The following is a 144,179-nucleotide window of genomic DNA, read 5'->3' on the forward strand; positions in this document are numbered from 1 at the left end:
TTGATGTTAAAAAAGGGAACAATATGTATCGAGCCAGTGTTTGTGTTATAAATATTTGTGGGGGTTAATGGAGTCTATATTTTTGCTCTCTACGGAGAAATACGAGACGTGAGGTTTTTCAGGTTGAAACTCCTTCATTCATGTGAGCCCCATGCCCAATGAATTCCATAACTGTCGTCATGGCATTGTCATGGCAACCACAGAGACCCATGTCATTGATGCTGCTGCTCGGTCAACAAGGGGAAGTGAGAGCCAGACGGGGAGCAAAAACAGAGAGTGAGAGAAAAGCAATATAAAGGCAGGAGGAGGTCGAAAGTGGACCTGTCACTGTAGAGTCAGAAGTGACAAGGGGAGATCTACTATGAATAACATATTAAGAATCAAAATGTCATGTGAACCGACCATTAAAACGGTTTGATAAAGTATAGGGGCTGTGAGCACCACGTAAAATGAGTGCTACTAGAGACAGAGGGCTTTACACGGATCCAATTCTGTTAACAGACACATCAACTATGACTGTCCCCTCCTCTCTCTCTCCTGCAGGGATACTGGAAAAGAGCTGGGATGCACAGCAGGTACATGGTTTATTAATGGGTCTGACTCTATTTTGGGCCTCCATGTGAGGAACAGTTGCCTGAGAGGGCAAAAAAATGTGCAAAACACATACTTCATCTTTACATAGCAGAGGGCATAAAGTTCCTTCCTCTCCTTTTCATCTGTGTCATGACATAGAAACAAAAATATGCAGAATATAAACAAATATCGTTGTCACATTAAACCACATGTTGAGTTATATTGCTCTTGCACTTTTTTTCTTACTCATGCAGGCTCACAATGAAACATCAACTGAGCCCTTCTTCCTCCATCTGTTTTCCTATTTCTGGCTCATTTTTTGTTACAATTTCTGACACACACACACACACACACACACACACACACACACACACACACGCACACACGCACGCACGCACGCATGCATATTTAACTCTGCCCTGACACAAGCACACCACTCTACCCTCCCCTCAGACTGGAAGGTACAAGATTAATCCATTTGCACAGCAGCAGGGAGGAGAGAGGGGTGACCAGTGGGACCAACATGGAGGGAAAGAGAAGGGAAAGAGGGCTGAGAAAGAGTCATGCACCGTTAGTTGTTATTTGACAGGGACATTACTGTATCTTTTACATTTTAACAGTGACAGTCAGAGCGTGCAGTCAAAGGAGGAGAAGAATGAGTCAGGGAGGCTCGGGTGTCACTTTACAATCTACTCGCCACAAACGTGATTCTTACAAACACGCTCTACCTCTGAAAACAATACTAGCACCGTCTGAAAACAAGACTGTGGCTTGTTTGTATGTGCGAAGACTCTGAGGCTGCTCCTCTTTGATGCATCGGTGGATGATAAGTGACATGTAATGATGCAAGCTGATGAAAAAGTGAAAAAAGAGGGGGGGGGGGCTCAGCTCAGCAAGGGAATGTGATTCATGTCGGCAGAGAGCATGTCAAGGCTGATGAGAACCGTCTTCATTTGCCGTCTGTGAAGATGCATATGAGCCTACGGGAGGTGAGGAAACAATCGGAGAGAGAGGTATGCTGCCTGGTTCCATTTTGAGAGAGTTAATTAGGCTACGACCTCTGATAAGTGGATTGTTTATGGAAATATGAAAAACCATTTTGTCTGTTTGCAAACCTCAACAGTATTACATACACTGTTGGTCAAACAAGTAGTTTGTTTGAAAGCCAGCTGCTCCTGGACTGGCTTTCATCACTGTTGTGTAATTACCGTCTGTGTAATTGCTGGAGAGGCCTGGGCCAACGCCAAGTTGAGTTGCTTTCCATTGCAGTGACCCCCCCCCCCCCCCTCTTACTCTTGTGTTGTCCTCATCTAAAAGGTGCATCTTCCTATTGATCCCCTCCACCTGCCAAAAGATCCAGGAACAGCTGCTTGGTTGGACAGCCACATTACTCACCCCGGACACTTAGCAGATATCAATAATCAGCCGTTTCCCTCTTCTCTATTTGGAATAACAAGGCCATACATCAGGACCAACAGTCACTCGCCTGCTGCCAAACTACCTCAGGCTCCTTTCAGGCCTTATAAGGGGATTCAGTCTGTGGTTGGACAGGGCAACCAGGAGATGGGTCTATAGGTTGGGACATTTTTTGTCTTAGGTCAATGTGCCCAACAGAGACTGTTGCTACTCTTCTGTGTCGTGTCTATATCCAGCTGCGAATGCCAAGACATTCAGCTTATTAAGTTTGATTTCTGCCTATAGCGGAGCCATTGTTGTCCTGAATCAACCTCTTGTTAGACTGTGACACAGCACTTTGGGAACACACACACATGTGACATGCTATCGATCAAGCTGAAGAATGCGTCCTTGGACAACCTTTAGTGTGTGTGTGTGTGTGTGTGTGGGCAGCATACACACAGGTGCGTTGTGGATTGTTGTGTTAACGCAGAGCCGAGCAGGCCCCTCTGACGGTTTGTGGTGTTTGATGATAGCACAGGAGCTGAGATAAAACCGGTCAAAGCTTCTCGCCGCTCGTTAATTACTCCGAATCTCCTTGACCTTGAGGAGCCCGGGGTCACTCAGCCCATTAGGAGAGACAACTTGCCTCCACCTTGACAACTTTCCCACGACACCCTCATAAATCTCCCTAAACGAATCCCTTTGAATGCTCTGCAGAGAGCCTAAAACCACACGGCGCGGTTAAATAAGACACAGTGTCCTTTTAAGCCGTTTGTTGCCAGCCCATATACCAAATCCCATCCAGGGTCAAAAGTTAAAAAAGTTCTGTAAATTCCGGAGCCTTTTCCATTTTCTGTCGACTTGCTGTTGTGGGTATGACAGTTGGATACCTCCATGCTGGCAAATTTAGGCAGAAAATCGGACACCCTGGAATGTTTCAGGAATGACTCCCTTTTAGGCAAATTCTGCGAAAGTGAAAAAGGAGCTGGCCCATAACTAGACACATTGACAGCCATCATACTCTGCAGGGACCAATCATGACACCAAATAGCTTTGATAGTTCAACAGTCTTTGTTTACCAGAATGAAACCACCACTATACCCGAGGGCACTCTGCACCAGAAATCAGGCCACAATGGACAGTGATCAAATTGCTGCTGTTGTGCATCAGTCTGGTCATCTCCCTCTGACACGGGTTATGTGCTTATGTTACACACCTATAGGCTTAAATCCCCGCTGACATCAATAAAGAGCTGACAATCTCATCAAATTATGGCCGTCTATATAGTATATACTGTATATATCAAAGGCATTGTCATTGGGTTTAAGCAGATTATCTCCCACACCACACTGAATGGGCCTGATCGGCTTACATGTTGGGTATTTGAGGATGTTAGGGAGGTCTGCCAGGCGCACCTGATCATATGGCGCAGACCCTCCTGAGACCTGCACCAACCAATGCCCTTGGCCCTAATACCGTGCCTGCTGTCACCCTCTGTCCCTCCTGATGGCAAGAGCTCCATTGTACATTGTTGCTGAAAGTCTTCTAACTGATTTCCAATTGATCTCCAGTCCCAGCTCATCACTGACCCATGACAACCTTGTTAGTATGCCCAGGGGGGAAGACACACAAAGGAACTAACAAATGGCTTATAGTTCCCTCGGCTGTTGTCAGAGCAGGTGTCCTTCATATTGTGCCTGTCAGTGGGAGATATATTCATCCCACTTTGTTTTAAATGTATCTTTCTTTTCAGGCAGGGATGCTCAAGCTCTGGCAAGGAGTGAATATACGAGAGAATAATACAGGCAGTAACAGTAAATCTTCGTCCAACCTGACTGCGCTCATTTCCTGATGAGACACAAATGTAAATAACTGCCTGCTGTACCCCACACCCTTACCTCGCTCCACCTCCCTCCCACTACCCTCTTTCAACCAATCAATCCCCAATCAATCACTTGCAATCACTGTCAGGCCGTATCCACAGAGTTATGGGCAACAGACCTGGGTTTGCAGGAGGTTAATACAGACTGGGCAGGTTGGTCGGGCTAGAACAGATCAATGCTAGCTGTCTCTGCAGACCAGTGGAGATGAGGTCAGTGCCGCACTGCAAACACAGATCATAGATCAATTCCAGCTCTGATAAGATAGTAAGTGTGCTGGCACAGTGGAAGGAAAAACACGCCAGACAGCCAGAAGTCTTGATGAGTGCAATACTACTGGCGGTGTGATGACAATTTTGAACCCTGGCTTGAGGACAAAGCCAGCAGGCAGGGTGAGACTTTGACAAGCGGAGACCATTGTCTTTGGAGCCCCATAGTTGTTAATCTAATAAGGAGAGGGAACTGTAGATGTATGTACAACATTCAGGCTGGAGACTCCTTACCTCATTTGAATGACTGACATGTGAGGTCTTCAGGTAATCTAAACCCAGCAACAACAAAAACAGAAGACATTTAAAGACACTGTGAAACTAAAAACATACATTTTCCAAGGTCGAACGGCTATGTCCCTTTCTTAATTGTTTGGCTTTTAATAGGTACATGCTGGTATATGTAACAAAAATCATTCCTCCTATCAAATTCTGGTCGTTAGTGCCCATCTTTACATGGACAGCTATATTCCAGCTATTGAACATATCCTGAATGTGACATTATTTTGATTATAATGTTTTCATGAGTTGTTAATAGAATATTCAATTCACATTTCTGTTTACATGTCACAGAGCATAGTCTGATTATGACATCAAGCAGTTGCTAACTTCCATATGTCGATGTCTCAAAATGCTAAGAAAACTCCAACAGGACGTTATAATGCTATTAAAGTGCATACATGTCTACATAATGTGACTAAGATCGGAATACTCCATATATTATATGAATTATTCCAAGTATGACCTTCAGGTTAAGGTTTTCAGAAAATGTTGTCTTATTCAGACTTCAGTCTTAATCAGGATAATATTGTAATATTTCTGTCCATGTAAACAGAGTCAATGACTCATACCAAGGTTGTTAGCGTATATAGAGTAATTTTTCCAAAATCAATATGTGACAACTGTTTAACCTGGTTCATCATTAAAAATGGCGGTTGAACATTAGCTTGGTTCGCAGTAGCTGGCAAGAGATGTGATGTGTTCAGATCTCGATTGAAAAGAACTTTCTCATTCTGATTTAAAGCTGCATTCAAGCATTTTTGGCAGGAAGAGAAAATTTGTGTTCGCTTTATTCTGAGGTGTTAGCCACAGCGCTAACCCTGTAATCATACCAGATAGGAGTTTGTTGCCAAGTAAAAGCAGATACAAACTACAGCAAGTTGTGTATCTCTTGTATACAACGTTGTTAATATTATAAAGTCCTGATAAATGTTGGAGGCTACAGGGAACAGATTTCCACACTCAGACTGAGGCAGATGCACATGTGCAGACAACAGGACAGTGTCAGAAAATATACTACCATTAGCTCCCATTGTTTTTCTTTGTACAATAAACATGTGCCACTCGGGTAATGTGTTTTTGTCGTGCCACTGTTGAGCCCAGGACATTTCTCAAGAGTGAAATGTAAATAACCCAGACTTAACACCTCAACCTGTCTCCTGAATGATTTAATAACTCACACAGATTTTCATGCCGCGGTGACGGAGCACCGGTTCAAAGGGAGCTGGTTTTTTTTAATATTTAACTGTGTTTTTATAAACTGAAGGAAGACAAGAGAGGGACTTGGGGACAAGAGATAGAAGGGGTGGGTTATAAATAGGTCAGTCACAAACAAGCGCAACACACGGCAATGATGCTCCATGACAACCCAGCTGCAATGGCAGATGGATAAAACAGAAAAGTAGAGCAAAATGACAACCAAATAATGAATCACGCCAAGGCAGAGTGAACCGAAAAAAAAAGTCATCCCTCTCTTTGCCACTCAACCACTACTTGTTCTGTAAAGCTGCTTTCAGACTTGCATTGAACGCCGCACGTTTCCTGAAATTTTCAGGACAGGCTGTTTTGTCGGAACACAAAAGTAATTTGCTCCAGTTATTTTAAGGAACCTTTCCTGCCAGCCCCCGGGTGAAATATATCTGAGTGAGCCCATGTGAGAATACAGCAGGAAAATTCACAGTGAACGTTTCCAGCACACGAAAGACACAAAACTAGGAAAACATCTCCAAAAGAATATAAATATCTCAGCTTTTGATAGAAAAGGGCTGACGGCAATTTTTTTACTTCTTCCATTCTCCCCCCAAACTGAGTTCCCACTGACTTGAAGACATAATTACTACAATATAATTTATAATGTCCTCCTGAGTGCTCTACCCAGGTATCACCCTTCAACTGAACTCTCCGGACATTTTCCAGTTGTGAGCGCATCTGACCTAGACAACCTTTTGCAGTTCATATCTAAAAATGGCTCAATTGAGCAGGCAGATGTGGGCCTAGAATAAAACAACGTCAACATACTTTTACCAAACGACCTTTAAAGTGCTATATAAAAAAGGTTGCTAGGTTGTTATTATTTTTATTAGATCATCATTATTATCATAAATGAAAGCACATTAAAAATCCTCTTATCCAAACAGAACCTTGCATATAAGCGTACGCTGTTTTCTTCTTATGCGGTTAGAAAGCAATTTAGAGTAATCAAACTGTGAATGAGGAGTCGACGGCAGAAATAAGCTGCCCGTCATTTTTTTCAGGGCAGTAAGAGGTCCAGAGTCAATAAATCCATCCCACACACGGCTCATTAAAACACAATGGCTGAGTATCAACTCTAGACATGTATTCATTTTCGCTGCAGGCCTTTTTCTGCTCTCTGCCATTTCTGCCCCCCCCATGCTGGTGTGTGGGTTTGTGTGTGTGTGTGTGTGTGTGTGTGTGTGTGAGTGCATTCGGTGGGAGGGGTGGGGTGCTTCGTGCGCTTGGTAAACAAAGTTTGACTTCTCGCCACTGCTCTCGGACAGACACGCAGGATTACAGTCGGACAGCTGCAGCGAGTGTGGACACAGTTAAAGCAGCAGGGATAAGAATTAGACAGGCACCACATACACGCACACAGACAAAGTGTATATACACGAACTTACACAACAGACACACCCTGACACACTTGCAGGAAAACCCAAATTTACAGCACTGTCTCTCGCCGCACAATAGCATAACAATCTGTCGGGGTAAATTAGTGAGATTTCGCTAATGGCTTTACTGCGTCCACACAAATAATACACAGATTAATACAGTCCCATTTGTAAATTATATATTCATTTTCCACTTAGTCTGACATGGTATTATTCTGTGACAGAGGGAACAACAACATGACCTCGGTGACATTAAGCTCATTATGTCTAGACAGAACAAAACGCCGTCAAACATCCCATTCTTCTGTGCTCCAGTCCTGGATGAGATTACTGTCGAGCGGAGGTCCGAGGGGCACGTCTGCCATCTTTTATTCCAAGATGAGGCTGGGATGTTGATATCTGATGTCTGAGTCATGTATACAGGATGGGGGGGGGGGGGTAACCCTCAAAGCTCTCTCTTTCTCTTTCTCTCTGTGTCAGGCTCCCCTCCCCCAGCCCACGCTGGACTGCCCGCTGAGGCACAGCAGGGCTGCCAGGTCATACTTAACACCAACCACAGCCTCTCCACAAACCTCTCTCTCTCTGTCCCCATCTCGCTACCCTCCCCCACCCGATCTTAAATCTGCATTACAATGAGGATGGTAGAGGAAGACGAGGAGGGGGCAGGGGGTTTTGAGGAGCCGGGGGAGAGGAAAAATTGACGGGGGCTCGGAGAGAGTGAAGATCTCACAGATTGGCCCAAAAAAAAAAAAATGCCCCCCCCTAGTAGATAACCCAGAACTGAGCTAATGAGTGTGTGTGTGTGTGTGTGTGTGTAGCGGTGGTAGGGGGCAAATTAATTTGCATGTGGCTGCACGCAAGTGGTTGTTGTCAGATATATGTCTTTGTGTACACTTAAACAAACCATTCTCGGAGCAGCAGGGGAGCCATGTGTGTGTGGCGTTGTAACGCTCAGGCCTTTTTTTTTAATAATATGCAGGAATGCAAAGCTGTGTCATGACAAACGGCCCATTAGGTTTTATTGGGCTGCTTTTTTAACAGTGCAGAGTGTGTCAGGGTATCTATGCCCCTCCGCTTCCAGACCATTAAACTGATTCAACGAGGGATAATTGATTTATGTCTGTCACAGGGCAGCAGACGTTTTGTGATCTTTGACGGAAAAAAGATGTGTATTTAATGATATGTGTAATTAAAGGTAGATAAACGGTACCTTCTTCTAATAAAGTGCTTTTCGGTTAAAATAACAATTCAGCCTTTTAAAATAATGTCATTGTCCACGAGACACGGGTTTGCATATTTACCAGCAGAGGCTACACCCACACCACTTTGTTGTGGTCTTAAAAGGCATCACTGTTGCGATATGTTTACACCTGCCTTCCACACTTTATACTTTTCCAGCAGCTACAGCAGACAAGTTTGGAAATGCTGTGGGCCCAGTTTTAGTTCTAGTTGCGTTCTTGTCTGGACGGGTAAAAACTGAAAATTTGCGTCATTTGCGTCGTGATCATAGTATTTGCTGTAAGTATGCAACCAACTGCAGAGGACACAATCTGCTTCCTGTTTACCTCAGCACACACGTGCCCAGTGTATGTGGATGGTTTCTTGATATACATTTTCAGGTGCGTTAGTATGGACAGGAGTTATTACTGATACGGAGCAAAAACGCAAATAAAACCTAAAGTGATCTCGTATTAGTCTAGACGTAAGCAGAGACTTCATCGGCTGAGCTGACAATATATGTTGGGTGGCTATTTTTTAAACAAATTAAAAACCTTTTATCATTAAAAATGTTCCTTAATATGTTTTTAGGTTTTATTAGTGAGCCTCGGAGGTGCTTGGTGAATGTCTTCATGTCCAGCTCGCATTTTCCCCACTGCCTCCAGTCTTTATGCTAAGCTTTGCTAAATTCCAACATCAGCATGCTAACATAATCACAAAGACAACGCTAATATGCTGATGTTAAATGGTAAATGGTTCTGTATTTATATAGCACTTTTCTAGTCTTGATGACCACTCAAAGCTCTTTACAGTACAGTTTTACATTCACCCATTCACACACACATTCATACAGTGCATCTATTAGCAGCACTTTGTTGTTCTATGAGGGGCAATTCGGGGTTCAGCATCTTGCCCAAGGACACTTCGGCATGCAGATGGGGAAGACTGTGGATCGAACTGTCGACCTTCAGGTTGGAGGACGACCGCTCTACCCCTCAGCCACAGCCGCCCCTGTATATAAGCAGGTATATAAGACAAAATACAACTGAGGTTGATGCATGGCCAGATGACGTAAGCCATTCCTGTGGATCTGAAATCAAACCATCAAATACACATCTGCTATTTCTGGGTTTACTTTCTATTCTGTCTATAATGCTTAGTGTGTGGGTGTGTGTGTGTGGGAGTAAGGGAAGAAGAGGACAGCTACTACAAGAAAGCGTGGGAGGAATGAAGAGCGGGAAAGTGGAGGAAGAAGAGCAGGCTGTGATAATGATGAATGGGATGATGGCACACTGACCTAGTAATGCTGCGGTGCCGTCGCCATTGGGGATGAGCTGCCCTACTACTGTGTGCCCCTGTCTGACACACACACACACACACACACACACACACACACACACACACACACACACACACACACACACACACACACACACACACTCACACTCTAACCCCTATCCTCTCTCTCTGCTTCACTCATCAACACTTCTTAACCCCGCGCCCTCCCTTCTTGTCTTGTCATCTGTTTTATCTCCTGCTTATCACTACTTTTTTTCACCTGGCCTACATGTCATGACAACAGATGGAAACAAGCCACCGCTGGGTGAATTTGGCTGCAGTGACTCAAGCAGAGGCAACCGCTGGCAGAGAGAGAGGGAGGAAGGAGATGCGCAGTACATGGAACTTGAGAGAAAGAATGAGGGGGAAAAAAATAGAATGTGACGACGGGGTGGCGAGGGTAAAGGTTAAAAGGAAACCGCGTTTCATTTCCCTGCGGTCACACGGAGGTTGGGATTCTCAGCTGCGTAAATTGTGGGAGTCGGAGTCATCTCAAATAAACATGCCAGAGATGATAAGGGAAACAAAAACAACGGCAAAGCCATATCCTCTTCCACCCCCCCCCCCCTACACACACATACACCCTTGACTGGGTTCCCACCGACTAACGTCCCTCCGAAGATGTCGATAGGAGCAGCGGTTGCCGTGGTAACCAGCTCCGTGGTATGTCTGCACGCACACAGCAATGTCTGACACCTTAGGCACCGGGAGACGGAGAGATTGGGGGGGATGTGAGGCAAATCTACACACATCAGCATGATTGCTGCCGGTTTCCCTGTGTTGCGTTTCCATGCTCCCCTGTGACGCCGACGACCGCTTTATCAATGAGGCGAGTCAGACATGCAAGCCTGGCTGAGCATTGGACATCCCAGCTACAGCATCCATTCCTCCTCCTCCTGCCCGAGCCCCGACAGCCACATGCGTCTGCACAAGCCACCCGGCCAAGATGGCTGCCATGTGTAGCAGTGTCGGTCGCCTGCTGGTGAGCTCCTTTTTGCAGTCAATAAGCCAGTTGATCGAATTAATTAGCATCACAAAAGGGCTTTCTCTTAAGTCTTACGAGCCCTTATTCATGCCAGTGAAGGGGCAGTTGCACCTGATTCTCCTTGTGATTAGGTGCTTGGCAATGCAAATGTTGTGTTTGTGCCAGACTGTAGCAGACCTATAAAATCACATTTACATCTCAACATGCTCACAGAACTGCTTGGATATCACTTCTGAGTCAAACGTTTTTTTGCATTGGATTTACACGCAAACGTTTTCATTTGAAACGGTCCCTCGATATAATCCACTGTAACGTTTGTCGTCAGATTATTTCCAATTAAAAACCTACTTTAAAGCCACACCCCACTCATGTGTTTAGCCCATTAGCTCAGGAAAATGGCAACAAACTATAAACCGTTATTATGTCACAAAACCATAAGGCAGCACGCAGGAAACGGCCCCCTCTTGTCTCTCCGATTGTGTATGCATGAGCTTCTGACGAATGGAGGAACCTTGGGAAATTACATATTCATCATGCTGAAATGCCCGACTAATCTGTTCAAGGTGACTGTCATAAACTTTTCTCCTTCCTGAGGCAAACTGAGCCCCGGGGACGTGTTTCTGATTCTTCCTCCATCGCTCTGGTCCTCCTTGCTCTTTTTTCCCCCTTTTGTTTTCACTCTCTCCTCTCTCTGTCTCAATGGAAGCCTTTTAGCAGGCTTTGCAACAGGGGCATTGATGAGTGCAGGAGAGAGAAGAGTGTGAAGAGGAGGAGGAACGCTGTGTGAAATGTGAAATAAGTTGGCAGGCTGGAGGCTGGAGGAAGTCCTGAAGCAGTAATCTCCTTTTTTCTCAAGGAGATCAGGCCTTGTCATCATCATACCATGTGTGTGGTACAAGTATGTACCACACACTGTACGGGTATGTACACACATTCACACCTTCACTGTCAGTATTCACTATGAAAACAGACACATCAATCTCAGCTGCAGCCGTCTGCATAGACCCGATAAGCAGTTTTCTGACGTTTCCCTGCAAACACAGAGTGTGGAGGACAGCAGTAAGTCAAGAATCTCCATATACAACACTACAGCTGTTTTAAGATGTGATCATTTGGTTTGCGTTTCACCTATGAAGAACACAGCGGGAGATTGTGTGGGTCAGACGCGTTCACAAGAGCAGGAAAATGTCCAGAACTTCAAGGTGAGGGGTGGTGCCTGGGTAGAGCATGCAGGAGGCCGGACGTTTTAAATTCTGCTGCGGACGTCGAGTGTCTTTGTCTACAGGACATCGACAACAGCATTGAGACCCTTATCTTCAAAAGCTTTCGAATGCCGTTGTCTTTCCAAGCTGACATCTTCGTCTGTGTCTTCTACGTGTGTCGCATCTCTTTTTAATCCAGAGATATTTGTATTCTTTCAGATCTGCGTCCATCGCGTCCTCATCTCATGAACATGCTCACTTGCTTGCTGGGAATTTCCCAGACATTTTCCTACTGTATTCTCACATGGGCTCACTCTGATAGTTTTCGGATGTTTTACTAGGCTGCTGACAAGAAAAATTAAATATTAAATTAAATAAAACGTCCAGAGCAACTTATATACAGCCCCTCTGGAAAAGTAGGATGACTCAAGTAAATGTGCAGACTTCAGTGCCTGTCTAAAAGCAGCTTCTGAGCAAACACTACAAACCCTATTTTACAACTGTTTCTGTGCTCAGCGAGGCCTCCTGATTGTGGAGGTAAGGCCAAAATGGAGAAAACCTCATTTGTTTTCCAAATGATCCACATCACTGAAGACACCACCTTAAACTGCAGCTTAAGAGCCTCAAACCCGAGGCCATTCTTGTCAGGGATCCCTCTGCAGAGGCTTGGATTCCCCGCTGTGATATATCTCTTTCTTTTGCTGATTAAACCAGAAGCATCCCTTTGAAACCTGACCACCTGAAATGTATAGACCTCCCCAGAAAGACTCAGGCAATCCCACATCACAGGGCAACAGAGAATTCCCAAACCACGACTGAGCTGTATGATTGAGGGGGGGGTTAAAAAACATCTTTTCAATTCATTGGTCTCCCTCTTGACTCAGTTTGGAAGAATGTGCGAAGTGGTGGTCGGACCCCTCAGGGTGTATTCCTCTCTGGAAAGCTCAGCCCACTGAACGGATAGAGATCATTCTCTGGTTGGCGTATGCATGCCTCGCATACCACGGCTGTGACATGTCTGAGAGGGGGTGTGTATGTGGGTGTGTGTGTGTGCGTGCGTGCGTGCGTGCGTGTGTGTGTGTGTGTGTGAGGAGGGGGCGTTCTGTGTGTCATTTAATTGGTAGAAACAAGGTAAAGAGAGAGAGAGGGAGATGTATAACCGGATGCGTCAGAAGAGCTGTGATAACAGGAAACTGTAAATTCCACAAATAAAGGATGGCAAGTGGAGAGTCATTTAGTCGACATGGTTTCCTCTGTGGGATAAATGAGGGCCTGGTTAATGGGAGAGAAAGGACAATTACTTTAAAGTTGCCAGAATTAAGAGTTATGCCTTCAAAATAAAGCGGCTTGCAAATAGAAATCCATGTGCGACCCGGTCCCAAGTTTCTAGTGTATCTCATAACCTCAGCTTCAAACCCCTGACCTCGCTGGATCACAAGCGGAACCCATCAGTTTCATGCCACCCAAAGCAAAATGCAGTGTCATTGCTGCTGCGACTGTGGGACACACTGCTGCGGCCGAGAGACCTCGTGGAGACCTCGTTACGGGCTGACAAGGTGATTCACCGTCTCCCTGTCTGTGGCGGTGACAAAGCAGCCCCAGTGCCATGATCGCAAGGTCTCTCCACCAAGTGTGAAGCTGGCCGTGGATTATGTAACCAGTTTACTCTCGGGGAGCCCGGGCACTGTCACTCAAAAAGAGAAATCCAGGGGCGACCATTCAAATTACCATTCATTCAAATCCTCCACATGAGAGGTTTATTTTAGCGAAAGGAAGTCACTGAAATACATCGTAAAACTAGATAACAAGGGTCACCGAGTGTATACAAAAGTAAAACAGTAAAGTATGAGCTTTGACTGATCGACTGCACTGGGCCTCAATTTTTTAGGTTTTATAGCAAAAATGTCCTTTCCCTTACTTTAAATTATAAATGTGCCTATTCATCACCCCCTGTATATCTTGGAGATGTGAGCATTTAAAAAAAGGGATGTTCTCTTCTCAGATTCTTCTATTGCAATAGTCTGGCAGTCCAACCCTCTTGGCAGCAAAGATTTGAGAAAAGTCATTAAACTAGAGTGTCACTCAGTCGAGCGAGGCCAAGGCCAAACAGTCCTCTAAGTATGTGTTACTGTTGCACATAATAATTCGCTGGGCGAAAAGGTCAAATAACACCCTATCTTGTAAAGTATTAAAAACTTTCCTGGAGTCGCGCCCCGATTTATATCCACACCTAAATTTAATGACTTCTTCCCTGACTCATACCACAACCTTCCAACAAATTTCGTGGTAATCCGACCAGTGTTTTTTTGCAAAATCTTGCTCAAAAACAAACAAACAAACATTCAAACCAACTAACCAACAAACAAACTGTAAGGGTTGAAAACATAACCTCATTTGGAGAGAAAAAAATACACAACATTTTGTTTCGCAAACGCGTTGTTGGGTCTTCGTCTCTAGTTGATATTCTCCTGCAAACCTTCAATTGGTTTTACAACTGTATCTACCATTTTAATATATGTTATTGAAGTGTTGTCCTTTTGTCACAATACATACGCAACATGTTGTGAGTACGTTGATAAACTAAGTACAACAACCTTCCAGGCACCTGAGACAGTGGAAAAAGTCTGTGCTGATGCTCCAGTTCAGCGGCAGTCTGTGGCAGTGAGCGAGGCCCATCCCCCGGCCGCAGATTGGTCGAGGCCCGCCTGTCACGCCCGTGGGAGGAGACTCCGGTCGATTTCGAGGCGCGGTTGAAATACTCACAGTCGTGTCCCTGACATCCTTTAATTTGAGCCCAGCAGCCTTGGGGTGCACACACTCACACAGACGGGGATCATCTCGCTTCAAGACCCATCCAGGGAGAAGGAGAGCCGGTCGGATTTTGTTTTCACCTTCCTTGGGCAAGATCTCACCCCACCAGCCCAGATCTGGATTTTTAAAAAAAACCAAATCTCCAAAGCTCCCCCGAGGTTTTTCCCCTTTTCGATTTTTATAATTTTTTTGTTCGCAACACCTACAGGAGAGAAAAAATGGGATCCCAGCTTGCAAAGGGTGGAGTAGCTGTGGAGGGCAAAGCCACCGGCGACCCTGCTACTGCTGCCAAAGCCAACGGCCAGGTGAGTAGAGCCGAGAGCCACATGGCCCCCAACGCCCACTGGCAGCATGGGCACCCCGGGCTGCCGTGGGTGCCGAGCCGCCGATTCTCCGGGCTGAGACCCGTCTCTTTGAGTGCAAACACGGGGCTGTAGTGAGAGATCAGGAGTGAATGAAAGTTAAAGAGCCGGTGGTTTTGGATGGAGGTGGGGGGGGGGACCTCCAGCAGAGCAGCCGTCGAGTGGCCACGCTCGTCCCCGCTCTGCGCGCACCAGCCCTGCCTTAGTTGAGGTGGTCTGCTGCCGGTCCACCTGAATGTGTCACTGAGAGAAACACACATTCTGGTGGCAATGTGCGGCCGGAGCGTGTTTTTTCTCTCGGGGGTCTGGGATCGAGCTCCGGCGTCGAACAAAAGATGCAACAAGGATGTAAATGCGCTCTGCTGGGGGCGCAGTCTGCGGAATCAGAAACAAAGCGCGTGCAGGCGCCAATTCGATCTCCATTTTCCTCCGAGCGTCTTTTAGTCTGTGTTTTAAAGGGAGGTTCGTGGAGACCCGGTGCTTTGATTGATGGGTGACTGATTGATAGAGAGTTGACTGAGTCTGACCTCAGATCAGATGTTTAATGTGCCACAGTGTGCTCCTCCATCCACACATGTTGACTTCATACAGTCCGTAGTGGATGGAGTGAAAATGAGTGGCTTTGTCTGATGTCCGCTCACTCCGGCAGCTGTATAGATGTTGGATGAGAGAACAAACCAGTTTCTCTGGGATTCCTTTGTTCCCTCAGCTCGCTCTGTGTTGACATTTCGATGCAGCACTACTGCCCCCGTGTGTCAGCGTAGGGTCCTGCAAACAGCTGTTGATCCCCCTCTGTGGACCAAGCGCCTCTCTCTGTGTGACTGATATATATTCAAGTCAGCTACTGCTAGTCTGTCGTGTGATTTGATAAAATAGATTATATATATATAATATTTTCTCCTCCCTATGCAAAGTGTTTGTTTTGGCCTAGTTCAAATGTTATTGCATGGCTAACCAATCCTCTTCTTTGCAGGAGAATGGTCATGTCAAGACCAACGGTGACGTGTCAGCCAAGCCCGACGGGGAAGTGGCTGCAGCCGATGGAAACGGAACAGCTGAACCAGCCAAGGAGGGTGAGACCAGCGCTGGAGATGCAATCGAGCCTGCTCCTGCTGCTGAGGGCGAGGCCGCCAAAGCAGAGGGTGAAGCAGCCAAGGAGGGCAAGAAGAAGAAGAAGTTCTCCCTGAAGAACTCCTTCAAGTTCAAGGGCATCTCCCTGAAGAAGAGCAAGAAGGGCAGCGAGGAGGGCAAGGAGGAGGCCACTTCCCCCACGACCGAGGACAAGCCTGAGGAGAACGGCCACACGGCCAAGGAAACCAAAGAGGAGACGCCGGCCCCTGAGGCCAAAGAAGGAGAGGCTGCCGCCGCGGCAGCAGCAGCTACACCAGAGGACGAGACCAAGGCTGCAGAGGAGGCCCCAGCCACAGAGGCTGCTCCTGCTGAGGAGCCTGCTGCTGCCCCCGCCCCCGCCGAGGTCACAACACCCGCAGCCGCCGAGGGCGAGGCCAAGGCCGAGTGACTGCTCCCCGTCATGGCACCTGAACTGATTTTCCAAGATTAAAGTATATAAATATATATATGAGAGACTCGTGCCACGTTCTTAAAGTTATAACAAAACTACAAAAGAAGACAAAGGATATATCACGTTTGCTGATTCAACCACCAGTTCACTGCCTTTTATTAGTTCTTCGACAGACAGAATCTCACCGGGCCCTCTCATGATTAAAGTGTCGGCCTGTGTCGCCCCCTCATGGTACACACAGGGACTGGCATGTTGGAAGGTAATGGATTGGATGGGGAGCGAATCAGGAATACTGACTTATTTTCCCAATTCATGGAGAAGCATCCTTTTTAACAGCGTGGCAGCCCTATAACATTTTATTTTTCTTTCTCATCTTTTTGTGGGATCTAAAAATCGTCACCGTTGTGGAGCGGGGCAGACCATCTCCTTCACTCGAAATGACTGTTATACGGACACATGAAACCTTTCAAATGATCTTTTAGAATTCTACATTCCTATGTTTTACCCCAAAATTTCCAGTATTTTGTCATGTATAGAAAAGTGAAAATCGAGGAGGGGAGGTGGAAAAAGAGCAATGTCTTTGTTCGTGCATTTTCATTCTTTTTCTGGCTAAAACTACATTCGAGCTTCTTGAGTATTGCAGTGTTCACATTTCAGAGTTTATGACGCAGGTTTTTGGGATTGTGTACAAAATGTGAGCTTTTTATCTGCAAACTGTCTCTGTAAATATGTTTTGGCCAATATTTTTGGTTCTCTTTATTTTGCTATCGTTTGAAGATGTTAATGGTTTTATTGTAACTTTTAATAAGGGTAAATAAATGTCTGATCCCCTCTGTCTGTGTTCTGTCTGCTGATTCACACCAACACTGCTACTGGAGTTTGACATTTAGATTTTATGAGTTTGGAATTCTGCTGCACATACACATTAGATTAAAAAGATAAACTATGATCTTAGATTAAATAACATATAAACAGGATTCCATTAGATTATAAAAATTACACAAGAATGAAAACATTTGTAGCATGTGACAAACAAACAAGGTGTAATAAAGCTTAGAGCTCAACTGTATTTAATTTGTGGGCTGATTTGGATACAAGGGGTTTCTTATCATATTTCTCATACAGATAAATATATATTAGGGAAAAGTTTGGCACTGATTCCTAAGATATTGTTATCAAACCCTTATGATGAGGGAATCAATATTTAAACGAACTATTATGAATAAATAAATGAAACTTATATACCCAACTTTCATCTAAAAAAATAACCACAATTGTATATTTGTTGCAGTGGATATTCTGTAAAATCTAAGTTTTGACATTGCCGCATATAAGCAAACAACTTACATGTTGGTAAAAAGTGTATATTGGCAGATTTTTATTGGTTAACCAGTAAATCGGTCAGGCTCCAATCACCCTCCATTCAGGAGAAGATGAACTTTCAAGAGCCTGAGCCATACTTGATTTATCCTTGTGCACGATATAATACACACCTACACTTGCTTCTGTAGGAAATACATGTATATACTTTGTATTTCACTTTATTGCATCTGTATATTTCACACGGGTCTTTTGGCACAACATTAGGAGCACGTCATATCCTTCAATACACCATATATGCAGGAAAAATAGGCAGGTCTATAAGACCGTGATGTGAGGCAGCTCCACTCATGTTGCATAACAAGCTCTCTTACATCGTTATGAATTAATTATGGCAACACATGATATTTAGCCATCAGATGGCAGAATAAGGACAACTTCATTAAGATGTCCCCCACCAAATGGTTAACAGGCTTTACTATCATTTGTTGGTCTTTGGCTCTCTCTAGTGGAGAAAAGTATGGATGGAACTTGATTCTTTGCCCTGTTGATTTTAGGTTTACAGTACAACATGTTAAAGGGATAGTTTACAGCAAAATGAAAATTCACCAATATGTCGATGGAGGGGTGGATGAAGTGTTTGAGTCAACACTTTTGGAGTCTCTGGGGTAAACAGCGTTGCAGTCAAATCCAATACAACTGAAGTAACTGGGGGACTACGTCTTCAAATGTTAAATAAACAGAAAAAATACATAAAATGCCTCCATACTGCTCCTGTGGGTTCATCCAAGTGTTCATAAGCCCCAAAATTCAAATTTGACTCGAAACGATGGCATTTACACAATGATTTTAGCCCAAATGTCCTCTGTGATCCTCCTCTGGAGCCACGTTCATGTTAGCACACACCGCGCCTCTATGGTCTCTGGTCTATATCGCTAAAGGCAAACTCTTCACCCACCCCACCATCAGTGTAGGGGTGAGTAGATAATGAGTGAATTTTCATTTGTGGGTGAACTATTCCTCTAACGCCTCTCGTATAAAATGTTCCTGGTTTGTTAGTAGATAGTTAGTTAAAGTTATGTTTTACTTCTCTTAATATCCTGAATCTTTTTGACTACTTTTTTTATGAAGTGTGAAAATGTGTGTTTTCAGGACTTCCATTAAATAGTTTTCCCCCAGAAGGTCATTATGACATCATAAGCTCCATCACTCCTGTGGATCAGTGTGCTGTTAGGGAGAAGGGGAGACAATTAGCATCGTAATTAATTTTAAATAAACTGAATTATTGTCAGTAGACTGGTTATAAAGATGGACAACGTGTCTTCAATTTCTCCCACTATCCAGGAATGGAGCAAAAAATATCTATGTGATAAAATATGTCAGGAAAAGAACTCATTAAATTTTGGTGCTGATCCGGATCAGGGGGCAGATCCAGGATTTACTCCTCTTTCTCTAGCGTTGTTAGATACAGCGTTTTCCCCCATTTTCATAGAAAATAATTCATGTATAGGGGACTGAAATTCATGAGTTTGTCCAATTTGGGGCAGATCTCAATAAAAATCCAGATCTAGTGAATTCAAATGTGGTGGAGAAAAGCCATGAAGGCAAACTTCTGCAATGTGCAGCTCGACGAGGCTTCTGGCCCCAGAGCACCAAGGTAGGCTTCACAGAGACAGACACACCCAGTGACTCCTCTACTTTTAATATGACCCCCCCCCAAGGTGCATTTGTTCAGTCTTATCTCTTCTAGGTCCCTCACTCACAATTCTACATTTGATACAGTTTATATTTTATCTGAACTGTCAGTGTTGATGAAGGGTTAGTAGGCGGGTCCTGATCAAGAGAAATGAACCTTGCTAATGAAAAAACAACAGAACTTCAAGATTTATCTATTAATTATAAAAAATACTTTGGGTAAATGTGGTCATTACAAACTTTGTCCATGCAGAGGATACTCTCAGCACATGAAGTAGAGAAGCATCACAGCTGCGTCTTCAAAACTAACCACATTCAAACTTTTCACAATTACCTACAAAATTCATTACTTCAGTGTTTTGTGCTGCTGCATCATGGTGGAGCGGTGTGCTGCGCTCTTGTGGCAGCAACATTGTGGTGGCACCAGGGCAGACATCTGGAAACAACAGCCCAACAAACATTCCAAACAATTTTTATTTACATATGCAATATAGAAAAACTCCTCAAACACCATCTGTTCACTTAGCCCTTTGCCTCAAGAAATGCTCCACCCTGCCATCAGTGCTGTTCAGTTCTATCCTGTTTTATGCAAATTAATTTATTTTCTTTACTTTTCTCTTTGGTCCCAACGGACATATGTACATTCAATTTCAATAAAATGTTATTTGTATAGCGCCAGATCATAATATACACTGTCTCAAGGCCCTTTACATAGAAGCAGTGGTCGCCAACCCGTCGATAGTCTTTACGGTCGATCCCCCAACTCTCTGGACTCACTGGCTGTCGTCGCGCCGCAGATCAGCTGTGTGTCGGTTGTCTGTTCTTCACACGCGCTGTGTGTCCGCTACTGGCGGTGGAGCTGCAGGTTTATCTCCTGCATTTCCTTCAAGAACAAGTTGGTTTATGTACTAAACTAAATGTCAGGACTCTACGGTATGAAGATGCGCATCTTTCGGTCTGTCGATAACAATCAAAGCCCCGTTGGAACAAATGAGTGGATTCAGAAAGTGAAACGCTGGAGTGCTTTTACTTTGAAACGGGTTCGGAAAGTGTTGTAAATACATTTGTGTCATAGACGGATAAACATTGTGGTTCACAGCTGAATAGACAGAGAAAATTATCGTTCATCTGAGTTTGAATGCTTATCTGATGAATTTATGTCACAAACAAATGGTTGCAACACTTGCTGTATGCCCTTTAAAAATAAAAGCACTCCAGTGTTTCTGTTGAAGGAATCCATTCCCTTGTTTAAAAAGGGTTTTTTATTGTGAAATATTTGCAGGAGGGGAAGATGCACGGCTTCATACTGTGTAGTACTGGCTTTTATTTGAGTACAAGGGACTTATTTCATATAAGGCAATAATCATATTTGTGGCCATATTAAAATAAAAGCCTATATGTAAAAACATTGTGCTGCAGTAGCAGCTCCTCTGCAGAACATGTTGTGGAACTGAGAAGCTACATATTGTGCATTGTAAATATGAATTGATATTAATTTGAATATTGTGCATTGAATAGAAAAGTTGCTCGAAAGGGTTGGTGACCACTGACATCGACGGTTTTATAAACAGTCTATGGTCAACACTCTGACTCGAGTCCTGCCTGCTACTTCCGCCCTCGCAGCCCTGACGTCATGACGGTGCAGTGCGTCACGCTGCGTGCGACACGCAGTGGTCAGTGGAGCTTCCTGTTTACTTGTGGAGTCCAGCAGCTGCAATGGCGATGGAAGCGTGGTACATAGACAGCTCGGATGAGGACCAGAGGAGGCCGCACCGGCTGGAGCCGAACCAGTCTGCTTCACTGGGAGCGCTGGAGCAGCTCGGGGTGTTCCACAGGAAGGTAACACACAACCCCAACTTCACACCACTTCAGCTCCCTACACGTTCAACACAACACAACGTGCACCACATGCAGCTAAAGTCCGCGTTTTAAATGATGAATTCACTGAGCTTCTGTTAACTGTAACTACAGTTGCATAACCACCGTGACCCAGAAACCAACGTTGTAACAAACATGTCTACATTGGGTTGTTGCCCTGAATTTGTTGAGCTTACGAGTATCGAGGCCTGCGGACGAAGACGCATTGTTTGTACACATTACCATTAAAGTCCTGTGTGCACAGATGTTACATCAGCACGTTCTTCAGTCTGCTGCTTTGCTCCAGTTCAGCAGTGAAACCGAGAGAGCTCCGTGTGGCGGGTTAGAATGATGCGTTCAGAGTTCTGCTCAAGCTTCCAAAGTGGACAAGTCACATCTCCACCTTTCAAGCTCTGCTGAGGAATCTTATGCATAAATGTTGTTGGTGGACACACTGGAACAAAAATCCGTGTTGTGATCCCTGCGGAACCCCTTAGTGTGATAACTGTATTCTATTTTTGTGTGCTGGATTTTGTCATTTATTTTTTATTTAATTTTATACCAATATGGACCCTTAAGTCTGAAATAAAGCTTAACTAACTATCATATGAGAGGCTGAATGGCAGCATTTGAGTTTGTTATAATGTGTAACAAGAGATACAAAGACGACACATGGTTTTTGCACCTTCCCACACGTGAGTTTGTGTACTGACCATCATTTTGTCTCTGCAGTTGAATGCTGATATCTATGAAACAGACCCAGAGCTGGAGCAGATCCGCAAAGACCAGGGCTACAGCTACAACGACATCATCACCATCCACAAGGACACACTACCTGGCTATGAGGACAAGGTAACCTGAGGGGGTTACACTGCAAAAAGCTGCACATATTAAATTAGTCATTTAATGATCTTTTTACTTCCACCAAGGAGACTATGTTTTCATTTCTGAACCGATTTCCATCGAGAGAACCTGTTGCATTTTGGATGGGTTTCAGATAAACAGGTGGACACAGGAATTATTCATTCTACATTCTTTAAAATGGCGAGATAAGGCCTTACCCTCGGTGGAAGTATGCGCCCTCAGTTAAACCTTCTAGTTTAATTCCGAGAGGCTGAATCTTTGTTGGAGAAGATGCTTCCAACAGTGGAACGTTATTGGAGTAACTGGAGATTGTATAACATACAGAACTTCAGCATTCAGTGTATTTCATATAGCCATATTTTGCACGCATCTGTAAGAATAAGAATGCTCGCACTTAACTATGTGTCTTATTCACTGAGTTGTAAAACTTCACCCCATTATTCAGGCCTCTGTCTTTTGTGTGACTGTCCACTCAGCTGAAGATGTTCTTCGAGGAGCACCTGCACCAGGATGATGAGATCCGCTACATCCTGGACGGCCGGGCCTACTTTGACGTCAGGGACAAGGAGGATAGATGGATCCGAATTTCTATGAGCAAAGGAGACTTGATCACTCTACCGGCAGGAATCTACCACCGCTTCACCCTGGACGAGACCGTACGTCTGACAGCATCTGCTTGATTACACTAAACTAGATGCTGTGGTTCTTAGCTGATAAAAAACGCCCTTTTCTAATCGAGTAAGTGTTAACTAGAATAACTAATAAGTCAAATTATGCGTTGTTACGACCCTAGCTCGAGAGGCAAAGGGAAGTAAATATACCAGGTTGGAATTGGCAGCTTAAATTAAATTCATTGATTTACAGAGGGTTAGGGTTAGGATTTTTATGTGAATGTTTCAATCAAATGAAATTACACAAGCATTAACAAAGGCTTGTACAAACAAGGGTAACAAAAGGAGGACTAACCTAGAGCTAATGATGTTACTAAAACTAAACAACAGATGCAAAAATAAACACCTACGCTAATAAACTTTAAATCTGTTAACAACACAAAAAATAATCCACACCCCGAATCTCACTTGAGACTATACAAAACTCTCTAAATGGTGCATTCGAACAATTTCTAACATCCAAATCATACACTAACAAACTTTAGGACTAGTCACAAATGACATCTCACAAAGGCTCTAAGGCGTGCTGCTCATCGACCGCCCTGATTGAAGATTCAGCGGGAGGTTATGTAGGGCCTATGCTCTCCGGTGATTGGTAGGGAGGCCTGGGAATCTGCCAATCGGGAGGGAGGGGAAGGAACGACGGCAGGTGCTGCTGATTGAAAAAAAGCTAGACTCACACCCGTGGGAGCCAATCCTGCACCGGGGGCCGCACAGCCTACTTAACATAAACACACAGCATACATATCCCAAGGCAGCCGTAACGTGCGTCATCTGCATAACAGTGATAATAAATACAATGCTTCTAAAAGGTAGAGCCAGGTGAAAGCAAAGTGAAAATAAAAGTGGGCCTAAAATGAAACCTTGAGGGACACCACGTTTAATAGGAGCAGATGATGAAAAGCAGTTCCCCATACCATTTTAACACTGGACCCAGAGGATAGAAGATGAAGCCTCAGCCCTGTAAAAAACATTGAGCTCCTTAAACTACTTTTTAGTTATCTCGGGATGCATCCAATTGCATTACAAGTACAACCATTTCACCTCCATGAGATTCATGTCATAAATCAGCTACACCCATGATTTTCATGCTGTGACATGTCGTAATGTCTGTGAGAAAAGTTTATGAGCTATTTTATTACAAGGAAGCAGCACAGGATTATGCAAATTAAAACAGGATCATTTTGTTTGCGTTCAAATGATGTCACAATGTTAATCATAGGCTGTTCAAAGGCTTACTGGAGAGAAATCTTGAAGGCAAACATGCAGCTTGTCAGACGAATGATTATCATTGGGATTGTTTGTTTCCTCAGAACTACACTAAAGCCATGAGGCTGTTTGTGGGGGAGCCTGTGTGGAAGGCTTACAACCGTCCAGCTGATGACCTGGACATCCGTTCGAAGTACATGGCTTCTCTGCAGGGATCCTGAGAGAGGAAGATGCTGCACACGTTATCATCATCGACAGACTGGAATCCATCAGGGTCTCTGATTGGGTTCTACCAGGGCAATATAGCAGGTTTTCCATGAGTATGTTAAAGGAGATTAAAACAGAATGATTAAGATGTTTATATCGAGGCAAATGAAACGATGTAGCTTACATTTAGACAGTCTCAGTGGAAATCTGAATAATGACTTAAATGCTCTCAGATGCAAGCGTTTCATTTTTTAAAATATTTGTGTACTCTTCAAAACACTATATTTAAGTGGCAAATACTTCAGACTTCACTACAGTTACTAAGATAAAATCTGAAGTACCCATAAATATATAAAGTAGTTCATATAATTACCACCTCTGCTGCTCTGACAGAAATCTTGCAGGATGAAGGAATAGATTTTATGGAGATGGATATTGTTATGATCAGGTGCATTATGGAGACTGGCAGGTGATCCGTACCAACATTACCAAGTTGTATTAACCCTCCCCAAATCGTACCTAAATCTGTGAACTGTGTCATGCTGGTGGATGAAGACATTTAAGTGAGAGTGAGAGAAATAAACAAATAGATCTACACCCAGACAATCTCCAAATCACCAGCTACTGTCAAAATAGGTCTAAAAGTCTAAATTACCATAAATAGCAATGTTTCACTTAGGAAGGGGCCGTTTGGCAAACGAGCCCCTCTGTCTTTGGTACGTTCTTTAAATATGTAGCTGATGCTTTTATATTATATAAGTATAAAGTATGATTTATATATAAGTTAAGCTTTGATTGCAGAGATCTAAAATGTGCTAATTAGCACTAGTGCCAACTGATACTTAATATTGTTCTATAACAGAATTATGAGCATCCGTGTATATATTGTCCGATTTAAAAACCTTTTTTACAGGTCGAGATACAGAAAAAAAAATTGCTCAAGGTAAATGAGAAATGGTGTAGTCAGATAGTTTGTCCAGCAGATGGCGCTCCGACTCCATTGTTTACAGCACTGTCTGCAGTACATGTAGCGTCACAGCTCTTTACAATAAATGACATACTTAGTACTTTGTGAAATACTTTGCTTAATGAACCACAACCCGATCCCTCCTCAGGATAACTCAAACAAACGTGTATATATCACAACTCCATAAAATTGGCACCAGTATTAGTCGTGCCATAATTATTACTATGCTGTTTCTGAATACTTTTACCACTGCTGGGTAATCTGGGTAAAAGGGGCCTTCTTCTCTTTGATTGTTTTATGTATACGAGGTTCTGTCAAATCTCAGCTTCACCAGCATGGGAGAAAAATGAACAAGGCAATGAATAATTAGCGTTTTTAATTTTCACAGTAAAATATCCTGGTTGCTGGTGCTGTTTGAATATTTGTGAGCGTGTGTGCTGCAAAACTTTATATCTGAAAATAAAACTGACAATCACAACATTTCTGTAAGTTATTTATCACCCCACTGACCTTTAGGCTGTCAAAACATGGCCAACAATGCATACATGCAAAGTAGAACTTTTCAATTTTTCTTGTGAATCGCTAACTGACTGAAATCATAAAGGAGAGTGAATTAAGAGTAAAATTCAACCTTCACAAGTGAAATGTGTGAGAGCTTTACTGTCTGGAGTACATGGCACTTTGTGCATATAGTTAGTTTCCTTAAGATCCGGTTGTTTAGTTTGTGTCATATATTGTTATATAATTTTAGTTCAGTGTCATTGACTAACATTGTGGAAACCCTTACCCCTATTATCTATTCCCTGCCAAAATAAAGAGCATCCAGCTATTAAGTCTCCAGCAGAGGGCCCAATCACTCACTAGTATAATAATAATAATACATCTAAAGTGACATTTTATCATTACACACGTCGGTTGGGATGTCCGGAAAATAATTACTTTGTACACACTAGTAAAATAGTCTACAACCAAATAAATATTTTTTATTTCTCCATTTGGCCAAATGGGTCAGAACATTATTTTTGGTGGCCAATGAAATGAGAGGAGATGCTGTGTTTATGTACACAGATGAGAAACGCTCTCTGGTGAGGATGGTTTTCCACTAGCTGATCATCCCAGGTAGTGTTTGTTACTGCTTTAATGTTTATATAATTTGGATGGACAAAACACCTCTATGAGCCATGAAATACAGTAAAATTACTATTCAAGTAAATCAACATTGTGATTAAATTGATGTTTGATTGATGCTTGTGTATCATAACTACTGTAGGTGTAACTTACAATTGGCGAGTGAATACATGTGTAACAGCAGTCGTGAATTTGGGCTCCGACAATTTTGAAATGGACTTTATTTATATGGCGATTTTCCAGTGTTGTCTTTACAGTACAAGTCACATTCATGCACACATTCATACAGCACTTCTATTACACACACGCTTCATACACACAGCCGGGCAATTTTCAGATTTACTTTCTTATTCATGGGCGTCCAACCACCAACGTTGTGGTTAGTGGACAATCCTGTCTACCTCCGCTCCATGTTTCCTCCTGCAGTATCTAAATTGTTCCTAGGACTGCCATGTTTTAGTTATATATAGATGTATATATATAAACCTATATGGGGTCTATCGTTATCATTAATATAACTCGGTCATGACGTAGAAATTAGACAATTAAATATTCAAGCGTTGATGAGATAACAAGCACTTTTATACTTAGACTTTTGAAAACACACACACAAAATGAATATGTGCTTTCTGTATATGTAACAATGCCTTTTTTAATATACATAAATATGATAAACACAATTTGTAAACAATGATAATTAAAGATCAACCGGAACAAATCAATAAAAGATTTAACAAGACAACATTTGTATACAATAATTTAAACAAATCGCTCTACTCCGTTTACACTCTTGGATTCCTAATATCTTACATGATTTAGTAAAGAAAACAGGGCACAATGAAATCTGAAGGACGTGTTCATCTTCACTGTTAATAAACCCGGTAAAAAAAAAAAACATGCACCTCAAACTGAGTGGTTAGTTAGTCCAGTATTACAGGCGTGTGTTGATGAACAGAGGACATTAAACTTAAAGCACACTGAAGCTGAGGATAATGCCCACGTCTAGTGCCGGACCATTTCTTCTCAGGGACCGCCACGTCCCATGACCTGTAAGGTAGGAGTCACTCGATGTCATTGGCCAGCTTTTCGTAGCCTTGGTAACCGATCCACTTTTAGTATAAGCAATAAAGAAGAACTTCATACCAGAGTCCAAAATGTGAAACTCAACAGCAAAGGGTGTAAATGTGGCAACGCTTGTTAATAAACGTGCCATTTATCTTCATTCTTTCAATTCGATCTAAATAAAGCAGTACTGATGTGACTGTAATCAGTGCAGAGGTTTCATATATGAAAGGGCTCATTAGTGACGCTTAAGACTTGTAGCAAGACGACCCTGCACAAAAATATATTCCCATCAAGAATAATCATAGGGACATAAATTCTGATTAATACGTTTTTAAAAACGTTTCTCTATTACAGTTCTATTACCCAAGAATCTTCCCTCAAATCCTGTCATGTTTGTGTGATGTAGTGAGTGAATCACCACCTCTGCTCACGGCGTCTGATTATTGATAACTGGTTATGAAAAGGAACAGTGGAATGTAGTGGTCCGAAAAGAGTCATTTTTAAACGAAATGTGAATTCCTGCTGTAATACATCCAGTGTGACATAAAAATGTATAAAACATTGTCGAACCCACAGCCAGCATGGTCTCAAAGATAATATTATGACAATGGCTTGAACAGCCATGCCATAAGCACTCAAGCAGATTTGGTAGTGATGATAACCTTGTTAACAGCGACCCCTGCTGGTCATATGACTCACCTTGCAGGTCGTAGCGGTCCCTCAGTCGTCCCATGTCTTGCATTGACGTCACTGAGTCTCTTGAAATCACTGGGCCTGGTCAAGTAATAGTCTACAACACAAACCCCTTTAAAACGGCAACGTTCCACACGTTTGCTTCAGTACGGATTAAACAAGCAACTTCGAACTAGGGATATGGGGAGTTTCAGAGGAGCCGGTAGGTGGATTCTATTCTCGGGGGTTTACAGTAGCAGTAGTGTGTGGGTGTGTGTCCTCCCCCAGTCCCACCTCCTGCCTCTTTAGACCAGTTTGAGGCACTGTGTGTTGAAGCTGTCGCCCTCTCGACAGGCCACGGCCTCCAGCAGGGCCTGCTTCTTCTGGGTGCTGCGGGACGACTCCAGCTCGTACATGGTGGTCAGGTTGAAGAGGACGCTCTCGTGGAGGTAGAGCGCGGGGTCCTGCTGCACTAGACCCTCGAGCTGGCCCAGGGACTCCTTCAAATGGCCCAGGTACAGCAGGCACACTGCCGCGTTGTTGTTGGCCTTGAGGAGGGAGGCAGATTAAATATGAACTTCTCACTAATGGTGCCATTACTGTTGGCGATTACAGTTAATGTTTTTGGCATTTCAAACAATCAAATCACACCTGGACCTGTTCAGACGTGGTATTAACATCCGTCCTGAAAGATCCAATCACAAGCGGACAGCTTTAAGTTCGTCTGTTCACACACGGTATTTAAAATGAGTCCTGAATGCGTCTCCTGTGACCACTTGTGATCGCATCTCACTTCCACGCTCTATATGCAAATAATCATGTATGTCATTTGTGTTTTTGTAAAGAGCAAATGATGTTGTTTTAGCCCCGTTGGAGTTTACAGATGTGTCTGATGACAATGTTTGTGTGTGTGTCGGTCCGAGAGAGAGAGAGAGAGAGAGAGAGAGAAAGAGACTGAGCAGAGTCAGGAGGAGCTGAATGAATCGATGCTGTGCGTAGATCTGCTATGAAGAAAATATCTCATAATGTGGGGATCAGTGTTGATATTGCGACGGTGGCCACAAACAAATCAATGCACATTGAGAAGTGTAAAAATATGTTTAAACTGTAGCACGTCAGAGGACGTCAGCCGAGTAGTGGGTCGTTCATATGTGGCCAAAGACTCATGTGCATTCACACAGCAAAAATAATGTGGCCACATGTGTCCAGCTCTGAATGTGGTTCAAGTCATCGGATCTCAGGAGGCGTTTGGATGTGTCCCGACCTGAACACTGATCCTTTGTGAAGGCATCACTCAGGACGTTAATACCAGGTCTGAGCGGGATCACCGAGGACACTGTAGCGTAGATTTCTAAACTTTGCCACACAACTACCTGAATGAATCAACAGCGCTTCTATATTATTGCACCGGACCTGGGGCGACAGAGCCTTCTCCGTCAGGAACTCTCTTCCCAAACACATCTGTGACTGCACCGACCCTACCATATTCAAAACTCTAATCAAAACTCACCTTTTTAGAATTGCTTTTAATGTGAATGTTTGATATGTGCTCTATGTTTATATTGTGCTACTTTTTATGCTTAACTTTTAATGTTGTAAAGTGTCTTTGAGTATCATGAAAAGCGCTCTGTAAATCAAATGTATTATTATTATTATTATTGTGTTTTTAGATCAACTGTTTCTCAAGGGCTTTACATGATACTACATGCTATTGCTTATAGGTTGAATTTTACAGTTAAAATGTATAACAACAATCAATGTTCTGTAACTGAAGCGCTATATAATCGCAGAGGCTTCAGGAGGTGTTCAGACTTTGTACAATTTAATGAGTTGATTTACTTTTAATTTGCCACTTTTGCCCAAGAGTCTACTGAATAACCCAAAAATGACAAAGTGAAAAAATGTTTTTAGAAATGTTGACAAAAATAATAAAAATCTGAGTGAAATCTGTTATGTACAAATATATTTAGACCCTTAATTCAGTGTTTTATAGAAACCATGTTGGCAGTAATAACAGCTTCCATTCTGCTTGAGTTGGTCTCAGCTGCTGCTCCACGAAACATTTGAACAATGTGTAAATGTTTGCATTAATATAATAAACATGCTTTTCAGACTAATCGTGAGCAGATTCAAACAAAAGTAATCATCCCAGTGGTTGTGCAGTTTGTGTTCCTCTCGCATGTTGCAGAGTCGTGGCTGCGATGTGCTCGTACTTACCACAGGGTTTTTAGGGTCAATTTTTAAGACTTCAGTGAAGGATGCATGAGCTTCACCGTAATTGTTCTGACTGAGGTAGACAAAGGCCCTGGAAAAAAACACACACAAAAGATTCAGCCTTTTTTTCAAAATTGAGCAGTTTGGAAAGTCATGTGAGCAGATACATGGAGGCAGCCATTTTAAATTTGGTAAATAAGAAACAGGGTATATCGTTCCTCTTCCTTGATGCCGGCTTGACCCATAACATGTTGCAGTGAGGATTACAGTGTGAGGAGGCATCTCTGTGGAGCCATGGGGAAGTGTATGAGGGGGCAGTTAATCTGTCACAGATTGTAAACAGTTGGTGGTTCAGGTGCATTGTTTGGATGTGTGTCACAGAAAATAAAGTATCTATTAGATGTCAAGCACAAGTGTGAGAAAACCAAGCACTTCATGTTTTTCCATTAAGTGTGATTGTATGATTATTGGGAGGGGTTTACAGGTCACCCCTGCCTTAGCAAACGCACAAGATAAAAACAATAACTAACACATAACATGACTGATTCTGAGACGAGAGCATCAACACATGCAGCTGTGAGGAAGATAGCTTCTGTCACTTGAGCTCTGCCTCATAACTCCACATCTCCTCAGGCCAGAGCTGCAGAGGTGTGACATCCTGTGCTAAATCACATGCCAGGAGGAAGCACAGAGGCTGTGGAGCAAAAATGATTCTGAACAGCCTAAAGTAGACACTCACACGCTGTACAGAGGTGCTAAACGTACGGCAGACATACCTGTTCATCAGCATGCATGTGATGTGACTGGACTGGCTCCCTTTCATCTGGCAGGCTCTCTCCACATCCTGGAAGTGCCTCTCTGCTGTTTTTACATCTCCGATCTAGCCAACAACAAAGCAGCAGCGACACATTAACCACTCGACTGTGTGCGTATATGAAGGTGTGAATATTGGTACAAGTACACCCCCCCCCCCACCCTAATTGCAACAATAAAGCGTTGTGAATCTGAGACATCCTTGTTTGGCATCTCTTTCATGGCAAGAGCTGAAGAGGTTCATAGTGAGGTTGATGTCGTTTTTAGAGTTGTCCACCTTACGGAACCCAGACAAAAATGATTAAATAAATAATAACTGATCAACATAATATATAACAAAGAGTTTCCCAGTGTTTCTATGCAAAGGACTAATGATGATATGATTGAAATATACATAAACAGTCAAGTAGTTATCAGCATGGTGAAGAATGACCATATCAGTATTTCTGGTAGTAGAGTGAAAGAAATGAAGACGCCTTATTCCTACTTCTGCTCCTGATTCTCATCGGAGTCAAATAAATAAATAATTCAGGAAATTGATTATTAGCTTTGTATTCAGGAGTTGAATGTGAATATTGATATAAACCTCATGTCTGTGCAATAAGTACAGACAGCTTGGCATAAAGATAAAATGACTTTCCAGAGTCTTATGTTCATCGTGATGTTTCCAGTCAACCTCTGCTGTGGAGTGAGATTCTGCATAGAAGTGCTGGTTGGACCGACAAACTGGAGTTTGTCAAGAACGGACTGAATAAGCCACCATAAACCTCTTCCTGGTAAGCTAGGCTGCAATGTGTGTGTGTGCTATTTTGCAAACCTGCAAGAAGATGCGTCCTATACCACTGAGCAGCTGCACTCTCTGGTGAGGTTCATATTGGATGATGGAGTTATAGGTCTCCACAGCCAAAACATAGTCCTGATGGAGAGAGAGAGAGAGAGAGAGAGAAAAGACAGACAAAAAGGAAAGAAAGAGCGAGAAAAAAAAACATAAAAAATTAATGAAATTAGTATTAAGTAGCGAGCAAGTTGAGGTGAAATGAAGAAAGTAAAGTAGAGTGTAGAGAGAGAGAGAGAGAGAGAGAGAGAGAGAGAGAGAGAGAGAGAGAGAGAGAGAGAGAGAGAGAGAGAGAGAGAGAGAGAGTGTGTGCATTAATCAAACATATGGAGTATTAGTGGGGCGAAGTGACCCTTCTCCCACCTCCACACTGCACTGCTACTCATCGCTCACACGGTGACTCGACTGCTGAGCCGGGCGACAGAGAGAGGTCAGAGAGGTGTAGGGGTGTGTGTGTGCAGATAGATAGAGTGTGCACTGGGCTGGGACAAAATACACAGTGTGTAGATGTGCAGGTATGTGTGTATCATGGTGGAGTATTTTACGACTGCTTTGGCTCAGTTTTCACATCACAACAGTTTCCAGAGAAACTCTTCATGAAATTATACAAATTTTAACCAGCATAAGAAAAGCTATCAAATTGAGAAATAAATTCTATTTATTTCTGACTATTGTAGATATCTATTCGAGAGTCTGGTTTTACACTATAGTTAAATCCACATTCTTACAAGCAATAAGATATGACTATAGCTGGTCTCTACATTGCATCTGTGTTTATTCTAGAGACATTGGTGTGACAATGAAGTAGACGTATCGTATTCTTTTAGCTTTTCAATCACGACCTTGAACTCTATATTTGTGACCAGTTTACAAAGATTTAAATCTTCAGTAACAAACACATTTTCAAATCAATCATGAAAACACTGTATTGCTGTTGATTCATTTCCGATGCATATTGTTTCCCCGCATAGATGATAAAGCTGTGATAGAACACACCTCCCAAACAAGCTTCAATAATCAAAATTTTCATTTTTAGAACATTTACGTAATGAAAAGAAACTAATGGCAGCAGGAATGGTTTCAATAAATATGAATTTAAACAATATAAATCCCTTCGCCAGGTTTTGCTTGACAGTCAGCTGGGATATAAAGTACTTGTGATTTGAAGGAAATGTGCTACAACCTGGAAAGCCACCGGTAGTTTTGTGAATTGAAACCGAAATTAAGCCAAAGCAATTGAAAAATACTGGACTTCACCAGTAGATGGCACTGTGGTTTCTCTGTACAGTCTGATCCAAATACACTCTCCATCCTCCCTCTCTCTCCGTCTTGTTCTCTCTCTCACTGACCACGAATCCAATTAGTGGTCAGTCTAGGGGGATTTCACTGTGAATCCTCCACCAGCCTGGCATCAGAGATCTCTGAGACTCCCTCTCTCACACACACACAGACTCACACACACACACAGACTCACACACAAACACGCATGCATCCAGGTAGATGTGAACAGAGGGACATATTCAACACACTGTGATACACAAAGCGTCAGCAAACACACACACACACACACACACACGCACGCACGCACGCACGCACGCACACACGCACACACGCACACACGCACACGCACACGCACACACACCTACCTTCATCAGCAGCAGACAGTTGGCCATGGAGTACATGACCCGGCTGAGGCGAGACTGCCACAGTTTAAGTGATGCTACAAACAGGTAGAGAAAAAGAAGAGAAGACAGAAACAGGGTGACTCTTCCTATTTTCACTTGTTTTGGGTGTCCCTGTAGTGTCACCCCTTTTCTCCCCCTCTCTGAAAGCCATCCCTCTTATCCCTCCATCCCCCTCATTACACCTCCCGTCTCCCCATCCCCTCCTCCCCCTCCACAGCAGGGTTTATTTTAAGGCGAGGTGGTGAGGAAGACACTGCGGCACACTCTCACACGCTTTCCTCTTTTCCCTCAGACAGTGTGTGGAAGGGCTTGTGTGCAGGCCTATTAGCATTCATCGCCGCAGTCATGTGTGTGTGCGTGTGTGTGTTGGGGAGAGGAGCTAATCACTCAGTAGGGGTCTGATGTGTGAAGGGAAGGCCCTGCGCTTTATTGACTTGACTGTCGACTGTCTGCATGGGCAGGGAGAGGAGAGACAGAGGGCACAGCTATTACTCTACTGTTAGAGAGGGGGAGAAGTCGGCAGAACCGGCACATCATCGCCCTGCCAATTCTCACAGTTACAATCGAGCAAGCATCTTGGTACATTTAGGTCAACTTTGCCAAGTGTCTTGTTGTTGTTGTTCACTGATGTGAATTAGCTGATTAAGTAGCTTTTAGTCACTTACAAAAAAGTAAAATCAGTGATCACAGGACTTGCAAACGAAGAGAGAGAGAGAGGACAAAAAAGAGGAGAGGAGAGGAGAGGAAGAAGAGAAGAAGATGTGAGGGAGAGGAAGAGGAAAAGAAGAAGAGAGGAGAAGGAGAGGAGAAGAGGTGAAGAGGAGAGAAAGAAGTGAGGTGAGGTGAAGTGAGGTGAGGGAGAGGGAGAAAAAGAGGAAGAGCAATAGAGAGGGAGGGGAGAGAGAGAGACAGAAAGAGAGGAGAGGGGAGGAAGACGTGAGGAGAGAAGAGGAAGAAGATCGGAGGAGAGGAAGAGGTGAGATGAGGGAGAGGGATAGAGAGAGGGTGTGAAAGAGGAAAAGAGAGAGCAAGAGAGAAAGAGAGGGAGAGGAAGAGGGGGAAGAAAGAGAAGAGAAGAGAAGAGAAGAGAAGAGAAGAGAAGGAGAGTTCTTTTAACATGAGGTTATGTGGAGGAGTGTCGACCCAAACCTGGTGAATTTTAGATGAAGGTGCCTATTTCCCCAGCACACTTGTGCAGATGTGAGTGGATTGGATAGAATTGATCTGTATTGATCTGCTCGGCGTGAAGGGCTGGAGAGACCGTTTGATATGCAGCGCGAGTAGCGGAGCAGTGAGGTGCTAAACACTTTTAGAGCACCGCATTGGTGTATTTGTGTGGTTGAGAGTGTGTGTGTGTGTGTGTGTATGTGTGGCCAAGGTATGCTGCAGTCCTGCACCAGGTGTGCCTCTGCCTCAGTGTGTGTGTGTCTGTGTTACCCACTGGGGCCCATGACCTCACTCTCTTCCCACAGTGTGATGCAGTCTGGGACTGAGGCCAGATCTGTTGCCAAATGTCCATATGAGTGAGAGTGTGTGTGTGTGTGTGTGTACTCTTACCTTGCCTGTTCTCCGGTGTTAAGGTGATCATAGTTCCATCCTCAGCCAAGCCTTTCTCCAAGTTCTCTAGAATCTGTTAATTGAGAAATTCAAACTTCAGAGAGAGGTGTTGCTTTACAGTGATTCCTGAGGGCTTTTTATGTGTGTATTAGAATATGCATATTCAATAACTCTAAAATCCAACCATATTTGGCTGTTTATACAGGTGGGCTTAAGGATTAGGATGGCTAATGTGCTTTTCTGTGGGTGTGTAGTTTTATTGTGCGAGCGCTACAGAGCATGCATATCTTTATGTTCATCCAGAGGCTGTGTTGGTGTATGTGTGGATACTAACGGCAAGGCAGACGGTTTTGAGAGTGTGCAGGCGGTCCAGAGCCTCCTGGGGCTTGGCCAGGTACTGGGGAAGCTCAGCGTGCAACAGCCGCATGGAGAACGGCAGCATGGAGCCTGCACGGGGAGGAAGGGAGGGAGGAGAAGAAGAAAACAGGAGACAGAGGGAGGGAAATGTGTGAGGGGAAAAAGGGGAAAATAAGAAACAGGGTGGGATGAGGACATAGCAGGAGGAAGACAGAGGGAAAAGAGAGGGAAGGCGAGGGAGAGAGCCAGAAAGACACAGAGCACAAGATGAGAATATAAACCCATCCACCCACACACAGACTGCACACCGCCCTGGAGGCAGGAACCTACAGATGGCATTGAGCTACGTATGGCTGCTTATTAAACCCTCTCATCTCTCTCACTGGGTGTGCTGCATAGCTCCATCACTCATCTCTCTGCCTCATCCCTCTGTCTCTAGCTGCCTCTACATCATTCACACTGCCTCACTCGCACGCACGCACATGCGCGCGCACAAGCCCTAACTTGAGGAAGAGCCTATATTCAGGTGAGTCCCCAGGCTTTGATCAGGGTCTCTTTGATACTGTCTGATACAGTCTATGTATCTCTATTTCTATCTCTGCCGTCTATCTGCTTGTGCTTTCTATCTTCCCCATCATCAGAATACACACTCCTTTTCCCCATTAACCTGTTGTCTGTATGACTGCCCTCTGTTGCATTGCTTTATCTTCATACTGATGGGACAGCACTCTTCTGTATTAGCAAGTTTCATCAGATTACATTTTCTATTTTTAAAATATCTGTTAGAATTAAATGTTTGTAACAAAGAAGGAAAACAACCCATGAAACCACAACCTTGTACACAAGTATTAACAAAGTACCTCTTGAGTTTTTAACCAGTAGTGGGGTTACTTAGCATTGGTGTGATGGTGTTTATTTCATTTATAGCTCGTCTCTTTTAACGCAGACTGCACATTTATGCACTGAAGCATATGGGTGATTAGATTCACCAGCACTGCAGGGCCTGGTCACATCAGCATTATTGGGACATTTTTGAGGAACATAGATTGAATTGCTGGATTTAATTTGGCAAACTTTGACAACCTAATTAGTGTCGAGGACCAATAGCACTCCATTAAACAGACCATGACTATAAGTATAGGATGGAGAAAGCTGTCGGATTAGCTTATTCTATTTTAGAATATTTTAAAATTTAATGTAACTTTCATCTGTAGCACTTGTACTCATATATATTTATTTTATTTATTAATTATAGTCTGAAGGATCTCTGGGACAGTCTACTGAGCTGTTCTTTTCAAAATGGACTCTTTCAAAGACTTAACTGACCAAAACCTGGGAAACCAACCTCCCCAAAGAGAAGCAGTTGCAGCCATTGCATTAAAAAGTTAGAGTGATATACTGTGTGTATTGAGAAGTATAGAAGGTCTATGGTCCTCCAGGGATGTTATAAAAACTGAAATGGCCCTTGATGGGAAAAAGGTTCCACACCTGTGATTTAGACCACAACATGAGTGGATAAGAATGATCAAAAATGTACTGAACAAATAAACCAATAAATACAATTAATACATATTTAAAATTAAAAAACAATAATTAAAATTTTGATTGGATGGTGGGTAAATATACATTTATTGACTGAATTGGATTAATCTGGGTGGACTTTGGACATATGAACAACGAAGGATCACTAAGCTTTCAGTCCCACTTATTTTAGATTCAACAACAGTTGGTGGCAGATGCGCCAACAAACCGCAGGGAAGAAGAGGACTGCTAGAGTACAATAGGAAATGTCGGTGTAACAATCCAGGTTCACTATGTAAATGATTTGTGTCACAGCGGCGTGAAAAGACTATCCCAATTCGAAGGCTCCTCCAAATGCGACCAACAAATGTGTCCTTCTACTCCCGAGCAATGGAGTCTCCACTGGGTGGATCCTTCCCGGCCCAAGATATCCCATGATTCATTGCGCTTCAGTGACAAACTGTTTTTAAAAAAGGTAATGGTGGCAAAAAGCAGGACGAAAATGTCAGGAGAATGTACTTAACCGAACAGCTAACGGTTCGCATGAAAAATCCCGTTTTCAACATTTGTAATCAATTGAAGAACATTTTACTCCGTAGCTTTTTCGCTAGGTGATGGCCGTAATGGCGGGACAAGCTGGTGACACAATCGGAAGACCAGACCGTCTCATTTCAGTACGGCCACCACCAGTACGGGTCCTCTGCAGGATGCAGCCACTGAATTGAGACACAGCTATAGATGACTTTGGTGAGAAACATTGAATGTTAAACTAAACAGGGGACCTTTAGATTCAATTTGAGATATTTAAATATTCTTACACGACTCGTCTCCTATTAATGAATTTTCCTGGTCTTTTTGTTTGACATTAAACCACTTGACTCTGATTTATTAGAGTGCAAAAATATTATTTAAACTAGCTGTTGAATAAAGACACAGAGCCTTTCTCAAAGAAGCTGGGAATGTTAATTTTTGACTGTTAGCAGATTTTATTTCACCTACAAGAAAACCCATGCGGGACTTTTTCATTGATCTAAATATTAAAAGGAATCTGACCTGAAACTAAAGATAGAGCTAAAAAACAGCATGAATGAAAAATACTTCATAGGCATGTGGTAAATGTGTCTTTTTATCCAAATCAGAGTCAACTATTCATTTTGCAGACAAATTAATAACCCAAAAAACGCTGATTTTTCACAAATGATCGTTTGATCTTGATAACAGAGAGAGCGATACACAAGCACATGCCTCTTATGGGAGTCAAGACTTGGGCCAGAGAAATGTTGCAACTTCTAACACCAGGCTACACAACTCGTGCCAGTTTGTCTGCGAGCACCTAGCAGGGCACAAAGCATTTAATATTGAGCAATGGAAAGTCAATTGGTGCTCTCTTTAGAAGGCTGTGCAGTGTGGTGTAGTAGAGTGAGTGTGTGTATGTGTGTGTGTGTGTGTGTTCAACTGTGTCTGTGCAGCTGAGTTTCTGCCTCTGCCTTCACTGTAGTAGCCCAAGGGGCGAAGCAGATCCAAAGTAATGGGAATACATTAGAGAGCAATTCATGCAGTCTAAAAAGAGGAAAAACAAAACCAAGGAACTGCTGGAGACAAGTGGAGTTGTTGGAGCTTCTTGACGATACAGTCTTATATCAAGCTCCTGGCAGAAACTTTCCTTTGAATATTTAATAGGATAGCGGTGGTATGCTTGTGTATCTTTAAAAAAAACGTGGGTAAGATGCAAAATCCTTTTGGAGACCAGGCTAATAACACATTCCAAATTCACAGATGAAGAGCTTCAGAGCAGCTTTTCAGTACTATCCTGAACAGCACAATTCAACCTTCAGTCGGGTCTCCATGAGAATTCACAGAGCAGATTTTGGAGAGTGCAACATGAAAAGAGATATCAAACAATGTGTGATTTTTACAAAGCAAGTCTCTATAAAAGAGCTTCTGTGATCAATATGAAAAGTGCTCCTCCTACATAAAGGTCAATAATAATAAGCAAAAAGATGATGATGGTGTTGTTTTGAGCAAGTGGAGTATGTGTGTGTGTGTGTTTGTGTTTGCGTGCATATACCTCTCCTCCCAGGGTAAACAGTGGGATAGTACTCGTAGTAGAGGTCTGGATGATCAAGGTTGCCAAAGGGTTCAAACTCCAGCTCAGCATTTTGGAAGAGGTTCAGCTTGGTGAGAAGAGCCAGCCGCACAAACCAGAGCTGCAACACACACAGAAACACAACTCTCTTTATTGGTAAAATGTAGAAACCATAACTCATGTGTAACGAGTACAAAAAGAAAAGATAAAAAAACAGATACTTTAATCCTGTGTGGTCACAGTTGTACTGCCCTCTGCTTGTATGCCATTTGACTATAATGTCAATAACAAGTTAAAAATAAGATAGCAATTTTCAAATTATGACATTTGCCCTCAAAGTAAAAAAATTATTCACTCAACTTGGTCAAAGAAATTCCATTACATGCTGCAATTATGTGATAAAGTACCAGGACTTCTATATTATGTAATATCATTTTTTATCTATAATGTAAAATATTAATTTTTCTCATCTATAAAATGTGGAGAATAACATTATGAGAAACTGCTTTTTTGTTTCACTGTGGAAATGAATAAAAAGAAAAGATGAGTGACCAATCAATTACTACATAATGTCCCTCAGGTTTACAGTGGGTTCTAAAAGGTAAACATAAGAAGTACCAAAAGGAATACCTTTGCCATGAAGCATATTGAGATGAGGTGATGCTTTTGTTGGCATTATTTCTACAGTTTGGGCAAGTACATTTAAAAACACAGTTAAGGAGGACCACATATGTAAGGCAGTAAAAAAGATGTAAAAAAAAACTGCGATATATAGCCAGAGCCAACATGGTGGATTGATTGGCAGTCTCAGGCAGAGCCTACTGCATGGATTGCTTATTCAGCAATTCATCTTCTGGATAAAACACCATTAACAAGCATAACACTGTTATTACAGCAACACTGATAGAAAATATTAAATTATACGATTTCACGTGAAGGGTAAATGTGTAACTGTGTTTCAGACAAAGAAGTTAAGCTCATAGGACTTTTAACTATCGCTAACAATTATCAGCACACTTTGATTTCTTATAAAGTGGTTTAAGTTTATTTAGATCTCATTAGCCTTTGTGTTAATTCTTCCTGGGGTAATCACTTCATTGTTGTCACAAAGTTGATAATTCTTCTTCAGTGGTATTTCATTAGGCCTTCCAGAGACATCTGGCATCCCAGGTGTGCCCCCTCTGCTTCTACCCCTTCCTATAGATCTCCTTTGAGCCCAGATCTGGTCAGTCAAAGTCAGTTGCTGTTATACTTGATCGTCTCTGACAAAGACCTGGTGGTTTGCCATTGGGCCCACACTCAAACTCCCATCTCTTTCAGGAGCCCAGTGATTGATTTGACCACAAAACATCTGCAAGTCATCTCCACCTGCACTCTACCACCTTGCGGTCCTGCTAGACTCTCAAGGCTCAGTAATCTCCCCAATGCGAAGGGACAGCAGGAGCAGGTCTGGATTGATTTTGTTGCCATGATCTCTTGCAGATAGATATGCTTCTGGTCTAGATCCACCTGCATCCAACTGGCTGTGTCTAGCAGGCTTGATTCCATCCACATAGTTGGAAGCTTTGGGGGTTGAGAAAGCATGGAAAACGTTCCCCTACATTCCCACCTTTGCCATTCAGATCCCATCTATGACATGGTAATCCCAGCAGGGCAGTTGAAGGGCTGAAATTTTGCCGACCAACCCAGAAAAAAATGATTATGGTCTGGCCAGGGGGCACAATGTCAGCCCTGCAGGACAGCATGGAAAGCACTGATTGGAATGCTGCCTCTTTGATTCAGATCAGTTAAAAGAGGCAACTTCCTGTGGGGACTGTATCGATCTAGAGGCATACACAGAAACTGTGACAGTCTACATCAATACGTGTATCTGATGATGTCACAGTCACTAAAACCATCACCTTAAGGGCAAACCAGAAGCCACGGCTGACAGCTGCGGTTCGATCAAAGATGTTTCTTTCAGATCTGGGGAGAAGGCAGCCCACAAAGCAGCAGGAAGTAAACTGTTACATGGTATCAGGAAAAAAATGAGAGAATCAACTACCACTTTACTGACAACACACGGCACTTGTGGACATCAGAGCCATGACATTGAAAAGCCTTACTACAGACTTTGGCTATTGAAGCCTCCCTCTGAGATGTACTGTAATTAATTACTTCTAAATGGGTTTTTACAGGTTGATCAATGAGCAGGGGATGATGACCAGGCTCTGCATGTGACTACAGACAATGTGAGGAGGACACTTTCCAGGCTCAACCCTCACAAATAAGCGGAAACAAATAGAATGGTTCATTCAATTATGAACTGGCTGGACAGCTGGCGAATGTCCTCACAGACATCTTCAACATCTTGCGGCCCAAGCAGTCATCCCCCCATGCTTCCAGTCATCCACCACCATCATCCCAGTCCCTAAGAAGTCTTCCATGTATTGCCTGAATGTTTATCACCCTGTGGCACTCACATAAGAAGTGCTTCGAGAGGCTGGCCCTGCAGTCTCTCAATTTCACTTGACCTCCTCCAGTTTGCTTACCACTCCAACTACTCCACTGAGGATGAGCAAATATCTGCCCTCCACCCAGCCCTGTCCCTATAACATTTTATGAAGTTAATCCAATTGGGCCTCAACACCTCCCTCTGAACCTAGGTCCAGGACTTCCTCACTGGTGGTCCACAGAAAAATCTAATTGGCAGCTACACCTCCTTAGCGGCCACACTGAGCATCGACACTCCCCAGAGCTGTGTACTCAGCCCACTCTGAACACTCAGCTGCTGAAGTATGACTGCACTGCTTCATCCAGCAACAAGTGCATCATTAAGGTTTCTAACGACACAACAGTGGTGGCCCTTATCAGCAATAATGATAAAATAGCTTACAGAAATGAGATGGACCTACTGGCAGTGTGGTGAAACAACTTTGTCATAGAAATAAAGGAAAATAAAGGCATTTATCATCGACCCTTAAAAAAAAAAGCACGATGACCACATACAGTTGACCATCAATGTGGAGAGGGTCAGCAGCAGAAAGTTCTGATTATGATAAATCACAAAAGAACTCTATGGCAACAACTTGCCCCAGTGAAGCAGAAACCTGAATATCAAGTGTGTGTGTGCATGGGAAAAGAGAGAAAGAAAACATGGAACTGAGCAAATCAATGTTTTCTCCACAGCCCTACCACGTAATTTGACTAATTTTACATAGTAACAAATTTCATTATCAACATGTCGTTGTCAATATTGATATTGTGGTGGACGTCCACAAGTAAACTAACTAAACTAACTAAATAAATATGCACATCCTGTATTTTAATATACATTAATTATGTAGTTGTAACATAGGCCAGGGGACATCAGTTAAGTAGATGATCTTTCATCATGGCCCGGACATATTCACGTACTCATTGTTAAAAGAAAAAGTGATGTGGCCATATGGGGCCAAGTCCACCTTTGAATGTGGTTTAAGTGATTGGATCTCAATGTGTCTTGGGTGTATTCGCATCTGTTCTGAAAGCTGTCTATTTGTGATCGGATCACCAAAGACGTGAAATGTGAAATTTCAGCCAGGGCCAACAACAGGTAGACTGCTGGAAACACAGAACAATGGAAGGATGAAGAGAAAGCAACTGTCATCTCACCTGCAGTGAGTCGGTGGTGTGGGAGGTTGGCTGGCCGGCCTTCCCGTATCCCTGACCATGAGCTGTCAGCAGCCGGCCCGTCAGATCTACCGCAGCCCGCCAGTTCTTACTAGTCTGCAGGGGAGAAGACAAACAATAAATCTGAAACACACACCATGACTGACTGATGGAAACATGCAAGACGAAATAGGTCTAAAATACATCAATGTCGTATTTACAAACACACAAAAGGATACATCACGAACAATGTATACATTTAGTATCAAGGACCTTGTTTCAAGTGCACTTATCAAACCACTTGCTGTGTTTCTCTTTTTTTTTAAAACCTGGATCTTATTTTCATGGTTTTTCAATCAGGAATGAAAACAGTGAATTAATCAAAGCATTGCTTGGTGTCCAATGTGTTCAAGAGTCCGAAACGCAGAGATATTTACTTTACTATGATATGAAGTGAAGAAGAGCAGAGAAATCCTCACATGTAGCCAAGGAATATTTATTGTTCCAGCTTTATAAATGATTTAAAATTATATAATATTTATAACAAATTTAGTAATTGTTTCATGTTTTGCTAATGTGTCTAGCCCATTCAGAAGTGTTATGCAATGTTCCCTGATCTCAGCAATAAATTGTTGATTACAATTTCGTATCTACAGAGAGGATTGAGGGACAAATCTCTCAAATTCATTATATATTTGCAATAACCTGGAGATATTTAACCCAATATCTTTCTGACTTTATCATTATTATAACCAGCATTTTTGCTTTTGATAAAGACAGGAGAGAATGATAGGAAAGGGGTTAAAGAGGGGCAACATGCAGCAATCGGTCCAGGATGGATTTGAATATGGGCTGCTGCCTTGTTAGTAGAACAAGCTCTACCAGGTGAGCTAACAGGACACCACACATCCCTCATGTGGTAGCAATGACAACAGAGAAGGAATTTTGACAGACAGACGAAATTAAGATTTTTTGAAAAAAATTTTAAATCAAAAGCAAGCATCTTTTGAGGAGTTCAGCTCTGTTACTGAGGTTATTATTCAGGAAAGTTTAGGGGGACGTCCTATCATCTTACTAATCACCTCATGTGACAGCGTCAGCTCCAGATATTAGTGTTCAATGACAAAAAAAGACGATCAGTATGTTGTGGTCAATGTTGATATGTTTGTGTATCCCAAAGACACACAAACACACACACACACACTGTCAGGGGTACATTTTTGGCACATTATACAGAGACTGTTACAGAACTCTTAACATTTCATTAATTTCTTTGAGACTTATCCTAACCCTAAGGTGAGGAGAGTCATCAAGATATTTTTCACAACAACCCGACCATGACCTCTCTTTCTTTAACCCCAACATTTAAAACTGACAAAGAAAATCAGCCTTTTCACAATTGGTTTCACAGCTTTTGTCTGAAATTGCACAAGTGGTCCCCAATTGACTGCTCTTTAGTTTAAAATGTGTCCCCAAAGGTAGCCTGTAACAGAACACCTCCCCCCTCCACACACACACACACAGATATTAGCAGCATCTGCTTCCACAGGAGGTGGTACACTAGGTAAGAGGGGGGCAGAGGTGGGAGAGGGGTGTAGAGTCACCCCACCCCATCAACACACATGACAAGGTCGGTTTGCCGATTGGGTCTGAAGTGCAGTGCCATTCATCACAGCCAGGGAGGTAATTAGGAGAGAGAGGAGGAGGGAGAGAGAGGGATACTTTGCATAGTTGTAACACAAAACTCATCACCCATCTCTCTCTATGTTGTTGCTGTCCTCTCTTCCAGTCATCCTGCCTCCTTCCCTTTCCTTTTCTCTCCTCCTCAGGGTTCTCCCATACTTTCCTCTCCCTCCATCACAATGCTTCCTCCCCTCTTTCCCTCCATCTCTCTGTTCTGCCTCTCTTCTCTTCCTGCTGTCATTGCTTCCTCCTCTATTGCTGCTTCCTACTCTTCCCCCCTCCTCTGCTCTCCTCCCCTGCCCGGTGCCAGTAGCTGCGCTGCCTCTGAATCTTCATTACGGGGGGAAATGAAGCTGAAAACGAGGAGGCAGCCTGGATGGCCAAAAGCAGCTGCAGTCACTCACACACACACACACACACACACACATGTCCTACAGTACTCTACAGTAGACCGCTGCACTGCCACAGGGCACAGGAAGATAGGTGTGCAAGTATCTGTTTCTAAGTGTCTATGTGAGACTGGGATACAGGGTGAGAAGGAAATGAGAACAGCCATGAAGTACAGCAGGCACATTCTCTCACACTCAGACACACACACACACACACAGATGGATAAGGAGATTCAACAGAGGATAAGCAGCATATGGTTGAAAAAAAAAAAATCTAGCCCACATGTAGTGAAAGAGCGCAGAAGTCAAAGTTGGTCATAGTGGTAGGAAGAACAAAAAAGTAGGAGCTCTGGGCCAAAAGAGTTGGAAGGAGAAAAAAGGAGCAGTGGGTAGCAGAGCAGAGAGAAGGAGATGAGGGGAAGAGAGCTGAGAGCCAAGGGAGCTGCAGAGAGGCACCACGAGGAGCCAAAGTGAACCCCCCCCCCACAAGGCTGGAGAAGTGAACTTCAGCTCAGCCTTTATGTAACAATGCAGCATTGCTGCTATGCATGGCTCTATAGAGATGTTATCTCTCACCAGGTCTTGAATCAAATCAGTCCAAACCAAACTAGATGTCTGCAGTAATAAATGATCAATGAAATGAATAGACAGCAGAGGGTCTAAGTGGCTCAAGTGGTGATCTTCTATGACCTGAAGTTCAATTAAAGATAGTGACATCAAGTGCCCTTGAATGGGATAATGAAGGATGTCTCGGCTCAAGTGTCATCTCAACTGATGAAAAGGAGAAAGAACAATCAACGACTGGACGGTGCTCAAGACGCATCTAACATTTAGGATGTACAGGGTAATGTCTCCAGCTGTCAGCCAACATTAAACTGATCGAAATTCATATTTTGTCTTTTTAATTTCTATTCACATTTTTCCACAGGTCCAGTGGGGCCTGCTTGAGCAAGCATTTTTCATTTGTCAGGAGACTCTCTTTTGTCAAGGTTACGTTTTTGTGACTTCTTAGTTTCATGGCTATGTTTGTATTTTATCAACCTCACTGTTTATTGGTAATTTCCAGGAAACCACAGAGAGGCTTTTAAAAATCATTTTGAGACTTCAATTAATAGTATATGTTAATAAACAGTAAATGTTAGGACACCAGACCAGATTGTCCCACATCATCCCTGACCAGTAGGTGCCAATCCATCTCTGTAGAGTTATTTCATTGTCTAAGTGAAAAATCTGACATGCTGCTGGTGCAAGGGATAAAATCAGAGGATCAGAAAAGTGAAACAATTCATCCACTGAGCCCCACAGTTATGCATAACATTGCATGCCAATCCATCCAATCTATATTATAGATATAGATAGAACTTATTCCACGTTTAAAAATTTGCAAAGTGCTTTTTGAAAGCTTGCCATGAATCCCATCATGCATCCACACTGCATTGTTATTCCCAGGTTTGAATGATTTCAATTAACACAGAATGCAAGTGGTAGGAGAACAAAAAAATAGAAAAACAATAGGCCGATGGTGATTAATAATTAAGCTCAGCTAAGTGACTCTGCAATAAGGCATAATCAGATCTCCCCAAATCAAATGAGGGGGAATTACTGTGATGATTTATTGCCAGTGAAATTAAATGAGGAATTGAGTACGGAGGCTTAGTGAAAGAAGTGTGTGTTGGAATTGTGTAGGCATCTCTATAGTGCAGGAGTGGGGAAGAGCCATTTTCATTTGTTTGTATTTGGTGGGTAGTAGACTCAACTTTATTTCTTGACAAAAGACCAAAGGAAGAAGATAAATAATGCGGAAGAAATCTTATATGTCCTCACTCAGTGTCACACCAGAGCTAAAAAGAGTTGTTAAAGTGATAGTTCACCCAAAAAAATGCACTCATTTTCTACTCACCACTATGACGATGAATATTGGGTAACACCACAGGAGCAGTATGGAGGCATTTTATGTTTTTTACTTTGAAGACACCATTTACTTCAATTGTATTGGGTTTGGCTGCAACGCTGTTTACCCCTGTTTTGTGGAATCAAACACTTCACCTACCCCTCCATCGGCATAGTGGTAAGTAAATAATGAGTGAATTTTCATTTTTGGGTGAACTATCCCTTTAAGCTTAGTACTCAAATGAAAAGCTAATATCACTCATCAGGAATATTCAGCCATAAACAGATGAAATGTAAAGAGAGGACATGCCTTAAGTACATTCATCACTAAAGAACACAATTTCATTGATTGTAATTAAAAGGCTTTACTTCAATAGTATTACAATGCTTCACACACACACACACTCCTACACACTCACACCCACCCACACAAATGTGTGCATGGAACGTGTTCAAAAAATAAAATCCGTTATCTCTCTCTCACACACACACAAACACATACATAATTAGTCTTGTCATACTTTTAAAAGGGGTGAGGCTTTTTAATTGTGTGGAAGATCGCAAGTTCAGTGCACCTATCCTTTGGTGAGTTTGAAAAAAGAAAAACCTGCACAACAAAGCTTGATGAACAAACGAACGCCCACTTGTTCTCTCTCAAGACCCGAAGCCTCCAGGCGATTCAGACTTAAAAAGGCTCGCGCACACCAGCTTTAGTTAATACAGGGATCTCCAGTGCTACTTCAATTAAGACCTGACATTTTGAATTACAAAGAGGATGTGGGAAAAATATTAGTAATATGCAAAAAGTGCACACCAGTCGGTGAAGAACCTTACTTTGATGCCTCTGCAGTTCGTCTACAAACACCAGAGGACAGAATGTCGCCCTCAAGCTTTAGGACTATCTGCCTGGCTACTGTACTGATATGAACTTAGCAAAGCAGCCATTTCGTCTCCCACAGGCAATCGCTGGACTCTTCAAACAGTATCACTGAGAGACGTTGAGATACAAACCAGCATAATATATTATGTGAAAACACCATTGTAGCTCTTGGCTTATAAGAGAACTCCACATAACACTCCCTAAGATGGTTCAACTCAGCTTCCAAGTTCTAAGTGATGCTCCACTGGGTAATATCAACCACTGATTGACTAGTGGGCAACTGGATAGCTTTTGATGGTTTGGTTGTCAACAATAACAGCATGTCCCATTTCCCTTTCCTCTGAGATGGCAGCTTAAGACAGCATTCAAGATAAGTTCCGTTTCAGGCCTGAATCACAATCAATGAATCACAAAGTACAGCGCACACACAGTAAGTTTTCCCAGTACCACAAGAGCTCAAGTTGAGGCTGACAGATTTTGGAAAGACACTGATTGGCCAGCAACATTGTACTTAAAAAAGGCATTGCTGAGATCTGGAAATACAATGAAACGTGAATTGTGAGACAGTGAAGATGAGTTGTCTGAACACATCTGAATGTAGAAGTGTTAAAACTTCCCCATGAGGTGATATGGAAAGGATGGAAATGGAGACAAGGGCAATTCTTTTGTAAAAAAATGAAAAGTGAAAGTGAAAAAAGATTGAGAGGAAATTTCAGAACATGCATAACTTATCACCCCGTTTTGGCAGTGAAACAAAATGTTTAGATGCAGTACTCAATTCAGACATCAGAGAGGTGGGGGGGAAGGAGTTAAAATATTTTATGACCATTTGAGACGCACTTTGATTGAAGTCAAGAGGTTGTATTAAGACAAAAAATAAATAAAATCAGCCAAATGATCCAAGTTTTGCTCATAACCTGAACGAGGAGCAGAGTTTGTATAACTTAACCATTGGCCGTAGCTTTAACTTCCTCTAGAAGCAGCTCCCGTTTATCGCACTGCTAGTGAAAAACACTTGAGGCATGGGCCTCGATATTGATACTCAGCAGGGGGGGGGGGGGGGGGGGGGGGGGATAAAAACTGTCCTATGTTAGCGTTGTTTACCAGACATGAACTGCAAGTGGCATATTGTTTGTCAGGTCCATAAGTGCCATATTGTTAATATGCGTATGCCCTTTAAGCAAAATGAAATGGAAAACCCTCAGGCACATTTTGATGCCAATGTTGCTCTCGATAACTAGGACTTGGCACAGTTGAGTAACATTTTTGAATGGTGCAAATACAAATGATAGTAAAAACCAAAATAAAAAACCTCCCAAGTTGTGACAAGCTAGAATTATTCTGATGGCTCAACCAAAAGACTTAACTCCATCTACACTGATAAAATCGGTCTGACTCTGATCTTATAGCTGCAGCCAATGTAAACAGAGCCAGGTGAGAACAAGCACCACTAAGGTTTAAACATGCCCTTCAGCACTACAAACGCTGATGGTGCATTACCCACAGCTCAGCCTGCAAGTGTAACTGGTGGAAGAAATGACAGCTATGTAAAAAGGTTATGATAATGACGAGTAAAGGTTACAGCAATGATATCAAAGTGCAATGCAGCAGCTGGGTTGTTGCAGTGATTATGGGGGTGTGTCTGTCTGACCCAGCCAAGGTGGGTCTCTCTCTCACACTCACATCTCTCTCTTGCTCTCTCTCTCTCAAACACACACACACACCAAGACACACACATATATGTTGGCCCCAGGCCCAGACAGCATCATGCTGTGGGAGGAAAGACAGAGTCTCCGGTGGGAAGTACAGAGGGAGCAGAGAGAGAGAGTTGAAGACAGAGATGAAGGAGAAGGAGGGAAGGACGGGTAGGAGGAGACAGGGAGGATTCGGGGGGGTGATTGCTAATGAGAGAGACAGATGAGGCCAACCCAGGGTGGTGCTGAGCCAGAGATTAGCCCACTGCTGACCACACCACATCGAGGGCAGGAGAGGAGACAGAGGTCATAGGGAAGACAAAGGCAGAGGGAGATGGGAGGCAGATATATCTAAATAAACTCGGTTCATAGAACATCCAAACCTCAATAAACAACCTTTTCTAAAAGGAATGGTTTTGATTTTATTGTAAAGATATTAAGATCCTGCTTTGGTTCCACTTATTTTTATAGTTTATGATACCATTGTACTCACCAAAGTATGATCTAGGACAGAATAGCAGAACAACATCACAGTCCAATGGTGCAACACGCAGTCAGACAATCAGACAGTACTACTTTCATAATATAATATTTAAAATCACTGCAATTCAAAAGGTATAAAACAGAGACAGCCAACTAGAAAACATTCAAAAGAAAGAAATTTATAATTCTTTCCTTTCACATGTGAAGAATGCAGCAGGAGATTGTCCGGGTCAATGCATTCAAATTAACAGGAAAATAGCCGTAATATTCAGGTGAGGGGTGGTGGAGAGCATGCAGTAGGCAGGACGTGACGTGTAAATTCTGCAGCGGAAAGCACAGTGTTTTTGTTTACAGCACATTAACCTCAGCCCTTATCACCTCGAATCGTGTCGTCTTTCCAAGTAGACATCCTCGTCGGTATGCTCTGTGTGCATGGCACCTCTTTCTAAGAACTTTTAAGAAATCTGGATCGTTCCTTCAATGAGGATGAATAATGACTCAATTAGAGACAGTTACTGAATAATTTAACGGAGTCTAACAGCTGTAAATCAGTCCTCTGAGTCCAACTAAACTGGTTGATAAAAATGTGGCCTTATTGTGTTTACCTAACTGACAAAGCCTTGTGGGAAACCTGATGAAAATCAAGATAAAATGTCTGTATGAAAACATTTAATTGAATTGCATCAAACGGTTTATTCCAATGTGTCTCTGCAAAGTACTTAAGGAAGGGCGACAAAGTAACACGCTGCAAACCACAGTAACTGCCGTTATAAATTCCAATGAGTACAGTAGTTTTGCAAATGCAGTAATTTCCTCTCACTTCTGAATACGATAAACTCCTTTATTTGTTACTTCTGAAACCATCTATCCATCAATTGATAAACTGACCGAAATAATTTCTTATCAACAACAATTATGACATTGAGTAATCATTTATCAAGGAAACACTGTAAACATTCTCTTGATACAGTTTCTTAAATGTGCAGTGGACTTAAAATCATTCATAACGAAAATAATCTTCAATTGCTTTAAATATGATGATTCTTATTCAGAACCTGAGAATGACATGAAAGCAGAGAGCGCAGCGTGGTGGTCCCACTATTTTCCCAAAGATGTCTTGAGAATATTTCTAAAGATCCTTCTCAGCAGTGTGTTACAGTGCTACATTATGTAGCACTCTCACTCTACACGAAGATTCATCAGAGAGAAGCACTGAGTGTGTCTGTGTGTGTAATGGCAGCTCTCCTACAGAGTCCTAGTGGTGTCCACATTTACCAGATGAGGGGAGACACATACAAAGAGATAAAAGAGAGAGAGAGGGGGAAGAAATGCAGCCTCTTCAAGTTGTATTGATTATACATTGTCATTCATTGCATTAGTGTACATATATGCTTCTGTATATGTATAAAAATGGGGAGTATGCAGTGGCAGTGGGTGCAGTCACACTCTGGCTCTGCAGCATGACTCATTCTGCCAGCTCATAGCAGAGCTCCGCAACACACACACACACACACACACAACAAACAGGATGTCACACAGCAGAATGAAGTTCTGAAGTGACTGCTGGTGTCATCCTTGAAAAAGGCCATACAACGGATAATCAGAGCTGACATCAAATGTGGAAAAACAAGAAACATGTTTTAAGAGTGTAAACACACATGTACATGATAACCCTGACATGTGAAAACAATCACACACAGGCATGACAGCTCACATACACACACTTGCGCTGAAGGCTCGACATTAAGGCTCGTCTTCTTATCCAAGACAATTTGTTTTTTTGTGGGACAAGTGGAAGAGAAATACTATGTCACTCATTCACCAGCGTATCCACTATAGGTAAATGATCAAAGCTGTATAGAATATAAGTCTTATAAATAACTGTACTGTGGTGCTACAGAGATATTTTACAATGGTAAGAAAACTGATCACCGGCTGCTGATCCTGTCGTTACTACATAATCTTTACTCAACACACTGATTCTTTGATTATATCAACAAACCAGGCAGGCAGCCGAATCCACCAGAGTGTGATACAAGTAACAAGAGAGTTTTACTATAGGGAACTGATTGTAGCACGGTACCTTTCATCCCCAGACATGATCTGACGAATTGAAATGCCTCTAAATTCAGCTTGTGTAAAGAGTTGAAAAGCATCTTAAAATGAGGTACCCCTATATAATATAATTTAGACCGCTACAGGCTGGTAACATTTGCATAAGATTACTGACTGACCCTGTGTTTACTTCCTTCACAGACAAAGAAGAAAAAGAAAACATCAACAGCATCAATCCGCACTCAGCTTTGGGAGGAGAAGAGCGATATGAGACAAGATCTGAGAGACAAGGAAAGAGAAAAGGTGAGAGGAAGCACAGGTAAACTACAAAAAACAAAACCTGACTGATAAAAACAAAAAATCCTAAATGTAGGCAGCAAATGCTTGTTTTTCATCTGTCAAGATATTTCTCATTACCAGGCAGTTTTTATGTAAGATCCTTTCAGGTAATTTAGAAGCCGTACCTCAAGTTATGTTGTTTATCGGAGAGCAAAGGCAATGTTTTTTCTCCTCTGTAAAAAAGTAACAATAAAATGGACCTGGGTATGAGGTATTCAAACCACACTGAACAACTAAACTGGAGGAGAAAAAGAGGGATGTTATAGGTATTTTTTACAAGTCATTCCAAACTCAATCCCTGGATAACTTACTAGATAAATCTCTAACTTGTAATCTATATCTAAACTAAATTGAACTGAACTGTTTTAAAGCAACACTTTGTAACTTTTACTCAGCAACAGCGCCCTCTGCCGCCATGTGTGGTGAGTAATTCTGTTGGGCTCTGTGTCCAAGTGATTAAGTGGTTTTCATGTTGAGCAAAAACAAATTGGGGCTCTGACTGCATAGTCCCACTCACTGAACTGAAACACAACCGAACGGTGGATATTACCCATGATCCCCGGCTTCCTGAAACAGAAGAGCTGCCGCTGGAACAAATACACTAAACATTGTTTAGAATTCTTCATCTTTTATCACGGAGATAAAAGATGTTTTTTAATGACTTCTACATCTGTAGATCAACAGTTCGGCAATATTCTTGAACTTGCTGGGCCTGATTCTGACAATTTAAACTGCAACTCTCACAGGAGATCGAATCTGCTCACCAACGTTACATATTGCAAGTCAGTGTACCATCAAAGTAATCTTCAAGCTGTTATTTTAAATTGAAAAATAGCAGTGTTGCTTTGATATTTCTGAAATGAGGCTTATTTTTTCATTTTTTGATTCATAAGTTGCCAATGTTCAAATTAAACTAGTTAAAATAATCAAGAAGCCAAAATCTAATCAATAGTAGCTCCTATCGCACGTGGAGGCCGGGCACAGCCCAAAGTGTGCCTGTGTGTGTGCTTCAGGGTCAGGTGAAGTCCTCCTCTCACACAACATTTGCTTTCCATTTCTTTTTTGCTTGTCATTCCATGACATCTCTCCTGTAGGCCCGTGTTACCTTTCTGGCTCACAGTCTTTCTCCTCTCTCTCTCCTCTTCCTCCAGGGAACCACCCACACCAATTGGCAGACAGTGTGTGATCCTCTTACTTACACACACACACACACACACACACACACACACACACACACACACACACACACACACACACACACACACACACACACACACACACACACACACACACACACACACACACACACACACACACACACACACACACACACACACACACCATATAGTGCAGTTGAATGCAAGCTTAAAGTACCATCTTGTGTGTGTGTGTATGTGTGTACACAGAGTCCAGAAGGCCCTTGAAATATGCACACCAATCCCATGCATAATACATGGGCACAGCAGGAGAAAAGAACTTGTGAGCCGAGTGGATCTCCACCTCTCCACTCCACCCCACCTCCTCTCCTCTACCCCTCACTCCATCACGCTGTCTGCTGCTGCTGCTGCTGTGCATATGTTTTAAATAACAACCGTCTCTCAGGGTCATTTGTGGGTCAGAAATTATGATGGAGGGAAGGCACGAGGGTTGGAGAGATGGATGGAGCTTGGAGCTTGGTAGGAGAAGAAATATAAGTCGAGGAGAGGAACGATTCACCTCTTTCAGTCCGCTATAAAGCTGAACCACCCAGCAGTTTCAGTTAAGTCACCAACTGTTGGAAAGGTCAGACGAGCTGCAGACACCACAGGATGTTAAGCTGTAGTGACCTACATATGGTTCGGTCATTTACCTCCAGAAGATCATCAAAGCACCTGCTGAGTTATTAAGACTTAAAAATGGTCCAAATGTAACCACTCATTAAATTTACTGTGGGTTTAAAATCTGTCTCGACACCGACAGCTTTTGTTGTAATTGACTGAAGGTTGTACTTGATCTGAGTTTTTGGTAATGCTTCAAATATATATATATATTTAAAAAAATAGTCATCATACTTTCATCATTACCTCTTTATATAAAATTGTTTATTTTTCATGGGCTCTGCTCAAGTACACTACAGTCCACTGCACTTTCTGAGCCCAGGGAGATATACAATGTGATACATTAATGTTTGGTGGGAAATGTGAACCGTTGTTAAAGTCGTGGTGAGTAAACACTATTGCAGGTTTTCATCTCAATCTTTTTGAGGTAATTGCGCAAAATTGTCTCTGGTCAGAAATCTTCTATTAATATACAATTTGAGCTGAACAAGCTAAGAAGCTGTTGAGAAAACAATCTCCTCAAATGGTCTGACTGAGTTGCTTGACCTGGATCTTCCAACCATATTGCATAGTCATTATTGAGAGATAGAGAAATTTCAATTGTCATGAAACTATGAATGTTCAGAATAACTAGGTTTAAAATGACAGGTCCAACTCCAGCACAAGTGAGCATGTAAACCATAGAAAAAGAACAAACTGCCAAACTAGCAGTTTGTTTCAACTGTGGATGTGCAACAAATTTCACACACTCATAAATATCAGTCACAAAACATGTCTGATGTTTTTTCATCAAGATCCATTAATTATTCTTTGAAAAATTGCCGAAAATGTTGAAAAATGCCATATATTGCATTGATCCGGATCAGCACCAGTTTGTTCCTGACCCATACCACATCCTTCCGACAAACAAGCAGACAAGGGTGAAAACATAACCTCCTTGGAAAAGGAAATGAGTTGAATTAATGAAAATACTATGATATTAAAAAGACACGGTCTTCTTTTTATCCCTTATTATATATCAGGTTTCATTTCACACTGAAGACTGATCCTCAGAACAGAACATCTCCGGGTGACACATGCACAAAAAAGTACAGTGAGTGACTTACGATGAGCTGTTTGAGGCCTGTGAACGACTGCTCCACGGAGTTGGAGTTGAGAACTTGACGCTTCATGGCCGCCTGTTCTCCCAGGAAACGAAGCATTAGGTCTTTCACAGCGTCACCCTGCATCAAAAACACACTCACGTTCAATATAATGCAAAATGACACAGCAGAACACATGAAGAGCCTGGAGAGGGTTGCCATGCTGGCGTTTACATGTGTACTAACTGTGTGATATAGAAATATCCGATGATGACATGTTATTTGGAGTTACTCTGCGGAGTGGATTGTGGTCTGGTCGTCCCTGAGTTCTTTCCCTAAACTCCATGCCCTAATCTTGACAGCCTATCAAATAATATCATGCAGGTTTCTAGGAATTTAAAGGGTAACGCATCACACTTTAAACTCTCCTGCTCAATTCATTGCTGAGTGAGAGGCTTGATCACATCACCCCTGCTCTTGCCTCACTACGCCGAGATCTACACTCCCCGTTAGATTTCAAATTGATTTTAAATTTTTATTGCTCACTTTTAAAGACCTTAAACGGCCTAGGCCTTTAAGTGCCTCTCTGATTTACTGACCTGGTGTGTGCCCTCTCGACCACTGACATCCATGGATGGAGCTCTGCCTGTTACTCCCTGGTCTCACTTAGTGAAACTCTCTGCCTAAAATCTCCCAGACACAAGTCTCTTCTTTTAAATCTCTCCTTTTAAAAACCCCTTTAAAGAGAGCTTTTGCTTGACAGAGGATTTTATTTATATTCTTTTATTCGCATTGCCTTGTCTGGTTAATATTTCTGTTTTTGAAAGCACTATGTAACATTCCTAGGAAAAGCGCTCAATAAATAAAGTTTGTTTTTATTATTAACATTATATTATTATCACTATTATTGTAAAACAGTAACCACCCCTAAGAGGAAAGGAACAAAACAGACTGGAGAAAGTGCCATCTTTAATCCAGCTTTAGAGTGGATTTAATTTGTTTGTTGAAAACAGACGGTTAGTGGGCAAAAACAGCAAGATGACGGAAAATCACTTATTCTTATTCATTTATTCAAGCAGGCATTCAAACACATTCTGGGGGGATAATGAACACAATCAAAGCTGGGAGGTGGACACACACACACACACCATAAGATTAAACCGAATAAATAAGTAAAATTGTTGCTTCATCAGGGCGGTTATTACGGATAAATGTTGCTCTCAAGCTCCGAGGATGTTTATGAGAAAATAACATGATAAGGAGGAGCGTGGAAGGAGCATTGAAGGAGCGTGGAAGGAGCGTGGAAGGAGCGTGGAAGGCCATGTGCATGTGTATTTACAGGTAACTGTCTTCTCACTAATAAATAGTGCGGGAGCAGGTGAAAGGCTGATGGATAAAAATCACTCTGTGAGAACGCAAATGTCTGAGTCAGTTGCTCCAGATATTTATGCTCTTGTGTTTGACTGTTTGTGACCTACTGGCTGCCTAAATTTCCCTCGAGATCAACTAACTAACTAACTAACTAACTAACACAACTGCAAAAGCAACAACACCAATACAAGAGTCTGCGTTTTGTGTTTTAGTGTGAGACGTCTCGACCACCTGTGCTATCATGAAAGTTGCATTATGGGAAATGTAGCAAGCGGTTTGTTGGATCTTGACTCATTTTAGAGATTAAAAAGATTCTGATGTCTGCATATGAATGACCACTCTTCTTTTTTTTTTACCTGTCTCTTGCGAGTCTCCCACATGTATAACTTTTTAATACTTAATTGGTTATCAAGTCTTTTAAAACAAGTTAGCTGCAGCCTTTCAAAGTCTCCTGGGGTTTCATCAAATGTCTTGTTGATTGACAATTGAATTAATTGAATAACAAAGAAAACACAGTACTTATTGACTTTTCTTTTGTACAGAAATTTCCACTCCTGCACAAATGAAATTTTTGTGGTGGCAACAACAGATAGAACAGTCCTGAATTTTGACACATTTTTTGTGAGTAAATCAGCCTGTATGGGTTTCCACAAATTATAGATGAGAAAATGAAACAAATACATTTAAACTTTGGTAATTTTGTACTGTAAATGTCCTCATCTGTAATCTGAGGTTTACTGACTTTGATTGGAACTTGCTGTGTTTATGAATGTGCTTCAGGATGGCTGTACCCTCTACTTGCTGCATCACGTTTACACCGCATTATGATACGTTAATCCGGAGTGGCCTTTATGAGTACTACGACAGTGAGGGCCAGACATCTTTACGTAAGCGCTTACCTGATTTAAACATAAGTCATTTACTATTCAAGTTAGCATGCTTGAGATGGACAGAGAGCTTAAGCTGCATTGCATCTTTCACCACTCGATTTCTCTGTTATTGTTCATTTTTCTAGCCTTCACACTTGAACTGATTGACAAGTCTCTGTGGGGCACATCTAAAAACCCAGAAATGAGGACAATAGAGATATTAATTGTTGGTTATGGAGATGCATGTCTTCTATCCTCTTGTACATTACATAGGTTTTTATGTAAATGTAAACGTGACGTGCCTGCTTCTCATTGGTCGAGGGGCGGGACTTTATGGACCACCTCGGTGCTGGGCTTGATGACGTGGCAGCTTCTGATTGGTTGGGGGTGTGGGACCTGTTACTTTGACAATGTCCCTCTATACTCTTTAGCTGTAAACAATAACAGTGGACTTTCCGCAGCAGAATGTATACGGTATGTCCTGCCTCCCGCATTTGAAAGTGTTGCATCCCGAAACTTAATGATAGTATTGATAATAATTTCTGTTTCAGATCTAATTTTGACAGTGATTGTAAATAAAATTAGCTTTTTCAATGAAGATAACAATTATGTATAATAATGAGATACATTCAATTAAATGTTATCACCAGCCGCCACTGCTCCAAAGTGTTAAATTAGTGGAGTGGCTCTGTAAAGGGACAACTTTCTCCCTTTCTTAACACATCAGTTGTAGTATTTTACTGCCTATGTGCTTGTCCTACCTGCAGGTTGTCAAACTTGAGTCCTGGCATGGTAAGTTTGCTTGTCTCCACGTAGGCTGGGCTGAACTGCTGGGTGGCCACAGAGATCAACACCTTCCTGGTCTCTTCAGATGGCAGCCAGCCATCATGGCGCCTATCCACCTCACTCAGGCTCAGCGCTGTCGCAAACGGGTCATCATTGCCTGAGAATACAGCTTGGAGCTGGTTGAAGGGCTGTGGTTGAGTGGCTGGGGCTGGGGCTGAGGCAGTTGGAGCAGTTGGAGCTGGGACTATTTGGGGTGTAGGAGGTTGGGACTTAGTGGTTGATTCTGTAGGGACAGGGCCAAACACTGTGATAAGGGTGGGAGTATCAGAGTCCAAGGGCCCTCCAGCAGAGGAGATGGATGAGGAGGTGGAAGAAAGCTGGCGCTCAGGTGTCGGGGCTATGGGTGCAGGGCTGGCGCCCGGAGGGATCTCTGCATTGGGATTGGAAACAGAGATGAAGTCGGAGGGAGCAGTAAATGAATCAAAGAAGTCCGAAGCTGGATTGGTCTGTCCATTGTCGGTGAAGAACTTACTGAGGCTGGGGCTGGGCTGGCATACAAGAGGGGCTGTTAACTTGCTGGGGGTCACAGCATCATCACCTCCCCCACCACTCCCCATGCTAAAGCTGGGGGACTTGATGAGGGTGGGCTGGAAGCCATCAGGCACCAGAGACTTGGGCTGGGTGCCGTGGCTGAATATGGTGCACACTGGAAGAGGCTCGTGTTTTGGGCTCATCCCTCTGGCTTCCAGTGGTGCTGGATCCTCACTTTGAAGGTCAATCTGTGGATCCTGTGTGTCAACCTGAGATGAAACAAAAGCCACAACATCCTCTTGTGAGTCTGTCTGCTCTTTTGTGTCCTCTTCTACTTCCTCCGCAGAAGCCCCTCCCTCCTGTTCCTCCACTGAAACTTGAAGAGTAGTTATATTCGGTCCAGTTTCACTTAGTTCCTCCTTGTCTCCTGAGATCTCTCCTGCATTCTCCCTTTCCTCCTCCTCCTCCTCCTCCTCCTCCTCCTCTCCATCCAGAAAAGAGTCGATGGGAGCCACATCATTCTCCTCACTGTTGATGGGCGAATCAGAAATCATGACGCTCTCCATCATCTGCTCGTTGAGCTTGTCCATCAGGCTCTCTGACGGTGTGGCAATGCTGACCTCCTGGGGAGTGGCAAACTCTCCACCACCCAGGTCGATGCTGTCCTCCTGGGGCAGGACGTTGTCTCTGGAGGGGGTCTGGATGGACGTTGGCTCCGGGCTGACTGGAGCGTCCGTTTTGACATCCTCCACGGTGATGTCCAAGGTGACTGGCCGCTGATTAGGAGCGTCCCCACTTTCCATCTTATACTGACACTGACAATATAAACACAGGTTATTTACCTTTTAATTTCAACAGTGACTATTCAATATTCTTGCACAACCCTGCCTTGGCCACTTCCTGTAATTGTATGCTAAATACTGACAAACCCTTATCGTCAGCACCGGGCTGCAGGCTCAGAAGCAGAGTCGGTTCACTTCGGTTACTTTCAAGCTTTCGGTTTCATCAACCACGAGCAGTTAATCCGCAAAGCAGAGGTTGTTGTCTGGTTGTTGTTAGCTATCCGGCTATTGCTACGTTAGCCGGTTGCTAAGCTAACCTAACCTAACCTAACTTAGCAGCTGTGTCATACACGCGTCAATGAGAGCTAGCCGCGCTTTAAGAGCAGCGGAACATGCTGCTATGCTAACCACAGCGCTACACAATGACAGATGAAGAATAAAACACAACAACGGGGTTCTCTTACCGTACAGCTGACTGACAGCGAGAGAGGCTCCACGGGAAATCTACATGTACGGTGGCTCGCAGCTGACAAACTTCACGCCGCGGCGGTGTTTGGTATTCTTAACGCCCTCTACGCACTATTAAGCGCTGAATGCAACGTCGCATGAGTGCCGCTACGTACTTTACCCGCACGGTTGCGCTTCTCCTCTTTTCAAATCGCGGAAGTGCAGCTCCTGTGGTGTGTTGTGTTCTGTCCGCAGCACAATTTCTTGTGATATTTGTTTCATGTCCCCCCCGTGAGACGAGGCTTTTAAAAGAATAAGGAAGTGCTTCTTTTTCCTTACGGACACAACATGGAGGACGACGCTCCTGTCATCTACGGTCTCGAGTTTCAGGTACATGTTGATGCTACACTGACAGCTAACGTTAGCTCAGCTCTATTATATTATATTATATCCCTCAAATTAGACGTTCTTAGCTATTCTCCTCCGTGTCACCCTGTTGCACCCACACCGTTTACTTTGTTGTCTGCATATAGGAATGTTTTACTTAATGTTACCTCATCGCAGTAGTTATTAACAGGTTGTTTGTGTGGATGTACAGTCATGTACTTGTGTATTTACCTTTCAGGCACGAGCTCTGACTGCCCAGACAGCCGAGACTGACGCCATCCGTTTCCTCGTGGGCACCCAGTCTCTGAAGTTTGACAACCAGGTGAGGAAAACACTTGATGGCAGGTTTTATATTCCATGTAAAGCCCGATGGAAGAGACGTTTCCCAACAGGAGGCAGGGGACCCACTGTTGTTACTCATTTATGTCATAGTGGTAGTTTGTGTGCCTGTGCAGCTGTTTGATATTTGTCTCTTGATAATAAGTGTTGTGCAACCATCCTGCTACCTGCTGCATTGCATTACGCTGCATCTGCTGGGTTCAAGTGCTCATTATTTTCATTATAGATTGTTTTCTTGATGAATCCATCAGTTGATTGGTCCATGAAATGTCAGAATATGGTAACCCTAACCCTATGGTTTTATCTGTATTTAAGGGATCCCTAAGAAGTCTCCTCAAATGTCTTGTTTTGTCCCTGTTCATTGTGGGTTCAGGGCAGATGATGTTGCTCCTTGTTAAGCCCTATCAGACAAATTGTGACCTGTGATTGTGGGCTATACAAATACAATTTGATTGATTGATTGTTAATAACTACTATAAGTTCTAGTTTTTCTTATGATCAGAGAGTGTATAAGTGTATACGTGTAAATAAGAGGTTAAGATTTCTGAAACATAAGTTTGACAAAAACAAGCTACATTTCATAGTTTTCCACATTTAACTTTCAGTTTTGCACTTTGCTCTAAGCCAATGTTTTCAACATCATAAACTCCCAAATTCAAAACATTGGCCAAAATGGGGGTTATTATTATTATTATTATTTTTATATAAAAGCTGCATTTTGAAACAACTGCAGGTGATACATTCCTTTTTTTTATACAGTGGTATAAAATGAAATTAGAGCAATTTCATTTCTGGGAAAGGATGTGACAGAGTCATGAATAGCTTCCTCCAGATCACAGGCACACAGACATGATTTGGTTTTTGAAATATCTGTTAAATGTTAAAAGCATGACCAAATAACCTCACTTCACACTCCGTTTAAAATTCAAATCGGAGTCAAAGATGAATCTCTCATTTTTTTGTAGAGAGCATGTCAACATGAAGCCAAGATTTTCCTCTTGTCCAATGTTAAGTTGAAAGAGCCAGCCAAAAAAAAAAATCATAAAGAAGATCATCCCTAAGGAAGAGTGAAAAAGATTTGATCTACCACAAATAAACAAGCTTTTACTACCTACTAAACTATCTACTAATTCCATAAACCTCTGTCTGTCTGTATGTATGTGGAACACATATCTTGCGAACCATTCATCTTATGTGAGCAGACGATAGTGTAATTTGGATAAGCAAAATGTTCAATATTGATAAAAATGGAATAAACAGGCGACCAGCGTACTGGGGTCAGTGGGGGCGGGGCAGCGCCCTTTACTCAGCAGACAAATTTGAATCTCGTTCAATGTCATTGGATAAACTGCAGCAGCAGTCAGCAACTGGCAGCCTGCTAATAAGATCCGTCCACTAGATCATTTTGATAACTTGATTGTTTTCATTTCAACAGACTGACACAGACATTTGTGAACTCGTGCACCATTTATAGAGTCACTTCCTCTTTAGTAATTTGTTCTACAAAATAAAAGCACAACCTTTGTCTTGTTGCTGTAATGCTTTATATCATGCTGAATTACAGAGCTTTTATTTTGAAAAGTTAGGAGCTTGGGTCGATTGTATCAATTGCTGTTTCATTTTATGAAAAACATTAACTTGAAAATCTGTGAAAATGTCAAAATTTCCCAGAGCTCTGTGGGATATGGCACATGGGCAGATGAGTAGTTGGAACAAGGATATAGTATTTCAGTCCCAATCACATGAAAATAACAACATACATTCAGAAGCTGAGAAGAGGAATATAATTAATAAAGACATTAAATATAATATTACAGTTTTAGTTTTGTCAGCTAAATGGTAAATCAAAAAATGTAAACAATGAAAATAGTTAATAGTTGCAGTACAAAATTAAGTAATTGTTGAGTCTACAAAATGTGCAGATGACTAAGGTGCAGAATGCCATGACAATTTCCCGAAGTACAAGCATCCACAGTTGACTTGTTTTGTCCAACCAACCAAAGATATATAATTAAACTGAAGAGAATTATGATGATAGATCAGTTCACTCATCGTTTCAGTCTTAATGTCGAGATTCTTGCTTAAAAAATGACTCATATTATGAATTAGTGATCAAAGTATTGTAATTGCAGTTTACTTTTCTGACTGAAGAGTAATTGATTAATCAACAAGTTAATTCAGCAACAAATGCTAATAAGTAATCAAAGTGGTTGTCGATTAATAATGTGTTGATTAATAAATTAACTATAGGTTTCAGCGTATACACATACATCAATGACTGCACTGAAGCCATTGTCATACTAATTAATTGACAGATCTGTTGCACGTGCATCCGTGATGTATTTTACATGTGTGGCTTCTCAACAAAGGTCTGTAGTGAGGCTTTTGTGCTTTGTGTGTCTCTGTGTGTGTGTGAAAGAGAAAGAGTGAGAGTGTGTGCACGCATGCATACATGCATGCAGAGGTCATTACAGAGACAGATGACAGAAACAGTTGGCTCTAAATGGGGGGAGAAATAATTAGCTCTCTGAGAGCAAGAGGAAGAGAGGGATGAAAGTGTGTGTGTGTGTGTGTGTGTGTTCGTGTGTGTGTGGGAGAAAAAGAGAAAGATTTGTGCCTTGATAAAAAAAACCAGCCAATTTTCTGGCAGACTTCAGTGTGAAAACTGGGACTGAATACAGACGTAGTTCAATCCAAGGTTTGTGTAGACAGTCTAATACTGTGCTTGTTGCGACGGGCGACAATGCATCCCAGTTGGTCTGTGTAATTGTTATGCACTGTCACTATCTTAACATACTCCTCCTAACACTTTCCTCCACTCTGGTGTGAGCACAGAGCTGAAACACAAGAAAACCAAAGAGGTGAATTCTTCATAGTCCTGTTAATCTCATCCTGGTATTATTATTATTAGATTTAAATAGTAAGAAAAGTGATAATTGCTCATTAATTCAGTGGACTCGTTGCTTTGAGGCAACTACAGACTGCGATTTTGTGTCAGATGAAAGTTGATAGTCGAGAAATCGTCGGTTGTCGCTTCAAAGAAGGCAAATCCAGCTTTTTGTCTCCTCAAATTGATTCTGATACTGATTCCTGTTTTTAATTTGACTCTTTCACTTCTGGCCAATATCTACTGAAGGAAATGAAGTCAGGGTTAGGGTTCCTGCTACCCGTTACATTGTTTTTCTGCATTGTTCCTGTCAAATAAACCAATAAATAAATCATTTAAAAATTGTTGGATCTATACACGTTGACTGACGGCTGATATAGATCGTATAAAAAGACACTGCCTGCTACAGCTCTGCATTGAGCCTCAGTATGTTTCAGACAAAATGCTTGTTGGCTTGACTACGTTTTGTCTGTCAAGATGGTGGCCATGTCAGATAAAGTGATTATAGTCAAAAATTCATGGCCCAGAGACATGACAGACTTCATGTTGCTCCCCATCCAATCTCTGTTTCCTATCTTTAACGACCTGTGTGACTTCACCAGAAAGGAAGCACTTGCAACTGACTTCAGGGGACAAGACTGTAAACAAACATGGCGTATGAAGTGGTGTGTAAAATATGGGTGCTTTGTGCTTTGAAAAGCCCAAAATCTTTTCCTCTGTTTCACAGTTCCACCTTGTGACACTAACGGCATCATTCCCCTTTTGCTTCGCCAAGTTTACATTTGTCAGCCGTGCTCCGATTGGTCAACTTCACAGAGGTGCAAAACCTGTTGTGGAAGGTGAAAAAAAAAAAAAAGAGATGCGGCATCCTAGATGTGGCGTTGGTTGTCATCCATGGCGCCCAATGCCCGTTAATAATTTCCGAACTCACCTGATGCCCTACGTCTTCTGGGTCAGGCTATAATCGGGCTGATATTGTGTAGTCTGACCCCTGCATAAAGGACAGTGAGCAGTTGTCACTACGGCTGCAGCTGCCGCCTGGAAAGATGTTTATTTTAAATTGGCAGCAGGTCAATGCCTTTACTAGTAGTCTGTTAGCTGCTATCCACTGTTGACCTCTAATCTCACACACCTTAATTGAACAAATTGTAGTTTAAAATAGAGAACATGGATCGCAGTATAAACACATGTTATAATAGCATAGTTAATGTAGTAGAGATAACAGGAAAGTCTTGGCTTCATGTTGACCCACATCATGCTCTCCTCCAGAAACTTTAGAATCCTCTTTGACTCGGATTTGAATTTTAAAACTGAGTGTGATACAAGAGGTTATTTGTTAATGCTTTGTTTCAAAACCAAGTCATGTCTGTTTGCCTGTAATCTGGAGAATGTTTTCTTGAGTTTATCACATCCTTAACCTGTTATTTTTAAAATCTAGAATAGCTCTAAGTCTAGATATTTTTTTTTTCAAATGTCATGAAAATACTTAAGTTAAAGATGTTTTGTCTAAAACCGAGCGCAGCACCATTAGTGTTCACGAGAAAAAACTGTACATAACCATTTGTACTATTTGGATTGGTTTAAAAAATGCCTTATGTGTTAATCCAAGTAGTTCAAATACAAAAGGCAATGTCTTTATTGACCTCTGCTTTGTTTTCTAATATCAACGTCAAAGGGCATCCAAAGCTTTAAATCCTAAATGGGATCATTATTCATCCTCTGTTATGTTCTTTCAGATCAGCCTCCATTAGACTCCTGGGTTCAGTCAGTGCGGTGCCTTTTATTCATGAAGCTCATTCTCTCTTCCACTCTGTGTAGCTTTGCTGGCAAACATTGGTAGGCTCAGTTCTTCCGAGTTTGAACTCGCCATATGAAAAATGTGTTTTCGATTGGCATTTCAGCCCTGATAGCTTCTGCTGTACCATAAGCCCGCTGGCCTCTCCACCTCCCATTAAGCATAATGCAGGTTGGAAATGCCTCTCTTAACTCGCCGAGCACCTCTCAAATCCCTCAGAGACCAATAGCTGGAATGACAGATCGGGGGAGCGTCGGCATGGCATTTAAGGCTGCTAACGAGATAAAGCGCCTGAGCTTGGCACCTCTCACCCGCTCGCCTCTCCTTCGCCCTGCTCGCTGTCATCTGTGCGGCTCAAGAGCTTTAGCGGAGACGCGTCTGAAGTGGGGGCCACAAGCCAGCTCGTCTTTATCCTTTCTCTTACCCCCTTCTTCCCAGACTCCCCCTCCGCTCCTCTATACCTCAATTCCTCCCACTAGCGGCACATAATTAACAGCACTGGGCCGGATGCCCAAGTGGCTGAAGGCTATGAGTCACTCCCCGGGCAGGGAAGAATGGCGGATAAATCACCTGAGGGAGGAGGAGGGTTAGAACTTCTCTCTCCCCTCACACCTGAGTTCATTTGGGGGGACCCTATTACTAGGCCTTCCAATTACCCTGTCCCGCCGGCCTGAATTTATTTGTACCGCTCCCTCTCCACCATAAAATTATAACTTTGCGTAATAATTTTTTGCTCGATGCAGTCTAACCCAAGGTTAATAGCCGCCTAGCTGACTTTGAAAAGGCTGAAGGATGCGGCTGCTCCGATGCTCTTCTCTTCCTCCTCCTCCTGCTCCGTACGCCCCCTCCTTTCATCCTCTTGTTCTGCCTGTAAAAGTAGTACTGGCAAGGGGAGTGGAAATGCCTAGCAGGAGTTATTGTCCAGTGCGACCCCATTAACAGTCCCCCGAGGTGCAGTAAGTGTCTCTCTTATGGGAGAAACTGCCATATATTGTCTGATCAAACCTTGAGGCCCTCACTTTTTTACGGCAGCGGTGGGCCCTGAACTGCTTTCAGTGGAGGGCCCTCATAGAATAGATTTCCATCTAATGAAAAGAGATCATGGAGGAGTTTCCATTAACTTCTTATGGATAAAAGTTGAGCTTGTTTATTCAACTTGTGAGTGCTGCAGTGTGCACAGCTGTTGATTGTGTTATTAAAGTGCAGCCAAGGCCTCAGTATTACGCCAGGTCAAGGAGCTACACCGCTGAGAAAGGATTTATAGCTGAGTATTATGTAGTGGTGTAAGTGTTTACAGTTTTTATGGCCTTCATCTTCTGCATCCTCAATCCTGACGAGAACAATTCCATCTCAGAGTCATACTATTTGAACTTTCGCATGTATTCTTCTGTGCCATGCAAGCATCAGTTTAACATCACTTATTCAGATTTAGCAGTCATTTCCGACTGGCTCGCCTTGGTTCACCTGTTATGGAATTTAACAGCAACAAAATACTTTCTACCCTGGTAAGAAGTACCCGCAGCTTAACAAAATTATATTTAAAGGATGCAAACCTCAGACACGTAATTGCATCAGACATTCCCCTCATGTCAGCAGAATGAGAAATCGGCTGGGTTAAAGGAGGAATCCATTTAAAAATGCATCCTAAAGAAGCTGTCCAACATTTTGGGGAATGCGCTCAGTCACTTTCTCTCCAAGACGTTCACGTTATGCCTACTGCACACTAGGGGATTATCGGCCCGATTTCCAGTCCAATTCAGGACTTCCGAAGATCCCGGGGTCGTTTCATTTTTCAGGTTGATAATCCTGTAGTATGAGGGGTTTACAGACTTAATGTCATCAAATAAATCAGAGCCTCTCTGATTTTGAAGCGTTAATATCAAACATGTTTCAAAATGGGGGAGACAAGTATGAAAGGAACAGTGATTGGCCGAGTGAGCACCATAGCCAATAAGAGTGAGTTCACCGGGAAGCATCACCAACTAGACTTTAAACATGGCTGCCTACAGTGTAGATAAGACTTTTTTTCCCGTATGAAGAGGACAGTAGAAAATGAGGTCAATCTTGAAATGTTGAAAAGTGGCAACGGTATGAGTGCATGACTGATCAGGCAAGTTTCTGAGTTCCTAAATCTGAATTCACTCAGAAATCATTTGTTTAAACACCAAGTGTGTGCTCCTTTGTCCCGACTGAATTTTCTGTAGTGCATACGCATTCTCACAATTAAAATCATTTACATCTGTCATTATGTCTGTGTTCTCCCACATTTTATAATTTCCCATGTTTCAAATATATATTTATTATTTATTATTATTTGTTTGGCCTTTTGTGGTGTTTGTCAGTGCATGTCTTTATCTTGTTTTGTTTTGTAATCTTTTAATTGCTGTAAACCAAATTGCCTTTGGGATTAATAGTCAGTTTTGCGGTAGTAATAGTAAAGATGTTTTGTATTTTATTGTATTGTGTAGCTATTTCCCTCTGCCTCCAGTGTTTATGCTGAAAGAGGTTGACCATCTGTCACCTTCTAACTTAATACACAGCTATTCACCACTGACACTGGTTTTCTATATTGTTCTCATTCATGTATTTAACTGATAAGTAAATCTTACAGTATGCAAACCAATAACAGACATGGGAAATTAGAGGACGCACAGCTAAACAAAATCTGTGCTCACACAAATGTCTCTTTGGAAAAATAGCACAATTAAAAACCTTTCACAGAAAAACTCTTGGATAATGCTCCCATCCTCAGTCCCTTTGAGTTGGGCTAATTGTCTTAAAAAATGAATGAGCTTTTTATTGATTTTCTTTTTTGTACCTTTTGCTCCAACTCCTCCAACATGTCATATGCAGAACTCCCGTGAATGGAACGCGACTTCTCAAAGTGCCTTAATCGTCACTTTAAAGGCCAAATCGAGATGAAAAGTTTTCAGCTGTATCAAGTTGAGGGGGGGGAAAAAAAGAACCAAAGCGACGTCTGCCTTGAAATTGCATTTACTGTCATATTCAAAGAGGAACCTTCTTCTTTTCCAGAGGAATCTGAGGAATGAGTGGAGCTTTGAACTGTGGTTGGTGTGCGGAGGGAGGAGCACACAGTGTTTTTAAGCTCTGGCTTCATCCTCAACACATCTCTTCCTCACTGTCTCTGCCTCTCTGTTATTTCCAGATCCACATCATTGACTTTGATGATGAGAATAACATCATTAATAAGAATGTCCTTCTGCACCAAGCTGGGGAGATATGGCACATTGGCGCCAGTCCTGCAGATAAGGCTGTGCTTACCACCTGCTATAACAAAAGTGAGTCCCACTGTTTCCTTATGTCTCTGGCTCTATTCTTTGCCTCTTTATTCAGCGTGTTTCTCTTTCTCTCTTTCCTTCTGTTTCTCTTTGTCTCCTTTTTGCATTTGCTGTATCTTCTTTACTTTGTCTACATATGTCTTCCTGCTAATGAACTAATACTGACCTGGAGTTAAGTTGAAACTCAGAACATGTAATTGCATCTTTAACAGATGACCTGTCTCCACAGGTCTGATAGTAAAGCGGCCTTGTTAGGAGTCATGTTCAGACTGATAGAATCAATACTAATGTGTGGACATGATGACCCACGTGAGGGATGGTGGCAGCAGCTGCAAAGTCACTGTCTGCCAGGGGGAAAAAAATCCTTTAAGGTCACATGTATGTCAACTGTAATATTATAAACATGTTTTTTTAGGATTTACACTATATCTGTACAGAATTTAAAGTCGAAAACTATATACAACAGACCAAGACAGGTAAACCAATTGTAATCAAAAAGGACATCCCTTGGGATGTTGGACAGTGTGAACATGTCAACCTTCACATTCTCGTCCTCATACAGGCTGTGGTGAAGGAAGTATTCAAACATTTTACTCTAGTAAGAGTATAAATAAAATGTTGTCATGTAAAAGTAAAAGTATCGGATCTACTGTTCAAGTGAGTAAAAATAATGTGTTGAGTGTTGCCTATTGCCTAATGCAATGGTCGACTTCATCATTAACTGTGTCTCCTATATATTCTGCTATTTGCTGTAGTGGAGTAAAGTGAAATGTACCTGTAAATGTAGGCAAAGGTAACAGTAATGAAGTGAATGTACTTTGTTACATCCCAACACTGCATACAGGAGAATCAGAAATGTATTACTAACTAAATTCTTTCTGTAAACATGTTAGACAACTATATTTGTTTTCATAATATATAAATGAATACACAGGTAGAAAATCAATGCATATATATATAAACACATGACGAAATGAGGTTGAATATCTTGTATATACAATTAAAAATAGATCCCCTTTGTGGCTGTTTGATGCTGGTGTCAGAATTTAACAGTTTGAACAATCTGATAACTGTATACACTATATTGCACTTTGTTTTTGGTCTTAACATATAGTGTAAATATTGTTGTCATAGCCACTGATGTTCTTTCACACTTTCACAGGCTGAGAAAGGCTGACTTTGACCTCTCATAGATGAAGTGAATAAAGTTTATAATCATGTAACAAAAGCACAGGGGAAAGTTCCTGTGGTCGAGAAGCGGCTTATATACAGTCTATGGTTAGTACCTACCGACTGCCGACTAGGGACAAATCACAAGCCAGTGGCAGGTTGTTGAGGGATGTGCTGGAACAAGTCTGATCCATGGTTGCTTCGCCTCGCAACATACAGGACTTAAAGGCTCTGCCTCTAACGCCGTGGTGCCTGATATCACAGGACACCTTCAGTATTCTTGTGGCGTACATGTTCCAGTGGGTGGCATTTAAAGTGGCATCAAAGAACTAACAGCATATTAGGCACTGGTGGTTATAATGTTTTTGCTAATCACAACAACACTCCAGGGTTTTCCCTACCAGTATAACTCTTGGGTGTACTGCCAACATCTGAACAGAATTAACGGGGGAAAAAAAACATATTGGTCCTAATACCAGACAGCATTTATTTCCAAAGTAAAAAAGTAAGAGTTGTCTTGTATAACATGATTTACATGTTCATTCATTAAATCAGATATGCTTTATGAATGGAGAGCATTTCAGTGTAACTATGGTCTTTTACAGAGTGTTGCATTATGGGTTGTTTGCAGCCTTATTATGTTGCAGTCTGAGAGTCTGAAAAATGTTGACTTGTCAGAGAAAATAATTATACAAGAGGGATGAGAGTGAGAGAGTAACCGCCTGCGCTACAGTAACTCAGTCCGCTGACAAGTGGCCACTGGAAAAGTGAGACGTCCAATAAGAAGAAAGATTTTGGAAAACAGCCAAACACTGTTACACTGTCAGGTGGTTATGGCAGGAGGAGTAAATGTAAGTTCAAATCAACTCTGTTTTAACATCGTTATTTTGTACGGCACACAGCTGTGATCACTCACAAAAACGATTACTTCAGGACATAGCGCTCATCCTCGGTGAGTATATTTGTTTCGCTCTGCCTCGCTCTTGCTAATGCCTGAGTGCACGGTGAAAAACAACAACTGGTGTTGTATTTTTATAAATACTGTAACGATAATGGTCCAAAATGATGTGGAAATCCAGGCTGCTGGTGGTGTAATGGTGCAGGGAATGTTTTCTTGGCACATTTTGGGTCCCTTAATACCAATCAATCATGATTTAAACGCCACGGCCTATCTGAGAATTGTTGCTGACCATGTTCATCCCTTTATGGCCACAATTTACCATCTTCTAATGGCTACCTCCAGCAAGATAATGCAGCGTATCATAAAGCAAAAGTCATCTCAAACCGGTATCATGAGCGTGACGATGACGTTGAGTGCACTTCAGTGGCCTCCCCAGTCACCAGATCTGAATCCAATAGAAAACCTTCGGGGTGTGGTTGAATGGGTGATTTGCACCTTTTATGTGCATCTGAAAAATATGCTGAAATTATGGGATGCAGCCTCGTCAACATCTCACTACAGGGTTATTTTTGGAAAGCTAGAAAAATTTCCCAATGCGCTCTTCTTTCAAGTATAACCCCTATGTATTGGGAGTAGTGCCTCTCCCTGGAAATTCAAAAAGACGAGGCAGAGACACGCCTTCCGACCCCCTCAACCCCATCTCTCCCCCTCACACATGGACATCGTAAACAAAAACAGATGCAACATACTAATTAGCTTGCTAAAGATAAGTCATCTAGGATGTCTAGGACTCCAGAAATGCTGTATGAAGACTTTCCTGACAGCCAAGACCACAGTCGTCCTAAGCTGTTTGGACCACCGGCACAGGTTGCCTGTGCTGAGACACCCGGAGCTAAACTGTGTGTGAGGACTACGGATGTCCCGCACTGGTGTGTGTGTGTGTGTGTGTGTGTAAGAGACAGCTGAGGGGCAGGAGAGGATGGGGGACGATGTGGTGGTTTAGTTTCAGCATGGATTTGAAAATGAGCGCGGCTTTCCAGATTCACGTACATGAGCAGTCGCTGGTGGCGGGTGGCCTCCCACCTTTGATTGAGGGTGTTACCCTTTTCAGCTATGTGTACATGTCATGATATATAGAGACATCCCAAATGGTTAACTCAACGTAAGCAAGGTCCAAGACGGTTTGAAACACAAGGTTATGAGTTATGTTCAACCCATAAATGTAGATTTTGTTTTTAATTTGGTAATGAATGTGATATTAAAACCAATATGATGTATTTCATCAAACAACAGTCGCATAATTTGGTTTGCAGCTCAAAAACACATTTAAGTTCAAACTTGTTTGTAGAGTTAGAATTGCAGTTTTGAGGGTCCTCACAAGAATGTGTGACTGAGGTTGCAACACACAAGAGCAGGAAACCAGACCACACACACACACACACACACACACACACACACGCACATGAGCGCGCACACACACACATCACCTCCATCACCCTCTTCCCTCGCTCTCTCTCCTTTCTCTTACTGTCTCTTACTCTCTGTCAGGTGATCGCTACATGCTTGAGTTCACAGTATGACAGCCACTCTCGACCAGGCAGGATCTCCCGACATCCCACTTCGCACTGCTGCTCTCACACACACACACACACACACACACACACACACACACACACACACACACACACACACACACACACACACACACACACACACACACACACACACGCTCAGATACAGTATATACAGTACAAACAATATACACACATACTCAAGTGCATTCCTTACAATGTTTCTATATGCCGCCTCCCACCCGCGCTCCTGTTTGCGGGTAAGATAGGGCTTTTGTTCAAGATGATTGCTTGCCCACATACTCCAAATGCGAGGTTGTCTAAAACCACTCAAGAGCCCGTGGACTCGCACCACATTGCTTTTTAATTTGACAAATAGGCCTAACGCCAGTGTTTCATAGCCCAACGCCTGCCCACACACTGTCAATAGCTACACCAGAAAGAAATTAGGCTCTTTTGCGTTCTCCCTCTCTGCTTTCTCTCTCTCTCTGTCTGTGATAGGTTGTGCCCTCCAGCCTTAAACTTTTATTCCAATTACTGTATCAGTTCTACATTTACTCCACTGCGTCCAATTAGCAGCTCTGGCTCTGGTGTGCATGTGCCAAAATAACTCATTTGTGATGTGGATTTAAAGGAGTCTATGCATGTCACTGCATTAGTGTCTGCCCCCCCAACATAAATACACACACTATACTGTGCATGACCGTGTTGGTGTGTTTGTGTGATTTCTTCCCTCCAGCCAGCGACAGCAGGGTGGTCTCTTGTGCGGCAGTATGGCGGATGCCCACTGACTGGGAGACAGGTAGCCACGAGTCACCTGACGACACCGCCCACAACCCTCAAACCCTGGAGCTGCTTTGTCACCTAGACAACAGTGCCCATGGCAACGCAGCCTGGTAGGTGTTGCTGAGGAATGACTGTAAAAGTCTTCACACAAGTTGATGCAAGTGCAGTGATTGTTTTTGATCCAGAGCTGTGTGCAGTTGTGTTTGGCTCCTGTGTGTATCTGAATGAAAATATTTTTTTATGAAGATCTGAATAAAATACAAACAGAAGCCTGAGACCCTTAGATACCATTCTGGTGATAAGGTGTCTTAACCATAATCAATGACCTCATTCATGTGATCAGTTTTGGTCGCTTCCAAAGCTTTGTATTGATTAATGCATAATCCATTTTCTGAATAGAACTGAGCAGTAAATCAGTACAACTCTACTCTGATGTAAGATTCACATTTAGCTAATGGAATTTTATGATATATCAGTTAAACGATACGGTCTTTTGATTTATTGAATCTAACTATTCAAAGCAAACAGTGAATCACTTTTGGTCTCCGTAGTCATATTAGAAATAATTTTCAAAGTTCGACAAAGTAATTTCAGAATTCAAGGGCACCTTAGCAGTGTTTTCTTCCTCTGCATCTCATGATACACACACACACACACACACACACACACACACACACACACACACACACACACACACACACACACACACACACACACACACACACACACAACATACCGATTAGCTTACTAGTTAAGTGCTAGTTAAGTGCGTCAGTATGCACACTTTTGCAAAAGCAATGTCGTATGAAGTAGAGGGCTTCTCGACAGCTTCCTGACGGCTAAGGTGACTCTGGTCCCGAGGCGCTTGAACCCCTGGCACAGGAAAAGGTCTCAGTCAGTGGTTCAAATGGTGTGTGTGAGACAGTCGTGTCTGAGGAGATGGACGAGCATGTGGTAGTTTAAGGGTTTAGTTACAGCAGCTTTCCTGATTCTCACTCACGGGTGGTTGCTGGTGGCGGGGGGCCGCCAACCTTTGAATGATTGGGGTCAACTTTTTCATATATAAATGTCATTAAGTAGAGACGTCCCAAATAGTTGACTCTACGTAAGCATTGGCTCTGAAAGGTCCAAGACAGCTTGAAACACTAGGTGGTGTTTTGAGCCAACACATACTCTTTTTTATTTATTTTTTTTGTCATAAATGTTATATTAAAACCAGCTTTAATATATTTTATCAAAGAACAGTCATATTAAGTTCACAGCTCATAAACACATTTAAGTGAGCAGTATCTCTTAAAAGGAAAATAATCTTACCTTAGATTACCCTTATCATTATCATTCTCTGTGTGTATAACTTTTCCGTATATTTATTTATTTTTCATGGCTCAGACTGACAGATTGACCGGCCCTGATCTGAGATTGTACTCCAGGCCTGATCTTTTTCTCGTCTAGTCTCGGCTCCTGTGCACAAGCCCTTGCTACAATTCAATGTGTATGAGAATGAAAATCAATGGTCATTCGCCTTTTTAGTCCACTGTTCATCAGCTGCCTCATGATTGCTATCAATTTTAGAGGCGCCAATCAGTTAGCATGATGTATACTGTAGCAGGTGTCTGCGAGGCAGAGATAAATATGGATAGAGAGTGAGGACAATGGAGGGAGAAAGATGGTGAGAAGCTAACAAAGCATAGTGGGTGGGGGTGTGTGTGGGGGGGTACACAACTCTGTGTGTATTTTGTGCTTGTGCGTAGAAACTGGAGGTCTTTGTATCTATTGGGGTCGCTGTATCCATGTATGTGTACTGTGTGTGTATGTGTGTGTGTCAAAGGGTAGGTCAAGCAAGGCTGCTGGGTAAAGATTGATGGCTTTGAGGTCCAACATCTCAACGCCCCGAGAGCTGTAACCCTCACAAGGGCACCTGTGTGTGTGTGTGTGTGTGTGTGTGTGTGTGTGTGTGTGTGTGTGTGTGTGTGTGTGTGTGTGTGTGTGTGTGTGTGTGTGTGTGTGTGTGTGTGTGTGTGTGTGTGTGTGTGTGTGTGTGTGTGTGTGTGTGTGTGTGTGTGTGTGTGTGTGTGTGCGCTGGGCGCTGGGCGCTGTGAAGCCTGTAGCCTATGCTGTGCACTATTGGCTTCCTTAGATGGATGGCTTTGGTCTGCTGCCCACCTCTTCCATCTCTTCATGACACACACACACACACTTATCCCCACTGACTCTAATAATACTGGCGGCTTGCACCTTTGTGTGTGTGTGTGTGTCTGCGTGTGTTTGTGTTAGCAGCCAAATAGTGAAGCGATTGGAGCGTGTATACTTATGAGGCTTTTGTCTTTTTCGTGTGTGTGTGTTTGTTCACCTGCTTCTCTGTATGTTTGGGTCTGCTGTAGCGTGTCTGCCCGTGTGTAGCCTGCTTCCTTCGTGGGTGTGTTTTCCAGTCGCTGGTGTCCCTCCACTCCCACCAACAATAACACTTTCTCCTTCCTCCAAATCCCCTCATTGTTTGGGTGGGCAAACATTTGAGCCTGTGCCCTGTTGTGAGGCGTGCTCTGAATGGAAATATCGGCAGAATACACCCAACAAAACAGGGCTAAACAGAGCTGGGGAAAAACCATGTTTTTTTTCTTCTCTGGTGCTCGGCTGTTTTTTCCTTATTCTTTCTTGCACTTGGTTTCGATTGGGAGCCGCGTGCCAGTCGAGCAAATCGATTCCCGTGGAGCCATTTGAGCCAATCAGAGCCCTGGGAGAGAATGGTAAAGCGCAAAAGGCAACGAGGTTGATTTTCTAAAGTGGGGTGTGACAGGAGGGGGTAGGAGGTGTTTGTTGGTGTGATTTTGTGTGTTTGTGCACACAGGCATGAATGCAATCATGTGCAGTATGTGTGATCATTGCAAGTGAAAGGCTTTTAGTTTTTCCTGGGTTTCTTTAAAAAGTCTGGCTGCATATATGTCTTTCATACCCTATAGAGCAATAGTGTCTCTGCTCTTTGCCTGTTTATGTGCCTGGTTTCTCAAAAGTGAGGAGTATGAGTGCAAGGGCCAAATTCTAACTGAAATTATGATCTCTTCTCACCCTCTGATTCAGTGGCCCTGAAGTGCAAATCACAACATCAAATTACCTAACACGTTAACTTTTAACACAGAGGGTGGGTACCTGCTATCTACAAGGTTTGTCGCTGATTGGACCGACACACCATCTTTTTTTCACAAAGGAAATGACAAAACATTATTATCAATTGTTGCCTTAACGGTTTAGAATTCACACATGTATTGAGTAAAATTACCAGACCAAGCAGGATATGTGACACTAATTTAACTAATATATAATCTACAATAACTACTATCAACCCTAAACCAAACACGTTCTACTGTGCTGAATGGTTGTAGGGCTTCACTATATATTTTATCACTGCTGTGTGACATTCATTAGTCCTGTCCTGACTCATTTTGTACTTGTGGGGAAAACACTGTTTGCTGTCCTGCAGCCGCAGAGATTTATAAGCTTTAGTCAAAGCAACAAATATTGATTCGAATTTATTTTTCAGTGAATAGCAATGATATTGATTTACTGATGTCTGGTGGTTCTGTATAAACATGTTGGATGGTAAATAAATAGATAAACAAAGGACTTGACATTTGGCATGTAAATATTAGATTTTGTATTTTTATTTTATGTTTATTTTTTTTATAAAATTGCATCAGTCTTTTTTTTCTGTGCCGATGCCTGTAGTGTCAGAGCGAGAGGCAAAAGAGACGAACCAGAGAGAGAACGTGAATAAAAGATTCAATAAGGGTTTCGATGTCAGCAGTGCTTAACAAATCCATGTATTTCTCTAATGTAGATCCACAGTGGCACCATTTATCATAACCCATGTCTAGCCTGTGTTTGCCATTTTAATCTGCAAAAGTCAGCCCTGATGTTTTCAGCATTGCTCTTTGCTAACAAAAGAGATTAAAGGTTCGGTAAGAGATTCGTTAATATTAGGGTTTTGTAAATTTCTGTGCTTTGGCAGCTCACATTACTCAGGTTGTCGGCCATTGTGTGGCTTAATGCTGATTGATCCACTCATTTTCCACACCCTAAAGTCGGGTATTGCCTGCATTTTTCAGGTGCATTTGTCTATCTATCGGAAGGAGTAACCTGTTTATATGTTTAAGTAACTGTAATAGTGTTTATTTACAAAAGTAATTACTTACATTACCAGTTACTCACAAATAAATAATGGTGATAAAATGACATTACTCCCAACACTGGAAGTGACGTGTTCAGGGACTGGTAAAGTCAAGGAGACTTCAACACAACAGCAGAACCAAAATGGAAACCTGTGGTGTGAACACAACATGACACTCATCAAGTAATAAACACTGAAATCTGTGAATCTCTAATTGCATTGATAGAACCAAGTTTCTCCCACCATACTTGTGTGTGCACAGTTTTCCTTTGTAGTTAGTGCCATTTGGGGTATTTTTATTTGTTCTGGCCCCTCAAATAAAGTGGGGTGATAAACCTAAACAGCTTTTGATCATCTGTCTGCTGAATTTTTTGCAGTAAGTTTGCCGTCTTAACCTGAACCCTTAAACCAAATCTTAAATAGCCTTTTGAATGTGTCACCAAATCCATTTTCAGACATGAACTTTGTCCGGGTTAGGGTTAGTTGTGCTTTCACATAAAAAGAATGCAGCAGGAGGTCATCCAGCCAAACGTATTCACAAAAACATAAAAATCTCCAGATCATTCAGGTGAGGGGGGGCGCAGGAGGCGGTCTTACATTTCCACTGCAGAGATCACAAGTTTTTGTTTACAGCACATTGACATTGTAATCAATGCGGTCACTCACTCGTGGTGAATCCTCCAGATACTGGGCTCATTCTAATATTATCTGCCAAGGGGGCTGGCAATAAAAATTCCATGTAAAGTCTGGAGCCCCCGACTCATCCATTTACATTCTCACATACAGCCCCCTTGGATAATTTCAGGACTGCATATCTGAAAGCAGCTAAAATGAGGACCAACCAAAATATCCCCTTTTTCCTAATGGTCCTCACAAAGATAGAAGTACAATTACACACAAAAACACATGTCACTGTATTCATGCTAAAATCTCATCCAGTCACACATTCACATGCCGTTTTTGTTTTGGTTGTGGGCTTTGTATATGAAGGCCTGTGATGAAACTCATATGGCTGCACAGCACAGTAAAGTGGGGCACAATCTGATGAGTGAGAGACATAGAGAGAAACAGAGAGAGGGAGCGAGAGGGGCATCTGTGTCCCAGGCGTAGATATATGGGGCTGTAAAACCTCCATAGCTCTCCCCAGCAGTATTTGCATACCATTCCAGTACAGTGTGCCAGCTTGTTGTAGAGCTCAAGGTCAAATGCACGTAACTTTTTTTCTTAATAAGAGAGAATAGGAGAGGAAGGTGGTATAAGATACTATAGAGTCAACTGTCTCTCCCTCTCTCTTCCTCCCTATATTGCATGAATTAATAGAGACTATAGGAAAGCATACGGTGTGTGAATCCCAAAGTGGTGAGCATGTTTTAAGTGTTGAGCTGCTGGGAATGTGTGTGAGACATAAGTCTGTTCATTCAAACATGTTCTAACTTATGGGGACTCAACTTCCATTCGGGGCCAAAAAGCTGGTCCTCCCAAGGTAACTCATTCTCTTTTAATGTTGGATTTGCTTAGGATAAAGGTTGGGGTTAGACATGCGGTGATAATGGTTAGTCAGGTGTTTTCAGGTCTATTGTAATACAATATTCACACATGTTAACTTGTGTTTGTAATAATTTCTTGGTTTAAGGAAATAATACCACTGATATACCTGGGGAAAAATAATAAATCGTTTTAAAGTTCAAGCCAAAAGAGAACAAATAAACACTTAGTCACTGCCACCTTTAAATGTATTCATCTGTAGCAAAGGGATCTTGATTGTGTAAGCTGATCTGAATCCTTTTTGCTGAAATATGTTCTCTCCGTGCTTGGGTCTCTAATATATGCACTTGGCTGAAGATGTTTTTTTACCTGGGGGAGGACACCACAGCTTTATGGTTTCATTAAAAAATGTTCAGGTGGCAGAAAGAAGACAGTTGCTGGAATCTCACAATTAAACTTCTAAGCATATGATATCATTATTTACCATTACAACACAAGTAAATCACATTTCAATTAATTTCACACATGACGGCTATTTGATTGTCTTCTAGATGCATGTGTCACATGATTTTGGTCCAATTGGGTTTGAGTTTGCTGTAAACAATAGGCTAGTGTCATTAGCTCAAGATTAGCGGAGTTTCAGACCCCCAGCCATTTTCAAAACAGCAGTGCTAACATAAAAAAAAAAAATATATATATATATACTGTATATGAATTAAGGATGCTGATTTGGAGAATCGTTACAATTAAACAATCGACAAAAACGATGATCCAGAATTTGGCATTAGTCATAGAATCAAATTTTAGCATATATAAGCCTTGTCAGGATGTGAATGTTCAGCATGGACAGGTATGATGACAGCAACCAGCGACTCTTTAAACGGTCATGTGACCTTTGGTCTCCAGGCAATAAATGTAAGTCAGTGTAAGGGTCCTCCTAAATGAGAAGTGGGGTTGCTGTATCTGTGCATCCCTGCCCATGACTTCATGCTCTTCGGGAGGACAATAAAAACTGTCCCTCAGCAGCCATGAATTTACAGCCCTTATAAACACAGCTCCTTGTCCTACCTCCCATTTTTCCTCCCTCTCTCTATATCTCTCTCCCCACATATGCATATTTGAGACTTGGACTACATTCAAAAGCAGTATTCTTTAGACCAACTTCTTCCTTCCTGTCATTTCTTTTATCTCTGGCTAGCACGCTCCCCTCCTCTCACACGCGCTCTCTCTGTAACACTGGCATTGTTGTTGCTGCTTCAAATTGACAAATGAGTCTGAGGAAATGGAGTTTTCTAATTGATGAAGCCTTTAAATAAATAGCATCATTTCGTAAACCGCTAATGACAGTAGCTTCTCAAAGCTGATGTGCTCAGACACCCCAACCTTCAGCCGCAGACCACGTCTTCACCTCCCTGACATTTTACCTCCTTCAACCCAGATTAGACACAGATTTCTTTTTTCCTTGAGCCAAAAAGTCACACTAATGAAAAGCCGAACAAGTACATTGCAGCTTTTCCAGGCCAAGGTTAAGTTACGCTTTTTGCCAGGTCTCCGACATGTTGCTTTTTAAAGTCGACAGAGCTCAGAGTTAAAAGGACTGCTTACTCACATGGGCTGTGTCCTCTTTTTCATACCGTGTAGTTGTGCCTCTGCCTACATTTAGCTGCTGAACCGATCCAAACTGAGAGCAAACAACAAAAGCATACAAGTGGTCCAACCAACACCGAGGGAGTTAGAAAGCTAAAGTTCGGGCTCTGTTGTGTCAGGTGTGGTTACGTCCCTGAGGTTTGTGCGCAGAGTGGATTCCTTAGGTAGAGCAAAGTGGAGAATCACAACTATGAGAGAGAATGTGGTGCGGAATCGATATTCTGCAAAAAATCAAAGCGGTATGCAGTTAAATCTACCACTTTAGTAACACCAGTGAGGCTACCCTGTATCCCACTGCTGCTTTTGAACACTAGATTGACAGAATTGGGCTGCTAGATTTGGCAGTAAGTACTGACTTGTATGCAATCGTCAATTTCTTGGCAAAGTAATGATGCTGCAGGCTGTAGCTTAATTCGTGAAAATCAAACCAGCTACTGGCAATATCCTATTTTAGTTCAGTTTTATTTATATAGCGGCAAATCATCACATACAATATCTCAAAGCACTTTATGATATTATAGGGAGAAACCCAACATTTCCCACAATGAGAGAACCTGTGTCGACATGGGGGGAGGAAAAACCCAGTTTGAACAGGAAGAAAACCTCCAGCAGAAGCAGACTCGGGGTGGGTGGCCATCTGCCTCGACCGTTAACATGACAAACTGCAACACCTCTGGCTGGTGATGACACAGACTGCTGAGTCTGGCTTACAGAAGCTGGACAAATGTAAAGGGGTTGAACAGTGACCAGCGAAATGTATTTGGAATCATAGAAAATCAAATATTTAGGGGAATTATAGGAAGATTAATAGCTTACAAGCTAAAGTAAGAAAATTTACATTTTCATCATACTCAGAAGCACTTTGTGTTCGAGCAAATAGAAAATCCTAGCATGCTAAGACTTTAAACTGAGTGGCTGAACATACTTAATTAACATCAGCACATTAGTATTATCATCGTGCTCATATTAGCATGCTGACATTCGGATTCATTTAGTGCACTGTTGTACCTGTGCACAGCTTCACATAGCTGCTACCATGGCTTTGGAATCTTGGAATCAAAAAAATGTGAAAAAAAATAAATAAATCTAACAATGAATATATTGTACTAACAAGAAATGTGCCTGATATGTTATTACTGTTTACCACACAGCTCTGTTATTTACCCAAAAAAACAGAGTCAACCACCCTGTTGCACTGTGTGACATATTCTTTTGTTTACCATGAAGAATAGAGAATACCTTCAGCTTGTCAAATTATCCACCTTTTATAAATGTAATTTCCTTTTTGATACTGTAAGTGCAGAAAATAGGCATCCATACATGTGTAAGATAATACTGACCTGTAGCATGACCTGGAAATACATACAGATGTTTAAAGTCAGTTCAGCTGTGCTGCATTTTACAGGCAATTGAAGAATCTTACCAATTTGGCATATTACCATATATCTGCATCATGTGGGGATAAGCACGCATGCATGCATGACCAACCTCTGGATTAGAATTGACTGTGTGTGTGTGTGTGTGTGTGTGTGTGTGTGTGTGTGTGTGTGTGTGTGTGTGTGTGTGTGTGTGTGTGTGTGTGTGTGTGTGTGTATTTACAGTGTACTGTGGGAACCCATGGGGGATGGCAAGCGTGTGATTTCACTGGCTGATAACCACGCACTACTCTGGGACCTGCAGGAGAGCTCTACACAGGCCACGGTAAGACACACACGCACGCACGCACACACACACACACACACACACTCTGTACACTACAATAAATACGCACACACTCTATATCACACAATATAGTAGCTAACTCATTATTTGATAACCACCATATCGTCTAGGTGTTATCAGATGCAAACATCCTTTCTCTGACACAACAGCAGAGTGTGCACTAGTAATTCTGTTTCACACACACACATACACATACACATACACACACACACACACACACAGCCTGGTCAGGTTTCTAAGCTGTGGCACTTAAATATTATTCTGGTCAAGTCTCTGCCTCTGTGATACTAATAAACAAGAGGAAAGTCCTTCACTGTATCTGTTTTCACAGTAAACTTCTAGTTCCACATGAAAAGTTCAGAGACTACATGGCCAAATGTATGTGGCCTTTGGAACATTATACCTAAATTTGCTAGTAGAACAAATGATTCTAAAACAATGAATTACTGATAACTGAGAAACTTTCTCAGAGCACCAAGAACCTTTTAGGGAACTTAGTTCTATATGGTGTTTATGAATAATGTCTGTCTAGTGCCAGAATAACCGTATTAACTGTGTTCAGAGTAAATACTTTCAGATAGTTCACAAATTATTAGAGTGGAATTTGAGTTGAACATTGTGAGGCACAGGCTGAAGACTTAAAGTTTCTGTACTGATGGATGACGTGACCGCTCCACAAGTTTACATTAGTTCTTATCATATTGGTGTTTGTTCAAGTGCTATTTTCTCTGGTAAGTTTGTTCTTAACTATTTGATCCTATAAAAACAGGGTGAAATGTCATGATTGACAGCTGAGGCAGACTCACGATTGGTCGAATGTTTATAGGTGGGACCTTGATATCGAGACTCCAGCCCTACTGTGCAGACTTTGGCTCCAAATGCCATCGTCGGCACAAGATGGCTCCGTTGGTATCTAGAATATTTTGGCTTCATTTTTAGACAGTGGAAGGAGACACGTCCTTCAGGTGAAGTGGTAACACAGGAATTTGCAACGGGTTTTTGTAGTTCCCAGTTTTAGTTTCTATGGTTACATAGTTCCTGGAAGTGCTTGGTTTTAAGGGGCTTTATAGCACCCTCAACATTTTTAGAAAAGCTTCCTACTTTATTTTGGAAAATTCTACCCAACCAAACCAGCACAACTATTTCTTTATGGTCCCCAATGTGTGTACAATAATAATTTTATGTTAAATCAGGAGAGGGACAAACACAAACTGTCTCACAGTGATTTTAGAGAGACAAACATATTTTCCAATACTGCAGAATTGCACAATAATGACTTTAAATTGCCTACAAATATATTTAACACCTGTAGCTGAATTTTGTCTAAGCACTCTCGGTCAGTTCACTTAGTTGTGTCCTTCCTAATGCAAGGTGAAGAGGCTTTTCACTGTAAATTCTCTGTCTCCAGCCCGCCAGCTTTGCAATTAAAATGCCCATTATGTATTCAAAGACTCAAGATAATGGTGTGTGTCAGGTGTATGTGCATGTGAGGAAGAAGTAATAGAGTGGTCTGTCTGCCCAGTGTTTCATGGGTGTGTGTGTTGTTCCATTAGAAGCCATGAGCGATGGAGAATATAGATGGGTCATTAGTAATTCATGCACTCGTTGAGAGATTCACATAAAGGGCAGCCGGGCCACACACCTAATAGGAACAAGTGTGTTTGTCTGTGTGTGCATGCATGTGTGGTCATGTGAATACAGTAATCTGACCTTTTGAAACATTTCTAGTCACAGTTTGGATAAATGCATGTACATTACTTGCCTTGCTGTCTCTTGCTCTGTCATTGTGGGGGCCATGTGTTGTACTCCGATTCCAAATTTTCCACATTCACATCGACCAAGGTTCAAATCACAATGATGAGTTTTATTTCAGGTGATTTAATGTTGCAACTGATTTTCATGAAAATGCAATGATTTAGATTGCTCATGAGATGGAGCTGTTTGTAGTCTATACATAGTATCAGGCTGTTGAAGTGTGCAATATAAATATCGAATTGTGGAGGGTTGTCATGTTGCGGGATGACTGAGAAGTCTGCCATGTTCATTTGTCTTCCTTCAGAACATGGCCCTGGGCCAGCATTTGTTCCCACCGTGCCTAATGTATATGGATATTAGCTTTAAGCTAGCGTTGTTCCATCTGTGGTGTGTGTTGACAGTTTGCAGCTCTGTTGGCAAATTGAGGTTAGACCTTTCCATTTAGACTGTATGTATATGTACTATACGTTCTTTATCCCAAAGAATCACTGGCAAGATGCATTTTTTACAAAATTCTGAGATGCAGTCAGGAATCAAACATCTTTAAACATGATTGTACTGTCATATTCACATTGAGGTGAAAATATGATTGGAGAAAATCCATCTAGATATCAGTTGAATTTTGTTTATTTTATTTCATGGTGCATCATACTGTAATTTACCATACTGATTATTTGATTGACTGTTTCTCCATTGATTCAGATACACTCACCGAGTAGATTATTAAAGGCACCTGTACACGTGCTTATTCAGGCAAGAACCCAATCACCCAACCATGTTGCAGCAGTGCAATACATAAAATCCTGCAGATACACGTCAGGAGCTTCAGTAAATGTTCACATCAGAATGAAGGAAAATGTGATCTCAGTGACTTTGGTGTGATTGTTGGTGTCGGATGAGCCGGTTTTATCATGTTTGAAACTGATGATCTCTTGACCTTTACACTCACAGCAGTCTCTAGAGTCTCTGAATGGTGTGGGAAAGCAACATTTCATCAGTAACATCTTATTGAAGAGAGAGTTCAGAGGAGAATGGCCAGACTGGTTGGAGTTGACAGGGAGCCTACAGTAGCACCCCTTTACAACTGTGCTGAGCAGAATGAACATGTCGAACCTCAAGGTGGTGGACCACACCAGGTTTCTCTCCCCACAGCCAAGAAGAGAAATCTAAAGCTGCAGTGGACAAAGACTCAGCAACACTGGACAGAACATAGCCTGGTCGGATGAGTCTGGATTTCTGCTGAGGCTACAGATTGTAGGATCAGAGTTAGATGTCAACTGCATGAAGCCCCTTAAAGGGATAGTTCACCGAAAAATGAAAATGCACTCATTATCTAATCACCAATATGCTGATGGAGGCGTGGGTGAAGTGTTTGACTCCACAAAACAATTTTTGGAGTTCCAGGGGTAAACAGTGTTGCAGCCAAATCCAATACAATGGAAGTAACAGAAAAAAACATAAAATGCCTCCATACTGCTTGTGTGGTGTCATCAAAGTGTCCGGAAGTCCCGACATTCAAATTCAAATGGCTTCCTCGTCTTAAACTGGTTTCATGAACAGGACGGTGGATAAAGTGCCTTTCACAGTCACCAGATCTCATCCAGCAGAACATCTTTGGGATGTAGATTGGCAGTGTGAATGTGCAGCTGACAAATCTGCAGAAATGATGATGATGATGATGATGCAGTCACATAAACATGGAGCAGGATCTAAAAGGAAAGTTTCCAATATCTTGGGGAATAAATGCTAAGATGAATCAAGGGTGTTTTGAGAACAAAGGGACGCCCTTCTCAGTGTAAGTATGTTGTTCCTAATGAGGTGCAAAAATCTCTCTATAATTAATGTGGATTAAATAAATCCTTAGTCATCAAATTTCAATGCTGTGTGCCCAGAAATGCAAAAGATAACATGTTTGTCACCAACAATGATACCACAGTGAATAAATAGGGAACAGGGACTTTAAAAGGTGGTTGTTAAAAATATTGGTAAAAACAAAATGATGTAAAAATAGTTAAAACCCTGTAGCATGGCCAACAAATCAAAGCTGATCACTGATGAGGGTTTGGTTTAAAAAAGAAAAGCATTCAAAGTGGTGGACTTACCTGAACACTGGAAGCTGACATGGTACATTTTACTTCCAGTTCATAGATTTTCTGTGGCACCGAATCTATCAGCACAGCGCTGTCACGTCATCACACACCCATCTGCAGAGCCGGGTTTATCTTCTCGACTGAAATGCTGTCGTTGAGCTGTTAATGTGAAACATCTGTGCATCTGTGATGCTGGTGCAAATGAAAAATAAAACCATTTCCCCACAATCAGTATGTACATTTAAGTCACCAAGTCTCTCAGCTGGTCATCGTGTGTGATGATGGTGCTTGCTCCAGGGGGAAGGCTCAGTGCTTGTGTTACACTGGTGCTTTCATGTCGCTGTGGAGGCAGATGGGTGAGCCACACGATCACCCGGAAGCGCAGACGTTGGTTGGTGTAATGCCGGCAGCCCGCTGAAGTTGTTGGGACTCAGGCAGCATAAGCACACATTCTGAAGGTCCATCTGCAAAGCTAATAGTCCCTTATGTGTTAATGTGTTGGCTGTTTTTCCGATTTGTTTTATTTGCTGGAACCTGGACAGACAAACACCAACAGGATTCTGTGGGGTAAAGCCTTTGGATAGGTACAAAGATTTATGTTCAAGTTAGAGGTCTAGATCTAGTCTATACATGTTCAATTTGTGCCACTTGAGCAATATGTATTGTTTTGCATTTGAATTGAATTGGACCAGACCTCTAGATTTGTATTGCTTTGAGTCAGAACACACTTTCTGCGAATTCTGCAACACAAACATTAAATTCTTCAGCTGACCAGGAACACGGCAACAGCACTGTCACATTCACCTTGGAACATACCATCCTGTCTGATGAGCTAAATATGGCAGAGCTGTGAGAAACAAGTCTCACAACACTAGTAGACAGTATCTGGTGGATAATTCAAATCTTCATGCATGCTGAAAAAGTTTGAACAATGATAAATGACCCAAAAACCGATTTAATAATTTAGATTGAACCCTCCTCAAAATGACACCATGGACGTGAAAGACATTCAAACATTATACTTGCTCAAGTCTCTGCGTGCGTGCGTGCGTGTCTCGGGTTGGACCACGACGCCTGCGAGTGGCTTGTTGATCCTGTCCTCTGACACACACAGTGGACAACATGCAAATCCTGGAATGAGGGAGAAAGACAGAGGTGGAAAGAAGTGAGGAAAGGAAGGGAATAAAATGAGAAAGGTGAGATGTAGGGAGGGCGGAGACTGAGGGAGCAATGAAGGGCCCTGCTGATTGGAAAGATGGAGATTAGGGGGGGTGATATGGAAAAGGAAAGCGAGTGGGACTGATGAGGAGAAAGGGAATGAAAGAGAGGAGAAAGAATTTGGCAGCCAAGACAAATTCCTCCAGTGCTGATGAGAATGCTAATCTCCTTCTCTCCCTCCCTCTTCCCTCCTTACATCCCACTCTCCTCTCTCTCTCTCTCTCTCCCTCTATCTGTCAGAGGGTGATGTGTTCATCTCAAGCCGTGTCCAGCTGCAGTGTGGATGTGTCTCTCTCAACGGCCTGGCCTAGATTTGTTTGTGTGTGTGTTCTGTGTACACATGTATAAGACAGGATCATTTGCATTAGCATAGCAGTGTACATTGTTTGAAGTTGTGTGTGTGTGTGTGTGTGTGTGTGTGTGTGTGTGTGTGTGTGTGTGTGTGTGTGTGTGTGTGTGTGTGTGTGTCCATGTGTCCATGTGCACAGCTCATCAATTAGAATCGCTAGTGGAACATTTCTACTGGCTCATGGCACACCCACACACCTTGTCCTGCACATCTGCTCATCTCTCTCACTCACTCACTCACTCACTCTCCTTCTTCTGGAGTCTGGAGAAAGCATAAATGCATGGCGATTTAACAGATAGCTTTGCATTAGTGCCGCTGGTGTCCTAAATGAATGCGTCCCCTGGTGTGGTGTGTGCTGCCTTGTTAGGGCCCCTAATTTGGTTAGAGCACTAATAAAGCTAGGAACCTGGGATGCACGAAGATCAGATGTTTCTGTTGCAACACTGTAGCGTTGCCGCAGAGTGGGAGACTCCTGCTCCAGACCTCCCACTAATCGCAGAGCTTGCTGGGCTTCTGTACTGTCTTGGGGGAAAGTAACGGGAACTTGATAGAGTCTGTGAAGAATTCAGGGACGGGCATCATATTTTGCAAGCGTGTACCATTGCAGGACGACACTGGACTGTGTTGGACTGCTTTGTTACTTTATTCTTTAAATAGTCTTTGCAGTAGATCGTTTTCTTGAGTGTGTCTTGAACACAGAAGCTCAGTCAAAAAGGAAACCCAACTGTGACTTTTGAGAAAATACTCAAGACACAGCGGAACAACCCAAGCTGATCTTTAGGGTTTATGCAGAAATGTGTACAATCAAATGTGAGGTGGCCACCATGTAAAAAATGGATAGAAGCATTAGACATGATGCTAATTATTTACCCTAAAATAGTAGCGCCGTAATTAGTTTGATAGGTCACTGACTTGGAGTAAGAAGGATTAATTCCCACAAACTTTGTTGAGTGTGTACGATCTTCTGTGAGAAGTGTGGAACTGACTGATAGTCGTAGCTTGAACTGTCAGAATCAAGCCCAGCAAGTTCAAGAGTCATGCCAAACTGTAGATCAGTTAAAAAAGGAAAGAAATTGCCCCCCCCCCAGCAGTCATGTGGCTGATTGTGTTTTGTAAAACCACAGTCTTACTCACACAGGATGATCTAAAAATGCAGGATATTCAGGGACAGTCATCATGCGGCATGTCATTGCTCCCAAAATATTCTTACTGCCATTTCAGTTAATATTTTAGTGTATGTAATTGATTTGTATGCTTAGTAACAGTAACCCAAGAATTAAAGATCTATTTACAAATCACGCCAATGCTCCTGTTAATAAATTGTGTAGCAGGACTAGTTTGAGTTTATGGAGGTACTGTGATTTAATCATGAACACTCATGGAAAAGTCATGGAATTTTACATCAAGGCCACAGAGGAAAACCTGCTTCTCTTCCTTGTCTGATTCTATCAGTCCCTTGTCCTCTGCCACCTTTCTTCAACTCCTTTCTTATGACTCCTTTCTTTTCTCCTGCCTTCTTTGTTCTCCCTCCTTTTATCCCCTCTGTTATTCTTCCTCAGCCTCCCTCCCTCCCTCCTTTCTGCTCGGTTGGCCTGTCTTGCTCTCGCTCGCTCTCCCTCTGTCTTCTCTTGCTGAAATAATGAGAGTGTACCAGGGAGCTGTGCGGTGACGGCGCGATCGATGATCCCTGCTCCGACAGGCAGAGATGGGAGAGAAGGGGGGAGAGATGAGGATAAAAACCCATAGATAGTCACAGAGCAGAGAAAAATGAAGCAGTGTGATGCGGCTTTTTTTGAATTGTCAGATGCATCATAATTTAAGGGAAAGATAATCATTTCCACAGCCAGCCTGATGAATTAATTGGATTCCAGTTTTAAAGTAACCCGATGAAGTGATATGCTTTATAATTCAAAGTCCTTGAAGTGTGTTGACTTTGATTAATTTCACCGTTTCTGTTGCCCTGTGAAATATGTGCAGCAGGTTTGATAAATATCCAATGACAAGCATGTCATCTGGTTTGAAAAGTCTTAAATGTTGCAATTGAACCCGACTGCCTTTCAGCTAATCCGCTCTCATTTTCGTACCCATAAGTAAATTAGCAAGCTCGTGCATAGATCTCCACCGTGGGGCCGTGGAGAGTCAGGGGTCAGTAGGGGCTGCTGACTGAGCAGGAGGTTATAGGGAGACAGGTGCAGTCTTCACTTTGGGGATTCTTGCTGTATAGGTCCTGTCAGAAAAACCTGCATGCTCCAAGGCATCATACTAATCCATAGTTTGTAGCGTACTGCAGGCACGAGAGAGTGGCTCTTCATATTAACGGGATGCATTCATTTAAATTTGGTTCAATGCTACTGGTGATGTCCTTTTCATTTTTGTTCAAATTTCATTTTGTTAAACATGGAATTTGACGTTACTTTAATATTCTGTCAATCACTTCCAATCTTAAAGAAATAGTTCACCCAAAAATGAAAATTCACTCATTATCTACTCACCACTATGCTGATGGAGGGTGGGTGGAGTGTTTGAGTCCACAAAACACTTTTGGAGTTTCAGGGGTAAACAGTGTTGCAGCCAAATCCAATGCAATTAAAGAAATTGGTGATCACTTCTTCAAACTCAAAAAAACATCAGAACAAAAACATAAAATGCCAGAATGTCGGGGCTTACGGACACTTGGATGAAAGCACAGGAGCAGGGTGTAAAAGGCTTACTCAGAACTTTAAGCTGCAAGCAGCTGCCTTTAAACGCTAAAATAAGGAGTTAATGAGCTTAAAGAGGCTTAACAGTTGTATGTTAACCACAATGAGTGACCCCCCTATCACATTACACATTTGTCATTTGATCAATTGTTAACATTGAAAGAAAAGTGCAGCTTTAAATTGGTTGTGAGTCCTAAAAAAGACTGAATCCGACCAAATCCCATTTTGAAGTGTTGACTAATAGCAAGGAGGGTAGAAATAATAATGTTGGTGAGTGTGTTGATGTTTCAGTATGGTGTTCATCTACTGGCAGCTGGTTTGCTAGTAATGCCCCAAATATTACTACAGAGTCTCACTGGACAAATGTAGTTCTTGAGTGTGACCTGCAGAGAAAATTACTTCTAATTATGTCTAATTATGCTGGATGCTCACCGCCGGCTGAACCAGTCAAAGAAATTTGGATGAGATTCACATCCCCGCTCAGATATTAATGAAGAGGTTTCTTGTGTTGCTGCAGGTCTCCAGCACTGTCACGCTGGAGGGCAAAGGTCAGCTGAAGTTCACCTCGGGCAAGTGGAGCCCCCACCACAACTGCAGTCAGCTCGCCACAGCCAATGACACGGCCATACGAGGCTGGGACCTTCGCACTATGAGGTGAGCTCGGTTTGCTGTGGGGCTCGTCGTAAAAAATACAATATTCCAACATATTGTGCATACATATAGCTTGAATCCTTTTTCACATCTTCAAATCCTGATATTGATACTTAAAATGATCCTTTGAGGGGTTCTATTTTAAGACCTCTCCTCCTGTTTCACTGTATCGATACTTTTCATGGAAAATTGAAGAAGTACAGATGTTCCAGTTGATAAGACCACATCTACTCATCTACTGGCTGCTGATAAGCCAGTGCCAGGAAGATTTCAAAGTAGGGCTTTGGTCTCACAGAGCATTGAAAACTCAAAAAGGAACAACACAAGGCATGTTTTCTATAAGCTGTGCCACTCAGTATTAAGGCACTTCTTTTTTTTAACATGGCATATTTCCACATGTACCTGACTTAAAACCAGTCGGATGTTTTCCAACAGCCAGAATTAAGATCTGACAGAAGTGAGTCGTGTAAGAGTCGTGTATGTTAAACTCCCAGGGCTTAACTCTCAGCATGTGTTTACATGTCATTACAAGATTTTTTCGGGCAGTACACAGAAACATGCATTTAATGTGACTCATCAGGCTGAAAGAAAAATATTACTGATGAGTTTTGCTACAACTTTTGCGCTAATCCACATCAGAGCTGCACAGTCATTAGAAATATTTAAAAATGCCCTTTTATATCCAGTCACTGCAAAGCTCTGATTCTCCCATTTTATGCAGTTTCAATAATATAATATGCATTCAGTGATATCTAATTGAATCATGTTTCATATTATGACTAAGGCTGGGTATTGAACTCGACTACTTTTTGAGTCTGACCAACATTTAATGAATTAATGAAAATGTTGTGAAGGGCTGACACATCCATTGAATTATGATCCTTCTGCAAGTTTTCCTTCCTGAATCAATTTCCATATTCACATGACAGTTCCTACTGATGTGAGTTAACAAGTCATCCCATTAAGCAAAGCAGCAACAGCACAGAACCAGGATCCTTCAGACCTTCGATACTTGTTAGCTTGTTAGCTTAATGACATTTCTCCTGTTTTGCCAGCAGAAACACACCTCGTTTTTCTAAGCAGCGGTGCCGTTTATGTGTGTTAGTGAAGGGCTGATGGCTTTTTATCAGCTACAGAGAAAATTAAGTTGGACTCATCAACATGAGCCCCAGTGACAAGAGGTTTGACAGGACAACATTTTTATGCTATACTCTGTGGCATGAATGAGCCGAAAGTGAGGGATCACTCTCCCAGGCCGGACAGACATGCAGTGGATGTTGCGTGTAACGGAGCACATCAACAAAATCTGAATATTTACAACATTCATGAGAAATGACGAGGTGTATCAATGTTTAAACTAATTATACAAAAGAAAATGTCTGACAGATGAAGGAAGCAGCAATGACAAATGTAGTGATAGCATTATTGCCAGTAATAGCAGTTTAAGAGGGCAGGCCTATTGTATATTTAAGTACTGCCGCCATGATCCAAGATCCACCATGTATCCATCCTGGATCTGCAACGATAAAGCAAATGGATTCCGGTGAAGAAGTCAAGTCAGTAACAGTAACAGTATATAGCAGCATGATTAAGAGCTGGCCCAAGGCCGACCTGAGCCAGCTCTAACTAAAATTCTTTATCAAAAATGAAGGTTTTAAGCCGACTCTTAAACATAGAGAGGGGGTCTGCCTCCCCAACTGGGAAGTGATTCCACAGGAGGGGAGCTTTATGGCTTTTTAGTTGTGTCCATGCCCTCTCTGCTAACATGGAACTGGGAGGGTTTATGACCTATACTGCAGCCAGCCATGGGGGGGGGGGGGATGAGGGGGTCAAGATGCATTTGCTTAACTTTTGGAAGCTTTCATGGCGTCTATCTCTATATACAGTCGATGGATATGACAAAATTAAACACTGGTGCATTTGAAAGGTGTGAGATCCATATGTTTCATAGTAGAAATGGGAAATATTCACAAGATGTACAATAAGCAGGAGATATTACATGCAGGGTGTGTCAGGGGAGACCTGGTCATTGCTACGATTCAAATCCAAACTCTACAACCAGAAGTCTCCATCTGGCAAATCTCTGTCCTTGTCTTGTTACGACACGTGTTTATCTTCCTGTGGTTGTTGTTCATGAATGTAATGAAGTGTTTACCCCTCCTCAGCACACCTGATAAGGTGCGAGGTGGTGGAACACTAATGTTGACATGGAGCATTGTAGTACCACACATTAACCTTGTAACTGCAGGTTATCATCAGCCCACCTTACAACCTCTAGCTGTGTGTATGTGTGTGTGTGTGTGTGTGCTTTATTTGTGTTTCCTGTGTTTCTGCGATACGTGATGAGTGAGGTCATAATGTGTGGGCTCTGCTAGAGGAATAATAATCACCTCGCCATCGATCGCCATGATAACAGCAAAGTGCTGAAGAGATTGAGAGCGGGGCCGGGTGAAGGAGAGAGAGAGAGAGAGAGAGAGAGAATATATTTACAAGATGCGCATCACAGGCTCAGATAAGATAGCTGAATCATTGATATCACTCCCCGTCAGCCACATAATAAATTAAAGAGTTCCTGCATGCTCCGTTTTGGCCATTCTCCTCCTGCTGTGCTATTTTGAAAGATGCAACAGTGCTGATTTGGCCGTCGGCACAAAAGGAAGGAGGGGGCCAGCAGCGCAGGGCTTGTTAGCAGACACGACAGTCTCATCTCTGATATGAAAGTGAACTGAAAATACACCATTATTATCTAAAGAGACCCCTGCAGCCAGTAGAGGGAGCACTGTGCATTGGCCTTAAACAAAAATATTAAAATAAGCTCATTATTTCCCCTTATATATTTTAACATGCAGCGTTCGTTGTGTATCTCTTCTGTTAGTAACAGTAAAGATAAAAAGATAATTTGTTTTCAGACTGTTCCAGCTCTTCGTTGAACACGTGTTTCACCATCCCATCAAATTTACGTACTCTAGATGTCTTGTAAATTATTTTTCTAAATATGCTGCCAAAATTCTGCCTTGTTTGATTTAAAATGTGCTCATGTAGAAAACCCCTCTTCCCTCCTCTCGGCCCAGCTAAAGGCCAATTCACGCTTCTGCGTCGAAGCTCCGCATAGACGTGTAGCCTACGCAGAGCCCTACGCGCGGCGGAAGTATTAGAAAAATCGAACATGAGGCATTTCAGCAGCCTCCGGAAAGGTTTCTACTGTGGGAGAGGAGAGCGCCCTCTGCTACAGACTTTTGGTTTTTGAGCCATGCATTATACATACCGTATACATTCACAAAAAACATATACAACCTTAAGGAGTGGGAAAGACTGAAAAAGTATAATAGGTCTCCTTTAAAGTATTTCTGCTTGAAATTAGTTAATTTAATGAACTGCTGAAAGGTCACTGAACTGATAACATGAATGAGTTGTAAGAAAGTCACTCATTTAAAAATTCTTCAGAGACTTATTTTGTAGTTTAAATATGTACAAATCATGGGTACATATTTAGATTTTTGGTAATTTTTATAAAAATGAAAACAATACCTACCATTGTTGAACGTTAGGATTGAATTCAGCCCTTCATAAAGCATTTTTTTATGAAATCAATTTATTGGGCCCAAGAATGAATAAATATGTGGTAACAAATTGTGTCTTAGATGCACATATACCATTCCAGTGTTTTCAAACATGGCCTCTACGTTCTTTCTTTACGGTCATCCATGAAACGGACCTGAAAATGATTAATTGATGAATGGATTATTTGACAGGCAGAGACATTTTAAACAACAATTTTGATCATTTTAGCTTTGCTATGATGGTATAATGAATCTCTGTGATTCAGCTTTCCATTGTTCCACTAACAAAACATCTAAACAAGTCATCTTAGTCTCTGAGTAATTATAATGGGCTTCTGTTCCTGTACTGTTACTGGTGATCTTCTTATTGTCATTAGCAGGTTTGTGGTTTCTATGGTTCCACGTCATTTGTCCATCAGAGCTATTTACTGAATGAATCCCCTCCTTTAGCTTCTTTCAATCCAGTGTTTTAGACGTACGCAGGCACCAGCCATGGGTGCTGTGTGTGTGTGTATGTGTGTGCGTTTGTGTGTTCATGTGTGCACATCAGTGCACAAGTGTGAAGTGGTTGCGAGTGGAAAGCTTGCAAGTGTGAATGAGCAGTGAGTCACATTTGTCTGTGTATGTGTGTGTGTCTATGTGAGCAAGTGACTTGCATGTGACAAGTGACTGTGTGCTCGCCTGTGTTTGCTCTCTGCTATGTGTACCTTTCTGCTTTTGTGTGTATGTGGTGTTGTGCACTCATGCCTGTACATAAATGCTGTGTGTGTGTGTGTGTCCAGTTGGTGTGGCAGCTGTGGGATGGCAGCCTTTCAGTACGCTCCACTGCCTCCTCGGACAAACTCTGAGGTGTCCCCTCAAACCTGCACAAAAGCACACAAAAGTACACACACAGCAAACACTTCTCTTCTCTGCCCCCTCCACATAAACTCCCAGGGCTTGTCACCCACTCTACCAACCCAAACACCACTGCCCTACTCTGAAAGGAGTAGAGGACAAGAGCCTGACGGTAGCACCCACATCTAGTTAGTCTAACACCCTGAAGAGCAGCACGGTATCTGCAGCCCCCTCTCTTCTAGACACACAGCACTTTGAGAAAACTATAAAGATAACACTACTTATAAAACATATATGGATCCTGTTCTAGTTTGTACTGATGTAATATGCAGCATTATGTAAATTATGGAATACTCACTCCGATATTGGGGACAGAAAGCGGTGTTTAATGGAAAATCCTGACACATTTTCACTTCTTTGCAGCCTGTCTTTTTTAGCGTATCTTGGCTTTTACATTATTCAGAAACTAATCCCTGTTGTACACGGCTGCTGTTGTGATTTTTGGGCAAGGTCTTTTTCATTAATGTGTTTCTAAAAGGTCGTATTTCACTTCTGCCACAGGTCATCAGAAAGTGCTTGGCAGCATTTTGAAGAGTTCCCTTGATGAATAATATGTGCAAGTGTAACATTTTGTATAGGGAACATGGTAGCTGTAACAAATATGTCTTTATCACACAATATTAGAAAAATACAGAGGTCTAGAGTCAGGATGTTGAAATATCTGGCTGTTCCTGGGGTTTACTTTCAATATTCAAAGACAAATTTCCATTTAGCGGCTGCTATAAGAAACTGAAGCCTTTGTAGTTTTAACAGTCCTCGCTGTCCTGCTGCAGATATATTTAAATCTAAAGCCTTTTCCACTGGTCTACACCCACTAACATTAAACATTTTTTGCAGTGGGAATAGATACAGTCAGCATTCACTCTCGGGTCAAATGACTCTGCAGTAGACACAGGTCTTTATCAGCTCCAGCTCCAGTCAGAAGTGATGGAAACATGAAACCCAGGTGAATGCGCTCATTTCTCCTTCTACTTCTTTATTTTGGCACACTAGACACTGACACTGCACCTATTACAGCGTAACACTGTCACGCGCATTTAACTTCCGGACATTAAAAAATCATTCAGTCGCCACTAAATTTGAAATGGACTGAATTAATAAATATAAAAGTATCACTTAATCACTGGTCACCAGGGTGCTTTCTTCTGTTGTGTATTGTGTTTCTGGCGTGTTTGTGGCGTTCAATGTATCTCAATAGGGAAAAATCTACAGAAAGGCAAACTCCTCTTCTGCCAAAGGAAGGAGTCAGTAACCTTTTTTAACAGCTTTACCCGCATCTAAATAACCCATGTATACTTGCTAATATTGTGTGTATTTGGCGTTATGGAGTAATCGTGATCCCTATGGGAAATTATATTTGTTAAACGACCATCTCTATCGAAACCTTATACACGAGCCGTACAACATCACGTGAAAAATATTTTTTAATGGGGATTTATGTTTTTCTCACACGGATGCTGAGGTTTCACTGGGGCTCTTTAAACGACACATACAGCAGATGGATAAGTTTGATGTTCTACCTATAGTATGTATTTTAAGATGGATGACATGAAATGTGCCTCAATCTCCACCTGGTGGCTGGCTGCATAATTGGTCATAAACCCAACTGCCTCCATGTTAGCGGATGGGACATGGACCAAGATAAAAAGTCACATACATTTTTCTTAAAGATGGTTTCTCTCATTCTAGGTTGCTCTTATTACACTGATATATAAGTATTGCTGTTCTTGGGAGGCTTGCTTTTTTAAATACTTTTTATGATGTTTTATGTTATGCTATATGTCACAGATACATATTTCAATGGCTTTATCACACAATTATAGTTTGTTGTTTCCACTCCAATCCCTCTAACTCTCAGTAAGGTCACCTAATGATCGACTCACTCCAGAATAAGTAAGAAGTGTGGGGGGGAATTCAGTATGCCAATAATCATTGACATAATTGGATTTTTATTGATAAGGATTAAGTTTGCATGCCTTTCAAAATCATGACAGAGCGCAACAATAAACACAATGTGCAAATTCACCCGGCTAAAATGCTACATTTATTTAATTCACCTCCAGGTTAATAATCTTATTTCTGTCTATCTATATTATACCATTGCAACAACTTTTGCACACAGCCCATATAATCCATAAAAACTACTCATTGAATTGTGTTATCCTCAACACTTAACACTGGCTATTGTTCACTTGACATTCATGCCAATAAATCGTATTAAATTGATATATGTTTAATTTAAGTGAATTGAATTTGTTATTGGTGCTCGACACTTACAAATTCACAAAGGTGCAGCACAGGTGCACATGGTGATTTATTGGCAGTAAACAAGTAGTTTAACTAGTACATGATAAGAAAGTTGAACAGATTTTGTCTGGCACAGATGTGTTCCTGTGTGGATTTCATAACTACAGACAAGACTAATCTAAGCAGGCCAAGTGTGTCTGTTGACAATGGGTCTGGGCTGGTCTCCCTCCGGTCCACTGGGACTAGTTAATCTTCTTGCCATAATTGGCACAGTTGTTCTGAGAAGGACTTCTTCCTAAATAGAGGGCTTTATAAGAGCTCATCTGTCTGTGGTGCAAAACTTTATTGGAATAACTGAGGGGGAATTGTGTCGTATTCACAGAGCTTCTTTGATGCAAATTACTGAGTAACTTTCTTACGCGACTGAAAAATACGCTTACGTAAACAAGTGAAAATCTCAAAGTGACAATTAACTTGTATATATTGACTACTGGAAACCTTTCTCATATACAAGTAAAATTTGCTCATGTAGAAAGCGTAAATGTTCCCTGATAATTGTGTGACTAGGGAAGAATTTCAGATAAAACCAACTGGTAACCCAACGTGAAGACGACCTTTAGTTTGTAAACTTCCATTTTTAATCCCTGAGTCTGGAATTTTGACCGTCACCATCCTGTTTTTTTGGAACCAGAAGTAATAATGATAATTATAGTAATAACTTTATTTTTATAGCACTTTCCAATACAAGTTACAAAGGGCTTTACGACAAACAATATGAAATTCAGAAACAGAGTAAAACATTATTTTATTAAATAAAGATACAGATAATTAACGTCATAGACAAGTGACCATATTTGGAAGCGAGGGGGGAGCTGAGGAGGATCGAGGACAGAGAACCCAAGGACACTATGCAAGATCTCCTACACTGACACCCTGACGGCACCAAGCTCTAGGCTGCACCATGCTGAGTGGCAAGCAACGTTAGTGTCCATCATTTGAAGTTTGAAGATTTAAAGTTATCTTTAGCTAAGTGTGTAAATGCTGCATTTGGTAAATATTACATATATAGGGAACAATAGCTGAAGTGACAGTATGTTAGCTTATACAAAATATACTGTAAGAATGGTGTAATGGAGTCAAAAATGCACTTTCGTGATTCTCATTTCTAACTTGTATATTGCAATTTGTATTCATCCTTCCCAGTGCATGTAAATTGCTCCCATTACCATCTGTTGTTGTGGCATGGAGGGTGCAAACATTGTGACCAAAGACACGTGATATTTTTTGTGTCGTAATTAGTACAATATCTTTTTTTATACTTTTTGTCTTAATGGGATATATTTTCTGTACTTGCAATAAATTCATTCAAATTTTTTGGGTAAATGTAGGACACATGTTTTTGTACTTGTGGGATTTATTTATTTTTGTAATGCGGAAGGCTATTTGTTTCTGAAGTATCATTTGTTAGAAACATGGAGAATTTGTTTGTCAGGTTGCATTTTGTTTTTGTGAAACAAAATGCATTAGTTTGTTAATGATGTTTTGTATTTGCAAACCAGACTGTGTTTGTAGGTGAAGGGTGGGGGATTAGTAAAACATGTTTTGTTTGTTTAAGTTTTTGCATGAATGTATCTCCACACTAGCCCCATACCTAAACCATGACTATATCAACTAAATGCCTAAAACCAAGTACCCCAAGTATTCACTTTATATTATTTTTATACATGTGTGCAAATGCACACATTGGACAAGCAGTCCCCATTTTAAGTGTTCTTTAGTGTAAAGTGTTCCCCCAAAGATTGCCTATGACACACACACACACACACACACACACACACACACACACACACACACACACACACACACACACACACACACACACAGACACACAGACACACAGAGCCATACCATGCACTGCAGGGTGCATACTGAAAAGCAGTGCAGTGCTGCAGTGAAGCATGGACTATTTACACCTCCCCTGTGGTGTGTGTGTGTGTGTGTGTGTGTGTGTGTGTGTGTGTGTGTGTGTGTGTGTGTGTGTGTGTGTGTGTGTGTGTGTGTGTGTGTGTGTGTGTGTGTGTGTGTGTGTGTGTGTGTGTGTGTGTGTGTGTGTGTGTGTGTGTGTCATAGGCAACATAGACAGTGTGGACAGAGCGGCTGCACAATGAGCAGATATGAATAGAGTGTAAAAGAAGGCTAAATGATGGATAGTGGTGCTATATGCTCCTTTGCTGTCCAGGTTAAAAGCTTGCTGTCTGTTGGTACAAAGAGAAGAAGCCGACAGCATCAGAACTGCTCATCCACACAGACAACACACGCTCACACATATACGCCACCTTTCCTAAAACAGCCTTTTCATGCTACCTATTCATCGGATTTGACAGTGCTCCACCGTGCCATAATCATAGGGTTCCGAAGGTAAACTAATATTCAAAAGCTTTTTGTATCATACTTTATTCACAGATTCAAATATAGCACCATTATGCAAAAGGTGTTGTCTGTTAGGAATATCATATACGAGCCTTTATGCAAAGGATGTCAGCTGCTTTAGAAAATGCTGGTATTCCATGTGCCACTGTTGCTTTGAGTTTGACCTTTTGAACTCTGCTACTGTCAAATCAATCATCTGTAACCTTTTCATGTGCTCCCACTCCCACCTCCCCCTCAGTAGACATGAACCAGACATTATACTGTAACTCTCATAATGGTATATTCATGACCTTATGCAGACCTCGAAATTAAAGAATAAGAAAGAACATCTCAAGATTTATGGTTGCAACCCCACCACCCCTCTTGCTGACTCTTACTGGGAGCCTTTTGTTCTCACGCTGCACATATTCAATATATTTGTAATTATAAGGGAGGCAGAAATCGTGACATGAAAATTGTTGTATTTTTAAAAAAAAGTTTGAGATGGAGTTAGACTTAATCGATACTCTCTTTTTTTTATCAGTCATTTTTACTGTTCTAAATGAAAACTGCTGCTCAAAGATGTTATCAGCTGTGATTAGCTGGGTAGCTAAGTGAGCTATGGTGACCATATTATAAATAATAAAGAAATGCAACACGGGTGTTTTCATCAAGATTGGGTGATAATTATTTCTATACTCAGCACCCCTACCAATGCACATTTAAACACCATGGACGCCACAACGCCTTATAAAGGAGGGAGTAAGCCTCCTGATATGTGTTTTCTTTTTTCTTTTTTTCTTTTTTTTGCATCTGTCGCGTTTTAGAAGTGTCCTCACCCTCCACCCTATCGAAAATACGGAGGAACGGCAGAGTCCAGTGCATGTCTGAAAGCAGCTATTGATTGAATGGCACACATACTGACCAATATGTGTTTGAGTTCAGATGTGTGATGCGTTGTTTATGTTTTTACCACTGGGTTAGGTAATAATGAGTGGGGTTAATTGAGGTGTCATTCTGTATTGAATGTTTATAATATTGAAACCAGGACAATCCTGTACAAACCAGGACATCGGTTCCCTGTAAATTCAGCTGATGTCACTTCTACGCATTGGTTGCAAAGTAATGTCTTGGCTGAGTTTTTAATGTTTCCAGCTGACTCGTTCTACAAAGGCAGCTCAGTAAAAAAGGTATTAAATATGCATTTGGTGGCTGCGTACATAATTTTGTGCGAGAAGACTGACACTAAAGCAGTTGTTGATGAATGGAAGACCAGAAGCATCCTTGTTCTTAAATTGCAGTAAGTAAGGCTGCTTGTCTTTATATACTAGTTTGTATTTGGGCAGCTGTGGATTTGGAGGTAGAGCCGGTCGCCCACTCTTCAGAAGGTCGGTTGGATGAGCCCCGGCTCCTCCAGTCCACATGTGGAAGTGTCCTTATGCAAGACACCAAACCCCAAATTGCCCCAAATCAGTTTTACCATTTACCAATCATTCAAAAGGTATTATCTTTTCACTTTTAAACTTGAAGATAAACAGCATCTAGGATGAGGAGTTGTTTAACAAACCTTGCTAATTCTGGCTGAGGTATCTTGTATGTAAATGCCCCAAATCCATTACAGAGCAGGGCAGAGGCACTACCAGTAGCTGTATCCCCAGAACTGGCTTCCACACATGTGACCTGAATCCACACAAACTAATGTATTAATTTAATGGTGCGCTAACAGATAAACTCATTGTGTGATCCATTCTTTACAGTGTAAAGGGTAAAACGGACACCACCCAATCACTCTTACTACAACCCCGTACACACCACTTATGCATTATTACTTGTGGTACAATGATTGATACAGTATTACCAACAAGTACTGAATTCAGACATCTTTAATTACACTGAAATTATGTGTAGAGGCTGTAACATAATTTATTTCCAAGGTTATCCTGAACTTACAGATGTAATATTAGTTTTTCTCCTGTCGTCTTCTGTGTGCACTTCCATCCATCCATGAAGATTCCCCCAATCATTTAAGTTGCTTGATGTAGTGATCCCTTACTTTTATTCACGGAAAATCTCTCTTCCTTCCTTCCTTCCTTCCTTCCTTCCTCCTTCTCTTCTTCCGTCTACCTGCCTGCCTCTCTCCCTCACATCTTTCTTTCCCTGCCAGCTCCATCTCAAAGCCAGGCTTTAATTTTGATCAGCGATGAAATGATTGCTCTCCTCTTTCGATTTTTCTTTTCTCCCCCTCTCTCCCCACAGCAGTTGTCATAGAAACAGAGACATGTGTGTGTGTGTGTGTGTGTTAGAGAGAGAGAGAGAGAGATTTTGTGTGTGTGTGACTGTGAGCGTCTGTGTTCCAGTCGATCCCCTCAGCAGGGAGATTTATCACCCAGCCTAAGCCAGGAAGGTGTGTGTGTGTGTGTGTGTGTGTGTGTGTGTGTGTGTGTGTGTGTGTGTGTGTGTGTGTGTGTGTGTGTGTGTGTGTGTGTGTGTGTGTGTGTGTGTGTGTGTGTGTGTGTGTGTGTGTGTGTTAGAGAGATTGAGTATGAGTGAGAGAGATGGTCAAATGTGTACAGCCTTTGTATCTTCCCTCTTACACACCTCTATCTTCTTCTGTATTTGCACATAAAGCAGTATTTTAGGGATTGTGTTTTCCTGTTTTATGTTATTATATGTGTGTGCCTAACAGTGTGTGTAATAGGTCCCCTGTCCCCTCATCAACCTCCCATCACACACGCTCACACACACTCAGCAAAGCTGGCTGGATGACTTTAGATGGAGTGTGCCTGGTGGCTTAGGTCGGCCACAGCTCTAATCCTCCGCACTCATACAAACACAAACACACACATACAAAAAGTCCCAGGTCTCTCCACTATTAGCCCTGTGCCGAGGGAGTGTGAGAGTTGAGTGTGTGTGGTTGTGAGTGTGTGTGTGTGCGTGCATTTGAGGAGGGGATTGCACAGAGACACCATAGAGGGAATGAGCGAAACTAACCCAATTTCCTGCTCCATTTCCTTTTTCACGCGGCGGCCGCGTCCCATTCCACGGCGGGCCGGCTTGAACACCAGCCACTCTGCAGCCTGGGGTCACGCCTTTTACCTCAGAGTCACACTCAGGAGAGGGAGGGAGCGCTGTAAATAAATCATGGGCACCAGCTCAAAATTAGACAGAAATTGAGAGTATAAATTGAATTAAAGGTAAATCACAGGTGATTTACCTTCTTTAAATTCAAGGCCCATAAATGCAATAAATAAGTAAATATTCCATAATGAAAGATTGAAGATTCAACAACTTATTGTCATTACACCAGCTGTCCAAGGCAGAATGAGATAGTGTTTCCCAGTGGTAAGTGTCCTTGCAATAGGCCTAAATAAAAAATTAGACAGTTTAAAAAACAATGAAAGAACAAAACAAGACAATCCCTGCATTCACAAGTCAGTTAAAAGTGTCCAGTGAAGGTTTAAAGTCAGTGAATTTAAGACTGAAGTGCAAAGAAAAGAGCAGCAGAGTCAGGTAGAGCAACTATGTAGCAGTCTGATTGCCATTTGTCATTGCATGTGAAGTCTTTTATCACAGTATATGAAATTTAATTCTGCAAATTCTATATATCGTTTCTTTAGATAAGTAGAACATTTAATGATAAACTCTTAATTGACAATATGTGTTAAACGTTAAGGTTAAAGTTTTGTGGAAATGTGTTCAGTAGCTTACGTTTAATCCTGCTGATAAAGAGGCGGTATGAAAACATAACCTCCTTGGTGGAGGTAATGAGGGAGAAGTGCAGCCAACACCAGGACAATACGAACAGACAGGGATGCCGTGTTCCATTCATTCCTACAGAAAAAAGACAAATCAAGGTACTTCATCAAATTGATGTAGTAAAAATCCTGTTAAATCCTGTCCAATAAAGCCATATTACAGCCAGCACTGTCCACAGTGGCTTAAAACAAGAAATATTGAAGTGATTACCAGCAGTGTTGGGGTTTGATAACAGAATCTGAATCTGGCATCTAATCCACTTATCAGCTCCGAATCCTTTCTCGAAGCCATCTGGGTTCAGGTTTCAACATTTGTGACTAAAGTTAAGAATAGTGGAAGTCTTGTTTCAGAACTTAGTGATCAATTAATGATATTATACATATGGCATTTACCTGAGAAATATTCACTCCCAGAACTAAGGTAATGGATTATTTACATAGTTTAATTTATTAGTGACAAGCTGTCTATTGTTGAACCACAGAAATAGGAACAGGCTGAGTTATTTTAAAATGCGTTGCTCAAGAATGACAAAACTCAAAAGTGATTGTCGGCCGAACACAGACTCTGGCTTGAATTAATCATGACATTAACATTAATATGTCACATCCAGGGACTGGATCCATAACAGAAGCAGCTAACAAAAGCAATAGTCTTTATTTGTTTGTTTAATTGTTACTAGGGAATAAACCATCAATCTCTGAGTTCGACAGCTTTTCACTGCCTCACTCGACTCATCAAACCAACACTTCTAATTCAGTCGAGTGCAAACCACCACCCAGGACAACAGTCCCCCTAAATCCAATAAAGCTGCACCAAATTCAACACGTTCATATACATCAATCTTACAGTCAGAAAGTGAAAAAAAATGTTACACCATCCATACCAGAGTTTTAAGGCTTCTCTCCTGATCCATGCCGCATCCGTCCGCCAATGTTTGTGGTAATCCGCGGTGTAGTTTTTGCGTTATCTTTCTTCGAAACAAATCAACGGATAAGGAACATAACCTCCTTGTCCGAGGTAATAAGTCTTGATTCAGAAAATAGACAGACAACAATCCAGCTAGAACTAGAACTCATCAAACGTAAAAACAAATACGCAAAGATTGAATAAATGTTTGTTTCCTTTTGATTCCTGAACTGTCACAAGAGATAGCAGCAAGAGCAACACTGTGTCCTCTGATTATTTAAGGTTGTTTTTTATTTTTCAGCTTTGTGCTGCTCCTGCACTGTCCTACATCGCAGTGACAACAGTGTCTATCAATGCCACTTTAAAAAAATCGTACTTTATGTCCGCACAGTATACTGCCTGTCTTTTCTCCAGTGAGGATGCACTACATATTCAACACATGATTATTGTATATATTATGCAACTGGGACACAGCTTGTGTTTGCAAATCTTGACACATCCGGAGATAGCAGGTTGAAAAGTGATCAATGTTTGTGTGTGTACATGGTAATAAGTGTGCACCATATATCTATTTACGTTCGCTCATTTGTACTGAATAAGTTATTTGGAACGTGCCTGTCAGCTCACTCTGTGCTTCTTGAAAAATGTGTGTTTTCATCGGAAGCTCCAACTTGTTATGTGACGTTTTCTGTCAAGCTCCATATGCCATCGCCAATGCCACGGTCTAGTGGTGGCAACTGCACGTACAGGCACACACTCGCAGAGTCACACACACATACTCCGAGTCACACACTGTCCCTGAGTTGTCTTGACCTAATTGAAGCCCAGCGGTCTGCCCCAGGTCATTCTCTTATACCTCCCCTATTTTAATGAGATTTTTAATTAGCATGTTAATTGCCTAACGTGATCAGCAGGGTGACTAGCTCGCTGGCTAGCTGCTGTTGGCATCCAGCTGGGCAATAACTCTGTGGCTTTCCACTCCGCTGAACAAAACTGTGCCAAACTAAGCCGTGCTAGGCCAGTCTGGAGAGGAAATGAAGAAAAACAAAGTAGTTATTTGACACAGTCTCATGTTGCATTAATGGCGAAGGCAGAGCTCTAGATCCTGTTAATTACCAGTTTATTCAAATGGGATTCGATTCTGTGAACCCCAGCTGATTGACTTATGTCTTATTTATAAAACAGTGTCAGGAGGCTACAAAGACAGCTTGCCAATATTAGTAACACAGCCATTAACATATATATACACCTGTACACCTAGTGACACTATTACACACACACACACATTGTGTAGAAGGGCTGCTTGTGCCAAAATAGGATATTTGTGTTCTGTTTTTTCCTTCTTATGTCGTGTGAACAATCTCTTCCCGGGTTTCTTGGTCAAATTTGAATGTTCACCCACCTTTTATTAAATTGTTTTATAATCACCAACTACCCATTAAAGCTTGGGTTGGTAATCCTTGAAAAGCTAGTAAGAGCAGGCTACGCTTTAAAACAATGCAACAGATACATTCCCCCCCTCCCATCTACCCTCTTGTAAAAGCCACGCACCAAAACACATGAGCCAGCTTTGTCTGACAACTGCTAGAAGCCGACTTTTCCGTGACTCGTTTGCTGACTTCTGAACGTCTCTGCTTCAGCGGGGTGTGTCTCTCTGGCTGAAGACTCCAGGCAGGCAGGTTGCTTAGTGACAGAAAAGCCAATCAATCATTTTATTCGGACTGATTAAAGTGACTGGTTGTGTTTATTAGATACTTTCCCTTTTCTTTTTTTTCAGATGAGTTGTTTTGTTTAGATAGATTCGCATCTTCAGTGTACTGGTCAGTTTTTTACAAAGCCAGTCATAACCAGTTTCATATCAGTTCTGAGAATGAATAAATCCACCTGTCTTTGTGGACAATTTCTCTTCGTGATTATCCCAAATATCCCTTTGCAACTTGGTCACACAAGCGAATATCATGTGACAAATTATCACTTTAATAATTGATCTAATGTGTTTTTCATTTTCTCATCCAGTTTGAGAAGATATATTTGAGTTATTTTTATATAACAGCCTATAACTTGCTGGATAGTTTCTTCAGCAGTTAGAAATTGTGTCTGTCTTTCATTGCGGTGCTGGGAAGGAGGCATGCAGTGGGATGATCAGAGCTTTTTTTCGCTTAAAATATCAGCCAGCTGTTTATGGAAATGAAGTTGATAAGAGCAGAGTTTACTAAAAGATGTTGCAATGCTCCACGGAGCGGAGGGAAAGTGCAGAGTTGGATAATAAATCTCTTTGGCTTTGTTTCATATATGAGCAGCGTCTTCCATACTTCACTATCTTTATTATCTCTATGTTACCATACTGTAATTGTCGGGGGGGAAATGTAGCTTAGGGCCACTTGAAATAACTTAAACATCATTGTGTAAGGCAGCTAACAAAGAAACGCTGTACTTCACAGTAAGAGGGAAGTTAAGTTGTTGAAAATGAACGTCGCAGTGCATTTAGAAACATCACAGTTTTGAGGAAGGACGAAAGAAGACGAGAAGAAATTGTTTATTTTTAGGTGAACGTTTATAGAGAAGATAAGGTGAGTCAAGGAGAATGTATAGGAGTAGGAACTGAAAGGAGGTGGAGGAGGAGACCAGAAAGATGGAGACACAATGCACAGAGCGTCTTTCTTCCTCTATCACTCTGTTAACTTCACTCTGGAAGGAACTCAAGGTTGTGTGGTTATGAGACTTACCTTTATAATTTACCACCACCGGTGATCACTGCTTTATTGAGCCTGGCCTTCACTGACAGACACAGATACAGAGGAGGCTTTGATTTAGCCTGGGAATGTTCTTCCTTGTGTGGACGCTGTGAATCATTCTCTCATATCTCCTTTTGTTGTTCTGTCCTATGTCCCCCCTCCCCTCTTTCTCCCTCTCTCTATTCCATGCCTCTCTCTTATCATTTCTCTCCCCGGCTGCTCCCTCTCACTCTTATCCCTCCATCCTAATTCCTTTCCTTACCTGTACTTCTCATCTTTCTCCCCCTTCCGTTTAATCAACTCAATCTTCCCCTCCCTCCTCTCTCTCCTCTCCAGTCAGATCTACTGTATCGAGAACGCTCATGGCCAGCTGGTGCGTGACCTGGACTTCAACCCCAACCGACAGTACTACCTGGCTAGCTGCGGAGACGACTGCAAGGTCAAGTTCTGGGATGTCCGCAATGTCCAGGAGCCTGTCAAGACCCTGGAGGAGCACTCCCACTGGTCGGTGAATTGTAAAGGGAGGGGTAACAGGGTTGGCCTGGGAGGGGGCTGAGAATCTCAGGTAGTGGAGTCAGTAATCTTGAATCACAGGACATGCGAAAAGATTTGATATAGGAGGTAGCAATCATCGTCCTTCATCAACCTTTACGTTGGCATGGTTGTAAAGAAATACATCCACATTAGCTACACTGCCCCCCCCCCCCCCCACGATTTCTGGTGATACTGCTCCAATTCGTCTGTTTCGTCTTTATCCCAAAGCTTTCAGAAAGAAAAGGTTTCCGAGTATAAATTAGCCCAAGTGTCAATTTACGACATGAATATGGATCATTCTGAAACCAGAAGAAGACGGGTAAATACGTAAATTATGAGTGGAGTATTTGAAGTACATTACTCACTTTAAGTTATCTAACAAAATACCTCATGATGTTATAGTTGAACTCTCATTGAGCAATTTGCTACTTCTGTTCAAATGCTAATGTTGCTTACGTTGGTCAATGGTGTTTACCATCATGAGATAGCCTCATGAGAATGCTGCGGTTGCTACTATTATTGATTTATTGTTATCAACTATCTAATTGTTTTGTGTGATAAGCAGAGTCGATTTCATCAGTCCAGTCTTTCTACCATAAATATCTGCGTTTAGCTTAAAGGGCCTGTTTAACACTACTATTCTATTCTATGAAAGTCAAGACATTGTTCTTTTTGCATTGTTCTGATATCCAACACATCTTTATTGTATGGATCTCACTCATCTAACTCACTCTAGAACATGTGCTCGTGTTCAATATTAATTACACTTAAACAATATTTTGAGAACTGCTTACGTTCCTAAGTTTATAAAATGTCTGTTAAAGCAGGTTCTTAATGTCTGGTGCACACATTTAAAATACACTAAATAGCCAAAGCTTTATGGACAGCTCTGTCTGGGTCTGGATTTTAATTCCAGGGAAGGGAAATTTTAATGCTCCACATGGTCCAGCAAACTGACCGTGCCAAGCTTTGGGCTCAGTTTTCATGTCGGCTTATTTTCAAATGCAAGTGAAATTCTTTCTCCGTCCGTCACTCCCTGACCCAGCAAGTCATCTGCAGCTATGCAGGTCATGTGTTGCAAGTAGATAAGCAATGCCCACTGGCAAGTAGAAAGAGTGACGGCATAGCCAATGTGTTGCATTAGCTTGGTGCTGTAGCAGCAAGACATAAAAATGCATTACTCTTAAAATACCCATTGATTCTGGGAAGGCATGTTATATGTTGTGATGATTTTAATTGTTTTTTGCACTGAAATTGCAGGAGCAAAAATAAAACTAGGGGGGAAAAATTGTTAGATTTTTTAAAAATATATATCCCTACTCACACACACAAACACATTTACTGACCCATACAATAGGTCTATAACGTACATTGGGTGTGATGTACTGGTGACCGAATATTTTGTTCGGTTGTCCACATACTTTTGCCCATGATGTGTATCTGACATAAAAAAATAACAACACAATGTCCTTTGAGAAACAATATCCAGAGTCAATTGAACAATCCACGGCTTTCACTGAAAATAACATCCACATGAAAACAGTTCACTGTGTATTTTGTGGTATTAAGTCATTTTAAAATCTCAACTCTACTGTTTTCGAGGGCGGTGGCAAACTTGATGGCAGACGCCACAAAAGGAGACAAACTCAATCAAATATATCCAAATGACCATATACCAGTGAGAAAATATCTTATATTAGAAGTGATGGATGTCATAGATTCTTTCAAAGAGACTCTGATTTGGAGCCTCAAGCACAAAACTTTTATCCCATCTCACTTTTAATGTTGGGAAGCTCAAGTGCGAACTTTTATGGGGGAAATTATTGGAGGCTGTAACATTTTATCCAAAACCTTTATTGTTGTATAGGGTATAAGTTGACAAGAAATATTGCCAAGCCATTCATCTATTTGACTATTTTAAGGTGGAAAAAATGTATTTGCATAATGAACAAAACGCCTCTCACTTAGCATTAGAGGATAATTCAGGCACATTTAGGAGAACGCACTGGCACTAATGATAAACTTGACGACTCTGTTGACTTCACTGTTGATTGCTTTCTAGTTTTATTAATGGCTTTATCTCCTAACTAATGAAATGCCCTAACTACTGCTGCAATAAAAAGTAGTAATACAGCAATTACTAATTAAATAGGGAGCTCCTCGTTTTGTCAGCGAGGATCGAATCAGTACGGCCCAGTCGAGCTCTGAGTTGTCCTCTGCGAAGCTTCAGGCGGTGCTAAGAGCTGACGGTGGTGTACTGCAGGAGCATGTTTCCATGGAAGACACACACACACACACACACACACACACACACACACACACACACACACACACACACACACACACACACACACACACTCTCTCTCTCTCTCTTCTGTGTGAGCTGAATAGACGATCAGTGTGTCTGCGAGCCAAACTGGGCTACTGCTGCAGCACACCAATCCTCACCTGATAAAGGCAAACACACACACACACACACACACACACACACACTAGAGCGAGTGTTATCTCCAAAGGAAAGATAGACTTGGCAAACATATCCATAACCGTAGATAGCTGCAGATATCAGGTGTGTGTGTGTGTGTGTGTGTGTGTGTGTGTGTGTGTGTGTGTGTGTGTGTGTGTGTGTGTGTGTGTGTGTGTGTGTGTGTGTGTGTGTGTGTGTGTGTGTGTGTGTGAGCGTGCCTGCGTGTGTGAGCGTGCCTGCGTGTGTGAGCGTGCCTGCGTGTGTGTGTGTGTCTTTCAAGCACTCTCTTTATCTCTCTGTGTGTCTATGTGCATTTTTGTGTATTCAAGCATTTCTATAATGCTCCTGCATTGTGTCTGTGTGTATTTGTCCTGTTTGTGCACTTATCTCATATACATGTGTGTGTGGGTGTTTCCCTGAGTGTGTTTGTGTATCTGTGTGTGTGCTTATTGTGCGTGCTCATTTTTTTCAGAGCACAGCCAGGATATGGCCTCAGGGCTGCTGGGGGTATTAGGGACTATTTTTTAGCAGGGAAGCGGATTAGAGGAGCGCAGGGAACGGCGTGGCCAAGGCTGATTTTCTGTCAACAGCCTCGGTTATCCCTCAATCCCTCCCTGTGAGGGAAGTGGGACCGCACTCTGAGCTGTGCCCGGGGCTCACAGTGAGAGAGAGAGAGAGAGAGAGAGAAAGAGGCATTGACAAACACAAGGAGAGAGAGTGAAAGAGGATGAAAACAGGCAAGTGAGAGAGACAGTGTTGACAGTTGCAGAAATAGAGAAAAAGCGGACAAAATGGAGTGAGAGATGGAGGAAAGGTGAGAAACAATTGGATTGAGAAAGTGAAACTGAGCAACCGGCAAATAAAACCGGGATCAGGGAGTTTATGATAATGATCGTCAACTCATGTGAACTAAGCCCATATACTGACTCTAAGGTACCAAATCCCTATTACTGGCATCTGAATACACACCACGATAGGCATATTTTGCTGTGAATCCCACTGTGAGAATGCTGCATTTTCTGCATGATTTGTGTGGGCACGAGTGTGTGAAAGAGAGATAGACACATGCGGCTTCTCTGCACGCCTGCGTGTGCGTGTCAGCATGTGTGGTCTGCCTGTAAGCACACAGTCAACATACACTGTATATGAACGTTTATCACACACTCACTTTAGTACTATTTGGAACAATGGGCTATACGTACATGGCAGCCAACTCCATGCCTGAATATATAAATGTACCCCACATTGTGTCCTCCCCACATTGTTTAAATTCTGAATGCACGTCTGTAAATGTGTGTCTCCATCCCAGGGTGTGGAGCGTCCGCTACAACCACAGCCATGACCAGCTGGTGTTGACAGCCAGCAGTGACAGCCGCCTCATCCTCTCCAATATGGTGTCCATCTCCTCAGAGCCATTCGGACACTTGGTGGATGACGATGATCTGAGCGAGGGGGAGGAAAACCACCAGGACGACAAGTAAGAGCAACTTTACAGCACTCTTAAAATCTGTAGTAATTGCTTTAATTATCTGTGGTATGATGGAAGATATAACACAGGGGCTCTAATACAAAATGGTTATTAGAGCTCGGATTTTATTTTTGTGGCACAGTTATGATACAAAATCTAACTAGAGATTCAGTAAAGTTTAAAGATATAATATATTACAATCCTTCATTAATATGTATAAAACTTACTACATCTATGAATTGAATACATTATTCTCCCATTTAGAGTCAAATAGACAATAAAGCAGAGGATGCTTTGGGGCATGAATACCATGTGATTGACAGCTAGCAACGTCCATTTGGGTGCAGTGTCCTCAAACTCTGTCAGGCTCCTCTCCTGCTCCTCCAAATATGGATTCTTCTGGTTTCAAACACCAAGATGGTGCAGGACAAACTCAAGGTTTCCAAACTGCAGTTTAAAAACAGACTAAATGGCCAACACAACTCTGTATAACACAACTCTGTATAACGCAAGCAACAGCAGCACTTATTGCAGCCCCCGAAATGGTCGTACAGCTGAATCTTAAATACAGTTTCAACCGAAAAGTGAACATTATGTGAAGTGGGGATTTATTACAGGACTGTTGTATAATACTGCATTGGTTTTAGCTTTGTGTACCTAAAAGAAAACTCAGTGTAAATTTAAACTGAGTGGCACAGTTCCACTGCCAGTCATTAATGTTTATAACCACGTATAAACCTTCCCTCACAGCCCCTCTTTTTAAACAGGGCTGTGATTTTATTCCTCTTTTTTAAAGAGTGATGAATAACCTCCGTCGTCTTTTATTGTATATTGAGACAGTCATATTCTTTTGTTCATATTTAATTCTATATTATAATTCAGATTTGGAATCGTATCAGTGTGTTAAAGACATTTATATTTCATATCTTTCCTGATGAGATTTAATTTTTTTTAATTACTCTACTCTTGTACATTTCTGGAGTTTTAGAAGGAGCCTGATGAAGCAAACTGAGACACTTAAGTGTGTATAAAAACACGCTGCACATTTCCAACTGTGCATTTGCTATTGGTCCTCCTGACATTAAAGCTGACTCCCTGAACCTTCACGTCCACACGCTGTGGCACTCAGACGGGTAAAAGCGGAGAGGTAACACATTAAAAATACTTTACTGTCAAAATACTTCAGGAGTTTTTCTCTATAGCGATTGGAGTTGATTTTAAAATTGCAGGGATATCATGTGTGATGGTTACCGTTCAGTGCTTTCCAAATCTGTCGCTGTCCTCCATCCATTATGTGGTCCCATTCCCCCTCTCATCCATAACTACCAGCTCTTACCACGCAATGACCGACTCTCATCCACAATTATCGTCTCTTCTTCCTAATCACCAACACTCCGCTTTAGCTTCAACCCATCCACTACAGTCATTGACCCCTCTTGTATGTACAGTGCGTGTCCACTCCACTGCACCTGAGCGCTACGTACAGATGTCTTCCACTGCCCGGACTGACTCACCCTTAAAAATTCCACAATTCAGACAATTTTGAGGATGATGACCATTTAGCTAAGGTTTGCAAGTTAAAGCAAACTTAGATTCTTCAAGTTTTTAGTGATTGGTCATTCTACAAATTGTGTATTCATGGGATTAAAAGGCCTTTTCCCAGAACATATTCCCTTGTTTACTTTTCGGATCATTTTAGCCTAGTCTTATGCCAAGTTCAGACAGCACCGCTCTCAAAGTCGTCGCTGCGCAGTTCCACTACAAGAGTCTTGCAGTCGTAGTGAGACAATTGACTGGTAACAGGGGGTCACACAATACACAATATTTCACCAGGAGAAACCCCCGACAAGAATCTCTGTTCTCCACAACTACAGCTGTTTTAAGACATGAACTCCGGACGGTGTCAGCAGAACTTAACTAACAAACTTTTCTCTCACACACCGGCTGTCAGCCCTTATTACCAAAAGATGTTTTGACATATTTGTCTGTGTCTTCTATTTGTATGACACCACTTTGTCATCCTGAAATAGTTTGATTATTTTTGTTTAGTTTTTTCATTTTTTCGCCTGTCACTTATTAGAACTGCGTCAACACGGCCGCTCGCTCGCGTGGAATCCTGCGGAGAATCTCCTGCTACGTTCTCACATCGACCAGGAAAATCTCCTGCGGTGTTCTGTATATGTGAAAGGCAAACTCCTGAAAATATCTGGACTCAATTTTCCAGACATTTTTCTGAGTTCATGTCAGAAAACAGCTTGTGACTTTGACAGTGGCCTGTGGCAAATAGCAGAACGGCCACAGTTACTCAGATAACCACTTCTTACAGTTGTCTCAGAACGCACCACTGTCCACAATATAAACTCTAAAAACTTCACATTCCTTCATAATCCTTGCTTCCTTCACATATAGCCTCCTTTTCTGTTCTTCCCCAATGAATCTATATGAACTGAGCACTCGGATCGTTTTTATTTTAGGCTGTAGCCCCGAGGGAGCCGCTTCTATCCTCGTGAAATAGTTAATGTGTAAAATAAATCAAAATATGTACGTCACTGTTTTCCTTCAGGACTACTTACCACAGTGGGTTTCGGAGAAATTTGGGATGGCAATAATGCCAGATAATAATTCTGAAATTGTATTTATTGTCACATTGTTGTAGCAGCGGGAGAAGTGTCTCAGCACTGGGGAGGCTGCTGTTTGGGTTGTGAATTCAGGGAGAAACAGTGAATAAAACAAGCAAACATTCTCCAGTTCCTCAGCAGGCGATGGTGTGTTCGGGCTGACCACGACACAAAGGAGACAAACTGTGTGTGTGTGTGTGTGTGTGTGTGTGTGTGTGTGTGTGTGTGTGTGTGTGTGTGTGTGTGTGTGTGTGTGTGTGTGTGTGTGTGTGTGTGTGAATCACACATTCCACATTCCATATCTATGAAGACATGTTAGAATAAACAAACCATTAAAAGTACCTTGTGGTAGTACTGGGGACTGAAGGGTCAACGCCCTCGCTGGTTCCCGCTGTTCCACTGATTGACAGTCGGTGGGGATAATGCACAAAGGAATGCCACAGTGCACCTTCAAAACCAGTGAAGATACGAAAGATTAATTTGAACAATTACAGTTTCACAATATTCCCACTCTAATATGAGGAATACAATACATTCAACACATAAAACACAAAACATTTTATAGAAACTTCTGACCCCTTTTTTGTATATTTTCTGAAACGAGGACAGAAGGTTCGTTGGACGCAGCCCTCAGTGGAGTCACATTGGCAGAGCTTTCTCTTTGAAATGGAAACTTCGATTTCAACGTCTCTACGTACACATCTGCAACATGTGATGCGTTCCTCTTCTCACCTCTTTGTGTGTTTTTTGTGTCTACGTGTGAACCAGGAGCAAGGAGCCCTTAAAGGACAGCGTGGTGTCCACCTACGAGGAGCACGAGGACAGCGTGTATGCGGCAGAGTGGTCGTCAGCCGACCCCTGGCTCTTTGCCTCGCTCAGCTACGACGGCCGCCTCGTCATCAACAGGGTCCCGCGGGCCCTCAAGTACCGCATCCTGCTCTGAGAGGAGAGGGAGGGATCGCTGATGTGAATTTGTACAGAGGGAGCGGAAAAGAAGAGGGGACAACACAACTGTGCACATCCTTTGCTCAAACAGCCGTCTTTACACATTCCTTTGTAACGTGGCAGAGTGAGCTGTCCCTGCAGTTTGAGGCAAAGAGCGTGTGTGATGTAAATATACTGTAGTACATGTATTTAATTGACCTCTGTAAACTAAACATCTGTTCTGAATATCAAGATTAAAATCTGAAAAAAACTGTTAAAGTTTGACATGGTGTGATTATTAAATGATAGGTTAAACCTCATAAAGACATCATAAAGATAATGCTTGACCTTTTTTAGATGTTAGATTGCACATCAACACAAATAGACACATTTCAACAGAGGCAGCCCACCGATAGGACAGAACATCACATGCAACATAAAACATTATTCCATAAAGACCACTGTGTCATATAATAATTAGCATTTACTTGTTGATTACTAACAACCTGTGTCCTCATTTGAACTGTCAGCACCAGTGTCAACACGTGTTCTGCTGAAGCAAGTGTTAATTCAATTTGTTAATTTAGCTCCTGTCAGAGTTGCAGTTTTCTCAATTATAAAATCCTGGCATTTAAAGACACAATATTTGAGTAAAGCCACATAATGAGAATTAATCAAATCTTAATCACAGTGACATGATCTCGCATTTTTCTTCATACTCAAGGATAATTCTGTTAATTTCCATTTAGCACATTTGAACTTTCATGAAGACTGCGTTTAGCATTGCAATGAAATGTCCCTTTCAAATCCCCAGAGGTCAAGGTGTCTTCAGACGTCCTAAACGCAAACATTCTCCATACAAAATCTGAAAACCCTACATTTGAGAAGCATGAACCAGGGGATGCTTCTAATTCACTTTTAACAATAAATCAGTTAATAACATTTTCTTCAGTTGATTAGATGACTAACTTATTGTTTTATTGAATTCAGTGGAAATACCGCTGACCAGTACGGGCGAAAGTAACGTACCCTTGTTAAATATATTCATACACTGCATAACTTAGAGAAAGAAAATACTAGGTAAAAAATACCTGCATTAACATCATAGAAAAAACAGATGTGGCAACAGACAAAGCCTAATTTTCAGCCCATTCAATAAGCAAAACACTTGTTTGTTTTTTCTGTGATTCATTGTGTAGTGTAACACTTAATAGGACTGTAGATTTATTCTGTACAGATGGAATAATAATACTCACAGTAGATTTCGTCTCTTTACTATCACTTTTTTTTCTCCTTCTCTTCCTCCTCCTCCTCTCTCTTTGTTTGCTGCTCCATGCACACTGTGTGTTGAGGCTGGTTGAAAGTGACAGTCTGAGCCTCTGTTATGGCCGACACACCATTGACAGGCCTTTTAATTGCACCCTGACTGTATGGATCACACACACACACACACACACACACACACACACACACACACACACAGACACACACACAGCAGTGCCAAGGGAGGGGCACAGGCACTTCATAAGCTATGCCAATTGGGGCAGGAATTGCTGTGGCTGAATACAGAGTATATTTGGATATGCAATCAGAGAAGCGTCTCACACACACACACACACATATTAACACATAGTCCTTGTAACCCTGCAGTCAGTTATAGAGAGAGAGGATCAGGGTGGAGATACAGAGATATGTTGAGTGCTGAAAAGGTAATCAGTGAAACTCGCCCATCTGGAAGCTTGTGATGCTTGTCACACACACACACACACACACACACACACACACACACACACATGAGCACACACGAGCACACACTCATTGTCACATCTCCACAATCTTCTGGGCACTGGTGCATGAAGAGATGTGAGGGCGACGAGCACGTGTGCCAGGGTCTTATCTGTGATAGAGTAGATGTCAGTATCTATGTTGTATTAAAAGACAAATGGTTGATGAGAAAAAGCCGATTTCCACATGTACAGAATATCCAGCAGCTGATATGAAGGATGGGGCTTTGTGACCAATCAGTCAATCCACCCACCAATAAGAGCTGAGGATTTGCATGTGAATCGATGATGGCACCTCTTTAGTATTCCTGAGTCCTTGCCCAGGACAAATTACACTAAGTATGATGCATTGATAGTCGATGCAGAAATATGGACACATTTTATTGCTGACACTGTGAATGCCCAGCCCACTGTGTCGCTTTCTCTTTATGGCATATTCATGTGCTACAGAATGTTGCTAGCCAACAATAACACGTGACAGCAGCTGATGCATGAATCAGAAAACTAAAGCTCAGTCACCAGCAAATATTATTATTATATTATTATTGTGTCATTTAGATTCATATTCATATTACCCGCCAAAATCCTGAAGTGGAGCTACATACATAAGATATTTTAACCTTAAAACATAGACTTTGATAGAGATCAGTGTCATGAGAATAACCATAAAAGATGGAAACCATTAAAAAAAACAAAATTGATCTGGATTTGACGTTTTTGTTGGTCCGATCTGTTAACATGGAGAAATGGGGGTTTATGACCTATACTGCAGCCAGCCACCAGGGGGCGATCAAGACGCTCTGGCTTCACTTTCATGGAGCCGTCACGTCCTCCCTCTCTTTATAGTCTAGGGTTTAAACACATACACGCAGCCAACATCCATAGAATCTTCCAACCATGGGATTCAAAACAATACTTACGGATTCATATAAATACAAACAAACAAACGTGATAAATATGAACCAGCAATTTCATATCGTTAATAATTAATATATTGTGAATACATTACAAAACCTTTATTGGTCGGAAATATGGACACGCAAAATCATTGCAAATTTATCAAAGCTTTATATTTTCCAACCTAATCAAACTTGGATTTGCTACTTTTATGGTAATTTACATTATTTTGTGCTATTTTGGTAAATGTATTTCTTTTGTTTAGTCTTGTATATTTTAAAAGCCTGTCTAGGGACAAACATTGAAGAAAAGCATATAGTGAACCTAATGAGGGGGGAAATTAAATTCAATGATTCTCTTGTCATAAATTTGTCAAATATTGTTTGAAAAACGGAAATTACAACCATCTGATCATACATGATGGATCCCTCTTTAAAAACTCTGATCTGTTAAAACGGTATAATCCCACTCATGATCCATTTTAATGTCTGTGGGTAAAGATTTCTTCACCCCCTGAACTAAATGAGCCACATGTTAAAATGAGGATTTACAAAAGGGCAACCACAGTTCTTACTGCATCCTGACTAACTGAGCCAGAAACCCAGAGAGGAACCGTCGGCTCCCCGAGCACCTTAGGAATTATTATTCAGGCTTTATTGGACGAATATAATATTAGTAAAATATCCCCCAAAAAATCCAATATGGAAGTGCTGTGATCTTTTCGTCTTCCTCGCCAAAATATTTGGATTGATTGTTTGATTGTTGTAGATTCTGCTTCTGAACATTAGGTTAAACAACATTTTAAAGTTTATCTTCACCTCTAAGTATTGTCTGAAGCGTCTTTCCCTGGAATTCAAAAAATGCCCTAATAATGCCGTGCTCTGGAGTTTCCTGATGGTCAAGACCAGGGTTGTCCCGAGCTGTTTACCGGGTCACTTGCAAAACCCCCGGCTGCCGACCTTTAATAAGAAGCTGTTAACTTTTTCAAATATGTATAAATGTCATGACGTAGAGACGTCCCAAATGGTTCACTCTACTTAAGCGTTGGTCTGCCAGGTCCAAGATGGTTTGAAACACTAGGTGGCGTTATGAGCCGTGTTTAAAAGGTAGATTTGTTTATTATAGATTTAGTAATAAATGTCATATTAAAACCAGTTTCAACAAAGAACAATCGTATAATTTAGTTTATAGCTCAAATTATACACAGTATCTCTTTGAATATGAATAGTCATGGAATGCATTGAATTGTTTTCAGAATATAATGGTAGCGAGTCAAATTGTTTATATGTGTATTTTAAATCTGAAATAATGAGATATTTTACTTCCAAAACCTGTGAAATCCATTGTGTATTATTCTTTAAATGATCTTATTAACTTCTCATGAGGACATTTCATTAACTGGTGAAATGGATGCATATTTATGAATCCTCAAAAAGTATCTGTTTTCCCTGTTAAACCGACTTTTTATTATTATTTGTATTACTCCATGTAAGCTGTGTTCATTTATGTTTTTAGCCGCCTGAGGCCGAACGAGCCGAGACAATATCTCTGATGTTTTATCAATTAAACCTGTTATTGCAGGAGTGATAGTAAACAGTTTACACATCCGGAGTATTATTACTGTTCACTAGGAGATTTGTTTGTGATGGAAATAAACTAGACTTTAAAATGGCACAGGGGGCTGCAGAGTGGATGACGTTAATGTCGGGAGCAACAACTACATTCGACTGTAACTTGGACTGTAACTAATTACTTTAACAAACAAAATTGCAATTGCTTACATTTAAGTGGACCTGTTACCTCTTCATGAAATAGACATGTGCAGACTAGCTAGTCAGGATATATAAGGTAACATGTACAGGTCATCTGATGGAGTTGTTTTCAATGATTGACATATGGCCGACATTTCTCCAACATGCTTGGGTTCATAAACATGCGTCACTGCTACAATAACATGTCAATGTGAATCGTTGACCTTGAACAACGCTCCTGTGATACCACGAACCAAACACTTCACTCACACTTCAAATTCTTATGTGTATTTACAAATGAATAGACCAGCAATTTCCTTGTGGTTCTCATCTGTCTCCACCATTTCCTAGAAACACAGTTTAGATCTGACGTTTATGTTTATTACATCCAACAAGGAGGTTATTTTTTTCTACCCCTGCCCATTTAGATGTAGTGTGTTTGTTTGTGGGCAGGATTACGCAAAAATGAATGGACGGATTATGACGAAACTTGGTGGAGGGATATGGTAAAGGGGAAGCACCCATTACATTTTGGTGTGGTTGGGTTAATTCCTAGATCTAGATGAAATGATCAGGCATTTATAGGGAACTGATATTTATGAGTGTGTGAAATTAGGTGCACATCTAAATAATAAATCTGGATCTAGGGAATTTAAATGTGGTTTCATTAGGAGAGTGGGTTTGTGCTCTACTGAGTGCCATACAACTTTCTCTGCTACCACCTACTAGCAGCTGACTTTGTTCTGGTCTGGTCTATATGTAAATTCAACCATTTCTTTGGTTTTTCCAAAATGCATTCTTACGCTCAAATGCACTGTGCCAAATCTGATGCATTCAGAAGGAGCCAGTATATGTGTGTGAGTTGTAAGTATGACTTATTTCATCCCCTCTCTGAGAACTCACTTCCCCACTCCTCAGATGTCCGTAGCAACAGAGTTCTGCTGCGTCATAAGAAATCCAGGGTGGCGCCACCTGCAGGTCACGAGACGCGGAGCGATACGTGCCTGCCGAAGCCTCAAGTCGTGAACCCCGACCTGGAATAAGAGATGACAGTGGCGCTGTGGCTGGTGGCGCTCGCCTGGGAAGGGGCTTGCGTGAAACGAAGAGAAGATGGCTGAAATATTTATGCGGCTGGAAAATAGAATGTTTTCTGAAGCAAAGGGGGTGCACGTCTGTGGAGTGTTTGGTACCTTTCACTGTGTGGAGGCTCCAAGTGGACAACAGTATGGAGGCCTTAGCATTTAGTGTTTGAGGCTAAAATGTAATGGAGACATAATATATCAAATTCCTCTTTTCAGAAATCAGCGGGCACGACTATGTGTGTTTACTAATTCTTCCTATTGTCCCTCTCTGCAAATGACACAGATTTACATACTACAATATATTTGACTCCATCATCAGACATATTGTACACATGTCTAACACAAGAAAAGAAGCACACTTCTGAAACCTTAAGTGTTTGTGAAACGCCTTCAATTGTACCTCAGGGTCACCCGGTGTCGTCCTCAAAGGGCGGAGGCGGAATTGGATTCAGCTGCTGTGGAAATGAAATAAAAAAAAATTAGATTTCATTTAATTATTTATTCATGTCGGCGATGCAATATGGAGCCACCTGGGGTGTTTGTGTGTTTGTGTGCGTGCGAGCGGGGGTTTCAGGTGATTATTACCTCAGAGACTTCGACTCATTTGCATGGAGGAGAATTTATATGACCCCTTGAAATGAGAATTATGCACAAACACGTCCGCACCAGGAGGAGAGAGAGAAAGACAAAGAAGAGAAAGAGTGACTGATAGCAGGAGGAGGAGGGAGGGTGCTAGAGGTCGGCAGAAGGCACCCAGGGGAGGGAGGAGAACGGCATGACTGCGAAAGGTATGTGGAGGATTTTGTGTGTCCGTGTGTAGGAAGAGGTAAGTCTTGTGAAGTGTGTAAGCTGAGGATTTTCGAGAATCATGCAGATCCGGCTTTTGTTACTGTTCTTTGGTCGATGTGTTTTCAAAATGCAACTTCTTTTATAGCACAACTGAGCTGGAACAGATCAGTAACATGAGCCAGACGCCTATTTGTGTTGCATTTGTATTACTGCAAACTTATTTAAAGGCCATTTAGAGTCACTTCTAATCGAGGATTTCCATTTTTCGCTACTTTATACTTTTGCTTCTCTACAAGAGGGAAATATTTTACCTTCCACTCATTACTTGTTACCTGTTGTAACTTACTTCACATGTAGATTTCACCCATGGGTCATACAACAGGCTTTTAAAACACATACAACTTTAAACCGTATAATAACTGTTTACAACCTTGATGTGATAAATGTTTAAATTATCCAATATCTCACCAAATATAGGATTAGAGAAAATGTGGAGAAACCCAGATTTGTGTATCAGAACTTTGTTACTTCCTCTCCCATTAACCACCTCACAACCCCTCACATTTATCCCGTGGCCCTCTATATAAACTCTATATAACATAAAACTGTGGTTCAGACTATAGCTCCACCTGCCGCAGCTACAACAGTAACAAGCTGCTTACACACAAGTTTTCATCTGATGGTCCCTTCACTCATTATCTCTACTGTGTACCGCTTGTCCTCTGAGGGGTCGTGAGGAGGAGCTGAGGCCAATCCCATCTGACGTCAGACAAGAGGCGGGGTACAACCTGGACAGGTGGCCAGTGTGTCGCAGTGCTGATACACAGAGACCCTGTAACCCTCACCATAAAGGGGAATTCAGAGTTTCTGCATGTGCCAGTTCCGCTGGGGTCTGCTATGATCCTCGTCACGTAAATGTTGTCTCCCACCCATGTCTGCTGTAGGGTGAGCTTGGACACCTTTATGGACGTCCGTGTACAGCCCAAAATTTGTGACCGTGCTGACTGTATGCATCTGCTGTGCATGCTCCAGGTACTATGCACCTAGTGGAATGGAATGGAATAGGAATGCGGCATCACATGACGTGGACCCTCATTTTAGTGTGAATGGAACCGTGTAACAGGAACTCTTAACAGACATGGAGTGTGGAACATATGCTCAACCTTCAACAGCAATTCACACCTATGGACAATTAACATAACCCTTGTCTTTGGACTGAGGAGAACATGCACACACATAAGGAGAGACAAGATGGGACTCGAACTGCAAACCTTCTTGCAGTGAGACGACTCTGCTATCTACTGTTCCAATGTGCCGCCATCATATGTAATAATAAAAGTAATCAAATATGTACTTTTAATCATGTTATAATGCCAGTGGGTTTTTCCATGCAGACATTGCACTTGTAATAAAGTACTTTTACATTGCTGAATTTGCACTTTTACTCCACCAAAACATCAAAATATGTTATGTATGAAATTAAATTTACTGCATTCAAAGCTTGTGAAGGACTAAAAACAAACAAACCACTTTGAATGTGCAAGGATTTCACTGGACAGGGATCAAATCTGTTAAATGTTAACCTAGTTGCACCCGAGCTGCAGCGAGTTCTTTGTTGGTGGAATTTCTCAGGCTCTTAGCTCAGTGGCGTCGGAAGCCCTGACGAAACATGGTCCCATCACTTTTGATGTTAGCTCGGAGCGTGCAAGGATAGCTACTTAACACTGACAACAAACCCTGTAGTCGGAGGGGAAAAGCTCCTGTGTGCCGTAAGCTACTTATTTACCATCGTATCCCTGCTGGAGAAGATGAAGTGCTTTAGGAAGTGGCGAACACAGGCTATTAAGCCATGGCTGAAATTAAAGGAGGGGTCTGTATTTATAGGTTATGATTTTAAATAAACCTTTATGGTGATGTCTTCTTTTATCAAACCGCTCATTCATTTGCATATGTTCTTTCTATTCTCTGGGATGTTCTAAATCTCCCTGGGCCTGAGTAGTTACATGTATTCACCGATTTTCTACAACTTATCAGACGTCTTTATAAAAAAACACATTAAAAGGCTCATGAGCTCAGTTTCTCCCCCTTTCTTTACTCTCTACTACACTATTAGAGACGCTCACTGGCAGCGTTGTTGCCTCTCTGCTCGATATCATTCAGCTGTCTGGCTGACCGACCTTCCTTTCTCCCGGGGTGAGAGCGTCCACAATGGACGAGCCACAATCACAATGCGACATGCACCCGGCTCCCGTCTCTCACCTCATTGTTCTTCAATTACCGAACAAGCACGCGGGGTGGAGCCAGCGGTTATTTATGGGCTCTTGCCACCACGATGCACATATAATTACCTCTCAAAAGCTGTAATTGTGCTCATTTCTCACGTCCGGTACGTGGCCATCCGCTCCCGTGCCCACGTGTTGTCTCCATGGAGATTGAGCCGTTTTGAAGCCGATGAAGGACAGCACAGGTCTTAGGTCACGCTCTGGATTGTGGCGGGTGTTTGCATATGTGTATTGGACAGTGGGATTTGGATGCAGATGATTACACGTTTTTTAAAGAAAATTGAATTAAAAGGTCTGAAAGGTAATTAAGGACCAATGTTAGGTATGCATTGACATGCAGATCTAGTTAAAGTACAGTTTTTTTGTGTCACAGTAATTCATCACCCCCAAAAACATCTCATCTTTTGAGATAAAATGACTCCATCCAAGGGCTTTTTTTTCTTTTTTTTTACCTTCAACTAAATGAAGATGGATGCAACATTATCCTCCTGCTTCAGTTTTGGGACTCCAGCGTTTTGGATGTGCGGCTGATTGACCAATGATTGAAGTGACTGGTGAGTCCGTCACCGGCGTCCTGGCAATACAGAGTGACAGTTTGTATGTGTCTGATCAACGGTGCGTGGCTCGGGGGACAGAGCGGGAGCAGAGGCCTGTGGCAACTCGCAAAAACCTCTTTGTCAATCAAACAACCCACAAACGGCACCCCATGAAATCCATTAAAACCACTTTAGTCATAGCCATACAGCTCAGAGCGCCACGAACGTGCAGCCCATGGTCAATTAATGATGGATTTTCAAAACTTTGGTGGTCTGAGCTGATTGCTAAGTATTATGTTCTCAGACCCAGTCTGTCATTCTTTATTATGAGTTGAGAGTGGCTCACAGTGAGGGACCATTCAGGTAATAAAATCAAATCTATCTTTATAAATTAATTTATTTCTTCTTTTTGTTTCTTCTTAGCTCTTATGAAATTATTCCATATTAGAGGCAAGGAATGATTTCTGTATAGCTGCAGTCAGACATGCACTGAAATCCAGAGATCGCCAACAGTCCCCTGATGAAACCACAACAAAGGTCCCTGGATCCAGACTTTTTTCTTTCTGGGATCTGCACCAAATTATGCACACTCATAAATATCACATAAACATACCTGATTGTTTTCATCAAGATGCAGAAGTTATTCTCTGAGAAATCAATGAAAATGTTGAAAAATGCCCGATCCTTCCACCGGATCCTTCCACCGGATCCTTCCACCGGACCCTTCCACCGGATCCTTCCACCGGATCCTTCCACCGGATCCTTCCACCGGACCCTTCCACCGGATCCTTCCACCGGACCCTTCCACCGGATCCTTCCACCGGACCCTTCCACCGGATCCTTCCATCGGACCCTTCCACCGATCCTTCCACCGATCCTTCCATCGGACCCTTCCACCGGATCCTTCCACCGATCCTTCCATCGGACCCTTCTACCGATCCTTCCACCGATCCTTCCATCGGACCCTTCCATCGGACCCTTCCACCGGATCCTTCCACCGGATCCTTCCACCGGATCCTTCCACCGATCCTTCCATCGGATCCTTCCATCGGACCCTTCCACCGGATCCTTCCACCGGATCCTTCCACCGATCCTTCCACCGGATCCTTCCACCGATCCTTCCATCGGATCCTTCCACCGGATCCTTCCACCGGATCCTTCCATCGGATCCTTCCACCGGACCCTTCCACCGGATCCTTCCACCGGATCCTTCCACCGATCCTTCCACCGGATCCTTCCACCGGATCCTTCCACCGGATCCTTCCATCGGATCCTTCCATCGGACCCTTCCACCGGATCCTTCCACCGGATCCTTCCACCGATCCTTCCATCGGATCCTTCCACCGATCCTTCCATCGGATCCTTCCACCGATCCTTCCACCGGATCCTTCCACCGATCCTTCCACCGATCCTTCCACCGGACCCTTCCATCGGATCCTTCCATCGGACCCTTCCACCGGATCCTTCCACCGGATCCTTCCACCGATCCTTCCACCGGATCCTTCCACCGATCCTTCCATCGGATCCTTCCACCGATCCTTCCATCGGATCCTTCCACCGATCCTTCCACCGGATCCTTCCACCGATCCTTCCACCGATCCTTCCACCGGACCCTTCCATCGGATCCTTCCATCGGACCCTTCCACCGGATCCTTCCACCGGATCCTTCCACCGATCCTTCCATCAGATCCTTCCATCGGACCCTTCCACCGGATCCTTCCACCGGATCCTTCCACCGGATCCTTCCACCGATCCTTCCACCGGATCCTTCCACCGATCCTTCCATCGGATCCTTCCATCGGACCCTTCCACCGGATCCTTCCACCGGATCCTTCCACCGGATCCTTCCACCAAGTGTTGTGACACGTCCAGTAGTTTTTGCACAATCCTGCTATCAAACAAACAAACGCAGATTATGTTCCCCTTAAATTCAGTCAAGCTGCAATAAATGCAGACACTCGTGTATCAGTAGATTTTGGTTCATGTGCTTGGAGAATCGAAAAAGGATGAATCCGATGAACGCACCTGTACCGTAACACCTCAAACAGACAAGCATCACATTTTCAGTGGTGACTGGCTCTCTTGTCTGCATTTAAGTAGCGCTGCTTGTTTCACTGTCAACATCCTTTGTCACTCACTTCTGCTGTGGTTGTGTTTTCATTGTGCGGATTTTGTGGTTGTGTTGCGGCTCTTACAGTCGTGTTTTGCGTTAATGCGCTTGTTGGGGGCGACATCTCAGCCACCTTAGCAATTAATCAGAGTAAAACTAACTGAACTGGATAAGTATGAATTAATTACAGTATTAGGACTTACTGAGGTATAGCCCCAACAACTGCAGCAATAGAACTTGCCACATAGAATTTAATAAAGTGGAGTTGACCTCTATAAGGCCTTGGATATTAGGAACGGATGTGATCCCATGACCCCTACATCAGAGCCTTTTATTCTTAATAGATAACACAATTGTTTATCCTCATTACCAAGTCTGTTTGTGTATTTACAGTTTTGTGTATTTACGGCATCATCGTTTTTAACACTGTGAATTTTGAGTAAAACCATTTCTGCAAGTCCATCAGTCCTGACTCACTGGCAGGTTTTTCCAGGTTTAAGCAGGTTCTGTGAAACAGCCCTTAACTCTCGTGTCCCAGCCGGCAACACACATCACAGTCTGCGAGTCGACAGAGTGCGACACGCCAGTTGCAACATGAGGTGTCGTGTGATTAGCACGGCATCAAGAGGTAGTCAGGCTACAACAAGCACGATCAGAGTTTGAGCAGTTGAGTTGAACTGTGGGATAAAGCCTCCAGCTTTAATAAGAGTTGTTACTCTGCTGGAACTGAGACTCTGGAACCTTAGGAGACGTCTGAGCTAATCTCATCAGGCAGGTAACGGTAATGTAACATTAGCTGGTAACAAGTTTTTTACGGATACTGGAGAGAGGACATCAGGCATGAAGAGTTTATCTCCTGTGGCTGTGAACGCAACAACCATCTTATAACAGACAACTGAATCATTACAGACTGATGAGCAGGGAGGTGAACGGTTTAACCTGCTTCCTCCTGTAGTTTTCTCAGGTGAAAAAAATAACCTACTGCCCAGCGAGGCAAGTCATAAAACTTTTTTTTGTCAGGATTTACTCACCACAACCTGCTCAGTATATGGATGTAATGACTGCTCATTCTTTATCCTACCTTGATTTAAGCGCCTGTCGCGTGTTAGAAGCGATCGCTGTTCTCACATCGGGTTCTTTGGACTTTCTGTGGACTTTGGCAGCCAGGTGAAGAAAGTACTCAGAAACTCTGGAGGCTCTCACTCAGACATTTGCGCTCACACATGCACCCCCTCCAGAGATACTGCAGAGGATCACTGGAGTTCAGTGCATGTCTGAAAGGAGCTTATGTTAAAATGTAAATGTAAATGGATTGTATTTATATTGTACTTTTCAGTCTTATCGATTAATCTCCTTTAAGGTGCATATCATATGTCACACAACATTTTTTCTATCATACATCATTAATTACACCATTCACAGCCACCAGGGGTTCAGTATCTCAACCCAGGACACTTTGGAATGCAGAGTGGAAGAGCCAGGGATCAAACCAGATGACCCTCTCTACCTCCTGAGCCACAGCCCCACCATCGCTGCTGTTTGCTGTTTAGCAGGTAGTGTTCGTCTATGTTGAGCTGTTTAGCAGAAACCAGCAGCTTCCTGCAGCCAAAACGCTGTGAGAGTGGGGAGGATGAAACTAAAAACAGGGTTGTAGGTCAGGCATTTTAACAATGAGATGGTGGATGGTGTAAATTTAGACTCAGAGCACTACCTTTTTTGTGGCAGGACCCCTTAAAGGTTCAGTGTGTACAATTTAGTGTCATCTCGTGGTGAAGTTGCATGTTGCAGCTGAATATCCCCTCAGCTCATCCTTCCCTTCCAAACATGAGAGAGAACCTGTGGCAGCCTTCAGTTGTCATAAAAACTCAAAAGATGTTTAGTTTGTCCAGTTTGGGCTACTGTAAGAAACGTGGCAGCCTTCATAGAGAGGACCCGCTCCCGATGTAAATATAAAGTATTTAAATATAAAGGACCCATTCTAGGGCAAAGAAAACAATAATTTGTACAATTTAGATGAAACACACTGTAGTGAAAACATCACTAGGATTATTTTATTTTCAATTTCTGCCAATAGATCCCTTTCACCTTAATCTTACACACTGGACCTTTAACAAGCTGCACAAAGTTCAATCCCACAATTTTTTTTATAAATCTTTATCAATAATTAGGGGAAGCAATAAATCCAAAAAGGATCAGAATTGAGTTGAAGTGAAATAAAGGTATAGCTGGACCCTTCTCTTCCTCTGTGGTGAATACAGGGGTCACAACGTGGTGTTGTCTACAGCTGCATTAACTTTATTAGTTTGAAACTTCATAAACACATTTTTGCTATGTTGCAACCTCCAGTTTTTTGTATTCCTGCTCTGACTCAGGAGAAGCATTGTTAATAGAGCTTTCCTCACAAACATCACAACCAGCGCTTGACTCACAAGTCGTCACCACAACACATCCAGCACCAAATATTTCATTCAGTGTGAATTTGTTTTTGCTGCACCACTCTCTGATATCACTGTGGAAACTGATAGCTTTAAGATTATTAAATGTAGATATGCAGTATGTACTGCACTGTAAATACTGTGTGCTTCGGTCTGTATGTACGGCTCCACTACATGCACAGCCACTTGCGTGAGTGTCACAGCACTGATGCACTGATGCATGTGGATTAGCTACCAGGCTATGAGAGAGTGTGTGTGTGTGTGTGTGTGTGTGTGTGTGTGCCTGTGTGTGTGTGTGTGTGTGAGATCATGCGATGCCTCTGTCCTCCTCTGACCCCTGGCTGTTCCACTGTCTGACTGCACACTCACTCTCTCTCACTCTCTCTCCCTCTCCTCCTTGCTCTCATCAGACATGTCATCCGCCGTGGAGCACTGGACACACTCATGGGAACTGCTCGCCCCAGATCTGTCTTCTCCTCCGCCCAGCTGACCACACGCTCACACGCTCACACACACACACACACACACACACACACACACACATAGGCACAGATGCACTTGACATTTGGGTCACTGACAAGACATCAGGTGAGAACAGAAGAACCCAGGTGACAAGGAGAAGCAGTGAACCTTTGCTGTGATATTGCCCCTGTGAGCCTAAGAACACACACACACACACACACACACACACACACACACACACACACACACACACACACACACACACACACACACACACACACACACACACACACACACACACACGTATCTGTATCTTTGTGAGGACACTCATTGATATGATAAATCTTTCCTGAACCGTATAAAGCAAGTCTTAACCCTCAAAGATCCCTTCGAAGGTGTGACGACCGGCCAAAATGTACAAATTTTCCCAACCTAAAATATCCTCACTGCATAAGGTCGATAACTCAGAGTGTACAAATACACACGCACCCATACACACTCCACACAATGTCAGCCTGTCAAGCGAGCAGGAGTGTGGGTGTTCCTTTCTCTGCTCTGAAAGCCAGTGAAGGTCTGGATATTGAGACAGCGGCCTTCCTGAGCTCTTGTTAAAACTCTTACCTCCAAATAATTTGGAATAGAGGCCACTAATAGGAGACAATGAAAAGCAGGAAGAGTTCTCCGCTGCCTCAAACAGGAAACAGCCTTGAGCCTGTCGTCTAAAGAATCATTACGTCTATTTTGAATCTCTCTTTAATTTCTTAAAATGTTATCTATTTATTAAAGGGTAATTCCGGTTTGGTACAAATTCACTCTTCTTTTCATGGTTTCATTTTGATCAGCTATGACAGTTTTATATTACTGCGATCTGGGAACATGGTGAAAGTGCTGCAACAAAGTCTGGTGGAGCAAAAGCTGCAATCAGGTCATCAGAGTTTAAACCTTTTAAAATAAGATGTCACTTAATCATTTCACACAGCCACTGGTGTCTATGTGTATATTGTGGATTCATCAACCCCCTCCATTTATTTTAATGTGCAGCATTAAAGTAATTTGAAACAACTGCTCTTTTGACCCACCAAAACTCAGGAGATGAACTGGCATCTTAAAGGCAGCTTAAAATCTCAGGAAATGTTTGAGGTAGCGGAAGCTGCTTTCAGACATGCACTGAAGTCCAGACTTCTCCTGAAACTTTCCAGAGGGGCTGTATGTGATAACGCAAATGTCAGAATATGGTTTCTACGGAAATGTTTGGGTACTTTTCCTGCCAGACCTTTAGTGAAATGTCCTGAAAATATCCAAGTGAGATAGAAATGATTATGAATATCTCAGGATGAAGCAGAGGTGTCACACGGAAGACACAGACGAAGATGTCAACTTGGAAAGACAACAAGATTCAAGAGCTGTGCTGTACAGTAGGATTTCTACATCAAGTCCTGTCTCCTGCTTGCTCTACCCATGTTCTGGAAATGTTCCTGTTGCTGTTAACGCATCTGACCCTGACAATCTGCTGCTGTGTGCTTCACATGTTAATGGCAAACTCAAAAAATGCCCGGACCTAATATTTCCATTTGGCTGCATTAGGAAGATGTCCTGGGCAGTTAGCAGCCGGCCTCATCATCAGTATGAACAGGCTCTCACACTTTAGAGTGCTCTATAAGCTTCATTTGACCAAAAGCAAATACACAAAACTTTATTTTTTCGGGAGACAATGAGAATCCTTCATCCTCCCCCAGCCAGATGTTTGAGTCCTGTTTGTGGCTGGAGGATTTTTGGATATGGTTTTTAAATACACATTTACATGAATATGCCACGAGAGCAATATGTATCTAGCCTATCCTGACTTGCAGACCTAGTCTCCTCCAATGGAAAAAGACTACACAAGCATCTCCTAAATAAGTGCTGGCCAGAGGATGTAATGGTGCACCTCAAACTCGAGCAGCTGAAATCATACATTTCTCACCCAGGAGGTTTTAGGTCTGGCAACCTTTTCTGTTATATTTTCAAAAATGGACATGTCCCATCACCGCTGATTTTCTTTAACCCCTTCATCATTTGCCTGTTTTATATGTCCAGTGTGTGTGGGACCAGTTCGGGTCTGTTGTGTGATGTAATGTGTATTGTTTTTAAGTAGGTATACGGTAGATGAAGTTTTGGTGAAAGTTCAATGAGGAAGATCTCCTGCGCTCTGCCTTGTTGCTCTATGAGTTAACTCTGGCTTCAGTATATAGTCGTGATCTATTTCACTTCCACTTTACCAGATTGTCAGGTCACCTCCATCTGATCAATGATTTCTCTGCCTGTGTCCCTTGAACCAATCAATCACCTGCTGTTAATGCAAGTCAGTCCGTCTTTCTTTCAGACATTTAAAACGCTGCGTGCTCTGCTACTCATGTGTTCAGTCGGTTCAGACTCAGGCAGTGGTTTTATGGACAAGGCAGTGATCATCCAAGAGGATCCTGCTCATTTACACATCGACAGAAGGCGTCGAGAGTCGAAGCTCTTGCATTCGCCCTCAACGACCCTTCGGTAAATCAGCTCATAGATTCCGATCCTTGCAACATCAGGTAATGGACATCACTCAGCCACTACGTTCTCCGATAGCTCCATTTTTCTCTGGCTTCTGCCACCTCTGCTTATTTGTCCCATAAGCTGCCAACATCTCTTCAAGACATTTGCTGAATGGGGCATAAATCATTCATGGTAGGTGTTCCAGCTGGACACCGGCAACACACTTTTGGGGGATTTAGCCTCAGCTTGACTGGACGCAAAGATGGACGACATGACAGCTATCTAAGAAAGGCCAAAGCATCTACGCTGCTAAATCCTGCCTCCTCTTTTGTAGTAGACGGGACATGGGCCAAACTACAAGTCAATTTAAATACACATTAAAAGAAAATGCTCAAAGATGGTTTGTGTCATTATCGTTTGTTCAAGTGTTCATGTTTCCTTTACGTTTGGCTTTAATTAGTTAATAGAAGCTTTAAAAACATGGTGAAACGTCACGATTGAAACTGACAAGAAGTGGGGACGCGTCGTCCATCTTTATACGCATGCCAGCTTACTGCCATATGGCTGAAGGTGCAAATTCAACTATACACTGTCATCATCATCATTATCTCACTCATTTTGCCTCATAGCTCTATTGTTTCGCATCAGTCCCATCACAAAATATGCCAGCACAGAGAAGCAAACAAACAAAAAGAATCTCCCCTATTCACTGATCTCAGCAGCATCTGTCTGGCTTTATAAGTGGAGCTCTAAATTCTTCTTTGTACTCTGATCAAACTGACGACAATAAAGACGTCAGATCAAACTTCCACTGATCCTCCACCTGCTGCAGCGATTTCCTCATGAAAAGAGATCCGTTTTTTAAAGATTTGTCCATACATCTACATCTGTCTCTCTCTCTCTCTCTCTCTCTCTCTCTCTCTCTCTATCTATCTCTCTCTCTCTCTCTCTCTTCTGACAGTGACGGCCTCCAGCATTCATCGCAGCCTCACGTCTACCTCTCCACACTGGCCTTCAACAGCGTTCTGACTTTTGTTGCATGCTAACATTTGTCTCTCCTCCCTGGCTGAGACTATTTTCACCAGATGAAGGATTTTAGTCCCTGGAAGTCTTGGTCTTATTCTACTTTATTCTTCTTATTATTTTTGTTTCTGGACTTAATCACCAGGTCCATTTGTTTTGGAGAGCAGGAAACTGTTGCAGGAGGAAAATTCCGCTCCCAGTAAAAAGCTCCTGAATAATGAACGGTGAATTGCAACCAAAATGTTGGTGAAGACAACAACTCTCGTGATCCTGCGCTACTTTGCAATGTCACCAAACTCTTTCTTTTGTTATTGTTGTGATTGAGAGACACAAAGTAGCATAAAGTTACATATGATGGTAAGATAATGAAGATTCCTCAAAATAACTGAGTTTGAGGGGGCTTTCACACTTACCGGACTTTCAGACTTTTTAGTTTAGTATGAAGTACAATATCAGGTGTGAAAGGAGCCTGGGACCATGGTCTGAACCAACAGACCAAAACTTAGTCCGACCAAGAGAAGTGGTCTCAGTCTGGATCCAACTGAATCATCGTTCAGATCATTTGCAGATTGAAGACAGCATTAAACAATAGAAGAAGACAAAGAAGCAGGATTGCTTGTCGTCTTCACCTCAGATGATATAATGGTTGAACAAGGAGGACGTTCATTTTGCTGGTTGTATGAAATGATGATCCATATTTATATTTTACAGTTGCAACAAAATTAACAAAGTGAAACGGTTCCTTCAAGGAAAGACTACTTCTCTTCCTTGCACTTTAATAAAAAATAGTTCACTTATACAATAGTTAAACAAAAGCCCTAGACACAGCCCACATAGGTCATGACAACAGGATGTATGTATGTTAGTCTTACATCCACTCCCTAAACCTGGGAAACCTGAACTAACTTGGTTCGGACTGTGATTTGGATTTCCAGGTGTGAAAATGCCCTCAAACTCTCTCTGTTGCTTACCTCACTAAATTTTGTATTTTACTTCCGATAGATTTCTCCACATTGCCCAGAGGTGGGTACATACTGTACTCTGACCACCCCACCTCTGCTCACTGCACTGGAAAACTGTGTGCAGACAACTGGTGAGTACAGTTAGTCAAACCTGAACCATGAAATTAGTCTCTAAATTGACAGTTTGGGTGATATTTCGTACACGTTCTGAGCTGAGGAGCTGCAGTCTGGACCCACTGAAGTGAGTTGTAGAGATGCTGCCGCCCACCTCAGCAACAAACCTGATGAGGACAGTGTTTTCATCCATGATTGAAAAATAGTGGCCAAATTTTTAAAAATAAAAGCCCATTTGTAAAAGAAATCTCAGTCAACGTAACAATCAAATTTTTTTTTTTGCCTCCAGTGTGTATTTATCCACAGCACTTAGTTTTGCTTTTTGCCTTCTGTCGCGACCACGTGATTGTGCATATTAAACCGCGATTGTATGTGATGAATATTTGATGGAATATATGATCAAACTAAATGTAAATGTGTATCCATTTCCGTGCATACTGTATGCCGTGTGTTCGGCGCTGTGGGGGAGTTCATGTCATGAAATGTGGCCGTTTAATCAAATCCCTCAGTTGGTCCTTACTGCCCCCCCCCCACCCCCACCCCACCCCACCGCTTTCATGGCCCCCACACCTCCAACCCAACCTTCACACCCCAGACACACACACACACACACACACACACACACAGCCCTGTCTCACCGGGCCTCTCAACAATGAATTAGTATTACCTTATGGCAAAAGCCACTCTGAGCTTCATTCATGGCTGTGACAATCTACTCTCTGAGGTGTGTGCTCCTTTATCTGCTGAGGCCTCAGTGTGTGTTTGTGCGTGTGTGTGTGTGTGTGTGTCTGCCTGCCTGCCTGCTATAATAAGCCTTGCTCTTTGTCTCCCTCCCGCCTTCCAGTTCCACTTTCTGAACGATGCGGGTGGAGGAGGAAGTGACCTATATAGGCTGCATCTCTCTCGTCTGCACCAGCTTCCTGCATTTCGGCGGCATGTGTGTGTGTTAATGTGAGAGAGAGAGTGCAGTGGTAGGCAAGTATGAATAATTCACCGGATGCCTCAACACGACCGCCTTCAATAAAACCATCCCCCTTAATGAGTCTTAATGACAGCCACGGCGTGGAGACAATCAAAGGGTGTGTGTGTGTGTGTGTGTGTGTGTGTGTGTGTGTGTGTGTGTGTGTGTGTAGGTAGTGTGTGGGTGGGTAGGAAGAGGAGCATCAGTGCCAGCCTGGTGGTGGTGATGGTGTGTGGTTGGTTGAATTATCGCGTGCATGTGTTGCAGCCAGCGAGCGTGTACCTGCCGCACGCTCGACGTGCTTGTTCAGGTACAGGGAGGCGAGCGCTGCCTTTGCCCCGGGCTCTGTCGAGGTTGCCCTGGGTAATACTACCTGAGACTTTGAAAAGAACATGAAAGCTGACTTCTCAGCAGGGGAGGTGAGAGGAGACGCTCGCTGGGGTGGAGCAGCTGAGGAGAGGAGCAGCAGCATCCTCCCCTCCCATCAGCTCTTCAGGCTTGTTTGTGGGTTTGAACTCCAAAATGACTTAATCCTTCCTCCTCCTGGTCGTGTTTACAGCATCTCCCTTTTTCTCCTCTTTCTTTTCCGTTGCTCCATCAAGCTGACGACACAATCCTGCTCTATATGTTGTTGTCTCTTACTTTGGAATTCACTGCTCACATCGGCCGAGGCCTCTTCCAGGTGTGTTTACGTGAATGTTTGAAATGGAGATAGTTGAAACATGAATGGAAACGGAAAAAGATTTTAATCAGACAAAATGTTTTTCTTGTGTGAGACAAGTATATCATTATTATGATAATATAAGGTGTAACCTAAATGTTTATTTTTGTGGATATGTTTTTGACATTCAGTTTTTTGGTTCATAGACCGGATCAGATCCGAGTCCAACCAGGAGAGACTTTAAAGGATGAACAAATGTTTTTCCTTGAGCAATAAGAGACGAAAGTGATAATATAATAAATGCTACTATATACTATTTGGTGCTAAGACCTCTAGTGATGTCATCAAGGTTAAAGGGGGTGTGGCTGCATAGTATAGAAATCCTCCCATTGTCTAGACACTACTGGCGGTTAATGGGATGGACCTATGGGATGGACCTATGGGATGGACCTATGGGATGGACCTATGGGATGGACCTATGGGATGGACCTATGGGATGGACCTATGGGATGGACAATGGAGGTGACTGGGGAGGAGGAAAAGATTCACTGAGGGAATTTGAAAATTAAAGGTTTGCGTGATGCATCATGATGAATCTGATGCAATGGAAGATTATCTGCACTGTGTTTTCAGTGGTAGTAACACAGAGCATGAGATAACATGAGACTTTCTGTTCAAACTCGATGTTTACTGAATTATATTTAATACTGAAAAAAACTAAACCTGATCAATCTCCCTCCCCGTGAATACATTTATTTTTCAATTAAAATATATCCTCTTCTTTGGGGTGTTTAATCAACAAAGTGAACATTTCTTTCAAGTACTTATAGTCAGTAAGGAATTGTTTACGTGTTAGATTTTTGCAGCTTCCCATCTTTTTTCTCTTCCAGATAAGCAAAGCTGCAGGCTGATATGAAATCAACTTCAATCTCAAACTAATTTCCTCTCGAAATATCACCTCCCGCCCTCTGACCCTGTGTTTCGTGTCTCTCGGTCCATCTGCTGCAGACGGCGCTGCGGTGGCTGTTGTGCTCCACAACGCCACGGATGACCCTGTCAACAGCGACCCAGCAGCAGATGTAAGGGCCACTGTTGGCACATTGGTGTCACTGCCCAAACAGCTGTGCCACCAGAGGTGGGTAGTCACCGCACCGATGATGGATGATTCAGACAAGTTTTGCCTCACCAGCCCACATAACTTCTGGACTCTGGAGTTTCACAACAAGGCTGGGACATATTGAGACATACCACACAACTGATGCCAGCTTAAAATATGTAAATACCTTTTTTGCCTTTTTGTTTGTCTTTTTTAGTGGAGAATTTGTTGTTTTCTGCAGATGTGTCAAACATTTAGTTTGAATGGTGTCTTTGAATAAACAATAGTATAGTATATGCCTTTGAGCAGTGCAGAAATCATACTCAGAGAATAAATGTCAGGTAGTTCAGCCTTACTACAGAGCTGCTTATCCACATATATTACAAAATCACATCTATCCCTCATTACAAACTCTGTGGGTGGCTGTGGCTCAGGAGATAAGCGGGCCGTCCACCAACCAGTGGTTTGATCCCTGTCACTGCCATTCCGCATTCCAGCCATTAGGGAGTGTCCCTAATGGCTGTGCTGGCAGTGTAAGAGTGATGTATGATAGATAATATCCACATGGATGCACTGTATGAATGTGTGTGGATGGTTGAATGGCAAAAACTGTACAGTTAAGTGCTTTGAGTCGTCATCAAGACTAGAAAAGTGCTTTATGATAATAATGATTTAAAAACAACAACATAAAAATACGGTAAGTGCAAACGGAGCAAAGTGATTAACAACTAGACCAACGACCAAACCAGGTGTGGGGATGCAGGGGATCAGACCAGTGTGTTTGTCATGATTCTGAGATTCAGGTTTTTTATGTTGTGGACATTTACCTTGTTTACTTTGTGTTTTGATTTCCATTTTTGTGTTCTGTGTTTTGATATTAGTTTCCCCTCCAAGTTCTGCCATTCCTGTTTTATTTTTGAAACTTCTTTCCTTGTTTGTCTCTCTTGCTCTACTTCCTGTCCTCATGTGTTTCACCATGTGTTCAGTTACCCCTGCAGCCTTTTTGAATTGATCCCATGTTTTTGTGTTGATTGCTGCCCACCGGAGACGGTAAGTCTGTTTTGTTGTTTCACACTAGATCCACTTTCACCAGCCTAAGCTTCTGTGTCTGTATTTGGTTCAGCTTTAAGGAGGAATCCAGGGGACAGTGTGGCTGAGTGTGAGCGACTGACTAATATGCAGGTGATCCTGGAATGAGGGAAAACAGAGAAGGGTTAGGATACAAGTGAAATGTGCTCATATGAGAGTACAGCAAGGAAAATTGCAGTGAGTGAGTGGGCATGTTGATGACGTTTCTAAGACTGAACAGATTTAAAAAACAAAGAACACAAATGTCTCATATGCCATATACACATAGAAGACGCAGAGGAAGATGTCAACTTGGAAGGACGAGATTTGAGAGCTTTTGGTGATAAGGGCCGACACCGGTGTCGATGTGCTGTGAACTCAAATGTGATTTCCGCAGTGGAAGTTATATGTTGTGTCCTGCCTCCTGCATGCTCTGTCCAGGCACCATCCCTCACACCGTTTCCTGTTTTTTTAGAACGCATCTGACCAAAACAATCTCCTGCTGTGTTCTTCATTTGTGAGAGGCAAACTCCCCAAAATGTCCGGACCCTATTTTCCTGAATTCATGTCTGAAATCACTAGCAGTGATGAGACAGGTCCTTATACGCTGCAGGTGAGTGAGCGGGTGATTGCTTGGACGAAGATGAGGTGCATGGAGGAGTAATCGGGAGGAGCAGGAACCAGGAGTCCGGGACACAGTTACAGGGAGGGGAGCAGAGCGGGGACAGGGGATATAGATCCAATTCTACCCATAACTACAACATGGACCAGAAAAAAGCAAAACAGAACACACCTCTAACAAAGATTAGTTGAGCTTTCCTCTCAAACACCAGATCCAGGGCCATGTCAACAATATTATTTTACAATCATCTATGAAAAAGGAGTTTGGCTGGCATTTAAATATCATTCCCCTTTTCTTGATTTGTCCAATTCGATTCAAATCTATTTCCTTTCAAATGAAAACATTACTGGACTTCTACTTGGAGGGCACTTTCATATTCTACCAGCACTTACGAAACTTTCAATTTCCAAAAATAATTTTCTCTGCCCACTACAAGAATGTTCCCTACCCAAACCTACACACTATCACATTTCATGTTTTAGATGCACATAATCTGTTATATAACAGCACTAAGTTAATCTAATAAATCAATTATTACAGACGGAATTCTTGTGGGAGGAAGATTTAGACATAAGACAGGCTCCGTAAAATGTATCTGGAAATAAACCCAGTCTGTGTCCATTACCATCAGACACCTGCCTTTTTAATTGAATGTGCATGATCTACTCTCGTCCATCATTTCTTAATTTCTGTATTGTCTACAGTGTCAGAAACTCTTGTTAAAATGTGATGTGTATTTATTGTAGCTGTGGTGTCTTCCTCTTCACAGAGCATATTTCAGGCCGAGCTATTTTTAAATCGGAATCATATTTTCTTGTTTACAGGTCTGGAAATATCTGAACCTCCCAAACTAGCATTGGGATTTGGGGACCTGACAGCTTAATAGAATGATTATTCAAATCTGCTTGATACTGGAAATTGGCAGAGCCGAGGGCTTTCGAGGTTTGCACTAAAACTGCTCCCTGGGGAGAAAGCAGGATGCATTGTTTCTACATGTAACATGTCAACAAGATGCAAATGGGCCCAAAATGGAGGTCAGATGTACTTTTGTGGTGCTGTAATAGCGAGTGCAGTGTATACATATTTGTCATTTCTCCAGTGATAGATGCAGCACAGAGGAGACAGATTAGAATAAAATCTCATTCAGCCGTTTGCCATCTCTCCTATGCAAATTGTGTTGTCATGCCGCTATGGCAATTAGACAACGGATGGCGATGCAAGTCTTTCTCACGGCTTATTGTGCACGCTGCTTGCTCCAACCATCTTCCATAGCCTTGTGGGTAAGAAGTGACATGGAGGGAGGGGGGGAGAAGGGGAAATCTCTTCTCCTCCCCTCTTTATCTGTGGCTGAATGTTGCTTTTACACACAGCTTCTCAAAAGCCTGTTTCCCTCTTCAGAAGCCTCTTTAAAGCAGCTTGTTGCTAAGGAGATGAGAGCTTACGCTTCCTGGTCCTCTTCGGGAACCAAGCGCGAGATCAGCAGGCACCTGAAGTGGTGCTGCGGTTTGCACTCTTCGGTGGACATGGCTAGAGATGTTATGTGTCTGGCAACCACATCGGCAAACTGAAATAAACTGTGTGATCTGGAAATGCCACGGAAAGCAAAGCATCAGATTACCCATAGGTTCATTCTATAAGTGACCGGACCTTATTCTATACAATTCAAGATAAACAGTCCATGACCTGACACAATCCAATGTGTGATATAATACAGAATTTGATTCATACCCCCCCCCCTCCCAAAAACAATCAAGCAGTAAATATGAACATTGGACACCTTGTTGTTCAGGCCGTAAGGATGGGATTTCCATTACAATGTAAATGTTGAGTGTCATCACGAATTAGCTCAGTCAAGGAAGTTATGTTTTCATTGGCCTTTGTTTGATCGTTAGTCTGTTAGTTAGCAGCATTACACAAACTACTGGACAGATTACCATGACACCTGGTAGAAGGACACAGTGTGGGTCAGTAAAGAACCCAGTCAATTTGAGTGTGGATTTGGATCAGGGGGCGGATCCAGGTTATTTCTTTCACTTTCTTTAACATTGTGAGAAATGGTGCTTTTCAACATTTCTGTTGATTTCTCAAACAAAGGTTCATGGACCTGGATCATATTAACTGATATTTCTGAGTGCGTGTAATTTGGTGCAGATGCAAATAAAAATCTGGATCTAGTGAATTTAAATGTGGTTTTATAAGGGGACTGCTGGGCCTTGGCGGGGGGAACACTGCCTTTGCAAATAAAACATCACATGACTTTGTAAACCAGTAGGGGGAACGGGCAAGTATCTGATTCAGTATTTAAAAGTATATTATTAGCTGCTAAAGCTGGCATTACCGCACTTGCTTAACTTGAAAAGACCCAGTTCCTTTTGTGAAGTCGGTGCCATCACTGTATAAAGGGTTGAGGCAGAGTGGGCTGTGGCACTTTCATGTTTCTGTCTGTGTGGGAGCGTTGAGGACATTTACATTGGATTGGTCGATACCAAAACACACCTCTGACCGTACGTGATTACTCCCTCTTTGCTTTGCCAAACTCTTGTGTGGCTCCAAACCAATAAGAAGTCTTTTAATCACATCAAAGTGATGTTTATCCCTTCTCGTGATAATAGTGATTGGCTGTAAGGTAAGAGTTTTTATTCTGGCAGCCATATTGTTGCTCGTAATGTCCATCATCAACACTGTCAAAGTTGTACCCTGACTCCAAATGTGGAATGATTTAGTGCAGAAAGCATAAAGAAAGGCTATTGATCTACTGCACTCTCCACAGCCCTCCTTAAAAATTCACAGGGTCAATAAACACGCATAAACCTCACCTGGCAAACCTTTTGTAAACACGCATGCAAAGTGGCTAATGGCTAATGATTTAGTAAATCTCACAGTTATTTACGACTCCGGGCTCCGTTTATTAAAAGCCAGACTTGGAAGGGAAAGGTGGTCATAAATTAGCTGCGCGAGAGGCAGGCGCTTGGGCTGAAGTGCAGGCTGAGCTGTAAACGGCACAGAAAATTTATCTTTATATCAATGAGTGTCTTCCGCACCTGGGAAACTGGGTGGTCCCTCGCTTTTAGGCCCAGTGAAGACCATGTTCTGTCTTGTGGGCTGTGTCTTAAGGTCCTTGCAATCTCATCTGTGTTAACCTCAACTGGAAATAAGTTTTGTCTTCTGCTGTGAGGGAATAAATAGAAATATCAGAATTCATCACAGCACACGGCTCTTCCTATTGCGAGAGATGATATCTCCTTCTATACACTGTATTCCCACGCTGTAAAATTCCATTAGGCTGCTAAAATGACTTGTCTGCCTGCTGCAAAAGGTGGCGTCCATTTGCAGATTCTATCATCGACCGAGCGCTAACCTCCGTTTGTCAAAGCACACACTTCCACACATTCCCTCGCATGCACACGTGCTACGTGCTCATGTCCAGCCAAGGCCGTAATAATAATGTGCAATGTTCGGATGTTAGAGGAGTTTCTTCAGATGACCAGATGGCTGTAGGGAAGCAACCTAATGGTCCAGACACCCTGGTGTCCATTAAACAGGGACCAGCTACGCTCTGTGTCACAGTAACGACCTATAGATTCTGCTGCTGCTCCTGTTGCTGTCTGTAATTGGAGTCCTTGCTAGCTAGCACACACACAGCGGGTCACTATTAGGGCTCATCATCCCTCCATGTCTTGGTAACACGTGTACTTTCCTTTAATCCATGCTGTGGCTTTATGTGCTACAGTGACTGCAGCATCACGGGACTCACTACGGCCTAAACAACGTCCATCGCAAGGTTTTAAATTCAGTTGTCTAATTCTACCTATCTCATCAATCTCTAATAAGGGCTGACCCCAGCATTGACCCACATTGTGTATTCAAGAGGGTCATTTTGACAACGTTACCTAAAGGGCAGTATCCTGGGAAGCCCATCATTGCCGTGCAGCTTATGGGACCATATGCAGCATGTTAAATGGATTAACCTTTTTTTCCTCTGTGCCGACACAACTCTCTGTATCGCTGTCTCCTCTTTTAGTTTCACCCTCCTCCTCCTCTCGCAATCTCCTGTTCTCTCCTTCTCTATACCTCTTCTCTTATCTCGCTTTTCCTTACGGCACTTCCACTTTTCCACTTTTCTTTTCTCTTCCTCTTCTCCCCTGTGTGGAATTCTCCACCCTCCAGGCGAAACATTTCAGATGGGACTGATAGCAAAGTGACATGCACGGTGTTAGCTTGTCTGTCTTTGGGTTCCCGACCTGTCGTCTGCACATGGGGACCAGAGGATTAGCATTGTCGGGGGCATTGAACTCTTTTTTTTTTATATATATGGCTGCCATGTGTGTGGCAGAGGGATCGTACTGTACATGTGCTGCGTTTACCTGAATGTGAATGAATCTCATTCAGAGGGAGTTTCACATTGTCTCTATGAGTCATGACTCCTAATGAGGCTGATGGGAGATGAAAGCTAATGGAGGAGAATTCAGGAACACACACACACACACCCCATAACTAGCGTAGGCTGGATATGCTGTCATGCATATTCACAAACACGCACACAAACCCAGGCACACACTTGAATCCACTGCTGTGTGTCTGTTGCAGTTACTGCGGCCCACTGCGGTAGGGAAGGGTGGGGTTGGAATTTGGATTCAATTGTTTTACGGGAGAGGGGCAGGCATGAAAAAACGGCCGGCCTCGACCCTCACCACACACCTTCACACACACACACCTTCACACACACACATTCACATGCATATTCCCTGCAGCACAGCACAGAGACTCAGTGGTACTGAGCGAGACAGTCTATTACAGAGACAGGGTAGGGCCCTGAGGTACACATATGGGAGGGAGATAACACATAGCGGTGGCAGTGGAGGGCTGTACAAGCTGCTGGCAAGTGTGCATGCATGATGATGTTGTTGATTCTGTGAGTGTGTGCGTGTGTGCAGGCGCTTGGAGGTGTTAATCCTGTGTTTAATCAACGACTGCATGTGTTGTGCTGAGGTAGTGTTGTGGATTCATGGGAACATTTGTGCATTTCTAACCCTCTCTCTCTCTCTCTCTAACTATCCGTCTACCTCGCGCTCTCCCTGCCCACTCTGTGTAAGCGGAGAGAGGAACAATGCGAGGAGTGTGGGAGTAGCAAGGTGAGACTGAGATATGAAATTAAGTATGTGTTATTACTACTGGGACAGGACTGGGAGGCTGCAGGCCTCTGGCAGCCTGTGTGCTCTATTTTGGCTAAAGATAAAATAAAATGCCATGTGTACGCCAACGTATTGCTTTAATATTTGTGTAAATAGATAATGAAAAGGCTAAGAAAGAGTTCTGAAGCTCTGCTGTAGCCGAGAAGAGAAAATACCTGTTTGCACTTGACTATAAATAGATGTTTCCTGGATGGAGTTGAATTGTGTTGTTGTTTTAAAGTCCGTCTGGGTGCAAGATATTGAATGACTCATATGGATCTTTCATCATTTTCCCCAAGATCTGTAGCTGCTTGTTTTCAACCTCCTCGACTGATGCAGGATCCTTAGCTGGTGCACTTTCATTACAAGCAGAGAAAACTGACAGGAGATCAGTGATTCTGCAGACGAGACATCACATAAAAGGTTTAAAAACACACGTCAGGCCATACACAACACGTGCACCTTGATCGATTATCACGTAATGATGGCCATAATGAGCCTTAATCAACA

At 42.3% G+C, this 144,179-nt stretch overlaps 4 protein-coding genes across 5 annotated transcripts; 3 read left to right on the forward strand and 1 right to left on the reverse strand.

Annotated features, from left to right (window-relative positions):
• Positions 1-14,545: 14,545 nt before the first annotated feature.
• marcksl1a (MARCKS-like 1a) lies at positions 14,546-17,300 on the forward strand. The gene is made up of 2 exons (XM_034576994.1): positions 14,546-14,888; positions 15,919-17,300. Exons 1-2 carry the CDS (start codon positions 14,802-14,804, stop codon positions 16,462-16,464), a joined length of 633 nt encoding a protein of 210 aa, XP_034432885.1. The 5' UTR covers positions 14,546-14,801; the 3' UTR covers positions 16,465-17,300.
• Positions 17,301-21,120: 3,820 nt separating this feature from the next.
• On the forward strand, positions 21,121-25,630 carry adi1 (acireductone dioxygenase 1). Its single transcript, XM_034576995.1, has 4 exons — positions 21,121-21,321; positions 22,072-22,191; positions 22,680-22,859; positions 24,188-25,630. The coding sequence occupies exons 1-4, from the start codon at positions 21,199-21,201 to the stop codon at positions 24,302-24,304; spliced, it is 540 nt and encodes a 179-aa protein (XP_034432886.1). The 5' UTR covers positions 21,121-21,198; the 3' UTR covers positions 24,305-25,630.
• A 1,372-nt stretch (positions 25,631-27,002) lies between these two features.
• Positions 27,003-60,096, reverse strand: trappc12 (trafficking protein particle complex 12). 2 transcript variants are annotated; one of them, XM_034576990.1, is made up of 12 exons: positions 59,936-60,096; positions 58,134-59,504; positions 55,157-55,273; positions 42,824-42,937; positions 39,173-39,311; positions 35,561-35,673; positions 35,227-35,299; positions 33,631-33,704; positions 31,967-32,065; positions 31,113-31,216; positions 30,340-30,427; positions 27,003-28,670 (listed from the first exon to the last, which is right to left on the reverse strand). In XM_034576990.1, the coding sequence occupies exons 2-12, from the start codon at positions 59,490-59,492 to the stop codon at positions 28,428-28,430; spliced, it is 2,523 nt and encodes an 840-aa protein (XP_034432881.1). In that variant the 5' UTR covers positions 59,493-59,504; positions 59,936-60,096; the 3' UTR covers positions 27,003-28,427. The 2 variants fall into 2 exon arrangements, with proteins under 2 accessions (XP_034432881.1, XP_034432882.1); XM_034576991.1 differs by lacking the exon at positions 59,936-60,096 and adding an exon at positions 59,619-59,907 and having other exon boundaries at positions 28,428-28,670.
• A 22-nt stretch (positions 60,097-60,118) lies between these two features.
• Positions 60,119-115,631, forward strand: eipr1 (EARP complex and GARP complex interacting protein 1). Its single transcript, XM_034576993.1, has 9 exons — positions 60,119-60,308; positions 60,544-60,627; positions 68,493-68,625; positions 73,007-73,163; positions 81,949-82,048; positions 90,698-90,834; positions 107,678-107,845; positions 111,652-111,819; positions 115,197-115,631. Exons 1-9 carry the CDS (start codon positions 60,267-60,269, stop codon positions 115,369-115,371), a joined length of 1,164 nt encoding a protein of 387 aa, XP_034432884.1. The 5' UTR covers positions 60,119-60,266; the 3' UTR covers positions 115,372-115,631.
• The last annotated feature ends 28,548 nt before the right edge of the window (positions 115,632-144,179 follow it).

Source organism: Hippoglossus hippoglossus, chromosome 22, assembly GCF_009819705.1.
Source record: "Hippoglossus hippoglossus isolate fHipHip1 chromosome 22, fHipHip1.pri, whole genome shotgun sequence".
NCBI lineage: Eukaryota > Metazoa > Chordata > Actinopteri > Pleuronectiformes > Pleuronectidae > Hippoglossus > Hippoglossus hippoglossus.

Coding starts and splice junctions, on each gene's coding strand:
- marcksl1a (XM_034576994.1), top strand. CDS start 14,802: ATGGGATCCCAGCTTGCAAAGGGTGGAGTAGCTGTGGAGGGCAAAGCC. Junction 14,889..15,918: donor CTGCCAAAGCCAACGGCCAG/GTGAGTAGAGCC, acceptor TCTTCTTTGCAG/GAGAATGGTCATGTCAAGAC.
- adi1 (XM_034576995.1), top strand. CDS start 21,199: ATGGCGATGGAAGCGTGGTACATAGACAGCTCGGATGAGGACCAGAGG. Junction 21,322..22,071: donor TCGGGGTGTTCCACAGGAAG/GTAACACACAAC, acceptor TTGTCTCTGCAG/TTGAATGCTGATATCTATGA. Junction 22,192..22,679: donor TACCTGGCTATGAGGACAAG/GTAACCTGAGGG, acceptor CTGTCCACTCAG/CTGAAGATGTTCTTCGAGGA.
- trappc12 (XM_034576990.1), bottom strand. CDS start 59,492: ATGGAAAGTGGGGACGCTCCTAATCAGCGGCCAGTCACCTTGGACATC. Junction 33,705..35,226: donor AACACCGGAGAACAGGCAAG/GTAAGAGTACAC, acceptor ACCTGTTTGTAG/CATCACTTAAACTGTGGCAG. Junction 32,066..33,630: donor ACTGTCTGCTGCTGATGAAG/GTAGGTGTGTGT, acceptor TCTCTCCATCAG/GACTATGTTTTGGCTGTGGA.
- eipr1 (XM_034576993.1), top strand. CDS start 60,267: ATGGAGGACGACGCTCCTGTCATCTACGGTCTCGAGTTTCAG. Junction 73,164..81,948: donor GCCCATGGCAACGCAGCCTG/GTAGGTGTTGCT, acceptor GTGTATTTACAG/TGTACTGTGGGAACCCATGG. Junction 82,049..90,697: donor AGAGCTCTACACAGGCCACG/GTAAGACACACA, acceptor GTGTTGCTGCAG/GTCTCCAGCACTGTCACGCT.